The sequence below is a fragment of the Castor canadensis genome, chromosome 4, assembly GCF_047511655.1.
Source record: "Castor canadensis chromosome 4, mCasCan1.hap1v2, whole genome shotgun sequence".
In the NCBI taxonomy this organism is placed as follows: domain Eukaryota; kingdom Metazoa; phylum Chordata; class Mammalia; order Rodentia; family Castoridae; genus Castor; species Castor canadensis.
In genome coordinates this window covers 169282836-169427014 of record NC_133389.1, presented here as the reverse complement: position 1 = coordinate 169427014, position 144179 = coordinate 169282836, and positions in this window count along the sequence as shown.

Here is a 144179-nt window from a genome sequence, read left to right as displayed (position 1 = left end):
TAAAACTCCTTCTTCCTTTGCAGTCTGTATTAAACAATTCTTTCATCAAAGAAAAATACAGAACCATAATGGAGGCATGGTTCTAGTGGTACAGTGCCTGTCTAGTAAGGGTGAAGTCCTGTGTACAAACGCCAGCATCACGAAAACAAACAAAAAACAGAAATAGCAACAAAAAATTTGAATTGTGGAATGTAGAAAGTAGTGTTTATGAAAGCATAATCTATCATGATCTTTAAAATATAACTAAAGCAGTCAGAGTGAAATTCATAGCATTAAATACTTATAGCAAAGATGAAAAATAAGGGAGTTTAATGTCCACTGTAAAGAGCTAGAAAGAAAAACAACAAAGTAAACTGAAAGGGAGCTGTCATTTACTGATAAATAAACAAGAGGCATTAATAAGTTGAAATAAAATCAGTGGAAATGAGTCAGTAGCCTGAGGAAAAACTCACTTTAAAAAGTGAGAGGGCTGGTGATTTAGTTCAGCAGTAGAGTACTTGCCTAGGATGCGCAAGTCCCTGGTTTCAAACACCAGCACCGTAAACAAAAACAAACGACACTATCACAATTTTTCAGAGAGAGGACACATGTAGAGGCATGGAAAAAAAAGTGAGAAAAGTGGTGAAGCATTAGATAACCTATTCAAAAAAAAAGAGAAAAACACAGAAAGAATGAAACACAAAATAAGAAATGAAAAGGGAACAAAAGCTATGAGTTTAGTAGAAATAGGAAGAAAAAAAGAAAGAGTAGGGAAGAGAGGTATGGTAGGGGAGAGAAGGGAAAGAAGGAAAGAAAGAAGGGAAGGAAGGATGGAGGGAGGAAAATTTATGAGGAAAACATATAATTTTATACAAATAAATTTGAAAACCTATATAAAATAGATAAATTTGTAGCAAAACATAATCCGTCCAAAGGACAGACAGAAAAAAGTCTAAACAAAAAGTTTCTTTGGGTTAAAAAAAATGTGCAGCATAGTTAATGGGCTCCACCCTGAAAAACAGCAGGCCCAGATGGTTTTACAGAAAACCAAATTTCAATAGCAGAAGTAATCAATTTTAGCACTACATAAAATGTTGAAATGCAGAAAGAAGGAAATCCTCCAAGTTACTTTTAGGAGACTGATTATCTTGGTTATTTGTTACAGTATCAGGAAACTGATTAATGTGCTCTACATAAGAAGAGGAGTGGTGAGGATAATGACCAGCTTTGTCTGATGATGGTCAGACAGGTAGATGTTACGAATCCTTTAGGTGACTATGCTATTGATCCATTAGTAGACAAATGGGATATTGGTACTTAATTGACTTCAGTGAACATGGAAATTTGGAACATGATAAAAATAGCATCTCATAATGTATAGTGAACCAATGAACTTTTTAATTGTGACATTTGGAAAAAGGTACAATTAAGTCTATACCTCATTCCATATACCATCACAAACTCCAAATTGGAGATGAAAAGCATACAATTTATAAGAGCAAGCAGGACAAGACCTTTGTGAACCGAAAGTAGGGATACTTTATCAACTGTGGCTCAAAATTCATATGTTATTTAAAATAATTAGATTCAATTACACAAAAAGTAAAAAAATCTTTACATGATAAAAATCACCATAGGCAAAAACATAAGTTTAAAATATTTGAAATTTGGATTTAAAAAGGTTATTCTTACTAAAATACAAATCACTACTCAAATTAAGGGCAAAAAGACTAATCCCTCAACAGAAAAGTGAGCAAAATATATAAACAAGTAATTCTAAGAAAAAATGTTAGTAGCATACATAATCTCACTCATATAAAAAGAAATACAAGTTAAATGAAACTAGCATTTCTTATGTGTCAGTTTGATGAAAAATTTAAAGATTTGGAAGTAGAGAATTTTGGCAAGATAGTGCAGAAAGCAGTCACTCATATTTTGGTGGGAATGAAATGCTCTGTATTGTATTTCATATATTTGTTATACATTTTTCTAGATACTACCAAATATCTAGACTATCTCAGATGAAGGGATATTACCCCTCCATTGAGAAATGGAATATTTGGTAATATCTAGAAAAATTATGTATTCATGCACCCTTTTCATAGCAATCTCATTTCTAAGAATCCAGCCTAAAATATGCTGGAAAAAATATGAAACCACTTATGCTCAAGATTATTCACTGTGACATTTTTGAGAAGAGCAAAAGATTGAGAGCAACCTCACTGTTCCTCACTTGGGAACTAGTTGAGTAACATATGGTGCATTCATGTAATATTGTGTAGTTCACATGGGTTGAGAACCAAGATATATTTTGATGTGAAAAGAGAAAAGAACTAAACAATCATACTTTTTATGTAAGAAAAAGGGCTAAAAGTATAAATGTAGATGTAGTTAAGTATACTTGGAAAAGGAATACTAAAGAATAAACTAGAATGAATAAAAATGATGACATATGGGAAGAAAGCAGCCGGATGGAACAGTGATGGAAATGAGGTTTCTTTGAATACGTACATTATATAGCATTGACTTTGGAATCAATATTTTATGTATTTAGAAACTTAAATAGATTTAAAAAAGAAGAAAGTAATTCCTCAAGATTGAAGGAAAAGTGTAAACATGTGTTACTGAGAAGAGTACAGAAAGAATATTTTCTCACACATCGGTACTGTGAATTAAAACATTTTTGAAAGCAACCTGCCTGGAAATATCTATTAAAATGAGTGTGTGCGCGCACATTGACCTAACAATTGTAATCATGAGAATCTACAACAGAGAAATAAAAATATGTAGGGATATAAACATATTAACATTTATTGAGGTAAAAACCTGGAGGCAAATTTCTACTTTTTGATGGTAATCATTAATTAGTTCACACTCTGCAATATTATGCAGTTATACAAGGAATGAGTAGGAACTCTACTAGTAGAGTTAGAGAAATTGTTATTAATACTTTTGAATGAGAAAGACAAGATATAGAAAAGTGTGCATAGTATAATTTCATGTGTGCGAAACAAGCAGTGAAATACGTATATGTGTGTGTGTGTGTGTGTGTGATTAACACAATCATGAGAGAAATAAGAAGGACTGCATTAAAAGTTGTCACCAAGAATTTAGCTGTTGGGTTAGAGCAAATATGAGGGAGTGTGAGGACTAAACAGAAATCAGAGCATCAAAACTTCTTTAAAATAAAGGAAAACTAACACGCACACACACACACACTTGTGTGTACACACAGAGTTTGATTGCATCCTATTTTCTCTGTAAAACTGTGTACAGATATGTATGTAACAAAAGGCAAAACCAGGAAAGCATACAGTTCTAGTCCTAGACACAGCCTGAATAATGAATATTGGCCCATGGGTTTGGAGAGAAAGAAGGTATATGATTGAAAAACAAAAAAGAGAAAGGATCAAGACCGGACAAGTGCAAAGGAAAGTGAGATCTGTGAGGGTGTGAAAGGTTGGACGCCTGAGGAACAAATGCTCCACAGGAAAATGTCACCCTCACATCCCAGTGTTGACCCAGAGACTATCCAATGTCCTCTTTCAGTTGTAACTTCTCAAGAGAAGCCTTTCCTCATGAATCAAAAAAAGAGATCATTTTCTTCTTAATATCACCCCAATCCAATGCATACTCCTAAACGTCTCATTGTGCTGTGATCGTTTACATGCATTTTCTCTCTTTTGTTCTCCTTGTCGTCTTTGTTCTGATTTCAGCAAGATCTGTGTTTATCTCCATGTCTTCACATGAAAGGTATTATATTAGTGCTTATCAAATACATTGCTTATGTCAAATGGATCAGGTGAGAACCGACGTCTCCTAGGCCGTTCTGCTGCTATGAAAGGGTTTATAAATTACAGTGTGGAGATTCCATCGGAAGGTTTTGAAATACTGACTTGCAACGGTGCAGAGGAGTAGAGGGTGCTCTCCTGAGGAGTGAAGAATGGAAATGTGTACAGGGTTGCAGAGGGAAGATAGAGTAAGATCTGCTTCCTTCCCAGTTCTTTGGTCCGTGTAGACGTGAGGCTCCCAGTAAAATGACATAACATGAGATTAGCTTAACTGTGTCTTTTCCTTCTTGTCAAAGTAAGATTAGGAGAAAGGACTAGAATGTACCCTGTTTGGTTATACCACCTGCAAGTCCAGTGGGAGGTTCAGGCAACTGAGACAGACAACCACTTCTCCCTCAGGGTCCTAAGGAGTGACCTGTGTGGTGGGCCACCACCACTTTAAGAAATCACTGAGCTTCCCGAAGCTGAAGACCCCCTTTGACTCCGTCATTTGACTTGGCTTGCTTTCCCATTCTTAACCTAAGTCATGTCTCTAAGTTCCACACGCTCCCTCTTCCACAGTAAAACTGCACACATCTAGCACCGTGCAGTGGCTTTTCCGTCATCATCCCTGTACTCTCCTCATTTCTTATTGAAGCCATCAGCTTTGGGTTTTAAATCTCCTACACCTGGTTTTAATTCATTTAAAAAATACTGAATCTATTCAACAGCTTTGAGTTATAGGAGTAGAGCGAGCAAGTGTGTGCCTTTCTATTTCAGGGATCTATATGCATAAATACCTCTAAGCAATAAAATCTTACAGTTTCATTCTTCTTCAAATGGTAAGTCCCCTATATGAGGTTGAAAGTCTAAGAAAAATGTTATGTTGGAATAATACAGTATTGCTTAGCCATTTCAAACATATCCACACATCCACATATTATTATAGTGTATAGATTTCTTTCCTGCACAATTCTTTTCTTATGCATGTGGTTTTGCAAACAGGAAGAAATCACCAATTCTAAAAATAGAATAATGATGAAGGTAGTCTGATACAAGAACTATCTTGGAACAAATCATGTGAACTGGAGCACACTCTTTTGAAAAATACCCTTGGCAGACATGGTTGGCACACTTAATGTACCTGACTTCCCTTAATAGCATTTATATAAGGTATTAGGACCCGCAAATATAGGCTGGCAAGCCATTCTTTGGCTTGAGATTGTCATGGATAACCAATTGTGTATTATAAATACAATTTATGTCATCTATTGTTTGGATTAGAGCTCAATATAAATTTTAATTTAGTAGCACTTTGGTATAGTTCCAATATCTATTATTAGACAAATCAATTTCTGTTATTTAGAAATGTTTCATGTAACCATTTTCTAAAATAGTTTTTAATAAATTATCTGTCTGACAGGTTTTTTTCTCACCAAGATAATTAATTTTATATTTTCTCCCCATCATTAAATATTTTAAATATGCAAAGTCTGCTGGCATTTAGTACTGTCTATCACAGCAGTGCCAAAAAAGCTTGCAGAATCTTGTTTTCAGAGATTTTGTTCACAAGCTTCCTTAATAGGGTATAATTTGCATAAAATAAGCTTAAACTGATTACATATTACTGATAAGATTTTTCTATTTTACAAGACTGGGGTTGGGAGAAGGCATATGTGTCACTACTGGCTGGATTTCCTCCCTCTGGTAAAATGGCTGCCTGCCACTTGGAGCTCAAAAGAATGTACTGAAATCATGAAATAATTTATCAATATTCCTCTTAAGACTGTAGTAGTGCATTCCATGGCTACTAGAGTTGTGCATACCTAATGTGCAAGCTTCAATCAAAGAAATGATAAACAAAAGAAATGAAGAAAAGAGAAGGAAGAAAGAGAGAGAAGAAAGAAGAAAAGGAAGAAAGGAAGGGAGGGAGAGAGAAAAAAATGAATAAAGAAACAGTCAATGCTTTTTATAACTAATTCTTCATACTCTGGACTTCACAGTACTGGCACTAGATGTGAATGAAATGCAAGACTGGATGATATCTGAATTTGGGAGGGTGAGGAGCTGCAGTGGGGAAACTAAAGTCTGGAGGATGAGAAGTTTATCTTGGAGACAAATCCTCCTGGGCAAGGGGAGAAGCACATGCAAAGCCCTTCCCATGACAGGAGGGAGGCAGGGAGCTCATTCACATGGTTGCTTATGTAGGTCACAGCCAGTCTCTTACTGTAGACAAAGGAGCACAGCTCTAGGTCTTCTTTCCCTTGGGGCATAGAGTCTCAGTCCTAGAAACTGACTGTGTCCCAGTCAGCAGTTGGAAATATAGATTGGATGCCCCTCTGGTTACTAAGGAAATGCCTGTGGCTTCCAGTAAAGAAATTCATCCTCTCAACTAAGGAAACCAAGAGCTAGTCAAGAAAAAAGCCTCTCTTACCAATGCGAAACTGTATTTGATTCAAGGGATGCTTCTATAGCTCATTCAAATTCATAGAGTTCAAGACTAGACCTGTTGATGGATGACAGTTATTTTGATGTATCCACAAAAACAGTACTATTAGTGGCAAAACATAACGCAGATTATAATGAATGAATTTTTAATTTAGAAGAATTTTTATTACAAATTTGTGCTTAAGGAAAACCCTTGTTAAGTTTTAATATTATACTTTTTCTGACTAACTTAATTCAAGTTAGTCCAAAATGTTATAACACAGAACACACAAATGCCTATCTTCTCTACGTGCAGTGTCTTAGACTCATTGTCCATAATCTACCATAATCACCTAGTTTTAATCCTGGCAGTCCCCTCCCCATCATTTCACCCTAGCAAAGATGAGAGCATGATACATTAGAAAAGGAAAGGATAGTCAAAAGGAAATACAGATTAGCTTCTGTGGCTTAGTTTGTTTAGAAAACTACCAAGTGTATTTGGAAATACAAATTCATCACCTTCAGAATTATATTTAACCTCAATAATATTCATTTCCACCTTAGTAAAGATAAATGTCCAGACCAAGTTTATTAGAGATAAGGATAAGAAGAGCTCTTAGACATATACACTTTCTCCACAAGTCTAGATTGCTGTTGGGTTATAAAATACCTGATAGCAACCTGAATATTTTAGAAATGCGCTTGCCTCTGATAGTATGAGGATTTATTGGTTTAGGTGATAAGCCTTTTAGTAATAAAGAAAAAATTTGACTGGCTTAACTACTGATTCTGCTGCTTGACTTTGGAGTTCATTTAACCAAAGTTGTGTCTAGAGGCAAGTCACACATGTATGTGGGCTCTATTATCTGCTGACTGCCTGTGAGTCTACTCTGTTATCTCCATGGCCTCTACCAGGCTTATTTAGAACTAATACAGGCTTGAAATAAAAGCAGCTTCAAGAAATGTTTAGATAAACTCATGGATGGCAATGTAATTAATTATTAAGGGAAGCTGGCATGGTTTGTGTTACTTCACTAGTGTTTCTGTGGTTGAGATCAGAGGCAATAAACATGTTCTGCCAAATTGCCATCAGAACAAGAAGAGGTTCTGCCCAGACTGACCTGAAGAATGGACATTTTTACGACCTTTTAAATCATGTTCTATTTTTAAGAAAGAGAGCAAACATAATATCATGAGTAGATTTGCTTAAGCAGTTTGGACTAAGTCAGCTAGGAGGAATGGTCCATCATGACTGGTCTAGGCAGGATGTGGTCTTGAAAGGCAAGGCTGCCAAAGTTGGAACGTTGCAAATATAGCTTTAGTCTAAAATGCAATTGTGTAGTGTTGAAGTTATTTGCTGGTTATGTAACTAGTCACAAACTGAAAAAGTAACTGGGAAGCTACCTGATGGGTACATGTTAGTTCATTATTCCATTCTACTTTCCTATACACTCAGTATTTTCTGTAATAAAAGAGCTAAAGTGATTGTTAGTACTGGCATTATTGAAGAAAGTACATGCTGGCCTTACCAACTTGTAGCTAAACCTGGAATCATTGACTCATATTGAGCACTTAGTCACTCGGTAGGTCAAGAGTCAACTTGAATTTGAAATGTAGACATCACAGTTTCCAAGGCTATTATGAGTTGGCCAAGTGGGGCTGGGGGTAGGGGTGGCATAGAGCAGTTTGCTCAGGTAAACTGAGGCAATCCAGAATACGTTATAGAGTAGGTTACAAAGTGAGTTACAGCCAAGAAAAGAGAAAATTTAAGAGACCACCTACTGTGGGGAAAACCAAATTCGTGCTAGGACTCAGGTTAGAGATGGAGAGCCTGGTTGGTATCCAAGGAGAAACAGGAGAGAAAAGACTGACAATGCTCAGAGAGGTAAGGGATAAGATCAAAATCTACAGAGATTACAAGGCCAATTCTTGGCTCTCAGTTTCATACTAGAATTTATTACATTTTACTGGAATTTCCTCATTATATCAGAGTTGCTGCAAGCATGTAGGCAATCAAGCAACCTGCCTATCCTCACAGGCCTTAAAGGAACTTGTTCCATCTGGAAGCACAGAGTTTGGATCAACTTTAATTCTCCTCAGTTGTACCCTTCTGAGCATCTCTAGGGATTTCACCCTAAAGATGGAGTCAGAAAACAAGGCACATTTTTTGAATAAGTAAGTGAATCTTGGTTCTCAAAGTTCAGAATAAAATGGAGCAGTCCCACCTTTTGTTATTGCAGTCTTTCCAACTCCCAACTTTAGTCTCTCTCTCTGGTGTAGAAAGTAAGATTTATTTAAGATTTCAGCTATTCACAGGACAAGAATCAAAACGCCTACTCCTGATCAATTGATTTTTATCCTGGGTGTGACTTTCATTCATATGCCCATTCAGTCTACATTGACGGGGTCTTTATTGGTTTGAGTCAGAGTATCAACCCTGGGAATAAGATCCTGATAGAAATATGATTCTTGCTTCCAAGTGCTTATGAATTTGTTCTAATGATATCTTGTGGGTATTTTCAACATTATGAAAAAAAGAATTCCTCTTTTCTAAAAGGGTGGTTTGTATATTGCAAATGTTGGCTTTTCCCATTGCCTTCAACAGGAAACAAAACAAAGACAGGTAGTCAGGAACAAAAAATGTTTTGCTATACCTCACCAACCCATCGAATACTCTAATTTTTAGTTTTATTTCCATTTTTATTTATTTATGTATTTAGCAGTTTGGGTTGCTGATTAAATTTTCAGAACTTAATTGGGCTGAGACCAAAGATGATAGAAACTTACCCATAGGGAACAGCACACTAATTTGCAGTGAGGGAAGGTCTAGACCATCTGGGCTATCCTTTAACCAGATATCTCTGGTTCGAGAATCCTCACAGAGAGGCTGTATAAAATTTCTGCATTCTATTGGCTTAAATTTCTTATGTGCCATTCTTACACAATCCCCTCTAGAGTGAGTTGTATCCATCATAGCCTGAAACATGTCTGTCAAGCTTCAAATGGAGGTAGAAACAATTTTATCTAGACTACTGAATATATTCCCAGGGTAGTATTTATCTAGAATTGTCTTACTAGCTTTATTGCTAATCTTTTCCAGCTGTAAGAGAAGGAACAAGTGCACAGTCTTAAGCAAATACAGAAACTTCTGTCACACAGATTTAGAAAGGTAGTACCATTCATTGGGACAATTTTCCTCTTTTAGGCATTGTTATTGGCATCCTTTTCAAATAAGAACCAGAAGCAGAATGATATCTACCATAATTTGAAAAAAAAAATACTCCAACATTTTACTTTTTAGGTCAGTGAGTTTTCTGTAGTTCAATTTCTCCCTTTTTTAGTAACCTCATCGCCCTCCTCAGTCTAGCTTTCAGTGAATTCCCAGATTGAGGGAAAATGTTAAGTTCATATGAGAAATAACAATCACCTTTGTACTTTTTTGACCTTTCCTTTTAAGAAATAATAAAGGCAAGGTGTTTTCATTTCACAATCACAGCAATTTATCACAGTTGGTGACCTTGGATTTATTTTTGCTTTGGATAATCATCACTTTGTATTTGCCTGGAGCACTAGGTTATAGTAGTTACAATAATAATTACAACCATCTACTTGTTTCACACTATAAGCTGGGCACTGCATGAGAAAACATTACATACATTCCCCTTCTAAATCCTTGCCGGCAGCCTGGCAAGGTAGATATTGTTATCATGACCTTACACATCATTACAAGTCAGAAGAGGAACACAGAAGTTAGGAAGAGTACTCAAGGCAATATAGCATCATATTACCTTTTGTGCTAAGATTTATAACCATTAAAATAACTCGTAGTCTGACTTTTGAGATGTTCTCTTTTCCCAGTGTATACCCATTATAGACTTCAGAACACATGACTCAGAAATAGCATAAATAAGGGCAGAAACAGGGAGTGCCAAAAATCGAAAAGTTGAGCAAAGCTTCATTCATTCAAAATGAAAATTACCATCCTCATCTGTTAGAAAATTCTCATTTACAAAATTTATTCTATATCTGGTCATATAAGAGAAGCTCAAAAAACATTCGATATCTTTCCTTCTCACAATGACTGGGTCTCCTTTCTCCTGCTCCTCAACAGTTAATCCTAGTCGAGGAAGGGTAGGCATGGCAGAAGCTGCATCAACACAGGTAGGTGTAGGATAGTCCAACTCTCTGGCCTCAGTGATTGATCCAGAGAGGGCACATGACTAAGGCTGGACCAATCAGAACACTACCCAGGATTTTTCAGAGCAAAGATAGCAGGGATGAGGGTCTTTCTCCTCCAGAATCATGGATTTAGGATTGTAAGTCCAGAGATAGCACCAGCAGTCCTGGTCTCATCTGTTTGGCAGAGTCAATATGTTTGAGGAGAAATGACTATTCCCATACAGAATTGCAAGGGTAAGATAGAGAAAGAAAACAAGAACACGACACCAATTTCAAACTAGTCTCTGGTCTACAGATATGGCCTTCACTAGGACTATCTTTACCCATTTCCCTCTCAGAAATGTACAATTTTGTTTATCCTTTTACTTCCTCAGGTTATCCTACTGCAAATGAATAATATTTTTTAACTGTCTTCCACTTGCTTCCCTCTTTTGAGTTATTTGAGGTTCTTCTATCTAGTCATTCTGTCACAAAGTCCAGGGAATAACTGAAAAAAATATGATGTTGAGAAATTGCTTCAAAACAATGTAAGGGTTGGATGTGATGAGGGTGTGGATGATGTAGGATTGTTCCTGGGATGACTGTGTTTTGGGATGAGCGATGTGCATGTGGAGATTTATTATACTATCTTGTGTAGTTTTTAGATGTTCTAAGGTCTTTATAATACACAGTTAAACCAAGCAAACAGAAACAACAATTATGAAAACCACAGAACAGGCCATGAAACCGAGTCTCAAGTCCCTGGGATAGAAGGGAATGGCAAAGAGAACTCCTGATGACTGGAAAGGGGAGAGCCCTTTAGTGCTTACGGGAGGAGACTGATGGAGGAGAGAATAGCAAGGGCTTGGTTGAGACACCCCAGCCCCCTTGCTTGGTTGAAATCTGGAAGAGGTAGGAAGAGATAGTATAAACATTCGTAAAAGACACTTGTGGGAGACCCAGTGTTGTCAGAGAACATATCCCCAACAGAATTCACTTCCCCTGGGCTCCCAAAGAAGTCTTTCTAAATCTGGAGTGTTTGTGCTTTTCAATTTTCCCTTCACATTCACCACCCTGAATGGGCTGGAGTCATGTCTGCGGAGGCATCCCCCTATTTACTCACCCACTCAGTCATTCATTTGCTCATTCTTTCATTTGGGTAACATTGTCAGGTTCAGGACACAGAAAAAGGCTTGCTAATGCAATGTCTGGCAAATAGGTAATACTCAATAAATATTTCTTAAATTAATGAATTATGAAGGGAGAGGCTATACAGAAGCACCTTTAATTATGGAACTCTTGACACTGCATCAATAGTCAACCTCCTACATTTAGAACCTGCCAGATTCTAGGCTGAAAATTCTATTTTGAAGGTCACAACAACTTGGCTAGGAAAATATTACCACTGAAATTTTGCATAGACATTCACAGCTTGAAATTTATTCTAAGTGACAGAGTTTGAAACCCCTAAATCAAGTTTTCTAGCTTTGAGTGACGAGGATGTCAAAAAGATGGAAATTAATCTTTCAAAATAATGGTTTTTGCTTGTTGAACTGAGAACCTTTTTCTTTTTTTTCTGGGTCTAGAAGCTCTCTCAATATGATGAAGTCATAATGAAGTCTTAATTGCTTTAGTAATTTTAATAGCTGTTAATTTAAAGAGGATGTAGCGAACATTTGTTATATTTAATTGATAAGAATTTAAGTTGACTTACATATTTTTTAAACTATATGTTTCTATTTCCCTATGTTCATCAGTGCTTCTGTTTATACATTTATTCAAATTACAGCTATTCATTAAGTATGAAACATGTGCTACAAAGAAAGAATGAGAAGGTATGGTTTATGCCTTCAAGGAATTAATAAGCTGATAGGAGAGAGAAACTATATAATTCTGGCTCCTTTATATGCAAGCAATTGCCTTAAAAATAAATAAGAAAGCATCATGAGTTATGTGCAGGCTTGTGGCATGCATCAATGCTGCTCCCCACCCACATCCTCTTACCTGCAGGAATGCAGGGCAACCTGCAACAGTAATTCTTCATCCCACTGTTTTCAAACATGTGAAGGAAAACATAACCAGAGAAAAGACAAAAAATGAGAAACCAATGAAGAGTGTGTAACCTAGGAGTCGGAGACATGTTTAGTCTTTAGAAGGCACAGTTCCTTAAAAAACAAAACAGAGAAAACAAAACAAAGCTCTATTTTTAGAACAGTTTGAGATTCACAGAAAAATGACTGAGCATAGCATAGTTATGCAATTAATGAACCAAAAGCAGAAAGGACGGGTGGAGTGGCTGAAGTGATAGAGTGCCTGCCTTGCAAGTGTGAAGCCCTGAGTTCAAACCCCAGTACCAACAAAAAAACCCATTTTCTTTGTTTGCCTTTGAGTACTCTGTAAGTAACCACATATCTTCAGGGACCTGGTGGGGCCTTAGTGTGCCCTTGAAATCAATCTTATTAATCCTATTATTCACAGACCCCCAGTGAGGACCCTCATCAATCCTGATCCCCGAATTTAATGGGTTTTCTATTCTGCCCAATTAATATTTGCCCTGAGACCTTTAGGAATATTTATGTTGGATTACTTAACATGTTACTCCCTTCCTGGTGTTTCTTTCTTACTCCTTCTGAATTATGTTTGAAAATGGATTTTCAATCCAGGTGGGGCTCTACTGATAGAGGAGATTCTACTGAAGAAAAGGGAAGAACAGTAGAGTTAAGAAAGCCAACAACTTGTTAAAAACTGTGCAAAAATTAGAGCAGATACTTACTAAAGATATACAAGTGGCAAACAAGTATCTGAAAAATGTGCTCAACATGATTAGTCATTAGGAAAATGCAAATTTAAACCACAAAGAGATACTAATACACACTCTCTAGACTGACTAATACCAAAAGACTCAACAATACCAAATCTAGAAATGATAGGGAGCAATACCTGGGTATTTCCCAAGAGAAATGGGAAAATACACAAATACTTGCTCATGAAAGATTATAGTAGTTTTATTGGTGAATCAAAAATTGGAAGAAAAATCAACTGATGAATGGATAAGCACATCATGATTTACTTCTACAGTGAAATACTATTCAGCAATAAAAGAAATAAGCTACTGATTTATGAAACTGCATGGTGGAATCACAGAAGTATTACAGTAAGTAAAAGAATGCAAGTGTATGAAATCATATTATATGATTTCATTTATGTGAAATTCTAGAAAATCAAAAATGTAGCAACTGAAAGTAGAGTTGTTTCCAGGGCTGAGAATTCTCAGAGCAGGACATTGATGGGACTTTTGGGAATCATGGAACATTCCATGAACTTCGGTAATGGTTACAGACTTAACTACATAACATTTGTCAAAATGTGCACTTTAAATAGGTGAGTTTACAGCCTTACGTCTTAAAGAATGAAGTGTGGAATACTATTTATCCCTATGTTTGTCCTAGCTTTGAAGAAGTTTATAGCTAAATTTAATTCTCATTCATAACAACAAAGAATAACCTTGGATTAGCCACGCACTTTCTATAGATGTAGTTAGCATTCTCTATTTAATTTTTAATAAACTTATCTTTTGCATATCTTTTATTATGAGACACTTAAAGAACCCTGTCAGAACCTAGAAGAAATAAAGCCAAAACAGACACAAACTCATAAAGAGATAGAAGCCTAATTGCAATCAGCAGTTTAAAGGAAAGGACAAAAATCATGTGCCCTTTGCAGAAAACTTGACTGGCTCTTGTTACTGATTCAATTTCTTTCCCTTTGTTGCCAAGCAAGTTCAAGGTCAAGTGAGCCTCTCTTATGAGGCTGCAGGTGGGTTAGAGTGTTCAAGAAGTGAGATCTAACAGATACTTTTTCCATAAAGAAAAACTAGTTAACTGAATAATCTTGAAATTACAGCTTAATAATGAACATCTTAATGACAATGCTTTATGAAGTTAGATATTAAAATATGCTAGGATATATTTTAAATGATTAAATGATATAATTTCTTTCACTATGCTAACATATAACTCATCCATTCAGAAAGATGCTACAGACAAATGTTGTTTATCAGGCTGTGCTCATTCTGGGAACTAGAATCTTCTCCATCAAAGAGGATTAACTCGTCCGAAGCGTCTATATGCTGTGATATCTGCAAAGTTCCTTCTTTGGAAGTTTGATGGAAATAAATTTAGAATTTATGGTAAATGACCTGAATGTACACCGTAGAAGGAGAGAACAATATATAGTAATGAGCAAAAGAAATTATTGTCATAATCATGCAGGGTGGAAATGAGGCGCTCCAATCAGCGTCCAGCTCTTCCTCCCTGCAGAACCAGAACTTAGCTGGCAGAATGAAGGGAAGAGCATATGCTCTGGTTGCCTAAAGTTCTCTCCTCCCAGACTTCAGAGTTCTCCTTTTCCATCCAGTTCATCCTTGTCTGATTCAGTCTGGGGTGATATGATCACATCTTGTAATTAGAATTCTCATTTCCAGGTTATTCTCAATTACTGTGGACATGTTTATGGAAAGCTTAAATACAAGCATTACGAATGACTGAGGTGGAGGCTTTGTTCTGACTCTGGAGAAGGTGGACTTCCACTTTCTTCAGTTACCTGGCTACTTCTTTAAACCAGCTCTGTCACTCTCTAATCTGAAGGCTTCTCTTCTGCCATGTTGCCTGCCATTGTGCTGTAGAGGGTTATCATCTCTTCCTGGTCTGGGAAGGATGTCAGGTTTTGATTGGGGTCTCTCTCACATGTCAATTTCTGTCATTTGTCTTTGTGAGGACACCTGCATGTCATATCATTTTACACCCCACCCAGTAGTCATTTGACTTCCCATTTAACCTCTTTTTTCCCAAGATGGTCCTGGAGCCATCTTGGGAGCAGCCCTGAACAAGATGGTGGCAATTTTACAGAGCCTTTTAGGCATAAACCAAAGGAGTTGGAAGGTAAAAGGTGGCCTGGAGGTGAAACTATTCCAGCTCAGTCTTCTAGCCAGGTCTAATTAATTCTTTGAGAGGTGGCTGACTTAGACATCTTTGTCTTCTGAGCAAGACCGTGACCACAGGGATGATACAGAGGAGATTCCCATCTTCCTACATCAAATTTCCTTGCTGCTCTGTGAAAATGATTCTTATATTTTAGTGGGCATAAAACTCAACTGGGGGGGGGTGTTAAAATGCTGATTATCCTGTGTTACTGTTGGGAATTTGGATTCAGAGGTTTCAAGTGAAGACTATGGGTGTGAATTTTTACTTCCCGGGGAAATTCCAATACAAGTGGTCTTTGACCAAATTTTAGAAACACTGATTACTTTTAAGAGAAGTGGTTCTAATATATATTCAATAAACTTGAGAATCTTAAAAGACTAAAGATCAAATCCCAAGATTCACTTCTTGGTGTGAGAACTGATTGATGTGGACTGATGTTGATAACCTAGGTATTGATAAAAACAAAAATGAACACAAAAAACAATCCAAATTAGGACACTGGGCTCTACTCAGACCTATTGGGGGTAAGGCGCAAGACTCTGCACTCTTACAACAAATATTCCCAGAGATTGTTAGGCATGTTGAAGTTTTAAGACTGCAGAGAGACCATGTATTGAACCAATTTCAGCCTCATTTACCATGGGTATCCATTGGAAATAGAACAGAATACTGGAGCTTCTACCAAATTTGGTAGCAAACAGCAGTGACATAATTAAGAATCAAATCTTGTCTTTCTAAAATCAGTGGAAAAGAATTATCACTGCGTAAGCATAGGGCTGCTGAGACTAACTCCAGTTCCAGGTTTGGCTTGTGTGTTTTCCTTTGCTGTTTTGAGAAGTATAAATTATGCCCAGTGTATTAACCTCAACAGTTGCTCTGTTGGTAAGAATACAGAGCCAAGAATGCACTCTTTTCTTCTTCTGCTTCGATATCTTAATGGAATGAATGTGATATTATTTATCAGCTGTAAGCTTGATGGAATATATCATATAAATCATCTCAAATGTTATTTGCCACCTGCCCATTCTGAAATGCATGCCAGCTTAATTAATCTAATTAGTCAATGCATAGATCAGGAGCACATTTACAGCTTCTCTGTCATCATAAATAAACTAGTTTTGTTTTCATAGGCTAAACAATTCATTTAAAAGATGGATACTAGAAAGAAACCAGGAGAGCTGACCTCTATTACAGTAAAACATGGAATAACGGCGACAGGGTTTTCTTTTTGTTCTGTGTGCCCTCCATTAACCTTCTATTAAAATACTCCTTTGTGGGGGAGGTAAGGGGGGGCTGAGGTGGCATGCAGCAGAAATGTCATGCCCTCCCACCTGGAGAGGCATACCTGCCATTTCCCTAAGAAGGAGCTTACCCATTTTAAGCCTCATGATCGAAAGACACATGGATTTTCAAGTACACACATGTGCACCAACCAAAGATGCTGTAAATTCACGAGCCCACGCTGCTGACTGAGGACAAATCCAAAAAGTAGGAAACATCAAGGTATCAAGTGAGGAGTGAGGCTAAGCACAGTGAACAACATGGAAGTTGTGAATAGGCAATTGTTTCTTTTAATAGCTATGGCTACCTGGGGCAGCCATGATGGTTGTATAGTCCCCAACACTGTGGTACACATCCTTCTGACAACAATAGTCATGTAACATGGCGACCCTGAATCATACAGTATACAAGTAGTGCAGAGGTTGAAGCCCTAGACCAGAGTTAAATAAACCTGGATTTGTAACCCTTTTCCCACAATGTACATGCTGTGTCCTCTTGGAAAATCTACCTAAACTCTCTGTTTTCTATTATTCCTGTGGACAACTCACAGGATTATTTTAAGGATTGAATGAGGTCTTCCAAGAACATAACACATGACCCCTCTTAATATATTTGTGTGGCTTCGGGCAAGATGAGGAAAGGAGTTCCCATCTCCAGACCACTGCTTCTTGTCCTTCTCCCACCCACCCTTCATCATGCAAACAGCATCCCCTTGGGAGTCCCTCACTCTCAGGACTAGGAAACTAGGGAAGAGATCTATGCTGGACCTGGAAGTTGGCTCAAGGCCATTTGGGTAGAGATGTCTTAGGTACTGGTACGCAGAGTCTGAGTAGGAAAGCAGGGCTGTGGTGATGTCAGGGTTGAGGACATTGTGTGTGCCCTGTCAGAGGATGTCACTCGCCCCACAGATGATTTGTCTCTTACAGGTGCCCAGCTCTAAGGACAATACTGTTAGTACAGTGTGTGTGCACAATAAGTGTCCAGCAAATGACAGCAATTATTTTTACCATTGTCGAATTACACAATTCATTACTTCAGCATGCCATAATTCAATATATATTTGGGGGAACTTTTGTGACAACTTGAAACCCAAAACTATCCTATCAAGAAATTTATATTCAATTTGACTAGGTGATGTATAAACAGAATCTGGAGGGGTGAGGTGAGTCAGGGCTTTTCAGGCAGAGGAGTCAGCATTTGCAGGGCAGGGGTTATAGAACAGTATGAGTGAGAGGCAGGAGGAGGTAAGGCAAAAGAATTAGGTCCACTTGGTGGAGGGGATCAGCATGCAAAGCACCTGCAGAAATTCCATGTGGAGGCAATTATGGTAAACCACCCAGTGTAGTGGCTTGGTAGACACAGAAAAGAAAATTGTCCTGGTCACCCTCTTCGTGCTCTGTGATCCCTGCTTTGACACAAGGTCCGTAGAAAATAAGTAATACAATGTTCTTTTAGGATTCTAACCCAAACCCAAACTTTTGTTTAGTATTAAAAAAAAAATGTTTTCTTTCCTCTTGGGTGGCAGAGCAGAAAGAATTAAACTTTTCCAGCACTCCTGGATAATACTCCTTGGTCATAGGGAAACCAGGAAAGATTTTCCTCAAAACCTACCCTATTACTCCAGCTCACTTCAGAAACTTGAATCTGTTTTAAAAATAAAAGGATTGAATCAAAGTAATAGAAACATACAGCCCAAAGTGAACTTCAATGTCTGCAAGTTAAAGCAACAACAACCGGGAGGCAGAGCAGACCATGACATGCAATCAAATTGCATTGCAAATTGTATGCAATGACCTGGGTGGGGGGAAGTACAGGGGAGGGGTACAAAAGAGCAGCCCTAAATGACTGTGGAAATCAGTGTTTTGACTGGGAACTGCAAGAATAACATTGGATTCTAGCTGGTAAATTTATTTCTCATGAGATTTGGACACATAAGTACATGGATGATAGATGTTGGGAGCCAGGTTTCTCTCTATTGGAGCAGGAAGGGACAGATAAGTAAGAAGGAAGAATCAGAAGGATCCTGTGCTATGGGATAAGAGTCTGAGACATCAGCACAAATGTATGTTTAAATTCATATGTACACAGACAGATATACATCTAGATAGATATATACATGTAGACATGCTTATCTATAATTGTGTGATTGTATAGTTGTGTATCTTAGCACACACACACACACACACACACACACACACACACACACATGTTCACTACCTCGTTCTTTTAACTGAAAGACACTGGAAACAATGATGCCCCAGTAGCCAGGAACACATGCAACATGCAGCTCTTGATTTCAAAATACTCTCCTCCAAATGAATAGAGCCACAGCTCCTTGGAGAAATGCCTGGTTTCAGAGCCAGGGTGGGTAAAATATAAGATGATCTAGACCATCTTGCATTACCAGAAATTAAAGAAGTACACAAAAAATAAAGGAAAAGGGCGTGCCACAGGGATACAGAAGCCAAAGGAAAGTGCTTTCAATGGCCAAAGCTAGAATTTGAGCAACAGAACAAATAGTATTGCATTGAATTATAACCTATAGTACAAAATAAATATACATGAGTCAAACTATAAACCAATATTTAAAATAAATATACATGAGTTCATAGTGACATAAATAAATAATTGAATAAATAAATAAACAAGAGAGGAAAGACATCTCTTCCCTACAGAGGAATTCAAAATAATTTACATAGATTATCCCCACTCCAAAAGGTGCATTTTAATTCAGTCACACTTTACCCCGTACCCCTGCCACTTAGCATGGATATAGAGACAGCAGCCAAAGACTAACTATGGAAATACTGAGAACTGCAGCTCAGAGGATATTAAGGAGAATGTTTTGATAAAGCACAGTAAAATGAACTGGGTGTGGGATATATAGGAAATCTGTATTATTTTTGTAACTTTTCTGTAAACACCCAGTTTTTCAAAACCAAGTTCTTTTTTTTTTAAATGAAAATTGAACAAGTGGTATGTTTTGGTGCAGCTTACCTGCTACTGAAATATCTCATTCATATGTCAACTAGATTGGAACATATCTCAGGAGTGACTTTAGAACCCTGATTAAATTCGAAGACGGTCTAGGTTGGACTATTCTCTTTCATTTCTGTGTCAAACCAGGTCTTGACCTGATGGATGGAAAGAAACTCTCCTGAGAGCTTGGGATTTGCTCCAACATTGTCACTGGTAGACTGGGACAACACTCTCAATTTTTTGTCTTCCAGCTTTTGCTACAATTGCCACATTCAGGTAGTCTGGAGGAAAGTACCCAGTTTTCTTTTCCATAAGAGAATCATCATTACCTACAGTGCAGAATAAAGACCTAAAGTTCTAAAGAATTCTAGATTGTTCCTGAGTGTTTTATATTGAAACTGTGAATGGGTGTTCCTCAGTGCCACTACCTTTCCATCTAGCTGAGAATTCACGATTCTCTGCTAAATTCTCAAATCAATAAGTAGAAATGAGCACTTTGTGAAAAATGTTTTAGTAAAATTATTGGCTTTTGTAAGAGTTAATCATGCCAGGTGGCTATTCAAGCCCCTGATGTGTTTTACCCCTCGGCAGCCATAATCCGGTCTTCTGATGAGGCAATTTCTTTAAATCTAACTCTTGACAAAGTGACAACTATGTTGAGTTTCTAAACCTTCCCTTTGTAAATCCTGAAGTTCTGAATCTGTACGTAAATCATAGACAGTAAATTAGAATATTTGGGCATTAATTAATCTGGGACTTGGACCTTTCTTTCCAAATGGCAACTTTCTTTGACATCCTTTTAACACAATGACATATTTACATTTTGTGTTAAGCAAAGAGTAAACTCTGAGGGGGAGTGCAACTAAGAAACAACTTTTCTCCATCCCAGTATGCAGATTTACAACAGAGCTGTCTGCAAAATTAAGGTTGAGGCAGAAACAAACTGTTTAATTGGCACATTGCAGTCACAGGGGCCATTTATTGTGAATAGTTTTGGAGACAACAGGCTATCCCCTGGTTATTTTCCAAGGATTCCGACTGTATTTAAATATTTCCCTTGTAGAGTAACACTAATAATTTTGTATGCTGCACTTATTTTCACTTTAACATGTTTCATATTCGCTATTATTTACAAAGACCCTCACGGAATCCCGAAATAAGCCTGCCCCCGCCCCCACAGCTGGTGTATGCTTTTCTATTTCATCCTCCAAATTTCTTCTGGTGATAATAATCTCAGAGGGGCTCCTTTGGTTTTCTTGTTTGTGCAGCAATCCTCATGGTGAGGCCAGAGAGAAGGTTAAATTTAAAAACAGATTTATAGCAGGCTGGCAGCTGGCCACTTGCCCTGGTTGCCCTGTGTGGGAGATGGAGCCCTGCATCCTTTGGAGGCTCTTTGATGCAGCGGGAGGTAGGAAGCAATACTGCTCTTGTCAGCCTGTCGGTGTCTCTCCTGGCAATCCCCTCAGGCAGTTCTGTCTCTTTCCGGGTGATCCTCTCAAGCAATTGAGATATCAAACTGGTATAGAGTTTTTTTCTTTCCTGCCTGGCTAAAATAGTTGGTGAGACATCCAGAGCTTGGGGCAAGATGCATATCTTTCACTTCTTTACTTTGTCAAGGTGCAATGTTTATGCTTGAGTTTACTCACAACAGGGGAACCCCATGCGTCTCACTTAAGTAAGACAGGCTAGGTGTCTGTGAGAGCTCTGCTTTGTTCTAGTTATGCCTTGACCTTGAGGCCAGTAACTTAACCTTGAGGAACCTCAGTTTTCTTCTCAGTATAATGAGGATTTTTACCAAGTGATAGATCATAAGGATTGGGTTGGTGGAGTGGCTCAAGTGGTAGACCACTTGCCCAGCAAGCTTGAGGCCCTCATTTCAAACCCCTGGGCCCCCAATATATATATAATTAAACTATCTTATATATAATTAACTATCTTGTGAGGGAAGAAATAAAACATAGAGACATGAAAATGGTTTATTTTGATCCTGTAGGTTAACAAAAATCTGATTGGTTTGATAATGAGAGGTCAGAGTGATTATGTTAATGCTCCAACAATAAAGACTAATCGTTAGCTTGTTTAAAACATTATTTGTCTTATTATGTTAACCAAACATCTAGGCTCAAGTTCTAACGAAGCATTAGCTATGCAACCTTGGAAAATCACTGGCCGTGTATGGGTTAACTTTTCCTCAGATGAGATGTCATGGTTGAAACAGGTCACCTCTTAGTTCTCTTTTGATTTAAGATTCTGACTCCATCAAGGAGAGCTGTAACCACAAAAACAAACACAGCACAACAAACATACATCTAAATACTAACAGAGTAGTGTTTTCTTCTCTTTAGACTAAAACCCTGAGTTACCACTGTGAGGACATTAACCTTGAAAGCAGTTAAAATAGAATACCATTGAAGTTTTCGAATAAGCAAACTCACATTGACTGAAATTATAAGCTGTTACAGGAATGAGTTTTTGGAAAAGATATTTTGATTTGGTGCGTGTCATAATTGTAGTTAGAATGAACACACAATCAATAAGGGATTTTCCCCTAAGAAATTTTTTTTTATGTTAAGTAAACAGTGACAAAAAGTATGACCACACAGCGAAAGATTAATCAATAAAGCAAAAGGGTTAAATGCCTAGTCAAAATGTTAGAAAATTGCAATTAAAAATTAGCACTTTCCTTCCATTCTTCCTTTTCAGGTTCCCTCTCTCTCTTAGAACTTTATTGCTCATTCCTGTCCTCTTTCTTATACTTGTTACTTTCTCTCTGTTCTTCATATTTCTTGTCCATTAAAACCAGCCTCCCTTTGCCTATCTACCTGCCTGTGAGGACTGGGTTTCCAGTTGGCTGTGCTAGGCAAGTTAATTCATTTCTCAGAGTTTTGTTTTCTTCATTGGTAAAATGGTGAAGTCAATAAAAATATCTGCCATACAGTTTCTGTGTGAATCGGAAGAGATAAATATAGGCAAGTGTTTTACAAACCTCAAAATGCTTGCCTATGTCGGTATCACTCTGCTTACATCTCAGAGCAAGATTTTGGCCTTCCAGTTCAACCTTTCTCTGTCACAGTACCTAAAAACCTCTTTTCCTTCTTCCTTCTACTCACCCCTTCATGAAACACATACCATTTAGAGAAAACTACAGAAATGTGCTCTGTTTCCTATTTTCTGGGGCTCATTTTATTATGCAACAAGGATAGAAGCTTCAAGAACCACTTAAGAACATTGGGTCAAGAGTGCTGATGCTACTATATGAACCCATCCTATTGGGTTCTGGGAAAAGAAAGGTAGTACTGTTAGGTATATTTATGTTTGCTATCAATGGTTCAAATCCCCTCTAGATGACTGGTATGTACAATTCTATTAGTCTGTTCACCTATACCTCAGTTTATTGATAGTTACTGGGCCACGTTACTTATAACTAACTGACCAATAATTTTGCTTCACCACATTTTTGGTGTGGGAAAATATGTGTCACTGTCTCTGCCTCTTACAGATGACAGTTGACAAGAATGTTCACCTCTTCTCCCCTCCCTACTTGGTGAATTTGCCCACTCTACAGGAGCACAGGATTAAATTCCTTAATTGTCTAAGGCAATGATTCCCAGACCATAATGTGCACACATGAGTTATTTGGGATCTTATCAGAATAAAGATTTGGACTCCATGGGTTTGGATGGTGTGCAAGTTTCTGCATTTCTCACAAGGTCTTAGGTGGTAGCCCTGACACCGGTCTGTGGATCACACTTTGAGGAGCAGGGGACTAAGACTTTGTTAAGGGACAAGGTGAGGTGGCCCCAGGATGAGGTAGTTTTGGTGTACAGTTGAGAGAAAATTTGGGGAATACGAAACCATGGATGAAACTTTGTAAATAACATATCTGGGAAGTGCAGTCCCAATTGATGTCCCCTACTTTCTCATCCCCCAGTTCCAGTGGACCTGCTCATAAAGATGCATACTCTGCATGGTTCTAGCCCAGTGCCCAAAGAAGTCACCTAATAAATCAAAGACTTTTCATATTTTCTTAAAGTCACCTTCCTCCAGCTCTTTGCCAGACATGCAGAAAGGAATTAAAGGTACTTCCTGCTTTCCAGCTCCAGATGCAAACCAAGAGTCTTTAGACACAAAAGGCAGTTGTGTTCTCTGTCCTTTGTCAAGTACAAGCTGTTTGTGGAGGGGGTTCTCCAGCAAGGGGAGGCAAAGCATAATGAGGTGGTTCATGGAAGGCCTGTCCTCACTACTCTCCTCCCTTCCAGCTACTCCCACAGTGCTAGGAGTATGCATCTGAGTGTGCAAGGGGCGGGGGTGATTCCACAGTTGGCTTTACTTTGTGACTGTTATTTGGGAAAGAGGGAGGACAAGGGCAGAGATGGAAGCCATGGAGAACAATAAGCATCAGAAGACTCCTGCCCCTGGTTTATGGCAGCTGCTCTGGTCCACAAAGTGCAGAGTCAGGGGCTGGATTTCATGTCCTTAATCCTTTCCCTTTTGAAAGAACACAAAGAGAGAAGGTTGTTTCCTTCCTAGTAGCGAGGTTAATGGCTTTCTCTGTAATTCCCATTCTTTCTGACCAATATATGAAGTATGGGCTTTGAAATAGAAAAGAGTGATTTGTTTACTTATTAGCAAGGTACTAACTTCTCTGAACCTTGTTTTCTCATCTGTAATGCAAGCATCATATATCCCATTGCATCATTTCTGCAATTCAATGAAGTTATGTGAGGTAGTATATGTAAAGAAGCTAGTAGGTGCATTGCACATTATAGGTACTTAATCAATTTTACTTTCACCATTCTAAGTAATTTTATTCTTGAAATTAGAATAGTCATGTAAGAACTAGAGATTTTTCTGGTCCCTTGAGAATTTGTTTGCTGTGTGAGTATGTGAAGGGCAGACTGGGAGGGGAGACTGATTGCTGAGCTGTCTATTTCTAGGTTGATAGGACTCAGTACATACATGTCTACACTGTTTCCATAAATCTGTTTGTTTTTTCTGTGGTCATAATTAATCCAGAGTGTGATTTTTTTCTTTCTTTGTTTGTTTTGTCTTAATTGTTGGGTTTGCTTGCTAGGCAGGCACTCTGCCGGTTGAGCCACCTTCAGCCCTGCTCTGGTTATTCTGGGGATAAGGTCTTACTTTTAGTCAGGCCAGCACAGACCATGATTCTTCTATTTTTCACTTCCTACTACAGCTGGGATGACAGGTACATGCCACCACACCCAGCTTTTTTCGTTGAGGTGGGGTCTTTCAAATTTTTTTGCCCAGATTGGGCTGGAACCATGTTCCTCCTAATCACACATTCCACTGAGCTCAGCTATTGGTTGAGATGGGGTCTTGTGAACTTTTTTGCTTTTAACTGCAATCCTCCTAATACCAGCCTCCCAATGAGCTAGAATTATGGGCATGAACCTCCTCTGCCTGGCTCCATAGAGTGATACTTACTGATTTGGTTATAATTCTAAATATGACTGGATTTGGATTTTTATGAATTATAATGATAATGATAGTAACAAATATAGTGACAGAGAGGACTTACATTGTCCTCACTGTGTGCCTGGCACTGGTCTGCCCTATATGTGTACTGAGCCTAAAAACAACCTTGTGTGGAACATCCTACTGGTATCCTCATGCTCCACATGTGGAAACTGAGTCATGGTCATCATCAAAGGCATTTAGAATAATCTTGGGAGTCTCTTAGCCCATTTTGTGTTGCTGTAGTAAAGTATCTAGACTTGAGTAAGTTATAAAGAAAAGAAATGTATTTAGCTAACAGTTCTGGAGGTCCAGGGGTGGAGTTGGCATCTTCTTGGTTTCTGGTAAGGTCCTCATGACGTGTTAGCTCATGATGGAAAAGTAGAAGAGAAATAGGTCCATGGAGATGAGCATGTAGTCGAGAGACCAAGGGGGGTTTCAGGCTGGTTTTATAATGATTTACATTCATGGTGAATCGGTCCTTCTGGAGAGCTAACTTCTCTGACAAAAGCATTAGTACTTCCTAGAAGCCCAATATTTCTCAATACTGTTTTATTGGAGGCTAAGCCACAGCATAAATTTTGGTGGGGACAAACCATATTCAAAACATAGCAATGGGATTTCTGATTACCCTTGCATTTACTTTTGTATTAATGCCCACAAATTTTACTCTTGCTTTCCTCAGTCTACAAACAATGGCTATAGATCTTTCTGAGCTAGGGTCAGGACTTACTGATTTGTTATGTTGATATATTCTCTCAATGGAAGGAAATAATCTTTGTGTTCCAATTTGAAAACAAATATAAAATTCAGGAGTAAGTACTATTAGCACTAACTCCAGGATGTTCCCAAATCTGATAAGTTTTGACCAATGATTTTGCAGAAACCATGGTTTAGCAAGTCATCAGACCTCACCTGGGTGCTTGCAGTACCACCGCTGCTCTCCCTGCTTTCACATTTCCCTCCTTCTCTCTGTCTTCCACGTAGCAGCCTAAATGAACCACGTGTAATCCACATGTTAACATTGCTCCTCTAAAATCCCTTTGCTGTCCACCTACTACATTGAAAGTACAAACTCCTGACTATGTTTACAAGCCTCACCTATCACAGCCTGGGTCCAATTCTCCACATCATTTTCATTTTCCTTCTCTGTATTCATTAAAGCTCTACAGACAGTAGGATATGGGCTTGAACTTGTGCACATATAAAAAGACTTATTACTAGAAATTGTCTCACACTATTGTGCAAATTGGGAAGTCAAAAATCTGTTTGTGGGCTGATAGGCTGAAGACCCAAAGTAGAGCAGATGTTGCTTTTTCCCCAACACTTCTTCCTCAGAGCAATCTTCCTAGGGTTGATTATGGGGCATAGTTTGTATACTTTTCATTATATATGTATGTGCACTTAGGGGAGGAGGGGAATCGAGGTTTTCCACTGGATTTTGAAGGGTTCCTGGTCTTTCACGTTGGAAAACCTTTTAAGTAAGAACTACAGTGGAAATGATCTGGTGCAAAATAAATTTTTAAAATACCAGTTAAAGAGGAAAATTCTTTTTTAAATGACACATAAATGCTTTAAACATTTATGTTCCATTTATTGGTAATAGGATAAGGCACTTTTTTCTTTCTGCCTTGGAAAGCTAAGTGTGATGTTCTGTTTAACTTATAACAAGTATTCTATTAAAAACATCATATAAGAGCTCTGGATTCACTTTGTTTAAAGCACTAGAAATAATATGAATGCAGGTTTTGTATAATTTCCCAATGACTATTTACAGTTGTCATACTCACATCTATTAAATGATTTGCCTTTGTCAAATCTTTTAAAAGTATTCAACTTAGTTGAATCAACAACTCTAATCATATTCTATCAATTTAAGTAAGGTTCAATTAAATAATGCAATTAATATTGTTGGATCCTATGAAAGGGAACTCCATAAATAGTATCCCTCTTTCCCACTCAGGTTCTGAGCAAGTTGAAAATAAACCAACAGTAAGTATGGAGGTCAGAATATCACTTTCACAATGATAGGAAGCAAGTTGAAAGACCTGACTTTCATTCTTCAGCCAAGTTAATATTGTAACTAGGAGTTAGGCCAGAATCTAAGAAGCCTGGGATTGGGCTGGTCTTCCTTCAAAGGCACAGAGGTGCTGAGCAAGCAGAACTTGGCACGTCCATCTAAAAGACAAAAGCAAAGCTGAGCCAACCATTCCAGGTAATCTTCCCAACTTTATCAGTCAAATTACTCCATCTTCCTAGGAGTAGAAAGAACGAAGTACAAGAAATCATTTGGAGAGTGCTTGGGGAAGAAATCCCTTATTATGGAATCAAGGAGTGAGGAAAGAAATTTCCCTTTAACAGTAATGTCAAGTACAACTGTTTTCAGTAGGTTCAGAACAAACCTGGATAAGCACATGACTAACACGGGATGAGGGTAAGGGCAGCTGAGGTGCCTGGCTTTACTGGAAAACAATCTCTTAGTTGGGTGTGTGCAGTCAGCAGGCTTCTCAGAAGCTGTGGTGAGTGTCATTTAATCCTTCTGTTTCACAGATGTCAGATAAGGGAGTTTTACAGTCAGTTGATATTATCCATCATGCCCAAATAAGCACCATCCTGTTCATAAGATGTTTATGCAAGAATTATTTAATCTTTTACATTTCATCTCACTTATTTTGAAATATGATTTTAGCGCATCACTCAATTTTGATGAACATTAAGAAACACCTTTCTGCAGGCAAAACTGAAAACTTCCTTTTCTAAATTCTCTAGAATTTTCTGGGTGCTTTGACAAAGCAAAAATATTTATAATTACTGAAGTATTAATAAAAGAAGTACAAAGCTATTTGTCTAAATTCTCTAACCATGAAACTCTGCAGATGATGGCAAACACCTTTTGTGAAGATTAAAAACAAAGAAAATGTGTTGACTCCTCAAAAAATCTTTGCCAACATTTTATCTTAAGTAAACATAATAAAACTTAAAATACTTTTCCCCACATGGAGCACTTAGAAGGTTTGAAATATGACCTGGGTTTACAACTGCTTAGAAAAGCTCAAATTGTCTTTGTTTGCAAAGTTCTTAAAAGGGAGAAAAGTAGTTATTTTCAAATGTCTTTCTTATTTTAAACATTTTAACATGCATATGCTTCATAAAAATTTATTAAACCTGTTCTGATTCTTATCCTGGGTGAGCCTATTGGGAATGTTCTCTAAACTCTATTCTGTCCCAAGGAGGAAAATTCCTCATTGTCTTCTTTGGAAAGTAGGGCTTGATTTTGATTTTCACTATTGAAAGGGATGTCATCCAATTTAGAGCCTCCCTGTTTTCCTTCCCTTCCTCCTCTCACTGTCTCGAAAATCACGTATAATATTTGTAAGGGGAGAGCTCTTTAAAATACAGGTAGTTATATAAAGAAATTTTACAACTACCAATATGAATAATCTTTAAAATATGTTTCTAGGAAAGGTCTGGGAGACTGAAGTGGTGATCAGATTGAAAAGGATTCTTGCCTTAATCTATTTACATACTCATACATGTGTTTCTTGGCTTTGCAAAGTCACATCTAACACCTAACCATGTATAAGAATTGATGCACAGAATGAAAAGATTGCTCTCCTTGGTTGCAGAAGAACTTGCCCTGCTTGTTGTATTACTCATCCCAGTAGAGTTGCATTGTGATCTAATGCAGTCATTTTCAAATCATTGGTCACCAGCCAGTACTTGGGTGTGAAATCAATTTAGTGAGACTCAAGGATTGTTAAACTAAATAAACAGAATCAAAAAGAAAGAAAAATGAGTGTGGTTTTTTTTTTCCTACATGGTAACAATATATATTATTATGTGAATTTTTTATTGATTTCTATATTATAGGCATTAGGAGGTGGAATATAAGGAATCAAGAAAATGAGAAACCAAGATCACTGTTACAGTTTGTATCTTAAATGGTCTCCAAAGGCTCACAGGCTAAGACTTGATCACTAGCCTTGATGCTGTTGGGAGTTTTTTGAACCTTTAGGACATGGGACCTCATTGGAGGAGCTTAGGCTGTTGAGAGGGAAATTGGGACCCCAGCTTCTTCTTCCCCCTCTCTTTGTTTTCCAGTGCCATGTTGTGAGCAGCTTTGCTCTACCATAAATCTTTCTTGCCATGATTTTCTGCCTCACCACAGGCCCAAAAGCTATGGGGCAAACCAACCATGTACAGAAACTGTGAGCCACCATAACTTTTCTTCCTTTTAAGTTGATTCTCTCAGCTATTTTGTCACAGTTATAGAAACCTGACCAACATAATCACTAAACTTTAGCTGCCAAATTGACCTTTGTACTTCTTGTGTTTGGTCATAGTGGAACATTTAACATTGTTGATCACAACCTCAAGTCTCTGAAAGTGCACTGTCTTTGAACAGCAGTCATGTTTCTTCCCAATCTTCCCACTATCTTGGTCATTCTTTATTATCTTGTCCTTACCTGAATACAACTTTATTAGCTGAGCAGAATACCTGTTGTAGCAGTCTCCTGTCTGCCCTTTTAGCCTTATCTCCCATCTTTGTTCTTAGGTACCCTATCCTTTAGCCAGATCAAATTACTTTCAGCTCTCCACCTGGATTGGCCATTCCATCCTTTCTGTCTTTGTGCAAACTGTCCTTTTTCCTAACCAATCACCAAGTTTCCTTCTAGAGAAATACTATTCAACATTTTTGGTTATCACTAACATCACAACACCTTACAGGTCTATAGGGCACATCCATATCTACAGGTAGATAGGTAGATGATTGATTGATAGATAATAGATAGATAGATAGATAGATATGTACACATATGATGAGAAGTAAATTAAGAGAAAGAAGACTTACCAATTTTACCTTGGATGCATACAAAATCCCTTCTTCTCTTTTCCCTTCTCTTCTCTTCCTCTCCTTTTTTCCCCCTTCCTTTCTCCTCTCTTTCCAGTTTAGGAAATGTAGTCCTGAACCAACAAATTAATTTCATTACATTGTAATGGGTTTTAATAAAAACTGGGACATAGGGGGATTCCAAGATGGCAGCTACAGGGAGGAAGCAGAAAGTGTGCTTCCTAAAGTAAAATCTTGGAGAGACTCTGGAGATACACCTTACAGGAAAAACCACTGAAAAGAGGCAAAACTTTGACTTCTCCAGACCTCCAGCCCACGCATATCATCCCCACTTAGCATTAAACGGAGAAACCAGGAGGGCTCCCCTGCCACCGCCAGACATCAGTGCCCAGACCACTTGGGCAGATGCGGACCACAAGGTGAGCTAAGCAGCACACAGTCCTCCCACAGACAACCCTGAGCCAGATCAGCATAGCTCCCTGGACAGACTGACTCCCACCCAGGGAAAAATGAAAAAAAAAAAGAATAATAAAGAATAACAAAAAAAAAAGACATGTAGCAAAGAGGGCGGGGTGCCCTGAGCACTGAAGAGGGGAGGAGGGGCAATCCCAAATGGAAGGCAGGAGCAACGGCACGTGCCCAGCAACCAGGACTGGGAAAGCTTGTAAAAGTGGCGGAGGGGGGAAAACTCCACAGATGGGGGAAAGGCCCACTTCCCATGTGAACTGTAAATAAACAGGCCAGACTGAGAAAGCAGGTGCAGTGTCACATCCCCCAGTGTGCTTGGAAATGGGAAAGCTTGTAGCAGTGATGGTAGCACCCAGGAGAAAAATAAGTAATCAAAGCCTGCAGGGCTAGGTGAGTGTTAAGCTCACTCCTGATGTCTGCTTAAATAAAGCCTCCAGCAACAGCAGGCTGACAGCAGCAGGCAGGTGAGCCATAGTCTCAGATAGCTATTCACAGAACTGTCTCCAGACTTTTTTTTCTCTCTCTTCCTTTGATGAGACAACAACCAAACTACACCTGCATGCTGAAAAACTTACTGAAACTGTATTGCATTTGAACTTGGGAAACTTTGTGGTATTTTGGGGGCTTTTTTGTTTTGTTTGGTTTGGTTTGGTTTGGTTTCTTTACCCTTTGATGAGACAATGACAGAACTACTTCTGAGACACCATCTCCATGCTTTGAGGCTGAGGAACTAACACCAAGATTACTAAGACTGAAACTTTGTTGCATTTGAACATGGAGATTTTTTTTTAATCCTCTCTCTGTCTCTCTAATGCCTGTTTAGCTTACTGTTGATTAGTACAGTATCTCTCCCTGTTTATATCTTTGAAACTTTTGTTTGCTTGTTTTGTTTGGTTTACTTGCTTGTGTATTTGTTTTTCCATTTTTCTTTACCTTCTTTGCCTTCCATCTCCTCTCATCCTTCCATTCTAAATATCACCATTGTTATTATTACAAGCTAGGAAATACTTAATTGCACACAGTACAGGGACAGTAACAACACCAAAGACAATGACGGGAAGACAGAAAAAGCAAGGAAACCAGTTTCCCCACAGCAAAAAATTACAACAGGAACCAGAGGGAAATGATGAAAACAGATACTCAGATCCAGACTTCAACAAAATGAAGATGAACTATGCCAAAGAACCCAACGAAGCCCACAAAAATAATCTAAAAGAAGAAATCCTACTGGTAATTAATGAGAATTTTATAGAGATGATATTGGATAGGGTCAACCAAAATGTACAGGAGACACTCAAGAAATTCCAAGACAACAAAAATAGAGAATTTGAAAAAGCACAAGAAGAAATAAAAGGAACCATAGAAGCACTGTATAAACACCAAAGTGAAGCAAAGAACACAATGAATAAAGAGATAAATGAACTCAGGGTGAAAATAGACAACATTAAAGAGGAAACCACCCAGGATATGGAAAACCTCAGAAAAAAGAATGAAACAGAACTGCAAAACAAAATGGAAGGCCAATCCAGCAGAATAGAACAAACAGAAGACAGAATCTCAGAACTTGAAGATGAAATGGTAATAAAGGAAAAACTGAAGAACTATTAATTAAACAACTCAAGACCTGTGAAAAGAAAATGCAAGAACTCACCAACTCCATCAAAAGACCAAACTTGAGAATCATGGGCCTCAAAGAAGGAGAAGAGATGCAAGTGAAGGGAATGCATAATATATTCAACAGAATAATAATGGAAAATGTCCCAAATCTAGAGAAAGATATTCCCATACAGATGCAAGAGGCCTCCAGGACACCAAACAGACCAGACCAAAATAGATCTACCCCATGACATATCATCATTAAAAGAACAAGTTCAGAAACTAGGGAAAGAATATTGAAGGCTGTAAGAGAGAAACAACAAGTAACATACAAAGATAGACCCATCAAAATCACAGCAGACTTCTCAACAGAAACATTAAAAGTAAGAAGAGCGTGGGGTGAGATATTCCGGGCACTGAATGAAAATAACTTCAACCCCAGGATACTCTACCCAGCAAAGCTATCATTCAAAATAGATGGAGCAATAAAAGTCTTCCATGATAAGCAGAAACTAAAACAATATGTGACCACAAAGCCACCACTACAAAAGATTCTGCAAAGGATTCTGCACACAGAAAGTGAAACGCAACATAACCATGAAAGGGTAGGCAGCACCATGCTACATGAAAAGAAAAAGCAAGAAAGTAGAGAGTAACCTCAACTTAGGTACACACAATCAAACCTTCAAACAACTAAGACAACTAAATGACAGGAATCACCACATACCAATCAGTACTAACACTTAATGTTAACGGACTTAATTCACTCATCAAAAGGCACTGCTTGACGAACTGGATTAAAAAGGAAGATCCAACAATTTGTTCTTTACAGGAGACCCATCTCACTGACAGAAATAAGCATAGGCTTAGGATGAAAGGCTGGAAGAAGATATATGAAGCCAATGGCCCCCCAAAACAGGCAGGAGTAGCAATACTTACCTCTGACAAAGTGGACTTCAAACCTACATTGATCAAACAAGATAAAGAAGGACATTCCATACTAATAAAAGGGGAAATAGACCAAAAGGAAATGATAATCATCAATCTGTATGCACCCAATGTCAACGCACCCAATTTCATCAAACATACCCTGAAGTACCTAAAAGCATATATTAACTCCAACACAGTGGTCGTGGGAGACTTTAACACCCCATTATCATCAATAGATAGGTCATCCAAACAAAAAATCAATAAAGAAATCCTAGATATAAAATATACAATAGATCAAATGGACCTAGTTGATGTCTACAGAACATTTCACCCAACTTCTACACAATATACATTCTTCTCAGCAGCCCATGGAACCTTCTCCAAAACAGATCATATCCTAGGGCACAAAGCAAGCCTCAGCAAATATAAGAAAATAGAAATTATACCATGCATACTATCTGATCACAATGCAATAAAACTAGAACTCAACAACAAAAGTAAAGACAAAAAACTTGCAAACAGCTAGAAACTGAATAACTCATTGCTTAATGAACAATGGATCATTGATGAAATAAAAGAGGAAATTAAAAAGTTCCTGGAAGTCAATGAAAATGAAAACACAACCCACTGGAACCTATGGGACACAGCAAAGGCAGTCCTGAGAGGAAAGTTTATAGCCATGAGTGCATATATTAAAAAACGGAAAGATCCCATATTAACGATCTAATGATACATCTCAAACTTCTAGAAAAACAAGAACAAACAAATCCCAAAACAAATAGAGGGAGAGAAATAATAAAAATAAGAGCTGAAATCAACAAAATAGAAACTATACAAAGAATTAATGAAAAAAAATTGGTTCTTTGAAAAAATAAACAAGATCAACAGACTCCTGGCAAACCTGACTAAAATGAGGAAAGAAAAAAACCCAGATCGGTAGAATCAGTAATGCAAAAGGGGAGATAACAACAAATGCCATGGAAATCCGGGAAATCAAGACTACTTCAAGAAACTATATTCAAATAAAGTCAAAAATCTTAAAGAAATGAACAGATTTCTAGATACATATGATCATCCAAAACTGAACCAAGAGGAAATTAATCACCTGAATAGATCTATAACACAAAATGAAATTGAAGCAGCAATCAAGAGTCTCCCCAAAAAGAAAAGTCCAGGACCTGATGGATTCTCTGCTGAATTCTATCAGAACTTTAAAGAAGAACTGATACCCACCCTCCTTAAACTGTTCCACGAAATAGAAAGGGAAGGAAAACTGCCTAACATATTTTATGAAGCCAGTATTACAGTTATCCCAAAACCAGGCAAAGACACCTCCAAAAAGGAGAACTATAGGCCAATCTCCTTAATGAACATTGATGCAAAAATCCTCAACAAAATAATGGCAAACCAAATTCAACAACACATCAAAAAGATCATTCACCATGACCAAGTAGGCTTCATCCCAGGCATGCAGGGGTGGTTCAACATACGAAAATCAATGAACGTAATAAACCACATTAACAGAAGCAAAGACAAAAACCACTTGATCATCTCAATAGATGCAGAAAAAGCCTTTGATAAGATCCAACACCATTTCATGATAAAAGCTCTAAGAAAACTAGGAATAGAGGGAAAGCACCTCAACATTATAAAAGCTATATATGACAAACCTACAGCCAGCATTATACTTAACGGAGAAAAACTGAAACCATTCCCTCTAAAATCAGGAATCAGACAAGGATGCCCACTATCTCCACTCCTATTCAACATAGTACTGGAATTCCTAGCCAGAGCAATTAGGTAAGAAGAAGGAATAAAAGGAATACAAATAGGTAAAGAAACTGCCAAAATATCCCTATTTGCAGATGATATGATCCTATACCTTAAAGATCCAAAAGCTCTACTCAGAAGCTTCTAGACATCAACAATAGCTATAGCAAGGTAGCAGGATATAAAATCAACATAAAAAAATCATTAGCATTTCTATCCACTAATAATGAACAAGCTGAGAAAGAATATATGAAAACAATTCCATTTACAATAGCCTCAAAACCAATCAAATACCTAGGTGTAAACCTAACAAAAGATGTGAAAGACCTCTACAAGGAAAACTATATACTTCTGAAGAAAGAGATTGAGGAAGACTATAGAAAGTGGAGAGATCTCCCATGCTCATGGATTGGTAGAATCAACATAGTAAAAATGTCGATACTCCCCAAAGTAATCTACATGTTTAATGCAATTCCCATCAAAATTCCAATGACATTCATTAAAGAGATTGAAAAATCTACCGTGAAATTTATATGGAAACACAAGAGGCCACGAATAGCCAAGGCAATACTCAGTCAAAAGAATAATGCAGGAGGTATCACAATACCTGACTTCAAACTATATTACAAAGCAATAACAATAAAAACAGCATGGTACTGGCACAAAAACAGACATGAAGACCAGTGGAACAGAATAGAGGACCTGGATATGAAGCCACACAACTATAACCAACTTGTCTTTGACAAAGGAGCTAAAAATATATGATGGAGAAATAGCAGCCTCTTCAACAAAAACTGCTGGGAAAACTGGTTAGCAGTCTGCAAAAACTGAAACAAGATCCATTTATATCACCCTATACCAATATTAACTCAAATTGGATCAAGGATATTAATATCAGACCACAAACTCTAAAGGTGGTACAGAAAACAGTAGGAAATACTCTGGAATTAATAGGTATAGGCAAGAACTTTCTCAATGGAACCCCAGCAGCACAGCAACTAAGAGAGAGCATAGATAAATGGGACTTCATAAAACTAAAAAGCTTCTGCCCAACAAAAGAAATGGTATCTAAACTGAAGAAAACACCCACAGAGTGGGAGAAAATATTTGCCAACTACACATCAGACAAAGGACTGATAACCAGAATATATAGGGAGCTTAACAAACTAAATTCTCCCAAAATTTGTGAATCAATAAAGAAATGGGCAAGTGAACTAAACAGAACTTTCTCAAAAGAATACAAATGGCCAAAAAACACATGAAAAAATGCTCACCATCTCTAGCAATAAAGGAAATGCAAATTAAAACCACACTAAGATTCCACCTCACCCCTGTTAGAATAGCCATCATCAGCAACACCACCAACAACAGGTGTTGGCAAGGATGCGGGGAAGAGGGAACCCTCATACGCTGCTGGTGGGAATGTAAACTTATACAACCACTCTGGAAAAAAATTTGGAGGCTACTTCAAAAGCTAGACATTGATCTACCATTTGATCCAGTAATACCACTCTTGGGGATATACCCAAAAGACTGTGACACAGGTTACTCCAGAGGCACCTGCACAACCATGTTTATTGTGGCACTATTCACAATAGCCAAGTTATGGAAACAGCCAAGATGCCCCACCACTGACGAATGGATCAAGAAAATGTGGTATCTATACATAATGGAATTTTATGCAGTCATGAAGAAGAACGAAATGTTATCATTCGCTGGTAAATAGATGGAATTGGAGAACATCATTCTGAGTGAGGTTAGCCTGGCCCAAAAGACCAAAAGTCGTATGTTCTCCCTCATATGTGGACATTAGGTCAAGGGCAAACACAACAATGGGATTGAACTTTGATCACATGATAAAGGGAGAGCACACAAGGGAGGGGTGAGGATAGGTAAGACACCCAGAAAACTAGATAGCATTTGTTGCCCTCAACACAGAGAAACTAAAGCAGATACCTTAAATCAACTGAACCCAATGGAGAAGGGGACCAGGAACTAGAGAAAAGGTTAGTTCAAGAAGAATTAATTTAGAAGGTAACACACATGCATAGGAAATCAATGCAAGTCAACTCCCTATATGGCTATCCTTAACTCAAGTAGCAAAAATCCTTGGTATTTCCTATTATTGCTTATACTCTCTCTTCAACAAAATTAGAGATAAGGGCAAAATAGTTTCTGCCTGGTAGCGAGGGGTAAGGAGGAGTAAGGGAAGGAGTGGGGGAGGGGGGAGAAATGACCCAAACATTGTATGCACATATGAATAAAAAAAATGGGTTATAATCCCTTTATGTGAAAGCAGTGTGGACTGAAAGCATTGTGGAGTTCTACTTTAACAAAGGCTCCTCATCTTTGTGTGTCTTTCTGGAGCCTTTCTGGAACTGCTCTTTTGCTGTTCCTCCTCCAGAATTAATGACTGCAAAATCTTCTTAGCATTTCTTACTTCTAGCTCCATAACTTGGACAGGTGCATTCATGCAACAAGTATTTATTAGTGCCAATTCTGTCACAAATGGAAGATCTCTTTGCAATTTAATTCTGCCATCATTTCCAAATGAAAAATCAAGTTATATTTTAAAACTGAACCATTCAGTCTCTATAATTGTTGTAACTGATGATCAATTTTCAAGTCTTGGTGTGAGTCAAAGATAAAAATAATTGGCCAAACAAAGCCAAAGATAGAGTCACTAGGTAATTGCCTAAGCACCCTTGATTAAATTTTCATGCTCTCCATCCCCACCCCAAGTACACTGTGATATCCTTCAGGGAAGACATGATCCTAATACTATTTGTGTACTGTCTATAACTTGGTTTTTTTTTTTTTTTGCTCTACTGGGACTTGAACTCAGGGCCTTCACCTTGAGCCACTCTTCCAGCCCTTTTTTGTGATAAGCATTTCAAGATAGGATCTTGAGAACTATTTGCCTAGGCTGGCTTTGAACCGTGATCCTCCTGATCTCTGCCTCCTGAGTAGCTGGGATTACAGGTGTGAGTTACCAGTACCAGACTTGTCTATAGCTTGATCAGGACAGCTGCTCAATAAGTACTATACTGATTAATAGACAGGTAGTTAATGTTAGTAAAGTAAAGTCTTGCATGTTTATATGAATTCAGAGACAGAGGAGAAGCAACTGTAAGATATATAAAACATACAATGTTCCTAAAATCTATGGATTTCTATTTTTCAGAGACAGTGTTTTGCTATGTAGCCCAGGCAGGCCTGGAACATTCTATGGTAATTCCAGTTGGCCTCCAACTCTATCTTTTGCCTCATTCTCTGGATTCTGGGGTAAACATGGATTTTTAACTCCTAATTTCAGTTGGATAATTGTGTCAATAGTTTAAAAAATATTTTATTTTACCATATTCACCTATGATTAGTTTAGATAATACCCTTGAAACTAACAAATTCACTATTGCTTTCTGAGATTTTTTTTATCAGTGTTTAATATCCATCTTATTTGAAGATAATTGTATGAGATAGTTGGAGCTAATTAACACTGTTTCCTTAAATAAAGATTAAGTGGAAAGAGTTTATCGGAGACTTTAAAATCAGATTGTTTTCTCAGCTGGGTGGTTCCTGGTTAAATCTCTGCCTCTTCCTGAGTCATGACTGTTTTTTTTCTCCCCCTCCCCGTCCGCTTTGCTGCCTTTGGCCAGAGACAGTTGGTGCAGCTTGTATTGACTTGATGTCTTGAACTATATTGTTTGATTTTAAAGCTTTGGCTACAGAATGGAGCACAGTGATACAACAAAACACCATGGCTGGTATTGTTCTTCCCACAGGCCTCCGGTTGTCCTGGTTACTCAGCCATGTTGGGGAAGATAAGGGAAGAATGTGGGGGAGGAGAGTCTAGTCCTGCAGTGCCTGGGCTCAGATACCAAAGCAGAAGATGATCTTAAAGGTTCAGAAGGCTGAGTGAGCCCCGAGACACTGTTCCCCAGAATTCTCCCAGCAAGGCTCAGCTAGAGAAAGGGATTTTTCTTAAGGAATTCAACTTACAAATTTTGCACCACTTCAACTTTGCATTGTAATTAAAGTTTCACATCTATGCAAGCTTGAGACCCAAGGTGACAAAGACCAGGAGAGGGCAGCTCATTGATAACATGCGTCAACTGTAGAATGGGAATTCATGTATGGAGCTCTTTTACTAATGTCAAAAAAATTAAACCACAAAGATACTTTCTCCCTTCTTCAGTAAGTGTTATATTATCACCAAATCGTTCCCAAATGCTCCTGCAAAGTTTTCAAATACATTCACAGAAACTTTGACCTCCACCCCTTTGTGACAGAGCTAGTAACTCTAGTTTTCTCCACATGAGTAGATTCAAAGAAAGCAATTGTGTGTATAAACCAACCTGGCAAAGTGAGGTTTTCCTCAGGGAAAAAGTGATTGGGGATAAGAGATGTCCACTTGTCTTTCTTTTCTCCCCTTTGAATATGTACATAGAACCACCATAAGATGTTTAATTGTATTTAAAAGTAAGAGAGAAAAGCAAAGAGGTGACTAAGTATATAGAAGAAACATGCTTTGTCATACAATACCCTGAAGCCTGTAGTAGGCACTGAATTCATTGTTGAAAGGAAACCAAAACGAGTCACATGGGCCTCAGTGTAAATCCTGATTCTGACCTTCACTTCCTTCATGACCTGTACAAGTTATTTACCATCTTTGAGAACCACTTTCTCTCTTTCAAAGTAAGGACCATGTTTACCACTATAGAGCTGTGATAAAGATTAATTACAATAATATAGTATATGTAATCAGGTCCTTCCTTACACAGGGCTTGGCACAGTCAATCAATGGTTATTATTATTTTGCTACCTGTTCTTGCCTTTGCTGTAAAGGTTTCTCTGTGAGCTGCAAGAAATCAAAACCCTATCTTCTTTATTCATCTCTATTCTCAAAGGTACTCAGAGCACAGGGAGGCACTCAGTCCATTTTCCTTGGGACACCATTCCCAATTTGCTTGCCTTCTTTTGCCCTAAGGAGGACAAGTTTCTCTTCTGCTTCAGGTTTCTTGTTGTAAATTATCTCTTGAGCTCAGTTTCACAATGATTGACTGATCTGGGTGGTAGTTGGGAGAAGTTTCCATGGCAAAATAGTGCTCTATATAGAGAGCTGTAGCTCAGCATTCTCTGCTCTGGGCTCAGAGACTGGAAATTTCTTTCTTGCAGTCTCTGCTGTACACAGTTAAGTGTGAAGATTGCAGGTCTCTCCCAGGTCCCATATATTTTGCTTACCTGTGCAACTCTGCCATTTGTCATATGGCAAACATTTTTGTGCTTGGTACTGTATAAGACTAGAGATATAGAACTGAGCAACCCACCGTTTCTGCTCTAGAGTTGTCCAGAATCTGCTGGAGGAAAGTAAAACTGAACTGATGCCATCAATACAAGGTTCCAGATTTAAGGGACAGAAAACAAGGGCACAGTCAAGGGCATGGTCAACCTTACTCCAGCAACGTTAGACTTGAACAGCCTGTGATTAACCATGGCTTCTGCTTACTAGCTAATATGGTTTATTGTATGCTCCCCAATTCATGTGTTGAAACTTTAGCTTCTCAAAGTGACAGGTATTTGGTTCATAAAAGAGGAACCCTCATGACTAGATTAATGCCTTTCTCTGGGGAATGAGTTCTCACTCTTGAGCACTAGTTTAGTTACAGTGAGAGCAAGTCTGTCCCTGGTATTCTGCCTTTCCCATATACCCATACCTCTTAAACTTTCTTCCGGGAGTTGATGCAGAATGGAGGCCCTTACCAGAATCTAAGTGGCTGCCATACTTTTAGACTTCCAGGCTTCCAGAATTGGGAGGAAAAAAACTTCCTTCCTTTGTAAATCATGCAACATCAGGTATTCTGTGACAGCCACAGACATGAACTGAGACACTGGTTATATGACATCTTCGTCAGTTTATATGCTGCTTAATCTATTGACACCTCTGTTATCTACCTTTCCACTACAAAAGTGGGGAATCAAGGAGTCAGCAGCATTTGTACCCCCAGGATCTTGTTAGAAATGCAGAATCCTTGGCCTTCTAATCTCAATTAGAATCTGCATTTGCACAGTCTCCTCACCTGATTTGTATGCATTCAAAGCATTTGTTCTGTTTTGACCTCTCTCAGTGTTTAAGGTAAGTTAAGTAAGGTGGCAGAGAAGATAGTGGGCGCTATGCCCCCTCTGTGGGGTCATTTCAATGAGTGATATCCTTAGTGACATTGAAGTCTCTGCACAGTATATAAAATACTAGCAAGAGAAGAAGTTTAAGTAGGGCCTTAGAGCTACTGCGGCAGCAGCGTCCACAGAGACGTGGGTCAGGAGGGAATAGGTTTAGGTCAGCCTCCAAACAGAAAGTCAGCCCTCATGCCAAATTGAATAAACTCCTAAGCTTTTCTCATGGGCTCCAGGGAGAAGGCCACCACTGAAATGCAGAAAGCACCCATACATACAGAACTTACCACTTGGAACATATGGCCACTGTGGAAGTGAATGGAAGTGCAGTCGGCTACAGTCAGCTGGACACAAATATCAGAGAAAATCATAGTCCTGAGAAGAGCTACCAGCAAACAGCAGTAGCCAGTGGGTTGGAAGACCAAATAGTTCCACAGACAGACAACAAGCATGGTATAGCATACTTAAGTGCAGTAACTATCAGGAGCATACATACGAGAGTAGCAACCAGGGATCACTTTCCCTTCACTCTAGCAAGAATAGAGGACAATAAAACCTACTTCAGAAGTGGAAGAGGGGAAAGAACACTCATATACTTTGTTCATGTATACATACATACATACACAAACACAAATGCAAATATGTATAGACACATATTCCAGCATTGTTAAACAGCAAAGTAAACAGGTACATAAAATCTGAAATTTTCTACAAGGTGGGCTTTTACATAGCCATTAAAAAGAATCAATGAATGCTTCATCTGTTAATTTGGAAGGATATCTAACTAAGCATTGTGAAGGAAGCAGATACAGCAAAGTACAAAAATATGTATCATTTTTGGAAAATAAATAACAAGGTAAACAAAAATCCAAAGCTGACCTCTTCATTGCTCCCCTGAGATTCTCTTTCCCCTCTTTTCATCCTGAACCACAGCCTGAGATAATGACCTGTGGGGTCAGGCAGGCTTGTGTCAAGCTCAGCCAATCAGAGCCCTGGCAGACTACTGGAGCAGGTGGGAGAGGGAAGTTGGAGCTGGTTAAGTCTCCACATAACACAGCAGCCCTTTCTATAGTGATTTCCCTCAGGTTCTGGTAGACACTTCTCCCCTACTGCCTTCAACCTCAGGGATGTAAATAGCCGTGGGTTAGAGTTCTCACCTTTTAGTTTTTGATGCTCCTTTTGTACTTTTATAAATAATCCCATTGTTAGATTGTCTTTGAATGATTTTAATTGGAAGTTGCTAACTGTTTTCTCCTAGGACCCTGACTAACACAATCACTACGCATATTTACATACATATATCCATGTTTATATTTGATTAGATAAACATGGAGAAACATAGAAGGACATATATACTTTGTAGTCACAGTGATACATATAGAAGTTGCCTAAAGATAGTGGATAGAATTGGGAAGAGGGGAGCTGAGCAAATAAGGAAAAGAACAAAAAACTGCACAAAATTAGTCAAAAACAACAATATATGTATACATGGTATCACACTTAACATTATATAATTTAATTAAAAAATTCAGTGTGTAATGTGGCAAAAGCACTTCATGATACAGATTTCCTGGCTCACAGGGTTATAGGATGGCAGAGTGAGATGCTATCATTTGGATGTAGAATGCAGACAGAAATACTCCTAATGACAATAAATGTCCCTGTGGAAGATGAGTTTCTTAAGGAAATTGATGGGCTTACAGAGAATAAGAACTCTCTTAGTGATTGAATATGTTCAAAGAGAACAAAGAGCCACACATCTCAAAAAGTCACTTTCTTAGAATCTACCTTAGCTGTAGAAAAGCAAAACAAAATCACAGTTGAGGAAATGGTTCAGTTTTATGTTGGAAGAGGTTTGTATTTGCAGAACAGAACAAAGAAACACACATACTATATTGGTCAAACAGTACTGCGCTTTATTCAGTGATAAAAGGAAGACATGATGAGATGGGACACCAGGATTTGAGAGAATGGTTGACTTGGCATAAAACCAATTTTATTAGCCAAGAATGACAAGACATATTGAGCAGAGGTGTCAGAGCTGTGAGAAGTATATAAAGCAGAAGTGTGGAGCAGAGAGGGCTGCCAAGCAAGTGAAGGCAGTGCTTCTTGCTAGAGAAGAGTGCTGTGAACTTACTTTCTGTCTCTGGAATCAGAGACTGAATCAGACTGAGACTGGAGTTTGTCTCAGTGAGAATCAGAAATACTTCTCTAATAAGACAAAGTAATCATATCCTAACGACCAAGGAAGAGGCCAGCATATTATGGAACCTTTTCATAAGCCATTATAGGTTTTGCTAAAGGTCCTTAGTAATCAGAGGGTCAACTGTGAATCTGAGCTTATTGGGGAACTGAAGAAGAGAATTCTAGGACAAAGACTTGAGAAGGGATCCTATAGCACACTCTCCAGGGGACAAGTTGCATGTCGCTGGTGAATGAGCACACAGACTGGAGAGAGTCTGATACCCCTTGTCCATGCCTCTGGCTTAGTCTTAGGCAGAAGAGTTTCCTTACTGCTTTACGTTTGACTAGCAAACTTTACTGCCAATTGATTTGATATTAGATCCCAACTACAGAAACAGATCTGCAACCAATAAATAAGCTGGCAAATCCTTTCTGTCTTCCCTGGATACGATTATTTCTGAATATGTATCAATCCTGGAGCATCAAATGCATTACCAGTGGAAGGTAACATATCAAGGAAGATTTTCTGATCATCTCACATTCTAGAATTGTAAAGCTATTTAAGAGAAAATGAACATGATTTGCCCAAGCTGAGAAGACAGAGTGTAGAATATTTATTTGCCCCAAGATCTTTCTGTAAATAAATCAAAAAGGATCCATAATTCATGAGCATAAAGGAATCTGTCCAACATCAAGAAGAGTCATTATAAATATAATAATATAGTTATCAATTTAAAGCATTTATTAATTACTGATACTTGCAACAGCCTCCAAACACAACACAAATGCATACACACACACAAATATACACTCACTTACAACGTGGCATTTATCAACCTAACAACCCATTGAGGCATATCCATCCTGCATTTGTAACCAGGGAAATGGCCTTGTTTCTCAGACTAAAGGGGACATGTGCCAGCATTGTTCATAAGCTCTCTGTTTTTTATAACCTTAATTCCTGTCTCACATATCTGTTCATGGTGCCAACTGGTGTCACAAGTGCAGAAACCCATCCCAGAAAGTCCCTGAAGTCAGAAGTCCAGCCAAGAGTGATTTTACTCTTCCTGGCTTACTTGCTTGCAATTGTCACAACTTGGACTGACCACTGAAAGAGTCATCAGTTGGAGTGATGGCCTTGTGGTTTTGCAGAAACTACAAAAGTGACTCAAACAATGAAAGAGAAGGAATCCCTGGAGTCAGGAAACATGGATCCATTCACTCTCTGACTCAGGGTCTTAGATTGACCCTGGTAGAGAGATGAAGAAATGTTAGTGACAGTATGACAAACACATATGATGGGTGGTTGGAGACCCCAGTGATTAGTCAAAAGTGTCACAGGATGAAAGTTGATCTTTGCTGGTGTAATACTGTTCTAGTTCAAACAGTTATCTCAGTTACAAGTAATATAAATCTTGTAAGTGGGGTTGACTGAGGTTGCTAAATACTCCTTTGATGCCCATACCTGTTAGGGCACACCTATCCATGCAGGGATTGTAGATGGATTGGGTTAAATATTCACACATAGACATCACCCATTAAGCAACTGAGTAGACAAATTAAACTAAAATGGAATATGTTCATTCAGCTTTGGCCACATTTTCCTTATGAATGAAGAGAGGGTCTTAGTTTTTGGAAGCTTCTTTTTTCTGGATCTCTCATCCATTCTTTCTTGATACTCTGTCATTGTTTTCATTTTTAAGGCTTGTTTTTATATGGTCTCACCTCCCAATCAATTACCATTTTTAGTTGGTAAGCTGCATGTATTTAGAGGTATAGGTAAGTTACATAATTTCATGTACCTTGCATTCCTTCTTTCTAAAAGAAGGAAAATAGTAGTCTTATGTCATAGGATTTGGTAAGCACATTCACTATTAACGTGTTTGCTCTTATTATTTAGAAGGGACATAAAAGGCCTTGAATATTTCATGTCTCCACTTTCAGCTGTGCCTTTAATTACTTTAGCATTTCTGATGCTTCTGAGATCATTCATTGATTTAACTACAGTTCTGAAATTCTGTTTTTCTCTTTTACACACACACACACACTATATACATCATTATGAGTTTCCAATATCCACTAGAAATTTGTCTTACCTGTCCCCCCAATTCAGTTATATTAGGTCCAGAAAGCTCACAATGGTGGTCTGTAATGAGATTGCCTATGAGCTGGGTATCATTGGGGGTATTGGAGGATATGAAGAAAAGTAACCCAGATCCTTGCCTTCAATGAACTAATGGTCTAATTGTAGGTGGACATGATGACAAATAGTTGCCAATCATTGAGCTATGTTCTAAGTAGATTCACAAAGATTCTATGAGACCACAGAAGAGGGAGCAACTAAGAGGGAGAGAGGTATTGAGCTGGGAAATCCTGGAAGGGATCTCAAAGTGTAAATGGAGTCTAGTGAGCAAACAAGGCAGGAAGGGCACTGTGGGAGGCTGGATTGACAAGTGAAGAAGGGGTTGTATGAAAGTATAGAGCACATTTAGAGCTCAGTAAATCTTTGGTATATCCATCAGAGATATCAAAAGATGAGAAATGGCAGGAGATGAGATTTAAGGAGCCAGGTAGTGACCTAAGAAGAGGCAATGGAAAGATCATGACTGTGAACCCATAGATGGAAATGGTCAAAGTCCACTGAAGGATTTTGTAGAAGAGCATGTGCAGTCAGGTTTATGTATTAGAAAAGTTACATGGCTGGGCACTGGTGACTAAAGCCTATAATCCTAGCTACCCACTAGGCAGAGATCAGGAGGATCATGGTTCAAAGCCAGCCCTGAACAAATAGCTCACAAGACCCCATCTCGAAAAAAACCCAGCACACACACACACACACACACACACACACACACACACACACACACACAGGTCTGGTAGATCAAGGTGTAGGGCCTGAGTTCAAACCCCAGTACTACCAAAAAATAAAAAAAAGAGGTTACATGGGGTGTGAATTGGAAGACTGGTTGGGAAAGCACTGGGGGGAGTGTTGAGAGTGGGTCAAAGGGGAATCATGCAGGTAGCTGCTTACCATTCTCCAAACAGTGACTTTGTTGGTTCTCTCTTCTCCCATTATCTTAACTGTGAACTCAGGGACAAAATGTACTAACCACATTTTGCTGAAGTTCTTCTTGCAGTTGCTAAAATGGTCTGTACAGTTGTGCAACTTGAACAAGTAGCATGAGAATCAAATGCTAAATTACTTAGCTGGATACAATGGAATGATGAAGCAATCTAGATGGGAGGCTACTGAATTTATGGATCTATGTTGGATGGAAATAAGTAAAAGAAATAGAGTAAAATTAGGTAAGAGTTTAACCTCAAATCAGAAGACACAGTTCAACTAAATGCACCCCATTTGTGGGACTTGGGCTCAGTACCCTTTGATTATAGATTGGTTAAAAAGGGTTGCATCTGAGATGGGAGAAAGAGACATGAAGTTGAGCTCCTGAGCTCCTGCGTCTCTGTGTTAAGTCCTGGATTAATGAGAAACACTAGCCAGTGAGAAGATAGTTCCAATGTTCTGGGAATTATAAAACTGCCCTTATCTGATGTTTTCCAACCTTGGAAGGTTTTAGAATTAAGTACAGAGAGGGTGAAACAAACAAAACCCACACTTTTAACATTCTTCTGTTGAATAAGACCCCTATACGTCTGGCAATTAAAATGTTTGTAAAGTGTTCTTAATGTTTAAGATATTCTGGCATAGTCAACTTTGTAATTAGCCATGTGATTCTAGTTTAAATCTCTAATTAAGTGGTTGATTTTAGACTAATGCTTTAGAGTGAAAGTTCCAAGAGAAGTTGGATAAGTTTGTAAACAGTTTGGAAAGATTTAAGAAAACTTAAAGGTCATGATATTTAAAAGTTTAATTTATTAGATTTATAAGAATTGCTTAAGTACTTGGGAAAGTTTTGCTTGTTAGTCAAGTATTTGAAGTACTTAAAAAGAAAATCGTATATATTACATTTATAAATGTGGTTTAGACTGTTTAAGGGAATTTAATTGCCAAAATTGTAAAGTGCCTCTTAAAAATTTATTAGATTTATGGATAGAATAATAAGATTTGTAGTTTAAACTTAAAAGCTTCAAGAAAAAAAACTTCATTACCTCAATATATGAAATATTCATCTTAGAAACCAAGTAGCTGCAAACAATTTTTTTATGTGTACCCAGGCTAGCCTCAGACCCCAGAAAACTCCTACTGGTTTCTTCCCTGGGATATTTATCCACTGAGGCAGGGTAAAAGATGATTTTTCTCCCTGGGATTGAGCTGAGAGGTAAGTGGCTGACAGACTGCAGTTCTGAGAACGAAGGTAATATGTTTTGAAGACACCTGGGTTCTAGTCAACTCCACAGTGAACTCTAACCCCACCTTTATCATGCGTAGCTTATATGAACCAAATGATTTTCCTTATTTTCTTTAGCATCCCAGCAGCTGCTAAGGTCATGGAAGGACTCACATTAATGGCTTCTCTGATCAGATTGGGTTGTATAATTTGAAAACCAAAACAAACATGTTTAATAGTTTGGTTCTCGTATGTGACCTTTGACTCCTTCCTGAGAGGATCTTCCTACATTCTTCTTCTCTTTTAAAGAGTCCTGGGTACTTGACCCTACCTTGTCTTCTCCAGAGGTCCCATTTCTCACCAAGACCAAGTAGCTGGACAGAGCCAAGGTGAGCCAAAAGGCAGGCCTTGGCTTCTTCCTGTATCTTCTCCCCTTCTCTTTCATCTTTGCGTGTGAAGACGTGGGAGCAGGAGGAAGAACAGCAATGTGAGAACCACAAGTCACAGTGCATTTTTACACCGTAGTTCATTATGTGACTAATCTCTGGATTTAAATGAAGAAAAACAAAACAAACAAAAAACTCCGTGGTGCAGAAAATGTTATTCTGAAACTTTGGTTAGGACTTAGAGACTTTGTTCAAGGCCAAGAGCATACTGTTGGATAGTGCTTGTATCCTGACTTCACAGTGAGGGAATTATGGTGCTATTAATTAAAATTAGTAAATCAAAGAAGCAGATTTAGGGATAAGAAGAGTGGTTAAGTTTGGTACAAGAACAGTTTGAGGTGTCATGAGTTGTCCTGTTAGGAGCGCTCCTAGGCAGTGGAATACATGGCCATAAAATTTAGGAAGCTGACTAATTGGAGCCACAGGTTTTAGAATAATTATTGTTGAGATGGTTATTGAAGCCCAGTCTCCTCTGTTTTCTACCTTGATGGCTGAAAGTCTTTTTATTAAGTCCTAGCTAGAGTTTTGTGTCAGTTAGGAAAGTGTTTAGCTTAAGTAACAGGAAAACCCACCATGTACTGTTTCAAAGAGTTAGGGATTCTTTTCTTTATTACCCAATCAACTCCTTGGAAGGGGGAAGCTGCTAGTGTTGGTTCCAATGATGGCAGATCCAAGGTCTTTGGCATTGTCTTGGAATTTCCTCATGGTCTCTAGATAGTTACTGAATCTCTAGGCACAGAATCTGCATTCAAGGCAGGGACAATGGGCAGATGTGAGCTTTACTGGTTTTTTTATTAAGAAATACCTTCTTTCTCTGCTCATCAAAGTTCTGCTTAGGTTCCATTGCCTAGCACAATATCAAATGGTTACCTACAGCTCTAAGGAAAGCTGGGAAAGGCAGTTGGATGCAAAGAGAATAATTGTAGAGTCAGCCTATGAACTATGACCTCCACCATTAGTTTAAATGCTATGGTCATTATTCCTTGACCCAGGAATCTGTAGCCCAGAACTGGGTGATGGTGAATGCCTTCACTGGGATGATGGTTTAACAATTGCTTGACCTCTTGTGATGTATTTTCTTCCTTTACTGAAACTTTATCTGCATTCCATAGCTCAGTCATTTTCCAAAACCTCCATGAGAAAGTACAGTTTGTATGTGACAATTCTGTATCTTCCCAAATGTACAGAGTTGTTAGTCATACAAGTCTCCAGACTCTCCCCACAAAATTTAAAAGTGGGAAGAATTTAATCTGGCAGAGAATCTGTATAAATGGCAGAGAATCCATGACTTTTGACTAAGACTCTTGTAAACCTTGGCCATGAAAGTCATTTGGGAAATTTCTTCAGGGAATTTGGACATAGGTAGGACCCTTGGCTATAGGACTTGTTTGGGAAAAATAATACTTGTGGTTGGAAAATTGTTAGTTTTAAATTTGCCAACAGCTCAAAGCTCTGTCTTGTCTTGAACCAGTGAGATATCCCTCCTAAAATGGCACCACTGCAGCAATGAACTGTCTTATCACAACTAAAAAAGAATAAAGAAAAAACCCTGACAAGCAGATAAATTATTCTGTAGTTTCTTTGCCCAGGGTTGCCATTTTTGCTATCATAGGTCAATTCAGTGCACAGGGGCATAAAAGTAAAATCCATGGTACTCATTAAGAAGCCATAAAATCAGAACCTATCTCAGAACAGCTTTGGCTTCATGTTGTAACCTCTGTATTGTCTTAGGAGATACAGTGGAAGCCTTGCTTTATTGCTGAGCTCATGGATATTTGATCCCACCACTTCTGAACTAGAAGTTGTGCTATTCATGTCGCCCACTACCTATCAGATACTGGAAAATAAACAATAGCTGTCACTAAATATTAATTTAAGGATTTATTCCTTCATTTCCAAAATGATTCCCTGTTTTGCTCTGTATAACTCAACCATGCTATTTATTTCCTACTAGAATGATTAGGTACATACTCAGTTTTAAAATATCTTCCTTTGAGTAGCAATGAATGTCCTCAGAATTTGCTTCCTATATCAGACATTTAGAAATTAAACATTTGTCCACTGATTTTTTTTACTATGCCTTTAAAAATTCTTTGCTTTAATTTCTTATTGATATTCAATTGGCAAAAGCTCCTAGTGCTCTAAGCACAAGATACCTTTAGCTTATAACTTCGGAGTCACGTTGTTAATATTTCATAGGATCTGAACATGCTCTAGGAGCTTATTAACCTATATAATGAGATGAAGAATTTTATTCACTAAAATTCCAGGGCCTGTTCCCTATGAGATTAATGGCAGTCACAGACTTCCCTGGGGGTCTGTGTGAAGCGGAATATCATGAGTTGGGAATGGAGTACATGAGTGGAATTGTTCATGGGAGAGAACAAGGGACAGATGGCTAGGTGGGAATCAGGAAAAGAAGGGGAGAAAGACAAACCAAGAGAGAAATGTACACATAGAAAATGTGAGAAAGAGAAATGTACAGGAAGAAAGAAAGAATGGGTGAGAGACAGGGTAAGGAAAATAGATATTATAGAGTGTTTTGGCAGGGCAATGTATTATTAGGAATTTTAGGATGCTTTACTATGTTGTATGCCATTTGTCATTAGACTAGTGTACAATTTTTCCAAAAAACCAAAATATAAAGATTTCCAGTATACAACACAATGTTATTAACTATAGTCATAACTCAAAAGTATAACTCATGTTATGTTAGATCTCTAGACTTATTCATTCTATATCACGCCAACGTCCTACCCTTTGGTCTACATCTCCCCATTACTCCTGTGTCTGGATCCTGCCAACCGCCATCCTACTCTGTTTCTAAGTCACTGTTTAAAATTACACATATAATTTTCTTTCTATGTCTGTTTGCTAGAAATTTTCTAACAATAGATTTTGCATGTCCTTGCCACAAAGATTTTAAAAAATAAAAAAAAATCAACATGTCATTTAGATGCAGACACAGTAGTTCAAATGATAAAGAAAAACAGGTAATAATTATTCCAATAATCTTAGTAATGATTAACTGCAATTAAGAGGCAAAGACATGGGGTCAGGAAAAAATATGAGTGATTTCACAGTTATTGGTGATATTAGAATTCTTAAGATGAGAGGCAATTACACGTTTATTGAAAATAAATGAATAAGTCATTTTTTAAAAAGAATTTATATCATTCACTAAGACTTGTGAGGTTGGGTGTGTGTTGTGGGAAATGATCAATGGGCAGGGACTGCCTTTAAGGTGGCTGAGATACATCTAGGTAGCATTTAGGATCGAAGCTTCTTTCCCCTTGTTACCACTCCTTCCTGTCTGCCCCCTAGTTGCTAGAAAAACTTGTTTCCTTAATTCCCTAACGAGTTACAATTTTTCCCAGGTGATATGTGTATATTGGAAAGAGTATCTTGAGCACTGACTCCAAAGGATTGGTTTCCAGGCCCAGCTGTGCAATTCACTGATAACTCACTTTAATTTTCTTTCCTTATAGCACAAGATTGCGAAAAATTAAATGAAATAATGTCTGTAAGCAATCTTTCCACAGTGTCTGGCACATAAAGAGTTTAATGAATCTTGTATCTGGATCAGTGGAGAATACCTAAATTACACCATTAGACTATTTTTACTCTGATCTGCCCATATGGGGAAGAAGCAAAGAGCCATTTCTATTACTAGTACAATTTTTCTAATCAAGAACCACCTCTGGGATCATCAATAAGAAATTTGAATTAGTGTCAACAGACTTATTATCTATCCCCCTTTAAAAAATATAAAACCAGTTAAATTTTGCTGAATTTTGTTCTCACAGGGAAAAAAATTTAGGGTAAAATCCTCATGATTTCTGCTCTACACATACCTCTAGCAGGTCCACTGTGTAATCACTTTTTTTCCCATTAATCAAGCCAAAAGCAACATTTGTGCCCTGAGCCACTGGAACTCTGACAACAAAGTACTGGGTGCACATGATTCACCCAGCACTTGTACTCAGAGCAGGTGGCCTCTGACCCACAGGACTGAGAGAGCAGAGAGGGAGGGATGAAAGGGGCATGCAGTAGCATCTTGGGTTTAATTCATAGACAGGATGCACACCCTGCTCTCACAGCCAAGAGTCTTTGTGAAATCCCTGATTTCTGAGGGAAGCTCGCCCATCACTGTCCACGGACTCTTCAGCTCAACACCTCTTTCTTGCTTAAGGAACATCAGAAGGGAATCACTATGCAGTCTCTGTAATGAATGCCAAAAAGGTACCCCAAGTGCTGTACCTTGGTCTTCATCCAAAACAACAACATCTCACTGTTAATTAAAATTGCATAACACTCCGGGTTTCCACCAGGGAAAGAAGCAACTGAAGCCCTGTCTAGTGTCACTTCTTAAATTGATGATGATTCCAAAAATAACCTTGGGAACTCAAAAAGCAAGGTTGAGCAAGAGAAGTACACAGAAGGATAGAAAGGACATTTTCTCTAATCCTGGTAGCTATCAACCCACAGCTGTTAAAGTTGGGTGCTGACTGACCCAGAGGAGTGTAGGTCCCCTGACTCATCCTCACATTTTACAGATTAAGAAACTGAGCATAAAACCAGGGTCTCCTAATTGTCACCCAGTGCTCCTTCTTTTTGCCCCATTTAATGGGAATGTATGGGTCCTTGAAGGGAGAAGGGCAAACAAAAAAAATGGTTTTGCCCAAAACTGAGAAAAAATGTGAGTTACTTAGTACCCATGACTAAAGTGGCCATATTTAAAAACTTTCTAAAACCAAGCTGTGTGGATATATATTTTGGAAAGGACTGTGTATCCTTAAATTTAAAATCAGAGATTGTCCCAAATGGGCAGTGGCAGTGCATGGCTTCAGACAGAACTCATGTTCGTTCTCTTGTCTGAATAAAAAAATTGTTCATCGCCAGCAGTTACCTGTTAACACGAAGCCCACTCAGGCTGTATCTGTGTAATTGTCAAACAAGAGGTGCAGGCTAGCAAACATGACACTTCTGCATTTTTCTTCTGTGATGTATGGGGCTTGCATTAATATGGAAATAGATGCAGCTCTGAGGCACTTTTGAAGTTGTCAGGGATGTTCTCATGTGACAAAGTTTTCATGTCTCAGTGCATTGTACAGTGCTCCCTGGATTTGAAATCTGTGCTTGCCTGATGCATTGTAATTATGGGATCAAAAATGATAGGATGATGCTGTTCTGAAGTTAGAATGAATGTTAATAACACCCTAGGTTTATATAGTGTCTTTCTTCTCTAAAAGGAAAAGCGTTTTTGCATATATTAGCTCATGTATCCTCTCAATACCCTGGGAGGTAGTATTAGCCCCATTTTACAGATGGAGACCAGAACAGGAGGTTACCTGGCCTATCCCAGGTCAGCAGTATTAATTGGCCACTGAACTTCCCAAATAGGAAGAAGCATTAAAGGCCCCTATTCACTACTAAACTGTCTAGCACTTATCAGATTTCAACCAGGGCGTGAATTACTTTATACCTCCAGCTATGGTAGCACTAAGACTGTCTAATCCCTGCTGCTACATCTCTGATAATCTAATTGGTCCTTTCCTTCCTTCTTGTTTAGCCTACCTTCTCTTCCTTTCTCCCACAGACACTTTTGAGGATATACCCACAAGCTTGCCCTACAGAGTCAAAGATATCTAAACTGTTCTTCCTCACCTTTGGGAGCCCATGTCTGGTGCAAAAGCCTGTGAGGCAGGCAGGTGATCATCACTTGGTAGGATTCACGTGCTCAGGGAGTTTTCCAAGGAAAGAGACCTATCAATGTTGGATAGGTCAGAAGGTCCATCCAGAAATTCAAGAAAAGACCCCATGTTAACCCTGCTTGTGTACTTCCCACACTTACCTTAGTGAGTTGCATAAGCAGTAAAACGTTAAAGTTTATATTGTAAATCAGTCTCACAAATTGTTCAGAAAATTAGTTCTATTTCCTGCTTGGAAACAGGACCAGAGTCAACACCTTACCCACCCTGTGACATTTGTTTCCCTTTACTTCTCATCTCAGGCTCTAACTGTACCTTGAGGGGCCTTGTGGATACTGCGTGGACACCCCATCCCACATGACCTCCAAACACTCTTGAACAGCAGGAAGCCCCTGCTGGAGCTTCGGAAGGGTAGCACCTGGGAGTAAACACTTAGGAGCCTGGAAAGTGGGTTTATAGTCATTGATCAGGGAATCTGGAGCTCTGGTTACTGGGAGCATATTCTAGAAGGAGGGTGGGTTCATTGGACAGTGCCTTGGGGAGGGATCTTTCTGACAGGGTCAAAGAACAGTATGGTTGAGAGTGCAACCCAGCATATGTCATAACAGGCTGGAAATATCTACGAAGACCTTAAATTCACTTTAAGAAGCCATGCAAAATTTGTTTCTCCCCAGCCCATCTTTATGCATGGCAGATCCAAACTTTTAATTGCTTAGGCTAAAACCCTATAGTTATACTTCACTCTGTTCCTAATACTCACATCCATTGGAAGTCTTGACAAATACACCCAAACTCTGACCATTTCTTACGGCTTATTGCTATAGTCTAAGCCACCATCATCTCTTGCCCAGAATCTTTCAAGAGCATCCTGACTGGCTTCCTTCCTCCACCCTTGTCCCCCCAAACACACACACTTCTATCTCTTGATCTCCACCTGCAACACAGCAGCCATATGAGCTTCTCGAAATCCGAGTCATCAGATGGAGTCATTCTGCCTCATATCCCCCAATGACTTTACAACTTATTCAGATGAAAGCCATATTCTGCGCACTCCACCTCCCACATCAGCTCCTACTGTTTTCTCTTCCAGTCACTCACCTTCTGCTGCACTTCTCCTTGAACTCACAAAGCACATCCTCATGTATGGTACCCCTTTCTTGCTATTCCCCCCACTTAGAATAATCTGAAGATACGGAATCATGTACTCCCTCATTTCCTTCAGGTCTTTGGTTGAAATCACCTTTCTATACAATCCTATACCCAACTCCCATCATCAGCACAGTCCCCTCATCTTACTCTGTGTCTCCCATTGCACCAGCCAGCACACATTTTCATTCATATACACTTCTTACCACATGTATGCAAGAATATAAGCTCCATGAGAGTAAGTACCACAGCCTAGAGGCATGTAATGCATAGTAGTCACTAAACAAAATATTCTATGAACTAGTCAAGTCCAAGAATTTAGTTCTGAAATTTATCTAATATTGTTTTAGATTTTTTCAGTTGTTTGAAAATGATATTACCTGAAATATCCAGATTGAAAGCAATCAAAGCAGTTGCTCAGTAAAGGTTTGCTTGCATTCACATTAGTGTGAATATTCACATTTGATCTAAAATTATGAATCCAATCATGTCCTTTCTTTTTCTTTTGGGTGAAACATTAAGCCTGCTGGAGTTGGTTGGCCCTCTTACAGCTGACTTGGTAGTACGGGAAGCTTCCTTAAGATAACAAATGATTTTTATGACTTCTCACACTCCTGGCTCCTGTCAGTATTCTATTTGTTTATTTGCTACTTTAAAACACTACCTAATTATGCCTTCCTAATATAACTAATTTCCATAAACCACTCATAAAACTAAAATCATTATTGTAGTAAAGTGTTGCCTCAACAAATTTTAACCCCATCAAGGTTAAAAGCTATATCTGCTTTTCTCTTTAGCTGTCACCCCATGCATCCTTTCAGTCTTTGTCCCAAAATCACACCAAATGAGTCTTAGATATATGAACAGTTAGTTAAGAATTTAAAGTCACATACAAAGGAAATTATCTTTTATTATTTGAGATGTAAAGGATCGTTTAGGTCTAAGGCAAGTGAACAAAGGTCATTGGTACCTTTCAAGCACAGTTCTTCCAAAATCTTATAGGAAGTTCTTACCATTTTTATAATTACCATGGATGGCAGAACTTGTGTCACACAAAACAGAGGAATGAAGATGCCAATATGTCAAAACTGATATACATATACTAATTATAGAAAATTGTGACAACAGAAACAAGAGAAAGGAGAGGGAAAAAAAAGCATTTATGGTTCATTGTGTAAGGATCATCATTACCAACTGTGGTTTGTGCCTTTTCTATTCATAAAATATTTGGTGATTTATTCTTGATTTTAATGCTTTTTAACTTTTATTTGCACAAATAATAAATTATTCTCCTTTTAGAGAATGAAAGTTCCAAAAGAAAGGAGAGCACATATAAGCTCCTATCGTGGAATTCCTACAATTATACCTATTCATTCATTCAAGCACAGATATTATACATTATACCATTTCTATCAAATTTCTGTAATATATGACACTCTACAAAACTACTTTTGCTTATTAAGGCATATCATTAAATATTTTTGCATCATCCTGTGATGGTGATTTTGGTCATTTCTGTGACTATAGATTATTTCATTATGTGGATGTGTCAAGTCTTATTTTTTCATCCCCATTATCGAGCATGTCTATTGTTTAACTTTTTCTATGTAAATTGAACATTTATGCAAGAAAACATTTTTCTACCTTCAAAAAATTTGTGGATATGGAATAATTGTTAATATTATGGGAGCTTTGTTGCAAAGAAGAATCTTCCTTTGGCTTCTCTTTTCTTTAATGTTTTTATAGTATATAAAAACATCTATCTTCACATAGAACATGGACATCTTTTATTGTATCTTTTTCCTTACAGAGTTTTCACCCTACACAGGGTACTGACACCTGATTAATCCTTGCTATTTGTCGTGCAAATATAACATTTCTTTAAACATGGTTTCTGTTTGATTGATGCTTTGGATCAACATGCAAGTGTAGTTGAATCAAACACCTTTATCAGCTTCCTCCACTCCTGCTACCTTGACTCGCACTTGTGTTAACTCAGAATATTTGGAAATTTAAAATCTCTTATTGAATATAAGAACTTCATGTGAAGGATGTCACACTGGTCTTACAAGCTGCATGTTTTCTTCCACTGCTATGGGTGTAGTCCTGCAGCCATTATTGCTGGGCGTTAGCTCTTAACTCACGGAGTGGTTAATCTACTGAATCTCACACAAGCTCAAATGGCTATCGTGACTTTGTCTTTTCACCTCTCTTTGTTCTCTGATTCAAGGCAACAGAGGCCTCATACAAAGAACCTCAAAACAAAAGGGCTCTTTCCAAACTCCTTAGGAAAAAGAAGAAGAAAACCCAGTAAGAGCTCACATCGCCTTATACCTGCATGCAGGTGAGATGTGCTTAGATTAATATATATAGTGTCATTTTCTGGGCCATTAAATATCCTGTCACCTCTGGAATGAAATGCTGAAGTGATTTACCAGCAGGTGACATAACAGTGCACTGTCATTTAGAACGAGAAATGAGAAGCACAAGTATTGAACTGAACATATTTTTAAGTTTATCACCTTAAAAAATAAGATATTCTGTGCAGGAAAAAAACCAGTAAATTTATTCTCAGCGATCAAGTTCTTCATCTAAATCATTTTGATTTAAATGACAAACTGAGCTTTGGGGGAATAAACAAGTGAATGAGAGAAAAGCTTTTAACAACAGGGCCAAGAGAAAGCCTGACAACAAATTGCAAGCTTTTTGGGTAGGTTCTCAAGGCCACTTAAGCAATTTAATTTATTTTTTTTCTGTTTTTAAGACTTCATTCACCTCTAGACTGAGTCACGGTAAGATGACACCAAAGCAATCATTTTTTTTTCCTATTTCACGTAAGTTTTGCTACAAGGCCCAGGAGTCACAAAGCATCAGAAACAGCAGCATCAACCTGTGACCATCAGACAGGTTAAAGCCAACTGTCCATCATACTGTAATGCAGATGTGACCTAAGCAAGAAAGATGTAATTAGACTTTGAGGGTTTTTTCCTTATCATAAAAGAGTTCAACTCATATTTTTGTCATAATGAATCAGAAACATTATTTTAAGGAGTAAAGATAAATATGTGACTTTGTAAAGAACATCTGTAAATGTCTATGAATGGGGTAAATATCTATCCAGAAACATTTGTAGAGCTGAAGCTTTTCATGACCAGAAAACATAGATATATTTTGTCATAACTACAAATGCTCCAATTAGGGTTAAAACTGGATTTTTATAGATGATATTAATTCTTTCTGCAGCACTGACAAACTGCAGAGTAACTAATAGGGCGGCCATGTGGTATGAAAGATATTCTATGCACCCAGAGGGATGTGATAGCTGAAGATTTGCTAGGCAAAAAGAGGGAACAAGTTCAGTCTGTGTTATCTCAGGGTGGGGAAGGGAAGATGTGATAAAGAAGGTAAAGTCCTTAGAAGAATTTCTGGAACAGAAAGTGAAAATTCAACTTTAGAGACACAGCCAAGCCTGTACTTTGTAAGTGTCCCTCAACTGCCCCTCAACTGCCCTTATATATATTGACTGAGAGACACATGGACACCTGCTGAATGATACTACTTTGGAGGCCATGTCTGTATGAGGTGACTCTGCTCTCTTGGAGCTGACTAATTGTACTAGGGATCACATGTCTCAGATTTCCTTTCTCAAAAACACAAAGAAAGAAATTGTAGTCAGATGGCTGGGAACTGTGGAGCTGGCTACAAAATCAGTGTTGGCCCAATGGCAAGTCAGTGTTACTAGAGCCTGTCAGATGAATCCGGTCTGTAAAAATAGGAAAGAAACAGATGTTCAGGGAGGAGAAGAGATAAGACTGCAAAAGGCCAGAGAATTGATGGAGAAAAAATATCTGATGACATTTCAGATTCTGAAAGTCCAGAGTGAGCTTTGCTAAGATGCTCCTTTATCTTTGTGTTAACCCCTGCTCAACCCCACCTTTCTCAAAGCTCATATTTGGAGTAGGTCGTCTACTATAGAAACCCAATGACTCACAGTTTCCTTCTTCCTTCTCCCTCTTTTTCGAATACCCAAGCCTGGGTATAAGGGTATAAGTTATAGATAAGTCAATCTCCTTTACCAAGAATGGACCATCACTGAAGCGTTCAAATAGGTTGAATAATACCCCATTGCTATACACAAATCATCTCACTGGAGTTTGTTTTGCTTAATTTATAATTTTTGATTATAGTTAGAGCAATATTTAAGGTTGGAGAAACAAAAATAATTTCAGATTTGTTCCACACCAACTATATCCTTCATCAGTTGACCCCCAAGTACAACCAATAATCATTTGGTCCCCATAATATATGTTGGGGAAATGACTCTATACTTAAAGACTGGTTGACCTTGGGCAGTTTTCTAAACTTCCCCAAACCTCAAATTTGTCATCTATAAATTGAATCCACAACCCTTTTTTTCTCTGAAATCTTTCAGACCAGAAATATTTCAGATTTCAGAATTTTAATATTTTTCATAGCTCATGTGGCTTACATACTGCATTTTATGCAAGATTTTCACTGAAGGTTGTGCAAATACCCTGTGATTACATTCATGTCTGCAGGAAAACATGTGGATATTTATGTCAATTGGGACAAACTAAGATCATAAGTGGGCCTCACATTAACTCAGGTAATTTTATTATGAAGTCAGTTTGCCATGGACCCAATGAAATCATTTTGCTTCAGAATTTTGGATGGAGCTTGCGACCTGTGGTAGTCACCTTCCAAGGTGACATAAGATGAATTGCAGCTGTCTCTATAAAGCTGTTGGAGTAGGTTCTTGGTCTCTGTTTGACCCACTTTCCTGCCTTGACTGAATTCAAACATGACCCTAAGACTCTTACTGTGTCTCTGTTGCCACTGTATGTTCTTGCTCTTTCTTTTTTGTCCCCTCTTCTTTCTTCCAAACCTTGGGCAACAGATGCAGCCCATCTGAGCTCACATGGACAAGATGAGGGAATTCAAAGGCAGCTCTTTAACCAGCTGACCTTGTTGCCAGCAAGTGGGGAACAAGTAGTGAGTGCTCTTTGTTGGCCACCATCCCACTACTTGTTTTTTTTTTTTTTTTTTTGGACTGGGGATTGGACTTTGCACATGCTAAGCACTTGAGCCACACTCCAAGCACTGAATTTGTTTTTGAGATAGAGTCTCACTAACTTTGTCTATTGGGCTTCAAATTCCCAATTCTCCAGCCTCGGCTTTCCAAGAAACTGGGTTATAGGCATGCACCACCATGCCCAGATCTTCAGAACCACTTCATCTAGTACTGCTCGGGCCATTATTGTCTTCCGGTCCTAGATACAAATGTCTGGTCAGCAGTCCTTGTCAAGGAAAAACTGTATCCTGAGTGGCATTTTAAAGTTCACTCAAAAGCATAGAAAAGTGAAAGATGAGGGAACAGTGAAAAAAGCAGCTTTTTCTATACTCAAAAGTATAGGAAAAAGGAAACATGCATCAACATTGCATTTCAGTTCAAATGCAGTCCTTAGCTGTCTTCACACCACTGAGTTTTAATGAATTATAGAAGGAGCCCTGGAAAAGTAGACACTGGGGATCATAGACTTTGACTATCATATTCTACCACACATATGCACACCCTCAACACAAGCATTTTTAGCTCCTTTGCTACTCTTCTTTAAATGTTTTCAAGCTGAAGAATAATCAAAACTCTTGCACAGAAGGGAACTCCTTCCTTCTCCTAGAAGCTTCTTGTCCCCAGGAAAACACTGCATGTCAAAGTCCCCAGCACCCTGACAGTTGTCCGGAGGAGGTAAAATGTGCCATCAGTAATGAATGACTGCAACCTCAGTCGTCCTGTCCCATGTGAGATGACCCAGGGGCTGGCACTTCCTATGAACTGCTGTTCGAACCTTCTCAAGTCACTGAAATTCTGAGAGAAATGTCATTTTTCTCTGCTCCTTCTCCCAGAACTGATGCTAATTTCACTTCTTTGGAAGTCACTACTACAGAGAGAAACAGAGAGCATCCAAGATGCTTCATAAACACCAATGAAACTTACTGGAAACATTCAAGATTGGCAGAATGTTTCAAGAATACATGACTGGGGAACAGAGGCTCACGTTTGAATACTCAGGCAGGGATTGGAGGATTGTAGTTAGAGACCAGCTTGGGCAAAAAGTTTTTGAGACTCTATTTCAATCAATGAAGTTTGGGTGTAGTGCCACACACCTGTCATCCCAGCTATATAGGAAATGTAAATAGGATTGTGGTCCAGGCTGGCCCAGGCATAAAGTGAAGCCCGATCTCAAAAATAACCAAAGCAAAAAGGGCTAGAGTTGTGGTTCAAGTGTTAGAGCACCTGCCTAACAAGTATGAGACACTACTGCAATATATATATATATATATGTAAATATATATAAATATATATGTAAATATATATAAATATGTATATATACATACATACACTCACACATACACACACACACACACACACACACACACACACACACACACATATATATATAGTCTACTTATATAAGGCCAAGCCTTCCTGAACCCACAAGGCTTAATTTGTTGAGTGCAAGAAATATCTAAAAGTCAATTGATTTCATCTCATTAGTGGTAACCTCTCCAAAACACAGACATGATAAGTTTTCCACAATATGCTTCCAAATAAAAAGAAAAATAATCAGATTTAGCATTAAGCAAATTGCTTTAGCCTGCCACTTAAAAATAGCATAAGTAATCTAATTACCTAAATTTATTAGGAGTAAATATGAATGAACTCAAAAATTGAATCTGGAGACCAGCTCTGGTGTAGTCTCTGTATCAACATCTGAAAGAGAAGAGCTAGATAAAAATGTATTTTTTAAATCTCCAAAGCCTGGAAATGTCTTTTTGTATTGGGGGTTGGTGTCCTGATACAAAAAGACTGAGTTTGTTCCCACAGCCTCTTGTAAGAGTTGGGTAAACAAACCCATCTTCATGGTACTAAGTGTCTCCTTTTGTCCTTCAATTACTGATTCAGCTTTTAGCACAGTCAATAGATCTTATTAGTATTTATGAAGCATTTTGAACTTTGGAGGAGTTCCCTAATTCTTCTCTACTGGTCCACACTTATGGTCAGATAGTTTAGGCTCTTGTTCACTGTGGTTCCCCAGATGAGAATAAGCATTGTGCTGGAGTTGTAGAGGGGGGTAAGTGGAAGAAGGAAAATGACATCTCAGGGGTAGGATGGGGAGAACTGTTGCTGCAAATTCTGCACCTATAAAATGACTGTCTCTGTATTTTTCCATTGTCCTACGTGTCCATACTGGTGTCATTTAGGTGACAGACAGAGGGAGACAAATTTAGGTCTTAGGCTTGATATCTTTGGTGCCATAGAACTCCACCCCAGCCCTATGGAGGGGGAGTCACTGTTAATGCCTCACTTGACAGATGAGGAAGCTAGGGCTCAGAAATCCAGCATCGTTTAGCTAGTGACAGATGGAAACTTTATCCATACACAGATTTCTCTGGGCTGGAAAACTACTTGTAATTAAATGCTAGAGTAATAAAAGGGGTGAGTTTCATCAAAGTACATCATATGCATCTATGAAAATGTCACAATGAAACTCATTACTTCATGCAATTAATATACGCTAATTACAATAAGAAAAATAAACTAAAAAGTTGCTCAGTAAATACCTATTTGAATGGTTACATTTTACTTAAAATAATTTTCTCTTGTACTTTCAAACTTAGTTTTCATATGCTACTTTAACCTTCAGGACAATCTCAGATGTTAGTGAGGACAGTTATCATTCTCATTTTATAAATGAAAAACCAGAGACTTGGTGATTTTAAGTAATGTATCTAATAGCACACATTTAAAAAAATCATTCATTTTTAAGTAGACATGGATCTTTAATCCAGGTGTGGGGGCTCAAATTCCAATTTTTGCTGTAACTCCCACTACCTCCTCTATTCAGAGAAAATAAAAACTGAGACTAAAGGAATAAAATCTATTTTCTGATCTGATGTCCAACCAGGTCTCTTTAGAGAAAGAATGGAAATAACTAATTTATCATATTATATATAACTATATTTTTATTTAACTAAATTAGGTATTCAGTTCAAATAAGTAATAAAAGATCAACTGTTTGGTAGTCTAATTGCTATCTGACAAAAATAGATTATAATTTAGACAACACATGAATCATCTTATAAGACACATACAAACAGTTCTCCTACTGTTGTTCTTATAAATCGCTCTTCTGGTTTATTCCATAAAGCCTCTTGTTGCAATTTAATCCTTCCTTTGCTCAGTCCCTGTGGAACACTGGTTCACTTTCCTTATTTGCAAGGTAAGTGTTAAGCCTCATTTTTCTGAAGGTAAAAAGACTAAAGCAGTGAGAAGCAGAGACGACAGGGATCTGACAAGGCCACAAGGCAATTACACATCCCTCCCTAGGTTCCTGCCTGAATGTTTATGTGAGACCAGAAAAGGACAAGATGCCCTTCCTCTTGTGAAGTCCCCGCTGATCGCAGGGGCAGACTTCAAATAATCTCCTCCGTGTTGCTCCTCTGGGCTGCTTGGCTTTGTAAACTGTCAGCCAAGCCGTCAAAGTGGGAAGTAGCTCTTGCTGTCTCTACAGGCTGATGCTGCCCACACAGTGTCAGGAAATGGTGGGTGGGAGACCAAACATCAGTAAACCGTGTCGTTGCACTATTTCTTCCTGGTGCCCCCCACCTCCCAGTTAATTAGACTTTTGCATTCTTTTATAACAGTAAAGAAAACAGTTACTTGGAGATTCCATTAGAAATGGCACTCTTTCAAGGTATAGGAAATTGTCCAAGCATTGCTGCTGGTAAAATGAAACCTTTCTCTCTTGATTTGAGATCATTAGCTTTCTGCTTTACTGCAGACCATCTGCTGTTCTTATCTCTAACCTGAGACACAGGGAAACCCTTCATCAGTTCCCGGGTCAGCATTATCTGCCACAACTGTTGATTCCTCTATGTCTGAGAAGAAGGGCTCCAGAGGGTGGGAGTCAGAGAGACAAGTGACAGAGCAGCTGCTCTGTGGGAAGCCTTTATTATGGGCCTGGCACAGGCCAAAAAAGCACTGAATGGCTGACTTTGCTCTATTTTTCCAAGGACCCTGTGGGACAGGTAGGAATAGCATCCCCATTTTATTCATTACAGAACTGAACCTTGCTCATCACTAGGGCAAATTCCGAATTTTTAAAAATATTAAGGTAAAAGGCAATCTTTAGATAAAACATTTTCTGTTTAATGTGACTGCTCGTTTTTTTAACTGTCCATCAAGGGAAAGTACTTTTTTAATTTCACAATATTTTAGGTAGAATCACTTTATTGCCTACATTTTTGTCTTAAAATTCATGTTCAATAGAACAAATGTAATGTATAAAAATGATTTAAGACAGCACTAATTTTCTTGACTGGCATGAAATCATAAATATACAATAGATCAATATAGTTGTAAAATATCAAATCTGTGTGCATATATTTGAATGTCATTAAGCAAGTGTTTGAGTGGTTACTAAATGACAGACACATTCTAAGCGGTAGAAATTCATTGGTGAATTTCTTTCCACACTTCATTTCATGGCGCTTATAATGGAAAGACTGTCATGAAACATACATTGATGTTGGGGATAGTGGTACACATCTATAATCCCAGCACTTGGGCAGCTGAGGCAGGAGGACTGCAAGTTCCAGGCCAGCCTGGACTGCAAAGCAAGACCTTGATGTTTCTAAAGTTGAAATGAAAAACAAAAGTGTGTCAGAAAGCTTCATTTGTGAATATGGTGGAAATAATATGTACTCATATGTGAAAATGGAAAAATGAGCCTCGTTGAAACTACTCTAAGAAGGGGGACAGGAGATAAAGGAGAAAGATGGAGGGGTGAATTTAACTAAGGTATATTGCAAGCACTTTTATACATGTCACAACAGTAATATGATAATAAAAACAAGATTAAATTTAAAAACATCATTGAGAATTATACAAAACAATTGCATAGAAATCACTTCATTAAAAGAAAAAAGATACTAGCTGCCCTCATCCTGGAGAAGTAGTTATTAAAAAGAGTTAGTGAAGGCTGGAAGTGTGGTTCAAGTGGTAGAGCACCTACCTAGCAAGTGTGAGCCCTGAGTTCAAATCCCAGTACCACCAAAAATAATTAATGAGAAAAGGAAACAGAAGAAAAATTAGACTATAACAGGATGAAAAACAATGAATAAATAACTCCCAACCATTCTTTTGATATTCTTAATAACCGTTTGTCACATTCTTTACTCTTGCTGCTTGATAAAATCTAAAACAAGATTTAGAACAAGCAGCAAAATTTGTGTGTGTGTGTATGTGTGTGTGTGCACACGTGAGCATGCTGGATGTAACTTAACTGTGTTTGTAGAAAATACCTTTTAGCAGATGTTGTTTTTCTGAATCAATTTGGGTTCTTCAGTGCTGAAGTGTTCAGTTATTCCCTAATATGGAAGGGGAAGGGTTAGGAAAAAGAAATACAAGCCAAGCAATTTCTGTTCCCCGGAGAGATGAATGGACAGCATGACTATGTAGCTCTTCAATTGCTTCATGGATTATGCCTTACCCCGAATCATTGTCACTGAGCATACCTCAGTTTAGAAGAATAGCCATGAGATCAGAACCATAAAGTAATGTCATTTGGGGACTAATAACCGAGGCTTGCTACATTACCTGAGCTGGTGACAGTCGGAAAGGAATGAGGTTGCGTGGTTCGGTTGCTGGTCAGAGATGCCAGCTGGTTATTATACTCCAGTAAATTTCATGCCCCAGTATATTTATAGCTCTATAAACTGAATATACAACAGCGAAGAGAGTGGAGATGTGCAGATTGCATGATGGGCCTTGGAGGTTCTGGTTGATATCCATGGGATTTATTCTTTGATAATGAATGAGCCTTTGGTTTTACCAAAGTAGACTTGTTTTCCTCTCTTTAAACATTCTGTGAAGATGAGCATAAAATAAAAGCATGTTTATGAAAACATTTATATCCATTTTAAGAAGCTATGACCTTTTGCCCTGCTACGGTGGTCAAGCCCCAGACCTCTCTTATCATGGAGACCCAGGGTCCTGCTTGGGATCTCATGCTTGGGATTTGGATCTAGGGGTTTGAGGATTTCAGTGTCCTGACTTTCATACTGCTGTGTCTAAAGGTTTGTAGCTGCTCCCATTCATATGTTGAAATGCTAACCTCCAAGGTGATTATATTAGAGTTGGAGCATTTGGGAGGTTATGAGGTCATAAGGGCTTAGTCCTCAGGAGTGGATTTAATTCCTGTTCTTGTGAGACATTTCCTCACAGTCACAAGAAGGGATCGATTCTGGCTCATGGTTTCAGAAGTTTCAGTTCACTGTGAGTTCGTTCCATTGTCACGGGCCTATAGTAAGTCAGAGCATGATGACAATAAAAGCATGTGCTACAGAAAAGTTGTTCACTTCATGCAGTCAGGAAGCAGAGTAGAGTGACAGGAAGGGGTCAGAGCAAGACACACCCTTCAAAGACATGCCCACAGTGACCTGTTTCATCCAACCAGACACCACCTCCTAAAAGCCCCCACATGACTTAATCACTTTTCAATAGTGCCAGCAGGTGGGGACCAGAACTTCAACACACAAACCTTTGTGGGGGACACTTCATATCCAAACCACAACAGTGATTAACAGAGGAAGAGATACCCTTTGCCTCTTTTACCCTGCGAGGGCGTGATGGGAATGCACTGTGTGGGAATCAGAAATTTGTTCCTCATCAAACACTGAATCCAATGGCAGGTTGATCTTGAACTCCTCATCCCTTAGAACTGTGAGGAATAAACTTCCCATTTCATGGTGTTTTGTTATAACAGCCTGAACTGAGTAAGACACCTACAAAAGCTGGAAATTCTCAACTGGCTGTTGAAATAATAAATTGCTCAGCTGTATCAGATCTAGAAATACTTCTCTTTGGGGGCAAATGTTTGAGACAGTTTTGCAATTTCTTTCTCTTGTAAGAATAAAGCGAACAAGCACACTTGCATTTAGACTGTTGTGAGGCCAGAGAAGAAAATGACTTTGTAAAAATAGGAAGAATGGGGGAAGTCAGAATATGGAGGAAGTGGGAGGGTTAGAGCAGTCTGGCAGCTTGTCCATGGCTTTACAGGAGCTATTTCAGCAATTCTGGCATATGTGGTCATGTATCGGGGTGGACTTCATGTAGAGTCCTATATTTACCAGGTAAAGTGACCAGATGTCTTTGTCAGTGTATAATAATTTCTGGGGAAGGAATTAAAATTTTCAGAGCATACCATCCAAAACAGGAAACCAATTCTTCTGGTGCTAAACAAGATTTATGGATAATTCAAGATAAGAAATATACATCCTACAGATGGTAAGAATTATAGGACTTATAATGCTGTTAATTATAGCAACATTTTCAGATACACTCTATGACAACTCATTGGGTTTGTTAGGGTGAAATTTTATATTTATGCCCTATAGTCAGACTCATCTGTGACACAGTGCTAGACATAGAGTAGACTGTTAGTCTAGAAGAAGGTAGAGTTTGGAAGGGGCTTTAGAATTATTTTAGGGTGGATTATCTGTTGGTGTTACCTGAAATAAAATATAAGATACCATGGGATTGAACTAATTTGAAGCCCAGTACAATTTGAAAGAGGAAAAGAAGAGGAGGTAGATTTGTTTTTGTAGCTGGCTCCCTCCTCCCTTCCCTGCATAACTCTAGAATGCTTGCCTGCATTGTCAGTGCCCTGGGGCCAAAGATAAGCTGAGAATGGCTGAGGATCCAAACTCTTCCAAGGAGGCCATGGCAGGCACCAGCAACTATCACGTATCTCAAGATTTCACTTACCTGAACTCATTGAGGAGAGAGGGGTCCATTCTTTCCTCCACCGTGGCTGCCTCAATGAGGTAACTTTGATGAATTTTATATTCCATTTTCACCAACTGTGTTTTAACCCACTAGCACTAGTAACAGCCTGTATGGCCAGTTATTCAATTTTCAGGAAATTTATTTGTAAGCTAGTTATTAAACACAGCTGTTATTAAATATTAAATGATATAAACTTACAATTAAATAAACTGAATTTAAAACAAAGGTATTAAGTCCTTAAATGCTTTACCTCCAGTTACTTTACTGCACTTTTCTACCATATGTTCCCTTGAGGTTGCTTATTTCTTTTGCATCTCTGTGGGGGGAAATTATAAAATGGTGTGAAACTGTGGGCATCTTCTCAGTTCTGTATTTAATGATTTCACATGAGTTGTTTAAAATTGTCCATTGTACGAGTATTCACTCTATAGGATTTGGCAAAGGGGCTTTATTGAAGGGGGGAACATGGAGGTTATAGTTTTACCAGCTCACCACTGAGTAAGTATCTTGCTTTTCATTGCATCAGTACCTATCACATCCTTTCTTTTGGAACTATGCCCTGCATATTTTAGAAAATTGTCCCTCTCCTTTGGCAGTTTTAGTGAAGGCTTACAATTTTTCTACTCCTTCCACTCGATTACAGGTATAGGAACATGATCCAGGTTTGGTCAATCCAAATTACCCTTCTCAATTGACAAATGGGATTGTGTTAAGTTAAAATACAACTGTACAGCAAAGGAAACAATTATTGGAGTGAAGAGACAGCCTACAGAATGGGAGAATATCTTTTCTGGCTATTTAACTGATAAAGGATTAATATCAAGAATGTATAAAAAACTCAAAAAATTAAACATCAGAAGAACAAATAATCCAAGTAATTAGTGGACAAACGAATTGAACCGATAGTTCTCAAAAGAAGAAGTACAGATGACCACCAAATACATGAAAGAATGTTTGGCATCCTAATCTATCAGGGAAATGCAAGTTAAAATTACATAGAAATTTCTTCTTGCCCAGTCCAAGGGCTCTTCATGAAGAAAACAACAACAGATAATGGTGAGAATGAAAGGTGGAAAAGGAGCCCTTATACTTTTGGAGGAAACATCAATTAGTGCAGCCACTATGAAAATCAGTATAAAGGTTCCTCAAAAAAAAGTCTAAAAATAGAGCTATCATATGATCCAGCTATACACTAGTGGGAATGTAGCCAAAGGAATCTCCAGCAGCATACAATAGAGATTCCTGCACATCGGTGTTCATTGCAGCACTGTTCACAGTAACTAAGTAATGGAATCAGCCTTAGGTACACATCGACAGATGAATGGATAAGGAAAACATGGTTATGTGCAAAATGAAGTTTTATTCAGGCATAAAGAATAATGAAATCATGTTGATTACAGGAAAATGGATGGAACTGGAGATCATCACATTAAGTGAAAAAAGCCAGACTCAGAAAGGCAAGTATCACATATTTTCCCTCATATGCAGAATCTACATTTCTTTTAAAGACATGAAAGTAGAAAAGGGGACTATTAAGGAGGAGCATTGAGGGGTTAATATGATCAAAGTACATTACAAACCTGTACAAAATCTCATAAGGAAACCCATTATTTTGTGCAATTAACATACATACATAAATAAATAAACAAATTGCCTTTATCTCTGACTGTAGTGAGAAGCCAGGGATGAGCATGTGACCTAGGCCAAACCAATCAGAATTCTTCCCTAAGATTTTCTAGACCAGTTCTGAGAAAAAGAAAACTTTTCTTTCTTCTCTAGGTAGCTCACCTGGAAAGATATGGGGCTAAAAGTGGTTGTGGCCCCACTTCCCCTAATGTCCACATTACACATAGGAAAGTGCAAGGCCAGCCACAGCTAGAAGCAGAGTCATGAGGCAGGACAACTTGGTGACATTGTCCTGTGAGTCTCTGGGGGCAGACATGCTTCTTTACTCATTCTTTTGCCAATTACATTGGTCCATAAACTCCAACTTTTGCTTAGACTGTTTTCAGTTGATTTCCTGACACTTGGAACCTATACTCTTGATTAATACAATCCATTTGAGATATTCACATCTTCTCTCTCATTGCTTCCTGTTTCCTTGTTTTATAAATTGTACTTATGAACAAACTTTATGCTGTGACTTAAAAAATGTCCTTCTAGAAAACTAGGTGTCATTTAGAAAAATTGATAGATCTCTCTTAGCCAGAAATTCTGTGATCTCTCTGCCACTGTGGGTTTGTGGTAATAAAACACAGAGGTTCATCACTTTTGAACACATGCTGTACCAAGAAGAAACAAGATACCAACACTACAATTGATTAGTGTTGCTCTGGCAGAAAAGCTGCATAATGAAGGAATAGCTCTCAAATAAAATCCTAATGGAAAGGCCAGTTGGTTTGCTATCTTGGTTAAGTTGTACAAGCCAAAGCCTGCTACATCACTTGTCATTAGAATGTAGTGAATTAGTATAAGAAAGGAGGAGAAATGAAAGGAAAGAGAAGCAAAGAAAAAATAAAAATGAAGCTACTTTTTTTTAACACCTCATGCCTTGATTTCCTCATTTGAATAATGAAAACATAATAGTATCTTGTAGGATTATTACAAAGTTTAACATTGATATATATAGCACTTAAACTGATCCTAGCCCATATTAGTGGCTATGGGAGTTTTAGTTCTTATTTCTGTCAGAGCTCTGGAAGGAAGGAGGTGGCACACTCAAATAGTTTAACACAGGAGAGTTTAATAAAAGAACCATTTCAGAGTTGAGGAGGATCCCAGAGGATCATGAAGTAGCCTGGAGATAGTAAAAGAGTGGGGAGAAGCTACCATTCCTGGAACAGAAGGAACAGTAGAAAGGAGCAGTTACCAAGGCCAGGAAGTTATGATGGTTGCCTGTCAAGAGCTATGGATTTGAGTGGGGAAACACAGTCAATCAAAGGCTACTCTGTAGGGGAGGTGATGGGAGAACAAATATCCTGATCCTTCTTTGCTGTCCTGCCAGGATTACCTATTAGCCAAAGTCAACTTGAAGTCTGAGAAGAGATGTCTATTAAAGTAGACCATGAAGGGCAGCCTGCCAAGGATGCAAAACAGAGTAGAAAGGGTGAAGAGTAGACCCAGGTGAGGTGACAATAGACCTCTCCACATCTTATTTTGCCCTTCATTTGGATAAAAATCTCCTATTCAATATAGGGATGATCCAATACCCAGGAAGCTACCTTATCATCACAGGTTGATGTCAAGTCAGCCTTGGTCTCACCTGAACCTAAGATGCTAGCCACCACTACTGGTGTTCTTCATATACGTAACAAGGCAGCTACTAGAGTACTCCAACAACTAGCCACTGAGGTATAGAATACTATGATGACTGATGAAGCATTCTGAAAGTTCACAAGTGGTTACAATACGAGAAGTTCTATGAGAAGGGAAGCTATCACACCTGGAGCATGTGTATTAGCTGCCCCATTAATGATGGAAGGGGTTCAGTAAGCAAACTATCAATATCAGGTCAATTGTTCTTCTTCAAGGAATAGTCTCACACTAGGATGGTGTTGCTTCTTCCACTAGCAGGTTGGTCACTTAGTATGGGTGTGACCAAGCTATGGTGAAGTCCAATAATTAAGTGACCAAGATGACTCATCTTATGATTTCTAGGAGCCGCTTTGCCCTGCTACCCCAATGCTTCATTAGTAGGTGATGTGGCATGTCTTTGGGGGCAGTGATGAAAATTATGCATAGACTTACCACCTAGACCTCTCAAAGAGGCATCCTGTGTCCAATACCAGTGATGTTGCCAATTCAAGCAAGGGCACCCGCTGCCTAAAGGGAGCACCAGAGATGTCTTCCCAAGACTAATTTTGCACCATGACTCTAGACATTACACATAATCTCAAGGGCTTCAGACTTCCCAGAGATTCTGTGAGCTAATTAACATACTTTCAATAATTTATAATATTTTTTCTACTGAAATTAGTCAGTCATTTCTGTGGCACGTGCTTAAACATCTGAATTGACTTACTGGGACAACACAGCACCAAGATCACATTTAGAAAAGAGTGATAAGCATGAAGTCCAAGATGAGAGGTGAAGTTGAAAATAGAAGGACAGGCAAATAACAAGAAGTCAGGATGGGATTTCTCAGTGATCTGTGCCTGGGTCCAGAGCTTAGGGAGAAGCCCTTTGCATCTACTGGAATCCTGCATTCTCCAGGATACAGTTTCAATTGCTCAGAATTCTGGTCCATACTAGAAACACAAGAGGCTCAGACCTTCCTAGACAATAGAGATTAGAGAGTGGGAAGCTTTCACAATGAATATGGTAATTTTTCCCAGAACTGGCATTTTAGCTGGAAATATTTAATTGTGGTAATACATCTGTTGAACTTCAAATGAGGAAGATAATAGAGTGTAAAAGGTCATATTATTCATCATATACAACCTCTGTCCAAAAATCATTGCTTAAAGCTCAACTGCTCTGGAAGATATTAGTGTATGCCTCTTATCTTAGAAGAAGGTAAAAACATAAATAATTTGCATTTTTGTTAAATGAGCATTTCCTGGGAAAACATTTACTCATTATCATCTTTCCTTGAGTTATCTAAATTTCAGGGAAATACCATCATAAAATAGTTTAAAATCATTTACTTAAATTTTTTCTTATTAGTATTTAGCATTTAACAGTGTGCTTCTTTATCCAAAATGCTTCTCTGGCCATTTATTTTAATTATTTTAGTCATACACTTACATTAGATTACTCTCCATCTTTTTTGTTATGAATTGCATTTTTTCCCTAGGGATCATTTGGAACTGTCACTATTTTGTCTCTGGTTATAAGATTTTTCTGCAACCCTTAATGGACTATGCTAATCTTTTTGTGTGTTTTAGAGCAGGAGGTGATGAAGGTGATATAGCTGGAACCGAATCATATGGCTTTGGGTGTCTCAGGAGATGACATGCTCAGACAGAGGCATTTTCTCCTGGGAAGGTAGTAACAATTTGCCTGATGGCTTCTATTCTGTCCTGGGATCTGACAAGAGTATAGGGCTGGAAAGATTAAGTGATGAGTAAGGTACAGCGACTCTTAGATGTGTCATATCCTCTGAGGTTAACTGGCTCTTCTTGTCTCCCAAGGTTTGTTAGCTTCAGACTGGTCTTTACGGCTCCTTCCTTGTCAGAAAGAAGTTTCAGAACAACAAAATTCCCATTAATTCTAGAGTTCCTGCAGGTCAAAATTGAAAGTGAAAAAAAGTGACTCAGGCTTTTGGTAGTGAGGGGAAGAACCTAACTGGAGAAGAGTTGGGGCTCCTTTTATTCTTTGAGAGAAACCAGGAAAAATTAATCATTTGATAAGATTTATTTGATTTAAGGTAAGCACCTTCTCTTCCTCATTTTATCTTTCTGTTTCTTCTCCTCTTTCACATTCTTCTGTTTTATACACTCACAGTTAAAGATTTCTTTTTCATAACTTTAGAGTGCCCAAGAAAAACAATGGTATAGCTGTACTATGGTTGTCTTGATTAAAACTGCCTGTAAGGTCCCATTTCACTCTGTGGGTCACACCATATCCCCATATTAATGGTGATGTACAGAGTATCACTCTCAGTAATCAACTCACCATACAGTTATAAACCAAGTATTTGTTGTCTAACACCATTTCAATGAGCTTGATCATAATGAAATATTATTGGATATGTGAGCTCAAGGATTTTCTTTTCTACATCTCACATCGGATCTGTCAAATAATTGGTGTTTGCAACTGAGTGCACAAAGAACTGATGGACAGTTACGTGACTTAACTGAAAACCTGGGACCAAGTTCTAACCATGACAATGTGTGATGTGGAATCATGTGACATGTCTGCAGTGCTGGAAAAGCCAGCATTGTTTTGCTGAGAAAGTGGCTTCAGATTTACTGTGCACTTCTAATCATAGGTCCAATGTCGAGATAGCCTTAGAACTCTTTCTCTGGCTGCATTTCCAACACCACTTATTGTAGATTCTATTAGGAGGCTGCTCTACCTCCTGCATCTATTCCTAGCTTTAAGACAAGGAACTGTGCATCACATGGTTACTGGGGCTACAGTGGGGATTGAAGAAACTGTTGAAGTTATTTTTTCGGTCTTAAGATTCCTTGCTTAAAAAATAGTATGTCATGCTTTCACTCAATCATTTACTCAAATTATATTACCAAAAATTGTCAGGAAAAGAGATAGATTTTAAATGATCATTTGAAACTGTAGATGATAAATCTACTATCATTTCTAGTAGGTAATTGATTCATAGGCAGACAGACAGACAGATGATAGATAGATAGCCAGATTATAAACAGTCAAAAGGATGAGATAGGCAAGGGCTATCATTGGCTTCCATATAGTCTGCAAGATGACTTAAAGGCATGTACAGCTATGAAGGAATAGGGTATAATGGTTACAGGCCTGGATTTCAGTTCAAGTCATGCATATTCTATTTCCTGTGTAACACTGTACAGTTGCCCTAACTACTCTAGACATTAATTTCCTCATCTGCTGAAGGGACATGTATTATTTACCTTACAGCATGTTTTTGAGGATAAATTGAAATAGTTATTCTCAAAGAGTGTTCTGGAGACCTCTGGGGAACCCAGGATCATTTAAGGTTTCTATAGAATGAAAACTATTTTTATAATAATGTGAAGAAATTATTTACCTTTTCACTCTCTTTTTCCTGTCACATACTAAGATGTTATGTACCTTGTCCACCTTTTTCTTTCATGAGTGTGCAATAGAGCTTTCCAAAAGTCACCTGACATGTGATGTCCCAAAAAATTGAATCCAGAAGAGAATCCAGATGTCTTCTTTTAAGTGAGACATTAAGGGGATTTATAAAATTCTAAAACAAAATTGTATTTTTTACGATTTTTTCTTTTTGAAAAATACATTAGTTTCATTTAAAATATTTGTGCTAACATGTTGATCATTGCTTTACCTAAAATTTTATCTGAATTATCTGAATGATTATTTTTAAATGAATGAACTTATTGAAATTTTTTCAGTTTTAATTTCTTATACTGTAAATATTGATAAACATAACTCACATAAATGAAATCTCCTTGATGTCCTCAAGAAAGACTGTAAAAGAGACAAAGACTAAAATGTTGGCGAGGGAGAAATGACCCAAGCCTTGTATGCACATATGAATAATAAAATAATAAAAAATAAATAAATAAAATGTTGGCGAACAAGTAGGGAGAACATTGCTGATATAGACAAGAAGTGTCTAAAAGTTACCTGCTATTTTATTGCTCTTAATGAGACCTAAAACTTTCATTGTTTGTGATGGGGATCTCGAGGAAGACTCAGGGGAAGCAAGTGTGGAGGTTTTATACCTAAACTGAGTTTTAAAAGAGACGATATGTTCTGCCTCTCCAGCCTTAGGAGGTGGTTAATAAGATAACACAGACACGGGCTATATTTGCCACAGTGCAGTTATCATGGCAGAGTTACAAATAGAGGTGTGTAGCAGGAGAGGCATTGAAGTAGCTGGTACTCTACTAGGAAAGGCTTTACTGTCACATAGATAACTTATGGTGTAAGTAAGGGTTAGCATAGCAGGTAGATGAAAAGGGGAAAACCCACTGAGTGTTGAGATTCATAGACTGTCACTATTGACAGAATATGTAGTTATCTTTCATAGCAACCATTCTATTTTATTTCATAATCAAACACATAACTTACAAATACATTTTCTGCATAAATATTCTAGCAATCCTGAGATCCTAATGTCTTTTTTTTCCTTCTAGGTAAAAAGTGATATTGAATCTTTAGCTCTCTTGTAATTTTGCTCCTCTGTCCCTAGATAATTGCCATAAATACTTTTGTAACTCTCTCTCCATATCTTTTTCTTTCATTAAATAGAGTAATATTAAAACTCATAGCACTTACCAATTTTAGGTGCTATTCTAAAACTTTGACCCAGGCCAACTCATAATCTTCACAAGATTCCATAAAGCAATTGATCATCATTGTTTTGATTTTACATGATAGGTGTAGGGGGACAGAAAGGCTAAGCAGCTTGCCCAAGGTCACAGAGCTAGTGAGTGACATTCCATGCTTCATTTAGATAAACACACAGATGGACAGACACATATAGATAGATAGATAGATAGATAGATAGATAGATAGATAGATAGTAGATTCTACAAATACAGTTTTTTAGAAAATTGTTCTTATATAAGTAATTACATTGTACATGTTGCTGCATGACCTTTTTGTTTTTTTACACTTACCAAGGGATGCTCACTTATTTAACAATTTTGTGATGTTTTTACAGAACAGTGTTCTTGGCTTAATGAACATTCTAGACTGGTATGACACATACATGACAAAGTTTTGACTTTCTCCAACCATAACCATGTGTTAGCTCATTCAGGCTACTAAACAAAATATCATAATGGGTAGTTATAAATAATTTTTTCTCACACTTCTTTGGCCAGGAAACCCAAGATCAATGCAGATTTAGTGTCTGGCAAGGGCCTGCTTCTTTTGGTTCATAGATAGTAACTTCTTGCCATGTTCTCACATGGCAGAGGGTCTTCTCTATACAAGCACTGATTTCAAGCATGAGGACTCCACCCTCATTACCTAATCACCTCCTCCTAGAACCATCACCTTAAAAGTTAGGATTTCAATTTATGAAATATAAGGGGACACAAGCATTCAGACTATAATACTTTATATAATCCCCTTATATAATACCCAATATAATCCCCTTTGAAGCTTCTTGACAATATTCAGGCCTGTTCTCTGCATAATGTAAAAAAAACATGAACATACCATAGTCCAACTGAAAGCTGCCATTTCTTCCTGTCCTCTCTGTCCCCATCAAAGGCCTATCCTGCAGAAAGCCTTGTTTCTCTGCTGGCTTGGGACTGGAAGTGGAGATATGGTGGTAGTGATGAATCAAAAGACAAGTGTCACTTTCCCTGCCTGGCAGAGTGGATCTCAGCCTGCCTCAGTATACAGCACATGTCAAAACCTCCCAAATGTCACATATCCAAATGCTGGCCACTTAGGGGACTTCTGTGCCCTTGAATCTCTATGAGAGACAAGAAGATGCAGTTGAGAGCTTTTTATGAAGCCAGAATCCTTGAAGACCTTCCAGTATGGAATGGGAAGAGCGTCACTGTCTTCTACAGACTTTCAGTGCAGAGGAATGGTCTACTAGGAGAAACTGAACCCTCTCTGCTGTACAGGCTTATGAAACATGAATATGCACTATTAATGTGGTATGGGATTCCCAAAGAAGAATTAATTAACATAGATATGAGTCCAGAACTGCTGGAGGCTCAGAGAACACAGATGCAAAACATTCTTCTGTAAACTGTAGCATAATCTTGCCAATGATAAGCTCAAACTAAAATATTACAAAGCGTAAGAAAGAAGAAACCATAATGAGAAATGGAAGTCTGCACATGCAACACATAGAAAAGAAAGCCTCCCAAAGAACTCAAAATACTAGAACAAGATGAAAGAGATGACAAGATACAATTTTAAATAACTATTATAAAATGAAAAAAATAAAGAAGCCCAAAGAAAGAATAGGAAAAGTTAGGATAAAAATATATTTTGTGTATTTTTCTAAATCATTCATGGACTCTTTATTGATTTAACTCTTCACCTGCAGATTATTTATGCAGATGCTGTGAGGATCCAGTTCTTTTGTTCCACATGGATATTTATTTCACCAATATCACCTTTTAGTACTTTCTCTTTTGGTTACTGATTTTGAAATGCCAACATGGGCATAGTAAATTCCCAAATATTCCATATACATGTGAAGCTACTTCAATATGCTATTCTGCTCCATAGTCTAGTGCTATACTAACATATTATTTTGGTTAATTTAGTGTTTAGCTTATTTTGATAACTCTTCATGCTTTACATTTTTAAAAACTATTTTCTACCTTTTCATAGATAGAGCATTTTTCATAATAGGGATTATTTTACCCTCAAGAGAGTGAAAATTAGTTCTTAAGGGGGTGAAAAAATCTTATATAACTTTCATACATACACCCCAACAGACATATTGTATAGTTGAGGCATTAATGTTTCATATAATGTTTCATGATTAGAAATGTGGTACAGTGTTCCTAGGGGTGATGATAGTATTAATGATGATAATAAAAAGGTGTAAAGACATCGTTCTAGATGAATTTTGGAATTAGCTTGTCAATTCCTACTGCTGAATTTTGCAAAAGAAGACCCCAAGAGACCAAAAAGATGATGTAATTTGACCTAGGTTGCATTATAAATTAGGAGCAGATCTGGGACTCACACCTACTCTTGACTTTTAGTTCTAGATTCTCTTCACTGTTCCTCCTATTCTGATTTATGTTGGTGCCTTGAATATAAAATCTGTTCCCAGGTCTATGAGCAGCTTCTGTATGTTGGACAGCCCTGAACACAAGTTGTCTGTAACTTCTCTCATTAGTCCAGGGAGGCTGTTTCTGAATCTGCCTGTTAATGCACGTCTTCCTGCCTATTTCTTTCTTTCCCAGATTCCTTTTTCTTTTTTGGAGACTGATTAATCAATTATGGTATCAGCTGGGACCCTCTGGATAAAAGCAGAGAGCAGCAACCTATCTTGAGACCCTGAGATGTGGGCTCTTGTCTCTGTTGAAGCTTAGCTGAAGTCCACAGGAGCTAAAGCCTTCTGGGCTATGTTGATGCAGAAAGGCTAAAAGATTATTGGGGATGAGGGAAGATGAAGACAATCGGAAAAAAGAAATATACTCACAAATGAAGAAGGGAGAACAATGCTGATGGTTGCTGAAGCAGTTATTGTACCAGTCTCTCTGTGTTTGCTTATCGTGATGGTAGACCTCTGGGTATTCTAGAGAAGATTAACGACTGGGGCAAGAGCTGATATGAATGTGGACAGCACCATCTCATAGGCTAGGGGTCCAGATGGAACTGGAAGGGAGAAGAGAGAAAGCAAGGAGCACATGCATCCATATCTTATTCTCTCTCGCTCCTTCCTTTCCTTCCTTCATAGCTTACATTGTATAAGCTGATCTTCTCCACCATGCACTCCCTTCTCATGTTGGACTGAAATCTCTGAAACTGAGCCAAAGTAAACCTTTTCTCCCTTAAGTTATTTTTCTCAGGTATTTGTCACAGGAACAGAAAAGCTAACTAACACACATATGAATAAGATATTTTACAATAAAAAGTACTCAAAATAAAACAAAACTTTAATTTCTCATCAAAGCCACAGGTTCTATTTCCCATGAACTTTGTTTCTGCTGTCCAGCAGTGAAGCCAGAGGTATTATCAGTCTGTTTTTCTCTTTTTAATGTTTTACTTATTTTTAAAGACAAACTTGATAACTTAAAAGCAACAGAAATTTATTCTTTTAAATTAATTAATTAATTAATTTCTCAAATTATGGACACAGAACTCTAAAATTAAGTATCAGCGGTCCATGTTCCATTCAAAGACTAGGGGAGGATGCTTCCTTTCCTCCTACATATTTTGGTGTATCTAAGAATCTCTTGTCTTATGAGTATAAAACTCTAATCTCTGCTTTTGTCTTCATTGACTTCTCTTGTGTGTATCTTCTTCTCTTCTGTCTTTTATAAGGATACTTGCCATTAGATTTAGGACTGAGTAATCCAGAATGATGTCATTTCAAGATCCCGAATTATATCTACAAAGACCCTTTTCCCAAATAAGAAGACATTCATCAGTTCTGGGAATTAAGATGTATGCATATCTTTGTTTTGGGGGGGTTATATTTCAGTTATATGTCCTTTATCCCAGCACTCACTGGGTGACAAGGGAAAATATATCCTGATCATTCTTGGGTTCCCCCTCATTTACTTTGAGCTAGCTAAAAATACTCTTTTATTTCTTGTTTTGCTTACGACTGAGTTTAAGAGTAAACTGACCATATATCCTCATTTATACCTCTTGACCCAATGCAGTGATTAATGGATCCCCTTTCACTCTCAATGGCGGAAGGGGATAAGTTGGACTTTTATGTGGAGTTTCCCAATTATGGTCTTGACCCACATTTAGCAAGCCTTGCGTGTCAGTGTCTAACATTTTTTTTAGTAATCTTTGGACCCTTGACACCCAAATATCTAAGACATGACAGAAAAAGTTTTATTTAATTTGCAATTATAGTTATTATTAATATTCATTCCCTTAAAAGTGAGTGCCTGAGAGTTTTGGAGTAATATAATCATGTAATGAGTATGTGTCACAAGGAAGAAGAAAGGGATAGAGTGTGAATATTTCAATGACTGCATTTTTAAAAGGCAAGGCTGAAAAGGTCTAATCCGAAAATATGTCATGAAGCATGAGCAAAAATCATCATCCCAGAAGTCCTTTAGAATTGGAGGTTATAAAATTATGTTTCCTAAGGCCCATCTCCACCAAGAGACAATGAGGTACTTAGGGTTCTGAAGGTGGGGGCCACTGAGTTTGATAGCCCTTACTCAAGCTCATGATGTGTTTGGAGCAGCCCCCTGAGCAGGGGTAGGAACAAATCCAGCAGACCAAGAGTGAGGCAGTCATCCAAAGCCACAGATCTATGGAAAAATTGACTTAATTGGGTTAATTAATTTGATTCTTGCTCATGATGTTAATATTGCATTCCTAAGAACCAATTTGAGTTAATAAGCCCCAATTAGGAAAAAAATGAACATTATCAATGTTCTGCAGCAGAGAGAGCTTTGTTTTTATTATTTGTTTACTCATTCATGTTCGTGTATCAAACTTTTCCTCAGTATGTATGCTATTCAAATAACCAAAGAAAGATTTACTGGGTCTTAGATCTCACTTTTTTCCTATGTTGAATGAAAGTGCTGTATATATTCTGAGGCTCTGGGAGAGGGTAATCACTTCTATAACTAGCCAGTTGTTGCTCACCCTCCAGATATTAGCTTAAATGTCACTTCTTCAAATGCTGCATTTGAAAAACACCTCACCCTTCACTTCCCAGGTAGTATAGACACACAGGTTATGTGTTTCCCAACCCTTTGTGCTTCTTTGACACAGGATAGCCAAGCTTTGTTATAGCTGCTTGCTTAGTCATGCACCTTCTCTTCTAGACATTAAGTACTTTTAAGAGAGAGAAAGGTGCCAATTCTGCTTTCTCACCAATACTTACTCATAGAATTTGTCTTACAGCCAGTACCCAAAAAATCTGCTGAATGACTGGAAAACCCTCACATGGTGGATCTCAACACTTTTTTCGTCATGGACCCTTGAATAGTGTTTGAAATCTATGGACCTATTTTAATGGGCTCACAACCACCCTCCAGGCTCACTCAGGGATCCTAGATGAAAAGTCCCTTGGCTGGTTGATTTATCAAGTCTCCACTATGCATAAGATCTTGGGTTCAATCTATCTGTCTCTATCTCTATCTATCTATCTATCTATCTCTATCTCTATCTATCTATCTATCAATCTGTCATCTATATATACACACACACATAAACTATATACTTATATAAATTTTGATGAACAAGTAATAATTGTACATATTTATTTGGTACAGTGTGGTATTTCAATATATGCATAAAATATGTGTTGACGAAATCAGGATAATTAATATTTCCATCTCTTTATCATTACCTTGTGTTTGAGACTGTGAGTCCTCACTTCTGTTTATTGAGAAACAGTAGGGGAACATGGTTAGAGGGAGGATGTTCTCTTACCCAGGCTCCTTGGTTTGCTACCTCCTCGTGAGGTTCTTGGTCCGATTCAGTCATGTGCATTACTCTCTGTACCCTGTGGCTATAGAAAGCTGGAGGAGGGATGTGGGGAGAACTCTGGTGGTAGCATTTGCCAATATCTAGGGTGTGAATTTTCATATATCTTCAATTTCACGCTAACAATCTTGATGTCAGTCTGCTTACTGAACTCTTTAAAATTTAACAATCCTCTTTCATGAACAATACCAATTTGTTCCCGCATACCACTGTTACTTAGGATCTTAAAATGTTAGAAAGCCAAATTTGTTTCAATTGGACTAAAACTTGACTCTATTCCTACATCTTTCTTCTGTATCAATACAGAGCACATTCTAGGTGTTTTTATAAGACAGCCTTGTAAATATTAATTTTTATAAATAGTCTTATTGTGTATATTTAATGTATGGGAGTAACACATATGTCAAAGATTATTGTAAGAAAGCAAGCATACTTATTGTCTCACATAGTTCCTCATTTATTCTCCTTGTGGCAAGAGTGGCTGTCACCTACTCACTCGGCAAAACTTCTGAAGTACTCACGTCGAGCATTAGTTTTAGACTTGCTCACACTGTGTATTTGCTTCTTTGTATCTCTCCACTTCTTGTCTCCCAGCCTCATCTCTGGTAACCACTGTTTTTTATTCTCTATCTCTGAATATCCGACATTTCTTTTTTTTTAGATTCTACATACAAATCAATCATGCGATTCTTTTCTTTCTGTGCCTGGCTGATTTCACTTAGAATAATATCCTCCACTTTCATACACGCTGTGGCAAATGGCAAGATCTCCCTTTTAAAGGTTGAATAATATTTAAATATATATATCTCTGCTTGCACATCTTAGCTGTTGTGAATGGTACTGCAATGGACATGAGAGTGCAGGTATCTTTAGGAGGAGACAATTTCATTTCCCTTGGCTATATACCCAGAAGTGGGATTGCTCATATATGGTAACTTTACTTTTAATTTATTTAGGGACTTCCATACTCTTTTCCCTAATGCCCACACCAATCTACATTCCCACCAAGTATCCAAAGGTTCCATTTTCTCTAACACCCTCACGACACTTGCTGATTCTTGTCTTTTTGATAATAGTTATTTTAACAGGTGTCAGGTGATATCTCACATTGGTTTTGATTTGCATTTCCTTGATGACTAGTGATGTTGAGCATCTTTGCATAAACCTATTGGTCATTTTTATATTTTTGTTGGAGAAATGTCTATTCAGGTCATTTGTCCATTTTAATGGAGTTCTATGTTTTCTTGCTGTTCAGTTATATGAATTTTTTATAACTTTTAGATGTCAATCTCTTACCAGATATATCTTTGCACACATTTCATTCCAATTCTTAGGCTGTGTTTTCATCTTGTTGATTGTTTCCTATGCTCTGCAGAATTTTTTAAGTTTGATATAGTCCCAATATTATTTTTATTTTTTGGAGAAATAAATAGATGGAATTCTATCAAAGCTTCAAAATCTGTCTTTTTTCTCACTTAGTTTCACAAATTAATTAATGCTAATAATAAAAAAAACCTGACACTAAGTTAGACAAACACTACTTTTACCCCTATGCAGCAAGAGTAGCAATCTCAGAGTTGGTGTGATGACATGAGATTTTATTTTATTCTGTGTGCCATTTAGTATTTTCTAGAATTTGTATACTGCAATCAGTTTGTTTGGCTTATGTGAATGTCCCCATCATATTATAAAGCAGAACTTAACATTTCAGTCTCTTTACATGCTTAGTATAGAATTAAATGTCCTGTATCTGTCACATAGGAAGCAAAATGATCTTCAGTCATGGTCATTTACCTACTTAGGACAGCACAGTGGTGGATGATTTGGTATAAATGAATCTTTTTAGCTAAGTGTTCTTGTGAAGTGAGAAATGTGAAGGATTAGAAGTAAAGCCAGACATATTCAGAGAGTGTCCTGCTATAGGGGCAGAAAGTATGAAGATGGTAGAAGTGGGATGGGAGAGAGAAGTAAGTTGAATTTTTAATAGCCAGTTTTTAAAAATCATGTATGTCTTTCCTGATGAAAATGTGGTGTAGAAAACACCCCATGTACCTGTTTTGCCAGGGACTTCCCAGTAGTAATAGATTAAGATTCATCACATTGGCAAGGACCACATTCTGGAAGAACACATTCAGTGTTCTTTGGACTTAGGCTCATGCATTTCATAGATATCTAAAGTGCTTTTTAACAAACCAAGCAGGTCTCATTGCTTGATTTGTAATGAAAATCAGTCAGCTACCAGTCGGACTAAGATCATTTCTGATCCTCTCTTACTACTTTCTTTAAAATAATAATTCCTGAGTTGTTTCATAAACAAGAGAAAAATGTTGCCTTGTGTGATATGCTCTAGTTTTGAATCTGAATTAGGTAGGATTACATAGGCTGCAATAAACATTAAGGCAATTAATTTAACAAATTCCCTGAATAGATACTTTAAAAAATATCTCTAAGAAATGTCTTCTACTTACAATGAATATCCAGAAGGCTGAATGGTAGCAGACCGATTTTCATTATAATCACAATAGATATCCTTTTCTAGTTAAAAAGTAAATAGTCAGAAAAATGGAATCAGTAGAGCTGATTCTGATACCTAAGATTGGCTGGGTTGAAATAAAAAATATACAAGAAGTGGTGATATAAAAGAAGTAAAACATAATGTTTATATTTTTGACTTAAAAATGCCTTAAGGCTAGGTGTTGTAGCTCACAGACATAATCTCAGCTGCTCAGGAGGTGGACATCAGAAGGCTTTTGGTTTGAGGCCAGCTCAAGCAAAAAGCACACAAGACCCCATGTTAACCAATAGCGTCGGTCATTCCTATTATGCAGGAGGCATAAATAAGGAGAATCGTGGTCCAGGCCAGTCTGGGCAAAAAATGTGAGACCCTATCCCAACTGTAACTAAAGCAAAAAGAGCTCTAGGTGTGACTCATGTGATAGGATTCCTGCCTGCTTACCCAGTAAGAGGCATTGAATTCAACCCACCAGTACCACCCCCCCAAAAGCCTATGCAATTACTGCAATGGGATGACACACACAACAATAAGCTAACATTGTTCAGTATGTTATGACTCAAACAAAGGCTCAAGCATATTTGGAGCATTTGTAGGAACCATTTCACTCTTCTGGAAGTGATCAATTAAGAGGAAGAATTAATTTTGAGCAATTGGCACATTGGGGTATCCAGATAGTTGTGGAAAGAAAGTTCTTTATAGAGAAATTCTCGGTAATAAATGATAAGGATTAATAGAATTAAAATATCACTATTTTGCAGTCCTATGACATAGTAGATCTAGGTAAAGATCATTAACCGTTGCTGAGACTGTTAGAGGAAACATTTGCTGAGTCTAATGGATGGATCAGGTCCAGTTGGTAATACCTGCAGCCCTGTTTAATATTAGCATCACAAAGAGAGAGAAGTAGACATGACAACTCTCCTGATGAGGTAAAGTGAATTCGTACCTTTCTCTGAAGCATTACTGTTTAAAATGTAAAATCTAAACCTGGCTGAACCCTTAGATCAAATAAATTTATGGCAGATAAAGAGGAAGAAAAACATGGTAAAGGACACCACAGGGGTGTGATCAGCGAAATCCACAGGTTTGGTTTGGATTTGATTCTAAATAATGCAGATGAAAGTGCTGAATACCTATGAACCAAGATTGGTCAGGTAGTGACTGATGCCGAAGCCCAGGGGTAGATATATGACGAGGCCCACATTATTGTATTGCCTCCACTCTTGCGTGTGTATCAGCTTGCTGTTATGGCAGTGCCTGACAAGCAACCAGACAGTTCAGTGACACAGCACAATAAGTACATATGGCTTCCTTCCTCTGTGATTGTGAATAATTCAGGTGGTGCTGCTGATCTTGGCTGGTTTATTCTAATGTCGGGTGTCATCTGGCTGTGAGGCTGACCTACGATGGCCATGGGTAGAGGACTGAGGTGCCTCAGCTTTGCTTCAGAAGTCTCTCGTTGTTCAGCTGGCCATGCTTCTTGCTGCTGCAAAGAGTTGCAGGAGAGAAAGTGAACCAAGTGATGCTTCTTGAGGACTCGGCTTGAAAATAGCTCCATCTTATTGGCCTCAGCAAGTCACATGGCAAAGGAAGAGGGGGAGGGAGACAAAAAAGTTACATGACAGACAGTATGGACATAGGGAAAGGTGAGAAATCGAAGGCAGTAAATGCCTGAAATTTTCCATAATTAAAAGTTTGTGTAAACAACTGTGTACAACATGGACAATATCAACAACTGAAGAGATCAAAACAGTATTTTGATGCTAAAACAGTTTAAGCAATGACTGTGATGCAGTCAGACTACTTTCACTAACTTTTTTTCATAGGTCATTGATGGAATCGTAACACATACTTCATAAAAGCCTATGTATCTTCAATTAGGTATTGTTTGTAAAGTGTTTTGTATAGCACTTGGCATCTGACTGCCCCTTAAATGAAAATAATAATACTGATAATAATTACTGCTGTATGTCTTGTCATAATTAGCCAAAAGTTCTGCTTTTTGATGAGATCGTAGTCATGATGTGATAACACCTTAATTTTACTTCTAGGTTGAATGAGTTATTTATTATATGTGTTAAATCTCATTTACAAATAATGTAAGGCAAATCATTGTGAAAGTGCTGAAACATATATCCATAAGAGTATTTTTTAGGTTTGCTTATGAAAGCAAAACACAAGTAAATAGAAAACCTGAAAACAATATATAGATCCAAAAATGAATGTTTAAATAAATTATGGTATATAGCAAGATGACAAGGAGTAATGTATAACGATGAATGTCCTGCAGTCATTTGTGATAAGGTTGTGGAAGATATTTGATTATGTACAATACAAACTTATTTTGTAGAACTGTTGTGTTATCATTTAGATTCATAGATATACCTTGAATGCTAGCGAAATTTTCCTCAAGGGGTAAGATTATTCATTTTTAATATAATTTTATATTTAACATTTATATGCTATAACTGTTATATAATTTTATTATGTATCATATGTAATATTTAAGCATTTGTTTTACATAATATGTAACATATATTATATAATTAATATGCTATATATTATATAAATTAAATTACATATTATAGAATGTATGTTATATGTAATATATGCTCTAATATATAATGATTTAACATATCATATTTAACGTACAATATAATTAGCATACAATTTGCTATAATTCTAGAGCAGTTTTAATTTCATAGCAATATTAGCAGAAGATCTATAGAGTTCTCTTTTTCCTTTTTTCACCCTCCCCGCATAAGTACCCCCCACACACACTATAGAAATTTTACACTCCTGTTTTTCTTTTTTTTTATTATTCATTTATTCACATGCATGTACATTGTTTGGGTCATTTCTTCCCGTGCCCCCCTCCCCCATCCTCTCCTCCCCTCCCTGCTTAGCTTCCAGGCAGAACCTGTTCTGCCCTTATCTCTAATTTTGTGGAAGAGAAGACATAAGTATAATAAGGAAGACAAAGCGTTTTTGCTAGTTGAGTTAGGGATAGCTATACAGAAAGATTCCTAGCATTGCTGTCATGTACAAATGTGTTACAACCCAAGTTGATTCATCTTTAACTGATCTTTACACTGGTTCCTGATCCCCTTCTCGTGTTGACCTCTGTTGCTTTAAGGGTTCTGTATTAGTCCCTCTGGAGTGGGGACATCAAACGCTTTCATGTTTTGGGTTTTCTACCTATCCCCATACCTCCCATATGTGCTCTCCCCTTGTCATACCCAAGTCCAATCACATTGCTGTATTTGCCCTAGATCTAAAGTCTGCATATGAGGGAAAACATATGATTTTTGGTCTTCTGAGCCTGGCTAACCTCGCTCAGAATGGTGTTCTCCAGTTCCATCCATTTTACTTGCAAATGATTTTCATTATTAATTTCTAAGTCAATGTTCAAAAGTGCTCCTCAATGTATCTCCATTGTGAATAAACTTTACTTTGGTCCATTCAACCCCTTCTATTGCTCTCCCTTACTGCTTCCCTCCCATGCCCACTTTCTCGACAGCTTTCAATGTACATCCTTGTATCCTCTACCTTCACAGATGTTATGTTTTATAATATTGATGATGTTCTATCATTCTTTTCCTTTCCCTCATTCCCTGAGTTCCATAGAATAGTTCCACTTTTACAAACATGTTCTACATATGTGTTTATATATGATCATGCTTGTGTGTGTGCGTACATGTTTGTCTTTTGGATCTGTCTTCCACATATGAGAGGAATCATGGAGCCTTTGTCTTTCTGAACCTGGTTTACTTCACTTAACATGATGTCCTTCAATTCCATCCATTTACCTTCAATTCACATGTTGTTATTCTTCCTTATGGCTGAGTAAAACTCCATTGTATATGTGTGATATATATATATATATATATATATATATATATATATATATATATATATCACATTTTCTTGATCCATTCATCAGTTGTAGGGCATCTGGGTTGTTTCCATAGCTAGCTATTGTGAACAGTGCTGCGATAAACATCAGCATGCAAGTGTCTCTATTGTATCCTGACTTACTTCCTTCGAATATATGCCCAGGAATAGTATTACTGGATCATGTCAGTTCTATCTTTAGCTTTTTGAGGAATCTCCATACTGCTTTCCATAGTGGTTGTATTAATTTGCATTCCCACCAATAGTGTATAAGGGTTTCCATTTTGCTGCATCCTTGCCAGCATTTGTTGCTATTACCCTTGAATATGGCCATTCTAACTGGGGTGAGATGAAATCTTAATGTAGTTTTGCTTTGCATCTCTTTTATAGCCAGGGAAGTTGAACATTTCTTCTTGTATTTATTGGCCATATGAATTTCTTCCTTTCAGGATTCCCTGTTTAATTCACGTGTCCATTTTTTCATTGGGATGTTGATTCTTTGGGGGTTGAGTTCTTTTACTTCCCTGTAGATTCTGGATGTTAGTAGCTTATTGGATGAGTAGTTAGTGAAGCTTTTCTCCCATTCTGTGGGCTGCCTCTTAAGTCCAGTGACTGTTTCTTTTACTGTGCAGAAGCTTTCTAATTTGATGCAGTCCCATTTGTTTATTCTTTCTCTTAATTGCTGAGCCATTTGAGTTCTTACAAACATTTCTCGTATACCCTCTGCCCCCACATGTGCAGAACCCCCCTGTTATCAACATTCTATGCCAGAGTGTTGATGAAACTATGTTAACACATCACTATCCTCCAAACTCCATAGTTTACATCAGTACTTAATATGGGCTTGGACAAATGCACAATGAATGTATCTATAGTTGCACACTAGCTTACAGAGTTGTTTCAGTGCCCTAAAAATCTTATCTGCTCTACCTTCTTATTTTGCCTCCCCTATCTCCTAGTAACCACTGATCTTTTTACTATGTCCATAGTTTTGCCTTAGCTTATTCTCTCTACATTGTTTACAATAAAGTTTTCAAGCAAGACTATCTTCATGGATCTAAAGAGTTTGTGATGTACATATGTTGGAATCTAAGAGACACTGGCATACACAAAGCCATTTGCTATAAGTGCATGATTAATTTAAGCATTTCAATTATTGTTAGTGAGAATCATAATGAATTTCTCGGTTATTTAATGCTTATGATAACTTAGAAGCTACATGGAGTTAGGATTTTCAAGTCAGTCCTATGTAGCTAAAGCTATGAAACAGGCAGTGACTTTAACATGACTCTTATAAAGACAATTACAATCTCAATTCTTATTTTGGTCTTTTGTCTTGAATAAACATGTTTATTGGCCATGTATAGACAATTTAGGATAAATGCTCTAGAATCTTCTTATGACTATTGGCAGAATCATACTACTGGCACCACTACGATTGCAATATTATGGGAAGAAAGATATTCTGTAGAGAAAGAAAGTCATTGGAGAAGTACCACTTAACTTTCCTCGAGATCATTAGAGTGGCATAGTATAAAGAGGAAAATATTATACTTTATAGAACAGACAAATGTGGCTTGCATATTAAGAACACCATTAGTGCTGTTTCAATATATAGCAATTGTACAAATAATGAACTGCATAGTAACTGCACTTTAATTGGATAGTTGACTATGTTCCAGTCATTGAAAGTTACTTTAATAATGTAAGTTGACAAAAATTTGTTAAAATGGGATTCATTTTTAATTTGCATATATTATAATGAAGGGTGAGAGAATGTACAGTTTGCTTATAAAAAAAGAGAATAAGCACTTTAAAAGCTAATAATTCAAAGCAAATTTAATAATTATTCTTCTTACAAAGTCTTTGAAATATTATCTATTTCTTCATTTATCACTCTTGTGTATTAGCGGTCAGAACAAAATTGTGAGAGGAAAAATCCAGGGTTGATAAAACAAATAAACTACTGAATTCCAGCTTTGGCTTGTTTCTGATGTGGTCTGACAGAAAAATTATATGAGCCATTCTGGACCTTAGTTTTCCCATTGGCAAGAAAAACCTTGTACTTTCCATTTTTTTGTCAGTCATAGAAATGTTGTCATAATTATGTACACAAAGAATATGTTACTTTCAGCATTGACATCATCAAATACTTTTCCTAGGTAAATTAAGAACACATAATTTCTAAAATATATCATATCATATGTTCTTCCTCATATGCGGACATTAGATCAAGGACAAACACAACAAGGGGATTGGACTTTGAGTACATGATAAAAGCGAGAGCACACAAGGGAGGGGTGAGGATAGGTAAGACACCTAAAAAATTAGCTAGCATTTGTTGCCCTTAACGCAGAGAAACTAAAGCAGATACCTTAAAAGCAACTGAGGCCAATAGGAAAAGGGGACCAGGAACTAGAGACAAGGTGAGATCAAAAAGAATTAACCAAGAAGGTAACACCCACGCACAGGAAATCAATGTGAGTCAACTCCCTGTATAGCTATCCTTATCTCAACCAGCAAAAACCCTTGTTCCTTCCTATTATGGCTTATACTCTCTCTACAACAAAATTAGAAATAAGGGCAAAATAGTTTCTGCTGGGTATTGAGGGGGTAAGGAGGAGAGGGAGGGGGCGGAGTGGGTGGTAAGGGAGGGGGTGGGGGCAGGGGGGAGAAATGACCCAAGCCTTGTATGCACATATGAATAATAATAAAAAAATAGGAAAAATAAATAAATTAAATAAAATATATCTTGTGAAGCTGAATTAATTTTCAAAATGGTAGTTTTCTGGAATGGATATTTACCTAAATTTCTCTCCATCCATCCACTCATTTGTATTAGCCTGGTGGACACCAACCACTGTTCAAGCTCTGTTCTTGGAAGTGGAGATCTAGGATGATGAAACCAGATGAAATTACTGTTGAACAGAATGAACATTTTAACAGGAGAGATAGGTCACTAATGAGCAGCTTAGTTAATTTAAGATAGTTGTAAATGTTATGAAGAAAATCAGATAGCGTAAAAGAAGAGTGTCAGGACAACCTGAACACAAAATGGTCAGAGAAGATGTCTACAGAGGAGATACTGGAACTGAACTATGAGGAGGAACCAGCAACACATAGATCTTGAAGTAGCATTTAAGGCAGAGCCAATGAGCCACTACTAAGGCTCTAAGATTGGCGGTAGCCACAGAGTATCTAAAAGTGGGTCACCATAGTAGAAGTCTGCTTGGTAGGTAGAGTTGGAGGAAGTGTGGAGTGGAAAGGCTGGAGTTTTTTTTTTTTGGTGTTTTTATGTTTGTTTGACAGTACTGAGGTTTGAACTAAAGGCCTTGTGCTTGCTAGGCAGGTGCTCTATCACTTAAGTCATGCCTCCAGTCCTTTTTGTTTTAGTTATTTTTTGAATAGCATCTTCACTTATACCCAGATCAGTCTGGACTGTGATCTTTCTATGTATGCTTGCCACATAGCTGGCACATGAAAGGCACACACCACTATGCCTAGCATTTTTATTGGTTAAGATGGTGTCTCACTAACTGCTTGCCTGGGCTGGCCTTGAACTGAGATCCTTTTGATTTTGCCTCTGAGTAACTAGGATTACAGTTGTGAGCCACAGTGAATGGCATGGAACTTGTTTTTTTTTTTAAATCACAACAGAAGGTAACACAGCAGAAGGTTATAAGCAACAGTGATGGAAGATCAAATGAGTCCCTTAAGAAGGAGTGCCCACTGGAAAATTTCCCATTTATTTAAGAAAAATATGAAAAGATGCCTTCTCCCTCATTTGGTAATGTCAAGCTTCTAGAACAGTACTTAGAAACTAATTTATCTTTAAAACATATTCAAATGGTCTCAGTATATTCCAGAAAAATCTCTTAAAGGTTTTCCTGCATTCAAAAAAAAATGTGCTTGCATTTGTTTAAAAAAACTGTGCTTTATGTTCTCAAAATCCTGGGTTAAAGAGTTTCCTTAAATGAGCTGCTATAAATTAGGCTGTCTGAATACAGGAGATTACTCCATAACTTGTTTTCTGCCAAATAGATAATGCATTCAGCACATCAAATTTATTAAAGCTGCTAAAATTCTACCCTTTGCTCTCTAATTAGGTTTTTCTTATTGCTGTGAGTTTCAGGAAATATGATTGCTCCATTCCTTAAACCTAATGAGCCCAGCCATTAGGTTTGTTCCATTGTGCTCATCCAGATTATTCAGCCTGGCAGCCTCCTGTTGAATGAGAGGGTCTTGTCAGGATGGGCAAGGATACCTTTGTGTCACTTGCTGACATCCACTTAATTCTGTCCTATTTGTCCTGATAGCAGAAGGATGTTCCAATCAACAACTTCTGGAAATTTACTTTAGGAATTCCTTGTTGATCGTTATTCCTTGTGAGATGTATGCAGGATTGATTAAGTGGAAAACAGTTTGATTACTGGTGAAGGTTTCAATTTTTTAAAAGGATGACAGTTTGTCTATACTCAGAGTCATTTCTTCTTTTCTTTTCTTTTTTGGTGATATTGAGGATTTAACTCATGGCCTTGTACTTTCAAGGGCTCTACCATTTGAACCAGGCCCCCAGTCCTTTTTCACTTTTGTTCTTCAGATAGGGTCTCTTGCTTTTGCCCCGCTGGCCTTGGATCACACTTCTTATACTTCAATTTCTCAAGTAGTAGGGATTGCAGGTGTGTGCCACCATGTCCAGTACAATATTAAGCTACCAAGATTACAATCACTGGGGTGTTATTTATAGATTTCTTCATATAATAAAATTTCCTTGGGAAGAAGACAAAATTTCTTTGGGGAGATTCTGGGAACTAGTTATGTTTAATTTCTTCATCTAAGAGGGAGTTATACTGTGCTCACTTTATAGTTATTCATCACACCATATGTATGTTTTACATGGTTTAGGTGTATATGTTTGTTTTCTATTTTTAGCATGTGATTCGCATGGATATACAAATGCACAGTGCGTCTCTAGTCAGACAAAGAATGTACAAGAAGAATGTTATCTTCCCTGATCCCTGAGATCAAGTTTCTTCTACACTAAATTTGCCGGTCACTTCATCCTTCACTGACTCCTCGCCTTGAGCATTTAGAGTCTGCACCATATACTTCCCTTCCCCCATTAATTCTGTGCACTCTTATTCTGTTAACTATTATTCAGTGTTGATTCTTTTTTTCTTCCAAGTTAAAAATTAAACATCTTGAGGCAGAGATCATCTGTCTCTCCTGCTTTTTAGCTTTGCTGAACACATTCTACACGTGCATGAAATACCAGTTGATTAAGTCTGCTCTGGTTCCTTTTCTTGCATTAGCATTAGACCTAATGCAAAGTGATGCCAACAAATGAGATCAGAGATTCTCATTCTTATCTTTTATAAGTAGCAACACTGAACTGAAAAGCATCAGATATTTGGGGTTTGAGCCTGAAAGGCTTGGGCTCAAATTTCTATCACAACACTCAGTAATTGTACATCCTAAGGAAAATGAAGATTTAGTTTATCATATAATTTTAAAAAAGTACTTTTATGTTTTTACAGGAGGAAGTAAAGGTAATGTAGACAGAGCATTTAGAAAATTGCTTTACATGTTGCAAGCATTCAACAAACACATTATCATGATGATGATCACTATTCCTACAGCGTAAGTAACTGAGCATGTTTCTGCATTAACCTGTTAGTCAATTGCTTATCCCAACTACATAAACTCACTTTAGAAGTTGGAGGAATTCCAAGATGGCGGCTAGAGGTAGGAAGCAGAAAGCGACCCTCCTATAGTGAAATCTTGGAGAGACGCTGGAGACACACTTTGCAGGCATAATCACCGAGAAAAGGCAAAACTTTGACTCCTCCACATCTCCAGCTGGTGCAGAGAATCTCCACTTCACGTTAAACGGAAAACCGAGGAGGGCCCCCGGGGCCACCAGTGGCCGGCGCCCATACGGCTTGGGAAGACGCGGACCAGGTGAGCTTCGCGGTACCGCGGTAGCCCCACAGACAAGCCTGGGCCAGAGCAGCATAGCCCCCTGGACAGACTGACCTCCACCCGCGGGAAAAAAAGAGAAATTGAGTACTAAGCAATAAGAACAGTTAAGACATGCTGGAAAGAGGGTGGGGCGCCCTGAGCGCTGAAGATTGGGGGAAGGGAATCCTTCCCGGGACTGTAAATAAACAAGCCGGGCAGGCCGGAGAGGCTCTGGCTGGAGCGGGGCGCGCCCAGCAACCAGGAGCGGGGACGCTTGTGAGAGGAGGGAAGACCCACTTCCCACGTGAACTGTAAATAAACACGCAGGCCTGACAACGCGAGGCAGTGTCACCTTTCCCAGTGCTTGGAAAGGGGAAAGCCTGTAGCAGAGGCCCCCGCACAGGAGAACTCTGAGCAAACAAAGCCTGTGGGACCAGGTGAGCACTAGCTCACCCCAGAGATCTGCATAAATAACGCCGCCAGCTACAGGCTGAGAGCAGCAGGCAGGCAAGCCACAGTTGCAGATACCACTCTCAGAACTGCCTCCAGACGCTTTTTTTTCTTTTTCTCCCTACCTTTGATGAGAGAACAACCGAATTACACCTGCAAGCCGAAAAACTTACTGAAACTGTATTGCATTTGAACTGGGGACACTTGGTGGGGCTTTTTTTTTTTTTATCTTCTGTGTGTGTGTGAGTGTAGTTTTGTTCTACTTTATGCATCCCCTTTGATGAGACAACTACAGAACAACATCTGAGGCACCAACTCCAGGACTGGAGATTGAGACGGACATCCAAATTATTAAGACTGAAATTGCATTGCATATAAACTTGGAACTTTTTTGGTTTTTTTTTTTTTTATTTTCTATTTTCCATTTTATTTTAATTCATTTTTATATATAGATATTACTTTCATATACTTATTTTTTATTTTTTTTATCTTTGATTTTCAATCCTCTCTCTGTCTCTCTATTGTCTGCTCAGCTTACTGTCGATTAGTACACTAACACTCCCTGTTTATACCTTTGAAACTCTCTTGTCTGATACCTTGTTCTGCTTTCTCCCTCTTGTCTGTATATTTGTTTTCCCCTTTTCTTTAACTTCTTGCTTTCCATCTCAGCTCATTCTTCCATTCTCAATATTACCATTGTTATTATTACAAGCTAGAAAATACTTAATTACACACAGTACAGGGACAGTAACAACACCAAGGACAATGACGGGAAGACAGAAAAAACAAGGAAACCAGTTTCCCCACAGCAAAAAATTAGTACAGGAACCAGAGGGGAATGAAGAGAACAGAAACTCAGATCCAGACTCCAACAAAATGAAGATAAACTATGCCAAAGGACCCAATGAAGCCCACAAGAATAATTTAAAAGAAGACATACTACAAGCACTCAATGAAAATTTTATAGAGATGATACTGGATAGGGTCAACCAAAATGTACAGGAGACACTCAAGAAATTCCAAGACAATAAAAATAGAGAATTTGAAAAAGCAAAAGAAGAAATAAAGGAAACCATAGAAGCACTGTATAAACATCAAAGTGAAAGAGAGAACACAATGAATAAATGGATAAATGAACTCAGGACAAAAATAGACAACAATAAAGAAGAAAACAGCCAGGATATGGAAAACCTCAGAAAAAAGAACGAAACAGAACTGCAAAACAAAACGGAAGGCCAATCCAGCAGAATAGAACAAACAGAAGACAGAATCTCAGAACTTGAAGATGAAATGGTAATTAAAGGAAAAACTGAAGAACTGTTAATTAAACAACTCAAGACCTGTGAAAAGAAAATGCAAGAACTCACTGACTCCATCAAAAGACCAAACTTGAGAATCATGGGCATCGAAGAAGGAGAAGAGGTGCAAGCGAAGGGAATGCATAATATATTCAACAAAAAATAACGGAAAATTTCCCAAATCTAGAGAAAGATATTCCCATACAAATGCAAGAGGCCTCCAGGACACCAAACAGACCAGATCAAAATAGAACTACTCCACGACATATCATCATTAAAACAACAAGTTCAGAAACTAAGGAAAGAATATTGAAGGCTGTAAGAGAGAAAAAACAAGTAACATACAAAGGTAAACCCATCAAAATCACAGCAGACTTCTCAACAGAAACATTAAAAGCAAGAAGAGCGTGGGGTGAGATCTTCCAGGCACTGAATGAAAATAACTTCAACCCCAGGATACTCTACCCAGCAAAGCTATCATTCAAAATAGATGGAGCAATAAAAGTCTTCCATGATAAGCAGAAACTAAAACAATATGTGACCACAAAGCCACCATTACAAAAGATTCTGCAAGGGATCCTGCACACAGAAAGTGACACCCAACTTAACCATGAAAAGGCAGGCAGCACCAAACCACAGGATAAGAAAAAGCAAGACAGTAGAGAGTAACATCAAGTTAGGTACACACAATCAAACCTTCAAACAACTAAGATAACTAAATGGCAGGAATCACCATATACCTATCAGTACTAACACTTAATGTTAATGGACTTAATTCACCCATCAAAAGACACCGTTTGACAAAATGGATTAAAAAAGAAGATCCAACAATTTGTTGCTTACAGGAGACTCATCTCACCGACAGAAATAAGCATATGCTTAGGATGAAAGGCTGGAAGAAGATTTACCAAGCCAATGGCCCCCGAAAACAAGCAGGAGTAGCAATACTTATCTCTGACAAAGTAGACTTCAAACCTACATTGATCAAACGAGATAAAGAAGGACATTCCATACTAATAAAAGGGGAAATAGACCAAAAGGAAGTAATAATCATCAATCTGTACGCACCCAATGTCAACGCACCCAATTTCATCAAACATTCCCTGAAAGACCTAAAAGCATATATAAATGCCAACACAGTGGTTGTGGGAGACTTTAACACTCCATTATCATCAGTAGATAGGTCATCCAAACAAAAACTCAATAAAGAAATCCTAGATATAAAATATGCAATAGATCAAGTGGACCTAGTAGATGTCTACAGAACATTTCATCCAACCTCTACACAATATACATTCTTCTCAGCAGCCCATGGAACCTTCTCCAAAATAGATCATATCCTAGGGCACAAAGCAAGCCTCAGCAAATATAAGAAAATAGAAATAATACCATGCATACTATCTGACCACAATGCAGTAAAAGTAGAACTCAACAACAAAAGTAAAGACAAAAACCATTCAAACAGCTGGAAACTAAATAACTCATTACTTAATGAAGAATGGATCATCGATGCAATAAAAGAGGAAATTAAAATGTTCCTGGAAGTCAATGAAAATGAAAACACAACCTACCGGAACCTATGGGACACAGCTAAGGCAGTCCTGAGAGGAAAGTTTATAGCCATGAGTGCATATATTAAAAAGATTGAAAGATCCCAAATCAATGACCTAATGATACATCTCAAACTCCTAGAAAAACAAGAACAAGCAAATCCCAAAACAAATAGAAGGAGAGAAATAATAAAAATAGGAGCTGAAATCAATGAAATAGAAACCAAAAAAACCATACAAAGAATTAATGAAACAAAAAGTTGGTTCTTTGAAAAAATAAACAAGATCGATAGACCCCTGGCAAACCTGACTAAAATGAGGAGAGAAAAAACCCAAATTAGTAGAATTAGGAATGCAAAAGGGGAGATAACAACAAACTCCATGGAAGTCCAGGAAATCATCAGAGACTACTTTGAGAACCTATATTCAAATAAATTTGAAAATCTAAAAGAAATGGACAGATTTCTAGATACATATGATCATCCAAAACTGAACCAAGAGGAAATTAATCACCTGAATAGACCTATAAGACAAAATGAAATTGAAGCAGCAATCAAGAGTCTCCCCAAAAAGAAAAGTCCAGGACCTGATGGATTCTCTGCTGAATTCTATCAGACCCTTAAAGAAGAACTGATACCAACCCTCCTTAAACTGTTCCACGAAATGGAAAGGGAAGGAAAACTGCCAAACACATTTTATGAAGCCAGTATTACACTTATCCCAAAACCAGGCAAAGACACCTCCAAAAAGGAGAACTATAGGCCAATCTCCTTAATGAACATTGATGCAAAAATCCTCAACAAAATAATGGCAAATCGAATTCAGCAACACATCAAAAAGATTATTCACCACGACCAGGTAGGCTTCATCCCAGGGATGCAGGGGTGGTTCAACATATGAAAATCAATAAACGTAATAAACCACATTAACAGAAGCAAAGACAAAAACCACTTGATCAAGACAAAAACCACTTGATTGAGATGTCAATAGATGCAGAAAAAGCCTTTGATAAGATCCAACATCATTTCATGATAAAAGCTCTAAGAAAACTAGGAATAGAAGGAAAGTTCCTCAACATTATAAAAGCTATATATGACAAACCTACAGCCAGCATTATACTTAACGGAGAAAAATTAAAACCATTCCCTCTAAAATCAGGAACCAGACAAGGATGCCCACTATCTCCACTCCTATTCAACATAGTACTGGAATTCCTAGCCAGAGCAATTAGGCAAGAAGAAGGAATAAAAGGAATACAAATAGGTAAAGAAACTGTCAAAATATCCCTATTTGCAGACGACATGATCCTATACCTTAAAGACCCAAAAAACTCTACCTAGAAACTTCTAGACATCATCAATAGCTATAGCAAGGTAGCAGGATATAAAATCAACATAGAAAAATCATTAGCATTTCTATACACTAACAATGAGCAAATGGAAAAAGAATGTATGAAAACAATTCCATTTACAATAGCCTCAAACAAAATCAAATACCTAGGTGTAAACCTAACAAAAGATGTGAAAGACCTCTACAAGGAAAACTATACACTTCTGAAGAAAGAGATTGAGGAAGACTATAGAAAGTGGAGAGATCTCCCATGCTCATGGATTGGTAGAATCAACATAGTAAAAATGTCGATACTCCCCAAAGTAATCTACATGTTTAATGCAATTCCCATCAAAATTCCAATGACATTCATTAAAGAGATTGAAAAATCTACTGTTAAATTTATATGGAAACACAAGAGGCCACGAATAGCCAAGGCAATACTCAGTCAAAAGAACAATGCAGGAGGTATCACAATACCTGACTTCAAACTATATTACAAAGCAATAACAATAAAAACAGCATCGTACTGGCACAAAAACAGACATGAAGACCAGTGGAACAGAATAGAGGATCCAGATATGAAGCCACACAACTATGAGCAACTTATCTTTGACAAAGGAGCTAAAAATATACGATGGAGAAATGAACCAAGCCTTGTATGCACATATGAATAATAAAAGAAAAAAAAAAAAAGAAAGCTGCATATGACTTGTAAAAAAAAAAAAAAGAAGTTGGAAAACACAAGTGTTGCTTAAAGTTTAAATAGTCAAGTTTTGGCATATACTAGAAAAGAAATAGGGTCAAATCCATAGCTAAGTATTTACTCCTTTGAATGAACTTTAAAAAATTCATGAACCCCATTAAAATGTACTATATTCACCACGACACTTTCTTATGTGGAATTCAGTGTCGTGTGCTTTGAATGGACTTCATTCACAAGGACTTACTTACAAACTCATCAGAAGGATTTCATTATCATGCAGTTTTACCTAAAACAAAATCATTGTCACTGATTCCAATGGCTGAGAAATATCAAGGCTCCAGGGCTGTGATTTGTGTTGCCATCTTTTTCCTCTTCCTGTGCTATATAAGATTAATTATACACATCCATTTTCATTGTGTATACTGTCTTACCATCTATACATTATAAGACAGGGCACTTTCAGTAATAAAACCTATCACTTACTGATTGGGAACAGAGGTGATATAACTCAGCCATGCCCTAGTAATTTACCCTGGAAAAGTAAAATTTGGCACTCTTCACCATTTGCACCATTCACCATGTGAACCATGAACCACTCCAGTATTACAGCAACTACATTAAGGTTTCTTGTCTCAAATTATGGTCATTTTTCAGATAGTAAACTCTAACCATTCCATTCAGCATTTCTGCTTCTCACCATTAATATGTGCCTCTAGCTAACCTCTCAATCTCCTTCTTCTTTTGCCTGTTATCCATCCATGTTTCTTCCTGTATACACACTCTTATTCCCGGGTTAGGTGCTCTCCTTTAGCCTTATCCTGGGAACCTGGTGTGTAATGTACAGGCAAACTTGGACTCAAGCTGTATTCCCTGCTAGGGTCTAGATGTGTCTTATCATTTCTAGAAGACTCATATAGGGAACTACTCTGGACTGAAGTTTACCTATATAAATAACTGAAGGATGTGGGAAAGAACTTAACCGAAAGAACCAGAAAATCAGCACCTAGGCTCAAACATCAGATCAGTGAAAGCACCCTGTCATTCATTAATTCATTCATCTTGAAGCTAAATGGCCTTAGATCATACCTCATCCACTAGCCCTGAAATCATCCCAATATAATATGTAATAGGTGAAAATCCTGCTTCTGCTTAAAAGCATCTGTCATGTCAAGTAACTACTTAAACATGCATAGTCTGGTTTACACTCATTTCACTTGTTCCACATGGAGGAAATGTGAGCTGGAAATAGTAGATGGCCACCAGAGGGAGAGGTGAGCTTCTGAGGTAGGTCCCTGTGTCGCAGGGTCTAGTCTTCTGCCTAGAAACCTATCTGACTTTTTTGAGGAGGGAACTGTTAACCATGAGATCCTAAAACACTGAATGAAAGTAACTTCAGTGCTTCTGGATCTCAGAGAGGAGCCACAATGTCAATTTATTACTCTACAGTGACACACATAAAAGACATCAGAAATAAAATGTTTGTGTCCTTCTCTCCCTGTCATCTTTATGCAAAACCATATCACAATCAGAAGTTCCTATTAATAAGTGATAAAATACATCATTAGAAGTAAAAAATAACTTAAAAGTATCCACAATTGATGCATACTTTTTATATGGGCAGACCCACATGGAAAGCTAAATTATCATTAGAAATTTGGCATGGATTCTGAACAGGGGATGGCAGATAAACTAAGAATCTGATGGCTGAAGCTAAGGGAGACAGGTGTTCTTGCTAGTAGGAATCTTGCCAGTGGAAACTTACATCCACCTCCATGTTAGTAATGGCTTTGTTGACACTCAGACTCTGAGGATAAGTTGCTTATATCTGGGGATTCTTATTACATACCTTTATAAACCTCCTTGTACATAGTGTAATGTCTTGCAAAATACAAATTCAAAGTACATATTTACTGAATAAAGAGACCACACTCAAGTTTAAATTGAACAAATATGTCCTTTATGTATCAAATGTCCATTTCAGTAATGTCAGTGTTGCTTATTGTTGAATGGATAAAATATGCCCAATATGGAATGTTCAAATAAAATGTGAACAAATTTCTTTTAAGAAGCATATCCAATGTACGTGTAACACTATTAAGTTAGGAATGTTTTTAACAGTTCCACAATGTAGAAAGAATATAAACAGAGCAATGAAACACATAAAGAAAAGCAAGTCTCTTTCATTCCCCAGACCCTCATTCAATTCTTTTCACCCACAAGATCTCATTAAATTTGCAGAAATACTTTGTGTGTGGGCATCACTACTAACTTAATGCTGTGGATAAGGGGCCACGTGGCTCTCAGAAGTTGGTGGTTCAAGGAAAATGCATGCTAAGTAGTGAAAGAGCTCAAGTTTTCTTACCTGCTGACCTCTTGTCTTAGGAAAAGTCCCTTTTTTGTCATACCTTTTACTTCCTCACTAGCATTCTCAAGATGACCTGAAGTCTTTGAAAAGAGGAAATTTCATTCACACATTCATGTCTCTATGAATGCTGGGGCTGTGATGGCTAGCCAGGAGCAGATCCAGCCTCTCTCCTCGTTATCATAGCAGTTTAGCTTTGGGCTTGAGTGGTGGTGGGAATAAATTAAGATCACCCAGTATGAAAAAGCAAAGACTATCATTAGAGCTTATTATAAGAAGGGACATACCACCGCTGGCTTTGGTGGACTCACCAGTAGGCACAGGAGTGGGGATGCTTTAGAGTGGAGAAAAGAGAAGAATTCTGATGGATGCTGTTGGCCTGGCAAAGTTGTAGGTGGACTAAATAGAAGTAGGGCATATTTGTGATCAGTAAGGGATGCATATTTGAATTTTTCCAAGTAGTCCTTAATTGGAAGGTAGAGCAAATACTAAGAAAGTTGCCCACTATTAATCAAGTTCTAACCGATTGGACTGGTGGTACAGGGATTACTGTTTTGCTTCCTGGAGTGACTGATGCATATGGTAGCTTGACTTCCTGGGTTGGTTACTATAGATAGGTTGGTCTCTAGACTGTGCTGCTACAGGTTTTAGGTTAGAACTCTACTATTGTATGTAATCTGGCCAATGTCTGTTTGTACATCAGTCTTCCAGATGTATGTGACAGATTTCTCTGCTCCTCTACTGCAAATGAACTCTTTGCTGTAAGTTCATTTCTAAGTCGACAATTAGGGTTTCCAAGTTCACTGTGCACCAAGGCAAGTAAATAATAACTATCTTTTAATGATCATTCAGTATGCTCCAGGCTGACCTTGAGCAACTCCTCATTCAATATCCACAATGACCTTGTGAGGTAGATGCTGTTAGTGGTCCCATTTTGCAGATGAGAACACTGGGACAGAGAGATTAAGCAACTTGTCCAAAGTCTTCTCGATTGGAAGTGGAGGGACAGAGATTTTTCACTCTATCAGTCTGTCTCTAAGACTTTTGATTTTAACTGTTGCCTCATACTACTATCTCCTTCAGTAAATAATATCCCATTTTCATTAAGTCAGAGTATGATGAAAGTCATCCATACTGCTGTAAGCGTGAAGGACAGGGCCAGAAGCAGAAGGCCTTATGAGGACAGAATAAATAGATGACCAGCCCCTCAGGAGTGCAAACATCCAATACAAACACAACGGGGCTTTGGATGAGGACACTACTGTCCTGGGGAAGAGATCATACTTAAGGTCACATGTTCCTAGCTAAGGAAAGCTTATATTTCTTTTGTCCTTGACATTTCTGTGTTCTAAACCAAAATGTGTGTGCTTTAGTGAGATGCCACGTAAACAGCAGCAATATGGCAAAGACATTCCATCACTACCTTCTCATGTCCCCATAACCTGAAGGTACAGTGGCTTAGTTATACCCTGGGTACCACTGTGTACTACTAATTTTATACCTTTTTGTTTATGTTTATTTCTTTGCTTCTAGGCAGGGGAAGAGGACTTCTGAGCACAAGTGTTTATACTCAATGAGTGTTCAATACATTTGGCTTGTGTACCAAGAAAGAGAATAAAAACACTATCATTTTTCTTGTCTGCAAGACAACTCCCTGTGGTCCTGGAAAACTAAATTATAACTTAAGTCAATAGTTTGCCCTTAACAAGTATTTTTCATATAATTGTAGCATGAAAAATAGAGTAATAAAAACTCCCTAGATTTATATGATGTTATTTCCAAGTGATTTGCTCATTTTTTCTTGTAGTGAAAATTCTAACACTGTTGAGATGATATAAATGTGTTGATTACTTTACAGTAATCTTAAAAATTTTTGAAGAATTTATCTTTTCCCATTTATCTGAGAACAGTGCTAACAGGGAATCACACTGTTATCACAGTGATGATAATAGGGTTTTGATGTTCATGATCTGAACATACCATTTATAAGAAAGGACAGGCAATCTTATCACTCTGGTGTAATGAGGCAAGGCACTTGAGAAGCTTCATTAACTCTTACAAGGCACTGATGTCCTATTTAGTAAATTACTGCTCAATGCTCTAAGTAGTGTGATTTTTAAAGTTCCCATTGGAACCAAATTCTTGGCTCAGGTCTGGGAAAACCACTAACCAGTTCGGAAATCTTGACATGAAGTAACTGGAGATTGACCAGATTGCTGGTGCTTCTCTGAATTAGATGGGCCTCCATTCTTAACCCATATCTGTGTAGTATAGTGGGTTTAAGATAGACATGAAACCAGCCCACAGTGGGAGGGTAAGAAGAGGGCTTTTCTCAATTCATAAATTGACCATCATGACTCATCTTCAATGAATCATAGAGTCCCATTTATTTACTTACTCTTCTCTCTCTCTCTCTCTCATTCCTCTCATTCCTCCTATGACCATGAGCAAATTATCTTTATCATGAAAATCTCCCAGTGTTCAACTGACAGAGAAGTGCTTATGTGGATCCAAGGGATCCATCACTTTTGAACCTGACTAGGAGACCATCACCAATGTAGGTACCTAACCTGATTCTTCATACTGAATTCCACACTGGCTGTTTTACTCCAGGGTCTCCAAGCCAACTGCACACCACACACCTGATCTCAGCCCTTCTCCATGTAGGTCCAGTTTTCTGGTTTCATTTCCCAAATGATCCTCAATTCCTAAGTCTATATCTAGATTTTGCATTTAGACACTCCTCAACAAACTTGGCTATTCTTCTTGCTCATTTGTGTTAGGAAATCTACATTTTCCTGGAAAACACACCTTGCAGTCTGCAGCCATAGAAACCAGCACTAAGGCTGGCCATTAAATAGCTATGTCAACAAAAGCATACCCAGAAATGTGGAGAAAACACAGAGCCAGTAGATCAGACTGAAGTATAAAAGTCAAGGACAATTTGGCATTTCTTTAGACAGTTCAACATGGAAAATTAAGGTATAATAATAAAGGTTTATACTTATTTCCTTTACCACTACATTAAAGCTATGAAATTAAAAAAAATGATGACTAGCATTTCAATCAATGTAAGGAATGTGATGTAACCATTATTAGACTAGTCTGAAACTCCTCTAGTTTTAGGAAGGGTATTTCTGCAATAAACTTTTGAAATCTCTCTCAAATACTCAAGTCATGGAATTGATCCATGAAATGTCACCTTTCCTGATATTTCTTTCCAATGATATTATGGTTTGAACATGAAATTTCCTCGGCAGGCTTATGTGTTGAATGTGTGGTTCCCCAGTGGATGGTTCTATTTTGAAAAGTTCCAGATGCTTTAGGAGGTGGGTCCTAAGTGGAGGAAGGTCACTGGGAATGTGTCTTTGAAGGCTATACCTAGTTCTTGGTCCCTTCCAATTTTTCTCTGCCTCCTGGTCACCATGAGGTGAATAACTTCCCTTGCCACACACTCCTGCTTTCATGATGTTCTGCTCAAGTGCTGGGACCAAATGACCATGGACTGAACCCTCTGAAACTGTGAGCCCAAATAAATCTTTCTTCCCTTGAGTTGTTTTGTCAGGAATTTTGTCTAAGCTATGCAACATGTGACAAAAACAAAGGACAAGAGAAGGTCATGTTCATGAAAAGGGAAGAGAACTGTTTCTGATTGTCGATTTAACACTGGTAATTTAACTGTGTAAAATATAATTAGCACAGTTACACTCCATTCCATCACTTAAACCTAGAGCCTGTAGGAGATGGCTGTTTCCTTAGAATGACACAGTAGAGCCAAAGGATGACAGACCACATTGCTCAATGCAGTCCTTCCCCCCACCCCTACCTGTACCATATTTCTTGAGACTTTAATTTTTGCCGTAATAGGAGCAGGCATTCAAAATAATTTTCTCTAGAATGTTAATACTTACTCAGAGATTACACTGGCTCTCTTAACCCCTTGAGAACTGACCATTTAAAGGGTCAGGATATCGAAAGAATTAAAAGGGATAGTGGAAATAAAAGTGCCTTATAAAGTATAGATCATATATGAAGAAAAGAATAAATGTGCATAGTGTGATTTGGGCATCATAGTTATGCAAATCCTGCTGGGGCCCTAAGATCCTGCTTAAATCTCTCCTCTAATAAGAAGCTTACAGTGAATCCCAGTATTCATTTCTCTCTCCTGTGAACCATGAATTGACATTTCACATCATTTGGCATTTCATGTGCAGAAACTGTCATGTGGCCTGACTATTTTCTCTCCAACCCTGTGGACAGATACCATGTATTCCCACAAAATAGACACCTGATGTATTTATTGATTAAGGTATCATGAAGAGATTAATTTGTTGGAATGAGACAGCCACATTTGATGCATCCTCATTCTCCAAGCCATTTCCCTTCAGCTTTTAGACTTGCCAACACCAACATCCCAGGGTGCTTGTGGGCACCACATTTCATAGTCTGTGTGAAAATTCTTGGTAAACTAGATGTCAAGCTGACTACAAATGATTAATGCTGCAGGGTTATAGTCAAAAATTCAAAACAGAATATGTACATGAGTCAAAAATTGACTCAAGATCCATCAATCAGATGGAATAACATTTCTTTTCTCCATATTAGTTGCATAAGGTAAAAGATGGTAGGTGCTGGGATATAGAGAGTCTTTGTGCAAATTGTGGATTTGCTGTTGGCTTTTGTCTAGTCTGGGCCTCGCTTTTATCTCCTATGAAATTAGCCAGTTGGACAGGTTGATTTCTAAATTCTTTTCTGTTTCTCCAAGTAAATAAAATGAAAATTTTAGCTTTTGGACTTGTCATTTGGATAAAGAGTAAACAGGAAGAAAAGCCCACAGAAAATCTATCAAACTTTTAGTTAATCCCTTAAGCTTAAAGTGTGGTCTTTGATCTAAAATTCTTCTCCTATTGGATTGTACTAACATAGATAATTCCAAAATTATTCTATTGGACTCATTAGCGGATATAGAAAAAATGACAAAAGAATAAGAAATAAAATATACATTGCAAAGAATCTCAGTTTAATGCAAGGAAAGATTTCATGAGTAAATCACACAAACACTACTTGACATAGGGACTTAGTGGAATGATGAGATTTCAGACTGCGATGCTCACAGACACATTATAGAAGAACTTGGTAAGTTAGGATGTAGTAAAGAATATAATAGAGATATCCAGCAAAGGATGCCAAGACCAATAGTGCAAAGGTGGGAACCTACAAAAGATTTTTTCTGACAGCAAATAAAACAGACTGACTGCAAGGGAAGGTCAGGTGTGGGGGAGGGAAAAGAAAAAGCTTGAAAAACAGGTTACCCTAACTGTGTATGACATTGAACTTTAAAAGGACTGTATCCTGTAGGAAATGAGGACCACTTTCAAGACTTTTAAACAAGACAATAATGGATCAAAGTGTTTTATTAAACATAAGTTGCTATCATTCCTCAAAATAAGGAAAAGAGGACAGAGTGCCAACAAACAGAATTAACATATTATTCTTGTAGTCTAGCTCTGCATTGATAATATCCTGAATGGGTCTATGGCAATGGGAATTGAGAGAAAAGAAGAAAAGCAAAAACACTGTGAAGGGAAAAATTCTTGGGTGAGAATATTAAGTGAGAACAATAACATAATGTTCTGAGGCTTGAGTTTAGGAGAATTGAGCAAATTAGCAGTATCACAAGGAACAGCATGTATGGGAGATCAAGCATGTTTGGAGGAACATAAAAGGGTCTTTTGATTTTTAGATAATGAATAAAGATAGTGGGATACAGGTAAGGAAAGAGGAAAGTATTGCAAATAGTGCTGGGAGAGGATGATCTCTGGTTGACAAAAAAGGTCCTGGTCACCGTGTTATCTAAGATTTGAAAGCCTGGACGCTAAAGTCAGACCTGGTCCAAGCCTATTTTGCACTCACTAAGATGAGAACCTGGCCTGAAAGTAGGAGAGATTAGATTCTGGGATCAGACTCTCCTATCTTCATTTTTCAGCTCTTTCATTTGTGGGGTAAATGACCTTATGCAAGTTGCTTAAACACTTGTGCCTCAATTTTCAATCCTGTAAAAATGGATGATACTAGTGCCCACTTCTTAAAATCAAGTAGATAAATCTATGCAAAGTGTTTGACTCATACTATATTATTTTCATTAACTTTTCTAACCTTTGATTTTCCTCATGCGTAACAGGATTGTAATAGTATTTACTTACAGACAGACTGTGAGAATTAAAGTTATGCAAAGCTCTGGGCAAAATGGGTAATATAGCAAGCACTCATTCTGAGTAGCTACTCAGGCACTTTCCATATATTTATCATCTACCTATATATACCAGGTACTTTCCTTGTATTTGGGGGGGGGTGTCAGGAACAGACAAGCCAATGAGCTGCAGGGACATGGGACAGGTAATAAACAAACCAGAAACCTGATGCCACATGATAAAAAGTAAAGCAGTTCCCAAGGGGAAAAGATGGATGTGAGAGGGCACGGAGTACCTCAGTGCTGTGGTGTTGGGACAGTGAGTGAGAAGGGAGAGCCAGGAGATGAAGGCCAGTCAGGTCTGTTCCTGGGGAGCTCTGCTGTCCAGTGAAAACAAAATGCAAGCTGTACATGCCATGTTAAATTTTCTAAGAGCTGTAGTTTTTTTTTAAATTAGAACAGGTGAAATTAGTTTAACCTTATATGCAAAACATCATTCCAACACATAATCACTATAAAAATATTACCAGGATAGGTTTATTCTGGTATATTCTCCTTTCTCTCTCTCTCTCTCCTTCTCTCCCTCTCTCTCTCTCTCTGTCTCTGTATCTCAATCTATCTCATCTTTGAAACTGGCATGCAATTTTCCATTTGCAGCACCTGTCAATTCAGGTCAACCACATTTCAGGTGCTCAGTTGCTACATGTGCCCCGTGGCCACCATCACAGAGGGTACAAATGTGGATAGAGCACTGAGTAGTGTAGTTCATGGAACGGGATTTGGATTTTATTCTAAGTAGAAGGGAAGTCACTGAAGAGTTTCCAGTGGGGGGAGGTGTTGTGAATGTGTTTGAGATTGTGGGGATTACTTGATTTGCTTTCATCTTTAAATCATCACTCAATACATGTTTTATCAAGTGTGAATCTCATCTCATGCACTTGGCTGAACAATAAATATCCCCTTGTTTTATTTCTTTAAAATCAAATTAAACCCAGTCACAAACCTCACCTGCTTGGCTGACATGTGTTCTCAAGCATCACTGTGGCTCTTCTAAGTCTTTAATTAATGAATGAGTTGGTTGTTGGTGCCCATGGTGGGAGGGGTAACTATGTAGTCTTAAAGCATTGGAAAACTTTTTCAGCATTAGTCCACTCTAATTACTATAGAGACAGCCACCTTCTGAGTCCACAGAGTCCTGGAATTGAGTGGTTCTCACAGCATCTATGGCACAGGCACTATGACAGAAAGGATGCACAGTACCTACACCCCAGACTGCCTGGTTTTTAAATTTAAGGCATATACTGATTTCCATTTTCTCCCAACCCCAAGGACAACCTTTTTCTCTTTTTCTTTCTTTCTTTCCCCCTTTCCAAAGAATGTCTAATATGATCTTTTCAATCACTCAGCTTTCAAAAGAGACAGAAGGAAGGGTTGTCTTCAACAGCTCTTGCCCTCCCACCTCTGCTTCTTGAAGTTTCTGATGCCAATAATTTGAATGGGCTTGACTCTGCTCAGAACAAATGAGTGAGAAACAAGGGGCGGGGGTACATGCAAATCAGTACCTCGGTGAATTGCCCTGCCACACTAGCTATTATTATTGTATAGTAGACCTTTAATTGGCTATTGAATATTTCTTAAAGTCTCTAAACTGCTTAGACTCACATCAGCCAGAAGTATGACCTAGGTGTGGCTCTGTAAAAGAATAAAAGGCAAAGAAATCATTTCTAAATGATTTATTCATGTCTAATTTTCTTTATGTCTAAGATCTTGATGCTCAAATTGTGATCCCTGAGCCAGTAACGTTGGCATCTCCCAAGAGTTAAAAATGCAGAATCCCAGGTTTTCACCACAGTTCTAAGGCTCAGGTGCCATATTTTAACAAGATCCCCAGATGAGTGATGCACACATTCATGTGTGAGAAGCACTGATTTAAGACACTGTGGTTCTAATTTGGAGCTTATACTTGTTGTCAGCCAGTAGTTCCTGCTGATAAATTAATACATCAAATGGCTATGTCTTGGGGCCTCTGATGTGTAAGGTGCTGAAATTAGGACTGTGGGGAGACACAGCAGTGGAAGACACGCTTTGCCTTCAAGGATCTCATGGTCTAGTAGGAAAGATAAGAGACAAACATGTAACAATGAGTAAGGATTAGCAGAGTCCAGACAATAATCAGTCAACAGGAATTTATACTAGTGAAATGCTTAGGGGATAGAGTTAGGATTTCAGCCAAACCTGAAAAGTGAGGAGGATTTATTGTTTCACATTAGAGAATTTTATTCTCTTTGAATCTAAGGTCATAGGAAGAATAATCAGGAGAAAAAGGAAGTTCCCTCTAATGAAGAGGTACAAGCCAAAGGCAAATTATACTTTCAAGAAAAGCACTAAAGTGCCTGTTTCTTTCTTGATATCTGATGCCAAGCATTAGACAGAGTCCAGAAGGGGACAGCTTGCTGCTAGATTGCACTTTTCCTTGAGGCATGCTTGGTGGCAGACTGTTGAAAACAAATAGCCAGTCACACATCTTTGCAGGTAGCAGCTGTGTGTCCTTGTAAATGGAAGGCACTTCTCAAACTCCAGCTGATCCCCAGATTTTGAAACCAATGAGGGTAGGTTGCAGAGGTGTGAAATTGAAAAGGCCATGGATATACATATCTTAAGGTGACATCTCTACCTACTTCAACAGTAAAATTCCTGGAGGGATCCATGGCACCCTTCAGACTAATGAGGTTGTACAGGTGTGCAAGGGTTTAGACATGTTTGGTGGCCAGACTAAGGGACCTAGGGCTGGAGTCAAATAGACCACTGAAAAAAAGACACTATAGTTCATCTCCATTTGTGTTCCTTGTTCTCTTTCAATATTAATACAACTAAATGTAGAGCTCTACCTTTCATTGAACTCATAATCTTATTTTAGCATTTAATGATTATTTTTCATGATTTGTAGGGACCACATTGTCTGTAACGCACAATTAGAGGTAAGACGCCCTTTCCAGGGTCAATAAAACTACACAACTTTTGTAAATATGACTTGAATATTACACTTTTATTATTTGATTTGCTTTAGCAATCAGGAATTTAAGATATAATTGAATCATGTCAAGTGCATTAACATTGCACATAAATCCAAGAAAAGAATGTGACAAGTACACTATAGACTTAATCCAGAGTTATCTAATTGTTTTGCCCTGAAATAAAACTATGCTCTTCTTTCTAGAACACATACACTAACCTAGGGACTTCGGGTTGCAGAATTCATTTGTGTTCTTGGATTTTCATTTTGAAAACTTCCAGAAGAGAGCACGTATCCTGCTGATAGCAAAGAATGCCTTAGCTCTGAAAGTCAAACAGCTGATAAATATGAATAAAACCCTAATCAGTTTTAATGACTACAAAGCATAATGCCGGATCAGGGCAATCCAGGGAAATGGGCAGTATATTTTTGGGGGGTGGAATTCAGCAACTTTTTAAGAGATACTGTTGGGGTAAGAAGATCCCTAGTTATGAAGTTCAGTGATGGCAGGGGAGGGTATGTGCAAGCATTAATACAAGCTTTTATTCATGCTTGTGTAATAAGCTTTCTATGGCTAGATTTTTTTTCAAAATACTCTTTCTGTTCAAGGCAACATGAATATCCATTGAGCAGCTGGCATGAGGAGTGGGTGACTGTCAACTGGAAAGAATGAGAAACTGAAATCTGCGCTAGAACTTAGTCACATGACTAAAGCCAAGCACACACTACTGAGCAGGTTCTTCAATCAGATTTCCTGGGCTTGAATCCTGAGGGAAGACTGACTGTTGGATTTATTACAAAGCAGTTGTCTGTGTCCTGTCTCTACCTGGCCAGTTAGGCTCTCCATGACTCAGTTTTCCCATCTGCAATATAAGAGTTTAATAGCAATTTTGTACATATTAGAAGAGTAAATGTATGTGTGCATAAGTAAATAAATAAATATGAATTTATATATTCTATATAAATATATATCTTAGAAGAATGTCTGGTATATTCACTGCAAAAACAAGCAAATGTAGGCTTGTTTTTATTAATGATATTGTTAAAATAACAACTTTGAGTTGTAAATGAGCTAGTACTTTAGAAAAATAAATCAACAGCCCAACCTCTCACTTTTCTTAGAATGTTAAGAATGTGAAAGGATTGCTCAAGCTTTCAGGGGACCTTGAATGTCAGCCATGGGTAAGAAATGTAAAGACTCATCTAGAAGTACTGGTAGTGCAGAGATGCAAAGACTATCCCAGAGGAGACAATGTTTACATTGAGGTTTGGGGGATGAGAAGGCAGTCACACAAAGATGGAATAAGAAGGCGTGCATAGCCACGCTGAAGCATGCGAAAGCATTGCATTTTCATAGAGTGCAAGCAGTTCAATTTCACTACAAGTGGCAGGGATAGGTATAAGGTGGTGAGAGAAGAAACATACAAAGAACAAGGAGAAACTTGTGAAGAACTGTGCTGTCACACTGAAGAATGGACAATAGGAAGCAGCTGCAGGATCTTACACATGAAACTAAGGGTGAGTCATGATCAAATCTGGCTTTGAGCTACCATTCAGGCTACATATGGTGAATGGGTTGGAGAAGATTAATATTGGGGTATAGGAGTCTATTTAGAGGACCCTCAGTGTAATTCAGACCACAGATGTGGGTACTTAAACTAAACCCAGTGGAATCTCACCAGATGTTTACTTGTATTCAATTAGGTGTATTCAAGAGAAGGCAGTTTGAGGGGATAAAGGTATGCCAACACTTTCAGTTCACTATTTGATGGCATGTCTGCTTTTTGGGCTTCAGAGAAAGTCCAAAATAGGAGATAAGACACCCTCACTCCTTCAGTATCTGTAAATCTCATGATATATATCTCTCACCATGTTGTCACATGAGGATTTAAATATACCCATGTTTCATCCAGTATGACTTCTAAATATGTATCACCATCTTCATCTAGTGCCCAGTTGAAGAAATAGCAATGTGTTCTAATACTAGAGGGAAAAGAAACTAGGATTTCCTGAGAAGCAGTGTGTCTGTCTCTCCTCAGGCACCTTCTTGAGGTGTTCTCAAGGGTCATTATCATCACTGTTGTTTTAGCAAATTTCCTGTTATGATAACAGAATACCACAAATGGGCTAATTTATAATGAACAGAAGTTTATTTGGCTCAGGGTTCTTGTGACTGAAATCCAATACTGGGGGAAAGGTACACACATCTGATGAGGTTCTTCTTGCTGAGTCAAAGTTTTGTATATACTCCTCTTTGGTATTATATGCTGAAGATGAGAGAGAGTAAGGTGGGGGGCAAAAATCACTTTTTAATAGACCAGGGTAATGCATTAATCCACACATGAGGGTAGGGATCCATGACCTAACTGCCTCTTAAAGATTCTACATCTCAACACTGATGCTCTGGAAATTTAGACTCCTTCTAATACATAGAATTTGAGAGGCATAGTCAAACCAGAGCAACTGTCCATGACTTTCACCTATCATGTTTTGAGCATGATATTATGGGAGGTATGACTTCCTGTAGTGACTTGGGAGCACAGCAAAGTTGGAGAGATTTAGTAGGTGGTATTGACAACGTCTGCGATGGCTTAAATGTGGGGTGCAAGAGGTAGGGAGGAGTTCAGATTGGGAACTGTAACTCTGGCTTCATAACCAGGTTCAACTCTTATTTTCCATTGCTCAACATCATCATCAAAAAAAAAAAAACAAATAGAAGAAATTATCCCTTTGCATCCCTGCCTTCTGGATGTTAGAGTCAGCTTGGGTTCAACCTTGGAGAGTGATGGTACAAAAATTATGCTCTGAATTCACAATCCCTCCCTGTATGTTTATACACTGATAGTTTCTAATTCAAAAAAATGTGAAAGACAGATAAAATTGAAAAGTTATGCAGATTTTCCCAATGGTAAAAGGGAACTGTTATATTCCCAAAATTAAGGTACTCAGACCTTATAATCTAACCAATAGGTTCAAAGCAAGTAGACTTCCTGAAGCTAAAAGAAATATAGTTGTCATTTGACAGGTGAATAAGCAGTGTGGCAATGAATGGAAGAAAACGAGGGATTAGTTTAAACTCTAGGGAGGTAAATAATTTCCTGGGTTGACAGGCAGTCAAAGGCAATCCAGGAAGATAGATGAGCCAAGTTCAGTAAATCGTAGTGTAATCCTCATGCCAGAGGCTGCTCTGACATGAAGCACTGGTATATATTCTAGGAATTTATCACATTCTTTAGCTAGAGCCTCCACTCAGAAATCTGCTTGAATATACCCAGACTAGCCCTTGGGGAGGTTGAGACAGAGAGAGGATGTTGGAAGGGAGATTAGAAAAGACTCGGGCCTCCACATTTTCAATTCAAATAAAGCATCTTGGTTGGATCTTCCTCTGGAATTTGACTTGAAGAAAGAGCTCTGATTATAATAAAAAGTTTCAGGAAACCTCAAGAACTCAAGTTACCGAAGGGCTTACAGAATTGGGTAAGATGAGTCCACTTGCCCCCTGGCTTGTTTTGACAATCCTTTGGGTAACACAATGGTGTTGCCTTTTGTAGATTACCTACTCCACACAGCGCATTCCACTGGGCAATTCCTGCCTTGTGTGTTCATTGGATTTCTTGAACCTGCAGTGAAATGCTTCTGCCTGAGTTGAAGCCTCAGTGGCATCTAACTTCTCACCCAAAAGACATTAGTTCATCTATTAAGACAAGTTTTTGCTATGAAATTCACTTTCTGATTTGCACTGTTTTATGACATTATCAGTTCTAGTGATTATCTGGTTATGAATAACACCATTGCATCTAGGATCAAAAGTTCCATGTGAAAGGCTCAAAGGGCTACTTTGGAAGAATGTCAGGTCTTCTCTATAGCTTCCAAAATGTTTCTTCTAAGTTACAAGACACAGTACAATGTGAAATCAGAAGACTTGCAAAGAAATCTTGATCAGATTCAAATTCCTGCCACTTTGATTCCTGTTATGTATTGAGGAAATTCTTTAAAAAATACCAATATTAAGGTAGCAAGTGCCTGCAATCCCAGCTACTTGGGAGGTGAAGGTAGTATTAGGCCTATAGCCAGTATTAGGCTAATACTGGCTATAGGCAAAAACATGACACCCTATCTGCAATATACTAAAGCAAAAAGGACTGGGGGTATGGCTTCACTGGCCATTGGTATAGTGGTGCAGTGCTTGCTTAGCAAGTGTGAGACCCTAAGTTCAAATCCCAACACTCCCCAAAAAAACCCAACAAAAACCAAAACAAAACAAAGAAACAATGACTCACATATTTAGGTCATGAAGAATGAGTAATGGCAGCAGATTCTCCACTAGGATAGCGTTTCAATTTCAAGTGGCACAACACCCAAAGAAATGATAACTTTGAAGATTATCATGAGGTAATCAATTATTATCATGAAATAAGTTTTTGAACTGCACTAAATCAGGTATCACTGCAGACTAGATTCTAGCAGAGACCAGTGAGATAACAGATGTCAAACCCTTCGGCAAAAGTTGTGGGAGAAATACTTAAAATGGAAAAGATGATATCTATAAAATTAATTTTCCCTGGATGTGGGAAATGACAGCCATTGATCAATTTTAATGGCATATTTCTCTGGCTCTTCTGCATCTCACTGAATTAGGTTATCAAGGCCTACCAGAAAGTGAATAATTAGAAAACAACTGAACTTTCTAAAGGTAGGTGATCCTGCAAAGCAAATAACAGTAACTGGACCGACCTGTACTAAAAGATTCATCTAGTCAGAATGTAGAACCCAGAGTCCAGTTTTACTCCTGTGGCAACTGAGGGACGTCTTATTAATGTCACATTCTCTGTTGAGAAAGGAAGTCACGTATATAGTCTTTCTACATAAGAATGTGCCTTGGGCATAAAACCTTTTCTTTTTTTTTTTCTGTTTTTTAATTTTATTATTCATATGTGCATACTTGGTTCATTTCTCCCCCTGCCCCCACCCCCTCCCTTACCACCCACTCCCCCCCTACCTCTCCCCCCCAATACCCAGCAGAAACTATTTTGCCCTTATTTCTAATTTTGTTGTAGAGAGAGTATAAGCAATAACAGGAAGGAACAAGGGTTTTTGTTGGTTGAGATAAGGATAGCTATACAGGGCATTGACTCACATTGATTTCCTGTGCGTGTGTGTTACCTTCTAGGTTAATTCTTTTTGATCTCACCTTGTGTCTAGTTCCTGGTCCCCTTTTCCTATTGGCCTCAGTTGCTTTTAAGGTATCTGCTTTAGTTTCTCTGTGGTAAGGGCAACAAATGCTAGCTAGTTTTTTAGGTGTCTTACCTATCCTCACCCCTCCCTTGTGTGCTCTCGCTTTTATCATGTGCTCAAAGTCCAATCCCATTGTTGTGTTTGCCCTTGATCTAATGTCCACATATGAGGGAGAACATACGATTTTTGGTCTTTTGGGCCAGGCTAACCTCACTCAGAATGATGTTCTCCAATTCCATCCATTTACCAGCAAATGATAACATTTCATTCTTCATGGCTGCATAAAATTCCACTGTGTATAGATACCACATTTTCGTAATCCATTCGTCAGTGGTGGGGCATCTTGGCTGTTTCCGTAACTTGGCTATTGTGAATAGTGCCGCAATAAACATGGATGTGCAGGTGCCTCTGGAGTAACCTGTGTCCCAGTCTTTTGGGTATATCCCCAAGAGTGGTATTACTGGATCAAATGGTAGATCAATGTCTAGCTTTTTAAGTAGCCTCCAAATTTTTTTCCAGAGTGGTTGTACTAGTTTACATTCCCACCAACGTGTTAATATCAGACCACAAACTCTAAAGTTGATACAGGAAAGAGTAGGAAATACTCTGGAGTTAGTAGGTATAGGTAAGAACTTTCTCAACGAAACCCCAGCAGCACAGCAACTAAGAGAGAGCATAGATAAATGGGACCTCATAAAGCTAAAAAGCTTCTGTGCATCAAAAGAAATGGTCTCTAAACTGAAGAGAACACCCACAGAGTGGGAGAAAATATTTGCCTGCTACACATCAGACAAAGGACTGATAACCAGAATAAATAGGGAACTTAAAAAACTAAATTCTTCCAAAACTAATGAACCAATAAAGAAATGGGCAAGTGAACTAAACAGAACTTTCTCAAAAGAAGAAATTCAAATGGCCAGAAAACACATGAAAAAATGCTCACCATCTCTAGCAATAAAGGAAATGCAAATTAAAACCACACTAAGATTCCACCTCACCCCTGTTAGAATAGCCATCATTAACAACACCACTAACAACAGGTGTTGGAGAGGATGCGGGAAAAAGGAACCCTCTTACAACTGTTAGAACCTTTTCTTATAGAGAGGTAAGGAGCCCAGATAGCTGGTGCTGGGCTTATCTCTTTGGGAATATTTTGTTTATTCTAGACTTGATGTGTACTTCTTTGTTCTATGTAAGCATGTTCCTTTAATGGCACTTGGCCAGCCCCACTGCCAGATTTATTTCCCGTGGGGAGGGAATGAGATCAAGCTACATGCATACCCTCTTCCTGCTGCAGAGTGAGACCTTCTGGCCATGAGGGGGTCCATGTTTGTTACTGAAGCCAGGGTAGTCTGGCTCTTCTTTATGTGAGCAAAGCATTGTTCCATTCAGTGACAGTATGAGTTGTGTCAGTCTTGGTGATCTCTATACTGCAAATTGTGCAGTAGGTTAACATCTTGGGGATTTTGCTCCTGGTGGTAGATAAGGTGAAGCTCTTAGCTATGCTCCATGCACAGCGAGGTCTAACAGGTGTCATGTGCTCAACCAGCTCCTCCTCATATTTAGCAGTAGTGCATATCTATTTCCTAAGATATCCAAGGAGTGCTTTGAAAATGGGGAAGGGCAACAAACTGTATAATATCGAGCTTGCCTAATGCACAGCAGAGAAGTCCCCTGGGATCTAAGAAATCCTACTTAGAAAACTAAATCTCTGATGGCGGCATGGTTACTCCTGTGCTTTAGAACTCTGAGCCTTTGATTATGGTCGTTAAAATTATACCCGATGTTTTTAATATTATTGCATTTTATTGTGAAGAAATTAACACACATATTGCTTCACCCAGCAAAGCTAAGGTATATTAACATGCAGAAAATGTATTCAGGAAGAGAAACAGAAGGAGAAAAATGCAGATACAAAAGTCTGTTATTGCCTTAGCATTGCTGTGTGACAATGATTTGTTCACTACTATGGACAACCAGGGTGAGTTGCTGGGACCTGAATGGGGAGGGTTAGAGAATTTCACTAACAATTGCATCCTTATGGTTAAAGGTTGTCCCACGAGGTCAATGCTCTTTATCTGTACCATCACAGAAGAGCAGGGGACACTGTGCAGAGGAAGATTCCACCCCAGCAGAAGTTTGAGTAGAAGTGGATTCAAGGCAGGTGTAAGAGATAATGCTTAACGGAAAAAAGTTGGAAAACACATAAAAAAGACAAAAATTTTGTTTTAATTATAGATTACCCTTTATCTCACCACACAGAGTTCTACTGGTGAATATCCTCATATCATTATGCCTGTGCGTTTTGGTTTTTAATTCTACTTTTCATAGCATTTTTAACTAAACATTTTTGTCTCTTCAAGATATTTTCATGCTGATGAATATTGTTCTGTGACACTTTTTCAAAACATTGAACAATATTCCATTATACAATTTGCTAAATGATGTCTCTAATAATGGCTGGCCATTGAGTTGTTGCATGGCTGTTAATTATTCTCTCTTCATTACCTCAGAGATGTGAAATTCCTAGTGAAAAGTATGCACTTTTTAAGGCTTATCAGCCTCAAGGAAAGTTATGTCTTTCTTATCAGTGGGAGAATTCTAGATGCCCTTCATTTGATATTACTATTGTGGTCTGACTCCTGGCAATATAATACATATTTATTTTTATAATTAATTGTAGTAAGACATTTTGCATTTAAAAAATTTTTATTACATTTTTCTATTTCTGGTGAATTTAAAATTTTAGTTTTCTTGGCAGTTTGTGTATCTTTGCAAATAACTTGTAATGAGTATTTTTAATACTAAAACAACCATTAAAATATATTATATAATTTCAATTAAAGACAAAATTATACCATATATTATACATATGTAATTAAAAATAAATTGCCATATGCTCCACCAATGGGTCTATATCCAAAGGAAATGAAATTGGTGTATTAAAGACACATCTGTACACCCATGTTTAAAAATGGTAACAACCTAAGTGTCCATCAGTTGATGAATGGATAATGAAAAGATGCTACCAGCACACAATGGAATACTATTCAGCCATAAAAAGAATGAAATCCAGTCTCTGGTGACACGTGTGGAACTTGAGGTAATTATATTAAGTGAACAGAAAGATAAATTACCATGTGATCTCACTCCTATTTGAAATCTAAAAAAGTTCGTTTCAAAGAAATGGAAAGGAGAATGGTAGTTACCAGGGGCTGGGGAGAGTACAGGTGAGGGTTGGATGAGAAGAGGCCAATCAATGGGTAGTAGGTTACTGTTAGATGGGAATAAGAAATTCTGGTGTGCTATGGAACAGTAGGGTGACTATAGATAATAATTATGTGCTGTATATTCCAAAAATCTGGAAGAAAGGATTTTGAATGCTTTCACCATAAAGAAATGAAAATGAGGAGCTAGACATTTAACCTGATTTAAACATAACACAATGTGCACATGTATCAAAACACCACATGGTACCCTGTAAATATGGACAATATTTATGTATCCATTAAAAATAAATTTAATTTAAAGATAAAATAAAATTTATATGTAAACATGTTTTATACAAATTAAAATTTTTCCTTATTTTTGTTTATAGGGCTTTTTGATATTTAAATTTAACTGTTAATGCAGTCATAGTCAAATATATCACTATTTTTCTTAGTGGTCTCTGTCTTCATGTTTATGGAAAAGTATAAAAATACTCACTTATACTTTAACAGTTCTTTTGTGGTTTAATTTCTTAACATTTAATTTGATTTTCAGGTGGAATTGATGTTACAACATGGCATAAGAAAGATAACACTTTGCTAATTTCCCCAATTAGCTGATAACTTAAACTTAGCAATAATAATTTATTATCTAAAAACATGTAGGTAACTTCCCCCCTAGCTGGACATGCCAACATTATCTCACATTAAATGTGTACAATTGACACTCTTTTCCTACTTGTGCACTTGTTTTAGAATATGTTTTTAACTGATTAAAAAGAATTGCATGCACCATTGAGATGACAGCAGGTCCTGATGCAGAGAAGCAAAAGCAAACGAGGGTCTGGATGTTATTTTTAAGTTGGTGATGTTTGTCTCATTTCGTGTGTCTGGATGAACTTGTTTGGCATAGGGCAAGTCTTCAATGGAAGCTTGCTGGTTATTTGAGCAATAGAGACTAGTTTTGCCTTTGTCTTCAAGTACCCTTAAGGTATTCTTTAAGACCTTGCTTCCTGACTGCTTTTTATAAAGATTCAACCCATGAGGCCATGCCTCCAGTAAGTGAGGTAACTGAAATTTGAATGCAGTTCTGTCTGGTACCCATGTGTCCTTTTACTTTTTGTGGTTCTGGGAATCAAACCGAGGACCTTGTGCATGCTGGGAAAGTACTCTACATGGAGCCTTATCCTTGGCTCCCATCTACTTGTCACTCATTCCCAAGATCACAACAAGTTTTCCTGAGTTACAGTTTTGGTTGTCTTGACCTAAGATTTATGAATGAACATCAATGAAGCTTGCCTAAAATGGCACTACTACATCTGTACTGACTGCAGACTGCTCACTGAGCTAAGATGTGAAGACCTCTGTCCTCCTCACTCAATGCCCACTCTTGCTTTTTGTGGGATAAAATGTAAAGGAAGAAGGAATAGAACTTACCACAAATACAAAAAGAACCCATATGTTGGTTTTAGGTGTATTTATGTTGAAATCAATACAACATCCACAACTGATCATATCTTAAAAGAAATAAAGTACTTTGAGTAGTGTAAATGAAAGCCCTAATGCTAACAAGGGAAGCAGAACATTGGAAAAGCCAAAATAGGTATTGCGTTACTTTAGCAAATTATGCATTTGGCTCTGATCTGAAGTATTTTTTATTGTAATGAAAATTTGGCTATAACTGGAGAAAAGTGAAGACAAATCAGAAAAATAAGGCATTAATTCGATAAATTGACATTGACAGTTACAAGAAAGATTGTAATCGGAAAGAAAGACATTCACCCTGCAGCTTTACTGAGACATCAATGACACATTCTTTGATGGACCATTCTTCCTTTAAGATACCCACTTTTCTGAATCTTTCATTCCACAAACTTTCATTAAGTCTGACTAAGCACTGTAATAGATGGAGATGCTAAGATGTACAGCAGAACAAGAAGGACATGAGCCTTCCCACTGTGGAGAAAGGTCTAGTGAGACAGGTGGCAAAATAACCATAATACAGATCTGCATGAGAAAAACAATAGAAAGACACATAACACATTGTGGTCATGCCATGAGATATGTGGTTGGGTGGGTGAACCAGGGAAAGTTTGGTTGAGTAGGTGGTATTAGATTTGAACCTAGAGAAATAAAAAGATTTCAATATGGATAAAAAGAATTCTTCACTGAAATGGCAGCTTAGAAAGAGGCAAGGGTATGTGAAAATGCATGACTGCTTTTTTAGGGTATGTTGAGTAGTTTAGAGCGAGTAGGACAGAAGGTGCGGAGAGGCATATGTTGGGAAGTGAAGCCAAATAGATAAAGTTTAGTTATGACTCTTTGCAATGCATATGATAGAAGTCCAAATTAAGCTAGTATGAGCAAAAAGAAGCCAATTGAAGAAAACTGGGTTATGTATTTCATGGACTGCGAAGATATTAGGGAGTTCAAAGGGACATGTGAATCTCAGAAATAATGCAAAATGGTTTTCTTGAATATTATGATCATTTCATCTCCCACCCACTCTGTGTTCAGAATGGCAGCCTCATACTTCTCCAGTCTGAATGAATAGAGTGGTCCTCATTGTTTGTGAGTTTGACATTTTCCAGCTTTGGATTTATTGACCCAGTTTGGGAAGGCACCCATCTCAAACCAATCAGTCTGGTTAGGGACAGAGAAAGATATTTCTGGAAGAACAAAGAGGAGTGCTAGAGAGTTTTACATATTTCTGCCATAAGTAGGAAAAGGAACAGTGTAATAAGCAAGTTGTGAGAGTTTAATTTTCCTCCCAATTATCCTTTGCCTCTTCTTCTTTTCCTCTTGTCCCAATGTATGACTCTCCATCCACCATCCCTTTCCTTGGCTCATCTTCTCATTTTGTCATGTCCTTTCCCTGCTCAGTGTCTCCTATTCTCTGGGATGCCTTTTCTAGGCATTTTTGCTTTGAAAAAAATAGCAGTACAGATAAAAAGTATGAGCCTAAAATTTTAATACTGCTATTTCATTCACCTGACAAACCCTCTTGCCTCCTTACAGTGAAGGGATATTAAAAAGCAACAGAAGTAATAATAACTTAAATAGATGTGCAATCACCATGTGCTAACTCCTATGTCTGTATTATCCTATTTACCACAGGGCAACTCAACAAGGTAAGTTTTTATTGTTAGGATCTAACTACATGGTGTGGTTGGGGTACAAGTGTAAGCTGTTTGACTCAAAAATTCTTGTGTACAGTCACTTGATTGTCTAAAATAAAGGATACTGTCTCTGCCCAAGGGAGATCATTGACTAATAGACAGACACAATGTAGGATAACAAGCAAGATGACACGGGTCAGTGCTGATTTACTAATTGGAAGAATTCATAGGAGGGGCACCTGAAAGGGAGAAAGTCTTCCTGAGGAGTCCAGCCTAAGATAAGTCCTGGGACTGGGCTGCAGTTGGCCAGGTAAGGAAGGAATATAAAGGCTTCCAGGTAAAAGACACACAGGCAGGGCAAACATGATGTGTGAGAAGGTGGTGCTGCTATGCAGTTACTGAAAGGCACTGGGTTTAGGAGAGGCAGAACTTAGGTTAGGGTGGGAGCATTGGCAAGCGATGCAACTGAAAATGCAAGTAAGGGGCCCATGAGAAGTGTGTCACTCATCAGATTGAGGAGTTTGGACTTTATCAGAAGCAATAGCTAACCTTAGAAGAATTCTCAGCGTCATCAAAGTCATGCTTTAGAAAGATCACTCTTACAGGCAGCAGAGAGGCCGAGACCAGGAGATTAATTAAGAAGAAATACCTAGAGTCTAGGCTAGGCAGTCTGAGGATGGGTACAAGCCTTTCATTTCAATGTCTCAGGTTCTAACCAATTGCTACTGAACACAATTGAATGAACCACTGCTGTGGAAATCTAGGAAAGAAATAGGAAGGTTTTGACATAGCAGTCATTCATCAGATTAAGGAGTTTGGACTTTATCAGAAACAATAGCTAACCTCAGAAGAATTTTCAGCATCATCAGAGTCATGCTTTGAAAATACAGGAGGGACAGAAATTACAGAATGAATTCTCTAGAGAGTAGAACTTTAAGAAGACCACATCTGCTTTTCGGCTCATTAGTGAATCTTTTCTCTTTTTACCTTTTAATATGCCGAACATTGTAAAACATGAAGCAGTATAGGAAGTAATAGAATCCTTACCACCCATGATCCTAACTGCTTGCTATATTTGCAACATTTGTTAAATAGTCTTCACATTGCTGCTAGAATCTATAATCGTTGTTTGTAGTAGTCTCACAGCTTAAAATTGGTCAAGATGACATACCATAATTTAAGTGGTTGTCTATTGTTAGACATTTAAGCTACTTGCCATTTTGGACATAGCTCACACTTGTTGAAGAAAGCTGGAATAAACAGCTTCAGGCATAATGGGTCTTTGAGAAAGATCACTGTCACTTCTTTACTGTACCTTTTTCTTGGTGTTTGTAGGGAGCAGTCTCTGGGGAAAAACTGCTGCTATACAGTTATGTAGCCTTGGGTGAAGGCTGTGAAGGAGATAGCTGCTTCTAAATGACTGAGAAATCTTCTGGAGCAAGGACAAATTTTTTAACACACTCCTTTTATATTCTATTTCAAAATATTGATTTCAAAAATTATTCCAGGGGTTAGTGGTGAAGCTCAATGGTAGAACACTTGTCTGACATGTACAAAGCCCTGAATTTGATCCCAAGTGCCATAAAAATAAAAGAATAATTGAATATATGAATGAATGGATAAATAAATATTTTAAATCTTCATCCATATTGTTCACATCTAGGACAACTTTGACAGTAGAGGATTCTCTTTATATATTTGTCTAATGAATGAACAAACAAATGAGTAAGCAAACAAAAGGGAACAAATGCAGATAAAGCAATTAGAACAAAACTCTCACGTTCCATTTCACATGCATTTGTGTGCATTTGTGTCATAGGACAAAATTTTCTTAAAGAAATGATATTTCTACTAGGAACAGAAACATACATGATGGGAAAATTTAGAAAGAAGTCAAATTATATTTAGAAAAAATAAGGATACTCAATTTAGAAAACATGTTTTATTTCAAATTGAAGAAAATCTATTAGAATCCTATCATGTGGACTAGTGAGAATAAGGCAGAGAGAGAATGAGGGAGAGAGAGAGAGAGAGAGAGAGAGAGAGGAGTAGGGTAGTAATTAATATACATCCCCACCAGCAGGTTATGAGGGCTTCATTTTGTTAACACTTAGAATTTTAGACATTTAGAGAGAGATGGAGAGAGAGCTGCCATATATATTAGTCATTATACAAGAACCACAGAAGTGGAGTAAGGATTGGAGACCTAAAAACCAAAGCTTAATTTCTACTCTGCCACTAAATATTTGTGTTTTGTTTGTTTTGCAGTGCTGGGGATGAAACCCAGGGCCTTGCTCATACTAGGCAAGCACTCTACCACTGAGCCACAAATCCCAGCCCTGCCACTAACTGGGAAATCTCAAGTAAGTCATCTTGTTCATCTATGTGATAAGAGCATTTGCTAACATTCTAGTGCTTTAGAGTTTACTAATAGACTGTGTTTCAAGCTTGCCAACAAGCATGACTAACCAACAATTGACTATTGAACCTTTTCCAGCCTTTGTTTCCTCATATATATGTACATGTGCATACTGTATAGATGTATGTATATATATGTATACATACATTTGTGTAGATAAAAAGAATACCTGCTTCAAAAAGTTGTTATGGAGGTTAAATGAAGGAATGCAAAGTCCTTGGAATACAATTATCTCCAAATAAATTCCATCTATGACAATCACATCGCTGTGGGGGACACACAACCTGTGTGCCAGGTTCATTGCAGTAAATATGGATTCCTAACTTCTGGCTACTCAAAAAGCAGTCCTTAGCTGGACATCAGAATCACACTGGCATATTTATGAAATGCAAAAACTCAGGCCCCATCCCCAAACTACTGAATAACATAGCCCCCAGGTTATATGTACGTACATTAATGTTTGAGAAGGGCTCTTCTACCCAAAGGTCATTTCCCTTCTCCCTTTCAACTTTTCTGTGGACAGTAGTGAATCATCCCCATGCTCAACTAATCATACCCTCCTGCTTTCTTGGGAAAGTATCAAAGTTCACTTTTTCCAGCTCCATTTTGAAGCTAAATATTTCTAAGAATAGTGTAAAGGAAGGTCTCTGGGGGCTCTCAGAAATGCTTTTGTTTTCCCATCACACATCCACGCTCTTGCTTCCTCCCTGTGAATGCTGTGAGAGAATAAAATTTCTGAATTTGGGCTGCCATTTCGCATCCAGGCAACCATAATGAAGAAAAGGCCAACCCAATAATAATGGCAGAGTATGATTGATGTTAGAAGCTAGTTCTTGGTAATATTATTGAGATGCTTAATCAGCCCTGCCAGCACCTATTTGAAGTGTTCTTATTGAGAGAATCAGTAGTAAGTACTTATCCTTACTCAAAGAAAAACCTTTGCTCTCATCTACTGGGAAGTGGTCGGTAGGTCCTTGGAACATCATGCTTGACAGGGGCATCTTTGCTTGGGCACTTGAGCCACGAGACAATCGAGCACTGATTTGTGATTGGGGTTTTAGTAAGGGAAGTAGTCTCTTTTCTGTCTTAGAATAGACTGGAGACTAAGGATTTCAGCCTGAACTCTACAAAGGCTGGAGACGAATGGACAACCACAGAGGCAGGATGTGATCAAGTCTCAATAAAAACTCTGGACACCGAGGGTCTGGTGAGCTTCACCAGTGACACTCTGTGAATATTACATGTTGTGACTGACCGTGACTCCATGGGAGAAGATTACTGGAAACTGATGGATTCCTCCTGGACTCTGCCCTTGGCTGACTTTAATTTGTATTTTTCCCTTGTAATAAACTGTGACTGGTTTTGAGTTACAAAACCTCCTCTGAACTTGCAATTGATGTCAGAAGGGCAGTTTTGTATGGATGACCATTCTGTCTGACCCTCCAAGTTGGCACAAAACTCACAAAGAATAACACATTGTACACATTAAACCACTCTCAGTCAGAAGCCCAGTCCACCCTGAAGGATATGCAGTGATTCTCAAATGTTTTGGTCTCCATATCCCTTTACATTCCTAAACACTAGAAAAGGCTTCAAGAAATATTCATATAGGTCACATCTATTGATGTTGACTGTGTTCAGAATTAAATCAGAAAATAATTTAAAAATTACTAAATGGATTCACCATTTAAAAATAACTAATAAACCCATTGCATGTTAACATAAGCATTGACAAATATATAGATATAAAATCTATAATCCTATTTCCAAAATACCTTTAAAAACAACATTGTTTTACATTTTAAAAAAACTCCTAAATGCCTGGCACAATAGGAAATATGCAGATTCCTAGATCTACTTCTGTTATATGCTGTATTTTATTGTTTTGTTTGAAGTATATGAAGAAAACTCAGACTCATTATGATATGTAGTTGGAAAAAAGAAAAATATTTAAATAGTTTTTCAGATGGTTGTGGATTTCATTTTTGATGCATCAGTTAAATTGAGCAGGTAGTACCAATGTAAAATGTTGAATCCTATCAATGAACTTTTTATACTCTATTATATTAAAATCCACTGGTCTTTTCAGCACTTTTTATGGTTCTTTTACACTTGTATGATACTTTAATGATTGGTTCATTAAATTACACAGATCCTCCAATCATTAACGTTTACTAAGCATTTTTAAAAAGTCACATTTATTAATAGAACTACTGATATCAGCAAGAAATTTTTCAAGTTTTAGGAAGGCTTGAAGCAAATAAAAATTTTCTAATATTCTAATTTTGATTTGAAAGTTCAAGTTATTATTATATTCACAGTATATATTTATTATAAAATTAAGTCTGACAGGGATGACCCTCTATGACACATCAATGGTTTAAATGATGTGGTAATGAATTTAAGGAGAACTTGTGATAATCACCAGATCTGCAAGGACAGAACCCCCCCCACCCCCACACACGTACATAAACAGTGAGTTCTAAAGGGAAGCTCCTCAGAACACAACCTTCATGTCTCCTTCCCAGTTCCCCTTCTCTGTTCCGCTAAGGGATCTGATTGATATACTAGTCCTCACTAGCAGAATTCCAACAGTGTTGGTTGGCTTTGCCATACATTAACTCTAATCTTGGTCAAATTAAATTCTCTGTCTTTCCTTCAGTTTTTCCTTGAGTTTTAACTGAGTTAAGTTAGATAAAGTACTTAGAAGTAAGTGTTAGCTGTTATTACTATTATTTAATAATTTGCTCCTTAGAGTAAGATTTGCATATTAACCAGAAAAATTTCATGCAATATGATTGAATACTCAGTGATAGAATTTTAGTCCGAAGCACTTTGTTTGTTTTTAATTTTTAGGGTCTTATTTTTGGAGGACATGAAAAATTTAGCACTCCTGAAGCCCTGCATGTAATAAAAACCATTTATTTTAAATACTGTGTTAAGCAGCTCTTTCTTATTGGTCAGCCAACACTCTCATTCTAGAGAGCTCCATGAGGAGATAGCTGTGTCTTTGCTTAGTTTTTTTTTTTCCTTTTTCTTTTATTATTCATATGTGCATACAAGGCTTGGTTCATTTCTCTCCCCTGCACCCACCCCCTCCCTTACCACCCACTCTGCACCCTCCCTCTCCCCCCCCAATACCCAGCAGAAACTATTTTGCCCTTATTTCTAATTTTGTTGTAGAGAGAGTATAAGCAATAATAGGAAGGAACAAGGGTTTTTGCTGGTTGAGGTAAAGATAGCTATACAGGGCATTGACTCACATTGATTTCCTGTGCGTGGGTGTTACCTTCTAGGTTAATCCTTTTCGATCTCACCTTTTCTCTAGTTCCTGGTCCCCTTTTCCTATTGGCCTCAGTTGCTTTTAAGGTATCTGCTTTAGTTTCTCTGCGTTGAGGGCAACAAATGCTAGCTAGTTTTTTAGGTGTCTTACCTATCCTCATCCCTCCCTTGTGTGCTCTCGCTTTTATCATGTGCTCATAGTCCAATCCCCTTGTTGTGTTTGCCCTTGATCTAATGTCCACATATGAGGGAGAACATACGATTTTTGGTCTTTTGGGCCAGGCTAACCTCACTCAGAATGATGTTCTCCAATTCCATCCATTTACCAGTGAATGATAACATTTCGTTCTTCTTCATGAATGCATAGAATTCCATTGTGTATAGATACCACATTTTCTTAATCCATTCGTCAGTGGTGGGGCATCTTGGCTGTTTCCATAACTTGGCCATTGTGAATAGTGCCACAATAAATATGGGGGTGCAGGTGCCTCTGGAGTAACCTATGCCACAGTCTTTTGGGTATATCCCCAAGAGTGGTATTACTGGATCAAATGGTAAATCGATGTCTAGCTTTTTAAGTAGCCTCCAAATTTTTTCCAGAGTGGTTGTACTAGTCTACATTCCCACCAACAGTGTAAGAGGGTTCCTCTTTCCCCGCATCCTCGCCAACACCTGTTGGTGGTGGTGTTGCTGATGATGGCTATTCTAACAGGGGTGAGGTGGAATCTTAGCGTGGTTTTAATTTTCATTTCCTTTATTGCTAGAGATGGTGAGCATTTTTTCATGTGTTTTCTGGCCATTTGAATTTCTTCTTTTGAGAAAGTTCTGTTTAGTTCACATGCCCATTTCTTTATTGGTTCATTAGTTTTGGGAGAATTTAGTTTTTTAAGTTCCCTGTATATTCTGGTTATCAGTCCTTTGTCTGATGTGTAGCTGGCAAATATTTTCTCCCACTCTGTGGGTGTTCTCTTCAGTTTAGAGACCATTTCTTTTGATGCACAGAAGCTTTTTAGTTTTATGAGGTCCCATTTATCTATGCTATCTCTTAGTTGCTGTGCTGCTGGGGTTTCATTGAGAAAGTTCTTACCTATACCTACTAACTCCAGAGTATTTCCTACTCTTTCCTGTATCAACTTTAGAGTTTGGGGTCTGATATTAAGATCCTTGATCCATTTTGAGTTAATCTTGGTATAGGGTGATATACATGGATCTAGTTTCAGTGTTTTGCAGACTGCTAACCAGTTTTCCCAGCAGTTTTTGTTGAAGAGGCTGCTATTTCTCCATCATATATTTTTAGTGCCTTTGTCAAAGATAAGTTGGTTATAGTTTTGTGGCTTCATATCTGGGTCCTCTATTCTGTTCCACTGGTCTTCATGTCTGTTTTTGTGCCAGTACCATGCTGTTTTTATTGTTATTGCTTTGTAATATAGTTTGAAGTCAGGTATTGTGATACCGCCTGCATTGTTCTTTTGACTGAGTATTGCCTTGGCTATTCGTGGCCTCTTGTGTTTCCATATAAATTTAACAGTAGATTTTTCAATCTCTTTAATGAATGTCATTGGAATTTTGATGGGAATTGCATTAAACATGTAGATTACTTTTGGGAGTATCGACATTTTTACTATGTTGAGTCTACCAATCCATGAGCATGGGAGATCTCTCCACTTTCTATAGTCTTCCTCAATCTCTTTCTTCAGAAGTATATAGTTTTCCTTGTAGAGGTCTTTCACATCTTTTGTTAGGTTTACCCTTAGGTATTTGATTTTTTTTGAGGCTATTGTAAATGAAATTGTTTTCATACATTCTTTTGTTTAGTTTTTATGATCTCCCCATGTCTTCACATAGCAATTGAACATGTAAACTACAAATCGTTAAGAGAAAACAATTTATTTGCAAGAGAAGTACTTGAAAAGAAGAATTTATCTAAAGATAAAGAATTCATCTTTTTATTTTACCAAACCAAACCACCCTCCCTCTCACCCCCCAAAATAAAGCAAACCACAAAAATTGACAATGACATGTGTCTCCTGGGCCATAGCTCCTGGCAGCACACAGTGTGAGAATGCCATCACTCCTTAGCCCCTTTGGAGACTAAAAACAACTTCTCACTGCACGAGAACCACAAAGGTTTAAAAATGATTTTTCCCGCAGAACAAAGTGCAGGTTATTGCATGTGTTCATATTCGTTTCTGCTCAGCAGAGAATGGCATGCATAATTGTATTTTGGGAGCTCTTTTGTAGAGAGAGATTTATAGGTTTTTGCTTATAAAAACCTATTTCTATTTTAAAATATAGACTCTCAGCAAGTGTCACCCTGAAGAACTGGGCATACTCGACTGTTTTGTTACATTTTAGGGGATAAAAAAAGCATGCGGCAGTTACACTTGTAAGCTATGGCAATGCAGCTGCCACTCTAGACCTCATTACTCAAGACTCTCTTTAGTTCAATTATACACCTCTACAGCTAAGGAAGATGGATGAAGGTCATCTGGGAGCTGTAAACCACAATGCCTTGAATGCAGAACTATGTTCCTAAACTGATTTACACCTTGTTCTCCAGTGTTCTACAGCAGGGGCTTGTATTGAAATGCAGGGGCCATGATTGAAACAAGTTTTTCTTGGCTGTCGCATCACAGTCCAAGCTGGCTGGCAATTATTACCTCTGTTTAAATGGCATGGGACAATGAGTATCACCACCATTACTTCCCTGGTAGCAAAATCAAACCAAACCAAAAGGGGAAATAGACTCCTGGTCAGAACAGCCTTTACATTTCCTGGAAGTTGTAACTTACTTGATTGTGTGTAGTGAGAAAGGAATTGAGTCATTGAAAGGAGCAATTTGCTTTTCCAGAATTGACAGAAATACTGTGGTGTGTTCTGATTTAACTCATGTATAGCTCCTAGTGTGAAACATGTAAAGCACACTAAAAGAAGTTAATTAAACAAGGAAAATCCACATGAACTTCTTGTAGAGTAATGAAAGAGCCTTATAAATTTAAAGTAAGCATATTTTATTGCCCTGTAGCTGCTACAGTCCTTTAATATCCTGGGTTTAACTTCTGTAACTTCTGCCCTAGTTGTTTCTTTAGTGTCACTTAAGAAGGTTGTCACCACTGGAGATTAAAGAACACATTAAAAAATACTTAGCCAAATGTGTGCCTATGAGAACGTGATGCTCTGATTTCCCTTTACCTGTCTCGAGTTGAACAGAGTGTGTCAAGAATATGGTTTCCATAGCCCCCAAACTTACCCTAACGTCACTAGGAGCTAAACAACCTAGGTCTTTATAGATGATTCCACTGGACACATATCCACATATACAAGTGTTTCATAAAAGTTCACTTCTGAGTTATAGGCTATAAAGAATTTTATTTCCACGATATATTTTCATTTGGAAAGAATGAGGTATTACAAGAACGGGCTTGGGTCAGTACACAATCAATCCCACTTCCTTCTCAGAAGAAAATAATGATTGAATTTAAGTCAAATCCCAGGTCTTCTATGACACATTTTCATATGTAAGTTAATCTTGAAGTTAGATTTTTTCATGAGACGATATTTAAGAAGTTCCTTGAACTCTAAACAGCCTTAAACACAGTGGACTTCTAAAACATTTCATCAACATTTAAACTTATCTTAGACGTACTGCCAAAGTGTAGAAAGTATTTTTAAAGGCTACACATGTTATGGTTAGCTTATTGGTGACTTATAAAAGAATTTAAACATTCTAAGCTTCTCAGCCTTTATTCAGTATGTCTTATGGAATCCTAGAAACTAACCTGGGAAGTTTTTACCTTCTGTTTATCGGAATTTCACCTTAGGAATTGTATTTATTTCTGCACCACAGAAATGACCTGGTGTATTTTATGAAAATCTGTGATGTACTCCTCACCGTCAGAGTTTCTTTGTATACCTCATTGTTTGTCACACTCCTCAAAGCCAACTTCAGCTGCACTGGCCTTTCTGTTTCTCAGCTGTGGTGATCTCAGGACAAGCTGTGAATGCCTTGTGCCTAGAACTCTGTCCAGAATATACATAGACCTACTTTCTGCTTTGGAACCCATGGACCTACCTCAAAAGTTCCTGCAGGAGAAGTGGACGCCCACCACCACCTCCCCAGCCGCTCTGCATCTCATTACCCTGGTTATTTTTATTTTCTCTGATGTACTTAGCACCATTTGAAATATTTTGGTTTATTTGTATTTATTATCTGTCTCTTAGAACTTTGACATGAACACCATATCTTTTTCTTTATTGGTAAATCTCTGGACCCTAGAATGGCAGGCATGCAAAAACCATTAGTTGAAATGGATGACTAACAAGTCATTTTCCAAAACCCTTGGGAAATTCATGATTATTAAGAAGGTGAATACAACTCAGTAGCTAAGAGTGAGAATTCTTTAAACACTGGCATTAAAACCACCCGTGAGTAATTGTTACAGGGAATATGAGTTGTATATAATTTGTTTAGGAAATCACATGCCATTTTATTTTTAAAAAGTGACGTATCTGCACAAGTTAATATATGAATAGAAAACAATTTCAGAAAATATGTAAGCAATAATAATTATTTCTGCAAGAAAGAATTACATAGCTAATTTACTTTCTAAATTATACTTATCTTTCTACAATATTTCATGTTTTCATGAATATTCATTTATTCAACTAATAGCTATTGATTATCCCATATGTCCCAGAGACTATTCTTGATAACTAACTAGCATACTAATGAACAAATCAACGCCTCTACCTTCACAGATTTCCATTCTAAGTTACATAAATATGGATCCACTGGAGAAAAATAAAGTCAATGTGAGCATAGAGAGTTACAGAGGGAGAGCTATTATTTTGGATAGGGGGGTGAGGACAGACCTCTTTGATGAGGTAACACTTAAGCAAAGATCTACATGGGATGCATCTGTCAGGAGAGTCTTGGTTGTGCTGGGGTAACCAACAGCCACAAAATCTCAGTGGCTTAAAACAATGAAAGATAACTTGTGTCTCACCTACATCAATGTCAAGCTTGGGTTGGTGAGGAATCTTGGAGCCATTACACATTAATGACCCCTACTGTGGCTCCACAATCTTGTGGCAGTGACTTTTAGAACATATGGCCATACCGATCATGAGAACTAGGAAGCAGAGGGCTGGAAACAGCATCAAAACTCTTCACTAAGAAGTGATATGTTAGTGAATTTAAAGGAGAATGATGGTGGGGGTGAATTTAAGTATGATGTATTTGATATATTGTAAGAGCTTTTGAAAATTCCACAATGTACCTTCTGCACAATGATAAAAAAAATGAAAAAAGTGATATGCTCCCTCTGTTCATATGCCATCAGCTTATCATCAAGGTAATCTCTGTATATCCAGAATAAAGGAGAACTGAGTATCAGTGAACATTTATGATGTTTACAATGAAGAGTGGGGTGTATCAATATATCAATATCTGGAGGGATGGTAAGTAAAGGGAAAGAAGTTGCAAATACCCTGACATATGCATGGGCTTCTTGTGACTGCCATAAGTTAAGAGGAAAAGGGAAGATGAAATAGAAGAGGTAGCCAAGAGCCTGATCATATAGACTCTTGTTGCCCACTGTTACCATTCTAAGTCTGATGGGAAACCCTTGGGAGGACTTGAGCCAGGGAGTGACATTATTTGATGTATAAATAACACCTGTTAGCACAAAAAGACAGCAACATAGAAATAGACATGATAAACCAAAATATGATAGATTATAGAGTGAATACATATGAAAGGCAAGAAAAGTCACTAATCAGTTGAAGAAATAGAAAGTGATCCAAATGATTTTAAAACGCAAGCAGTACCATGGGGTGTGACTCAAGTGGTAGAGCGCTTGCCTAACAAGTACAAAACAAAGCCCTCAGTTCATTCTTCAGTACACAGGAAAAAATAAAACAAAGTTGCCTTCATCAAATTAAAAAAAAATCTTCTGCACAATTGGTAGAATTAAGAGACAACCTACAGAAGGAGAGGAAATCTTTGCTAGCTATTCTATTCATCAGATAAAGGGTTAACATCCAGGATATACAGAGAGCTCAAAACTTTATAAACACCAAAGGAACCAACAATTCAATTAATAATAATAAATGGGCAAATGAATTGACAGAAGTACAAATGACCAATAAATACAGGAAGGAATGAGCAGCATCTTTAGGTACAAAGGCAAAGCAAATCCAGTGCTACTGAGAGTCCCTTTCACCCCCATCGGAATGGCAACTGTCCAGAAAGCAAACAATACATCCTGGCCAGCAAGACAAAAAGAATTTTGATACACTGTTGGTGGAAATGTAAATTAGTGCAGCCACTATGGAAATCAGTATGGAGGTTCATCTTCAGAATTACCCTCTTCTTTTACCCATCCCCCTCCCATGGATCCCCATGCCTCCAAGTCCCCATTTTACAGTCCTGTTATTCTTTTTCATTTGTTTGTTTAGGTTTAGATTCTGCAAATGAGAGAGAACATGTGATATTTTAAAATCTGGCTTACTTCACTTAACATGGCAGTCTCTGGTTTCATCTAGTTATAAATGACATAATTTCATTCTTCTTTACGACTGAATAATACTTCATTGTGTACACATACCTCATTTGCTTTATCCTCTCATCTTTTGATGGGCATCTTGACTATTGTGAATAGTGCCTCAATATATATGGATGTGCAGGTATCTCTACAGTATGCTGACTTACTTTCCTTTGTGTTTATGGCAAGTATGGTATAGCAAGCTCATACAGTAATTCTATTTTTATGTTTTGAGGAACCTCCATATGCATGTGTGAAAACAGATTAATGGACCAGGCACTGGTGGCTTATGCCTGTAATCCTAGGTACTCAGGAGGCAGAGATCGGGAAGATCAGAGTTCAAAGCCAGCCCAGGGAAAAAGTTCATGAGACCTATCTCAAAAAACCCTTCACAAAAGTAGGGCTGGTAGAGTGGCTCAAGGAGAAAGCCCTGAGTTCAAACCCCAATACCACAAAGTTAAAAAAAAAAAAAAGAAAGAAAAGAAAAGAAAATAGATTATTGAAACCTTTTAAAATTGTTTTTAAATGGGGGAGAGGGATAAGAAAGAGAAATAGAAGGGGTGAAATTGATCAAAATGCATTATATGCATGCATGGGAATATCACAGAAAAGAAAGAGAAATAGAAGGGGTGAAATTGATCAAAATGCATTATATGCATGCATGGGAATATCACAGAAAAACCCCTTGTATAATTAATATGTACTAACACACACACGCGCACACACACACACACACACACTACTACAAAAAGATGCAAGCAGTCCCAAGGTTCTGATTGCACATGAACAAATCCCTCAGATATTAAAAAAAAATTGCGCTTGCCAAAATTCCTAAAATGTCAAAAGACACATAAAGGACAAGAAACGAGAGTATCTGTAACATGGGTGGACACATTAGTTGCTTAGCCACAGCTGACTGCTAATCGGGAGCAGGAGATAGGGCAGCTTCCAATCGAAGGTATTCAGAAGCTGCCTCTTGGGAAGAGGAACTTCAGGTCCTTTGAGAAGCTCTCTGCCATTTTAACAGGGATTTTACAAAACTGGAAATAACCCTAGTATAGTTGCTATATTCCTGAGTGCCCTAAACTGAATTAAAACCCAATTTCAAAGGTTCACATTGCTGGGCACCTTGCTCCACTTGTGGATCTTCAGGCCTGCGTAGGTATATTCCTGAAATAATTGAGTGAAATTGTAAAGGGCAGATTTTGCTCTAGGAATATAAATTACCCTAAAGGAAGAAATCAGACATCCTTTGGGCCTTGCAGGATGTGTGTGGTGCATTTCAAAGAAAAGTAAAAAGTTCAACATTTCAAACAGAGGTAAGAAAAAATTCAACCTGTTTGTGAAATGTAATTCCTGCTCCTCTTCGTGTGCTTCTGTCATCTGTTCATCTCAGCAGACTGGACAATTCCCTCTCCTTCCATACCCCTAGCCACATCATCACGGAATCCTGCGAATTTTACCTTCCACACAGCACTCACGTGGTTTATTTGCATCTCCACCTTCCTTCCTGCTCCTGACCTAACCCTAAACCCCATCATCTCTTCCCAGATTTGCAATTTTATCTCCTTACTGATATCCAGTTCCATTCTCCTCTGATTCAGTCCAATCTCTGGGAAGATACAAATTGCCTCACACAAATCTAATCACATCTGCCTCTATTCTTAAAATACTTAATGACTTCCGGCTATTTACGGATAAAAAAACAAAGTCTTGGTCCAATAAAAAACATGGTTCACTAAGAGTTGATCTAGCTTTTGCCTGTCTTCTCAGCATTATCCATTAACTTCCTTCATCCACATGGGAATTCCAGCCAGCTCTTCTGCTATTGGGCGAGTGTATCAGGCTCTCCTTGCCCACCTGAAAGAGCTCCACAAAGGCTCTTCTGCAGCTCTAGAATCCTGTCTCATAGACCCCTCCCCTCATCCCCCCCCCTTTTTTTTTCTCCTGAGCTCCTAAGAAGAGTTTCTCTCTCTCTCTCATTTACTTTTACTTCATTTTAGAGAGAAAATAGCCTATAAAGTACCAAATTTTCATGAATTTTGAGATTCCTATTACTGCAGGAATCTGTTCAGTGTTTTGATATATGTCATGAGAGGGAGACTAGGATTGGGTTAGTAGGTCTGACTGAGGGGACTGCAGGAGGTGGGAGAGGGAAAGAAAATGTTAGAGAATAAAAATCATTGAAACAACCCTTCTATATATGAATACAATATAATAAAATAAAAGCAACTTAAAACAATTTGAGAAAGGGATCTTCAAATTGTTTTATAAATCTGATTTCAAAACTAAGATTGTAATTTTACTGCTTTTTTAATATAATAAAGGGAATTTGGTATTCTGCAAAGCTAAAAATATATGAAATTTATAAATGTTTATTAACAGGTTTAGTTATTATATTTTTAGGTAATACTAATACTTGGTTCATGTTTATCAATTACTAAGGAAATATGTTAAAATTCCCACAGTGAGTGTGGATTTGTTGATTTCTCAGGTTTGCTTTACTTTTCTGTGCCAGTGTTGTTAAGCACGTAAGAGTTGGGACTTTTCTTTCTCACATTATGTATTGCTCCTCTCTATTTTTGATAATGCTTTTTAAAATGGTAGTGCTTTTTCTTTAAGCCCATTTTTATTTGAATGTGACCATTTGAGTAATCTATTCTCTATGATTTCTTTAAAGATTAATTTTTACCTTTGGAATCTTAGAATTTTACTATAAATCTATGTGTTGGTTAAGATTTATTATTATCTCAAGAGAATTGTTTTGCTTTCTTAATCTTTGGAAAATTTCTTTGGAAATTCATTTATTCTGGAAGTATTTCATTTTTTTTAAATTCGGTTTTCATTCTTTCTACTTCCTTTATTCAGAAATTCTACTAATCCATACTGAATTTTCTTCTTCTGGCCTTATTATCTTTTTCAGGATTTCCATTCCTTTCTCTGAACTTCATTCTGAGTCATACTTATTTTTCAGTTTGCCAGTTCTTCCATTGGCAATTTAACCAATGTATTTACTGAATTTCTAATTTCAAGAAATTTTGTTTTTTAATTTCTAGAAGTATCATTTAGTTCCTTTTCTGCTGGTCTTTTGTTTATACTGTTCCATCCATTTAAAAATCATTGATCATTCTTTTATGTCTTTATCCATTTGAAACATACTTATTTGATATCCTTTAGGATTATTCTATTGCTTCAAGTTCAGGTGATTCTAATCCTACTATTGATTGAGCTAGCCTTGTAAATATTTTTGTTATACTCAACCCCTTCCTTATTTCCTAGAAATATCTTTTATAGCCTGGTTATGGAATTATGTCTAGAGAATAGTGTTATATTGTACCTTCTTGAATATCACTGTCCAAGAATCAATTTTCATATTAAATTCTCAATTCCAAACTTCCTAGACTATAAAGGTGCATAGTATCTACATAAAGTTTCTCCTGTTTACCTTAAGCCAATGGGAAATGTTTTTCTTATCTATTCTTTCATGAAGGGTAAAGTTCTTTGAAGATCTTAATTTTATGCAAAATATTTAAGTTCTAAGTTTCTACCTCAAATAGATCCAATAATTATAGGCAATCACCCAACTTACTCCCGTAGGCCACAAATCCTGTGGTTCCTACCAGTGCGGCCATCCCCAGTGCAGCTGCAGTGCCTCATTCTACCCTTTAATTTTCTCTTCATTTCCTTTCTCTTTCCTTATTGTAAGCTTGGTTATATAGATAAAAGAATGTCCATATTCTGTGCTGTATCCATGTGGTACTTTGAGCCTTAAAAAGAAAATGAGAAAAATTTTAGAATATGAAATATTTTCAAGATATATAGTTGAGTAGAAAAATAAGGTACAGAAGGAAATATATTATGGTATGTTTTCTGTGAGAAATAAGAGAAAATAAAAATATAAAATCTGATATGTGCATTTATTTTTGAAAGAAGAAGCACACAGAAAGGACAACTCAAACTTTAATTGAAAATGGTTTAAAGGGGTAGGTAGTCAACAGAGGGACAATTGGAATGACACTTCTCTAATATCTATTTTTATATCATTTTGATCTTTGAAATACACAATGATAGTAGAATTAAGAGAGTAGGCACCAAATAGACTAGCGAAACAAGAAGAGAACAGCCAGGTATGGTGACACATGCCTGCAATCCCAGCAATTAAAACAAAATCATGTTCATGTGTCTTCAGCAACCATTTATAGGAAGAAAGTAAAACAAACCTTGTTCTAATTAGTATTTTACAATTTTATTAAATATTTTTCAATCTCAAATTTGAAACATACTTATGTTCATTAGCTATGCCATTCAAAGACGTAACAGAAACAGTCTCCCCCACCCTACCTCCTTTATTCTTGCCTCCTTGAAATGACAAATGATAGCAATGTGGTATGCATCCTTTTTCCTATCATACTAATATGAGAAATTTACTGTTTGAGAGGTTAGATTAGGGTCCAATTTATTTTCTTCTACAGGAATGATAAATTGTACCAGCACCATTGATTAAATAATTCTTTCTCTGATTACCTTTTTACTCTATAGTGATGGGACTCAAACCCAAGACCTTGCTCATGCTCAGCAAGTGCTCCACCACTGAGCTATTTCTCCAGTCCTCTAATAACATTTTAAATGAATTAATTCCTGAACCTTCTCCCCAGTAATCAGCCTACCCGGCTGGTGGAAAGCCCTCAATAGTTCTCTTCATGAAAACTCTACTAATTCTTATTCCATGAGTGGATGATGTTGACAGCCACTGCTGTAGTATACTTGAGTGCAACAATTTGGATCAGCAATGCACAGATGGCATTCCACTGTCTTATAGACGCCAGTGCGGCCTTTATAAATTCTGGCCATCATCTAAGCCTTTATCTGCTTAAGAAGCTTGTCCTTCCTCTTGAGATTCAGTAATTTTATTAGAATATGCCTGTAGAAGAGTCCTTTGAATCCTGTATGATGAACTCTTTATTTAAAACTCTAAACTCAGTTCTTTAGCCCAAGGAAACTTTCTCCTATAACTAGCTTATGTTTGCTCTGTCTTCTGTCTCCAGTTTCTGTCCAGCAATGCTAATTTTTATAGACACATGAGGCTTTATCTATTTACCACCAAAAACTCACCATCTCTTACAATTCTGGTATCTTTATATTTTGGTCCTAGGATCTGAAAGGTTTCTTTCACTTGATCTTTTAGGTTTATTGGAGCCATCCTCTTTTTCAACTCGCGTATGTTCATTTCATAGCCAGTTCACAACATGACAGCTCACTTCTTCAAAGTCACCAAAAAAGAGAATCTGTTCAAGCAAATCTGTTAGAAAATATAATGATAAGACAACCCATCACCTTTGCCAGGTTCTGCTCAGTAAAAACATATCAATAGGTCCTGCCCATTCTCATGGGGAGAGGATTATACAAACCTATGAAAAACAGGAGGTATGGATGGTGGAGCAAAGCCGAAGGATCACCTTAGAGTGTGTCTGCCACACTTCCTGTATTATGATTATTAATTTATCTTGTGCTTATTTACTTTAGGTTCTGCAATTGTACTAGCATTGCATAGCAAGAGAGTAAGTGACTGAACTCATGCCTGGGTTCAAGTCTTCAAACTTTGCATAATCCTAGGCAATTTCCATAACCTCCATGGCTCAGTTTTCACATCAGCAGAATGAGTATGGCAAGAGTATTTACTTCATAAGGTTGCTGTAACATTAATAACTTTAAAGCACTTAAGATTAGAACTTGACACATATTGAGTGCTTGTAAATCTTAGCAGATATAATATGTAAATATGTAATAGTCTTAAAACATATTTTAAAATATGTAAGAACAAATAAAGTTCTAGCAAGTTCTTCCCACACTGCAGGAAATGTTTTTATACACTTCTAATGGTCTACAGACTTCATTTTGAAGATTGCTATATAAAGTCCCATGCACATTATGAAATCTTGACAAAAATCCTATTCATGAAATGAAGTAGACATTTATTTACATGAAACCACAGAATGCTAAACCTGGAAGATGGCTTTGGAACCATTTCCCTGACCACCCTCATTTTACAGATAAGCAATTGGTAATCCAGTGTATTGGAAAAAGCAGAAGTAAGAGAATCCTTTGGAGCTCAAAAAAGAAATAATTAAACAAAAGACAGTCCTCTTTTGCCCAACCTGGAGTAAATGATCTATATTCAATTCAACACCACCATTATATGCCAGAATATTCTTGAAAATATTTTACCAACGTTGGTGATGACATTTTAGAAACGCTGATTTCTTTCATACTGCATCCAAAATTTCTTTTAAGAAAACCAGGAAAAGCAGTTGTGCTGAGTTGGTAGGTATAAGACATTTACTGGGGATAATCCCCCAAAAAGGGAATAATTAATTACTACTTAATCATAGTGAGATGACGGATAATGTACTAATATTATGCAAGTTCAATGGGCATTGTCAAATGATTGGAGTCCCTATTTAGGTTCTACATAATTATCCTTCTTCTCATGGCAGAGGCTTTGGTGCCTTTTGTTAATCAGTATCACTCTAAACCACTGTGGGACATTCAGCCAATCAGACTGCTCAATTACTATGGATGAATGATCTTGACCTCATGAATATGAATAGAAAATGTACACAATAGAGCAGTGCTTTTAATGACAATGGAACTGCCATAAGGGATGAAAGAAAGTGTGGTTTAAAAAAATAATTAAAATTGAAATGAGAAAAATCATAATTAGCTGTGAGGATTACATATATTTGTGAAAATGTTTCTCACTTGCTTTGTCAAAAAAGAGCCAGGGAGAATCATTTTATACTTCATTTCCTCTAGATATGGATTGTCCCAATTGCTGACAGCTGGACCTTTCTTGCATTTAAATAATATAAAGATCCACGTAAATATTTGGAAAATAGAAGCAGAAGGATGAGAGTTCAGACAGGCTCTTAAACCAAAGTGTCATGAGGCTGAACTAGAGACATTAAACTTGAAAGGTGACCAATCAATATGTCATGGTTCAAAGGCAGTGCAAGTGAAGGGTGTCAGTCAAAACCCTCAGACACTGAGGCGCTAAACAACAGTGTGAAGGCAATTATATAAATTGGGTAACACTCACTTACGTAGTCTTCTTGTTCCACATTCACCCCTTCCAAAAACTGCTATGCTTTTACTTTACAAAAATGCATAAAATAGAGCAAAATGACATAAAATAGAATCAATGAGCAAGCTAAAACAAAAGGAATACAGGAGAAGGGTCATAAATAAAGATATAGATGGAGTCAATTCACTAATATGCATACCATGAAATTTCACATAGAGGGATTGTTATGATCTGAATTCATTAACAAAGACCCAGAAGTTACAAGGGGTGCATAAGAAGCAAAAAATAGTCACAAACATATTTACTAATGAATGTCAACTATGAAAATTGCCTGCTTGCTTAACTCTAGCATCTATCCTCATCCTGAGTCCTCTAACAATCTCTGTCTGACTATTGCGATTGACCATGCAATGACACAGTACATTGCATGGTGAATCCTGAAAAAGAAGCAGGACTTCATGGAGCAGATGAAAGTCAGATTGAATAACTGCTTGAATGACAAGCCAGTGGCAAATGAGGATCTGACAGAGGTATAGTGGTTAACAACTAAATAAGGAAAAATGGATGAGGAAGACCCTACTGGAGCATGCTTCAAAAGGAAAGGATTTGAATATCAAAGGATCAAGAAAAGCCCTGGGGAAAAAATCAATCAAGCTCTTGAATATTTCTGCAAAAATGACCTTCTCTATTCTACTATGAGAGTCAAATGTAAAAGATGTCTTACTAAGCCATCATATAACTTCATCAGATAAACCAGATAAATAATTAACATGATTTGGCTTTTATTTGATAAATTAATACACAGTTTCTAAATATATTTAAAAAAGAAAAACAAGGTAAATTCTGTAATCTTATGTTTGCTTTTCAAGGTGAATTTTCTATAATTCTGTCAACCTCTACTCAGTCACCATAAAATTTTTGGTTTCTGATTTCAAAGGTTTCTTTTTTTTTTAAGCATTAATTATTGCTAATAGTAACATGCTTATAAGGGTGGAGCCCTGTTTTCCAGAATAAAAACCCAGGAGAAAAACATAATCAGTTACATGATTCATGGTGTCCCTAAGATAAAAACAAGTCATTCGTTACTAGTCATACTTACCCCTGATGCCAAGGCCAGAGCCATACAACCAGGACACATCTTCTTATAACAGGCATACCATGACTTACAAGGCATTATATTTTCACAGTAGCTCATAATATAAATTAATGGCTCCTTGCTAAAGTCTACTAGGTAAATAAGCTTTATCCAAGATTAATGTGCTTTTGCCCAAATAACCAATCCTTAGATTATGTAGTTGAATCAAAGAATGGATTTTAGAGTTACTAAAGCAGTGTTTCCTAGAATCTGTTTCAGGAGTACCAGTTCCAAAAACTCATCCAGGAGAAAAAAGTGGGGCTGGGACAGGAAAGGCATGGAAAATGGTCCATAATCACACAAGTTTTAGAAAAGCTACTAGATATACAGTGCCCTTTGTGTTACTAAAAGCTTAGGTAAGTAAGTGCAACATGGTGGTTAAGAGCACAGGCTCTACAGCCAGTGTACCTGGGTTTTATCCTTGCTCTTTAATTTATTAGCTACGTGATCTGGGGTACATGTTCTCCATATTTCTCAGTGTCCCCATCTGCAAAAGGAAAAAATAATAGTATCTTCTTCACAGCCTTTACCATTCAGTTAGTTCATCATGCATGATCCTGACACAAATAACTGTTATACAAATACCAGCTACAGCTAGGTCCTACATAAAAGCCTTCTTACTATTATTGAATTCATACTATATTTAATCACAGAAGCCCCTTAATTCTTTTCCTGATAAGATTTATTAACATGCTGAAAATTAGCTTTGTGAAAACTATAGAACTATCATTTTTTAAAGTGGGTATATATGTCAAAATCACTTACAAAATTTTTCCAAAAAGAAAATACACACCCTCCACCCCAAATGAAGATGCCACTCAATGTTGTGGGGTGGGCACAATTCTGGGGAATTTAGAAAGTTCTCTAGGTGATTGTAGTCATGAACCATGATTGGGATCAGTGCTTTTCAAGCTGAGATTCCTGCATTGGCAGCTGAATCACCAAAATCTTGTTAGGAATGCAAATTGTTGGTCTTTTCTCCAGACATTTAGGTCAGAGACTCTGTTGTAGGTGGCTATCAATCACCTCCCATGATTCTGTTTGAGAGGCTCTGATGTAGGGATGAGTGGAAATGAAAGCTCTTGGGTAGGTCCTCCACACATTTAACATCTTTTCTGAGAGATAGACATGATAGATTTCAGTGAGCCTGACACTATTTCTCTGAAAAGAAGAAAAGCATCTCTTCTGTCTTGCCAGATATATCCACAGCTTAACACTTCAGACACCAGCTGAACTTAGACCAAAATTTGTACTGTGCCCACAAGGGCCCAGACATAAATAGAGGCTACTTGGGATGGTTTTGTACAAGTCAGCTTAGCTCAATTGGAACCATGTATTCCCTTCTCTGTATGCTTCTAGCTAGGTTGGGCCAAAGAGAAATGCACATAGAACTGGGAAGGTGGAAGGAAGTAACAACTGATACTCTGAAGGTCACTGTGCGTCACAGGTTCTGTGGAATTTTTTGCATGTATGGCTGACCTGTTGATTCAAGCTGCTGGCTGCTAGAGTTTGGATCCTGAAAGTCCCCTGGAAGCTCATATGTTGAAGGCTTGACCACCAATGCCACAGTGTTCAGAGGTGAGCCTTTGGAAGGTGATTGAAGCATGAGGGCTCTGACCCTCACGAATGGATTCATCCATTGA